This window comes from Arachis ipaensis, chromosome B7 (assembly GCF_059453495.1).
Source record: "Arachis ipaensis isolate K30076 ecotype BB chromosome B7, ASM5945349v1, whole genome shotgun sequence".
In the NCBI taxonomy this organism is placed as follows: Eukaryota; Viridiplantae; Streptophyta; class Magnoliopsida; order Fabales; family Fabaceae; genus Arachis; species Arachis ipaensis.
In genome coordinates, this window is record NC_142442.1 from 141,902,971 (window position 1) to 142,023,202 (window position 120,232).

General features: G+C 33.1%; 9 protein-coding genes across 12 annotated transcripts; 6 read left to right on the forward strand and 3 right to left on the reverse strand.

The window, feature by feature from the left end:
• Positions 1–11,802: 11,802 nt before the first annotated feature.
• On the forward strand, positions 11,803–17,286 carry LOC107606312 (ATP-dependent zinc metalloprotease FTSH 4, mitochondrial). The gene is made up of 7 exons (XM_016308357.3): positions 11,803–11,971; positions 12,553–12,640; positions 12,904–13,167; positions 14,206–14,442; positions 14,542–14,666; positions 15,290–15,766; positions 16,124–17,286. Exons 1-7 carry the CDS (start codon positions 11,945–11,947, stop codon positions 17,015–17,017), a joined length of 2,112 nt encoding a protein of 703 aa, XP_016163843.1. The 5' UTR covers positions 11,803–11,944; the 3' UTR covers positions 17,018–17,286.
• Positions 17,287–18,680: 1,394 nt separating this feature from the next.
• On the forward strand, positions 18,681–20,536 carry LOC107606314 (delta(8)-fatty-acid desaturase 1). The gene has a single exon (XM_016308358.3). The coding sequence runs from the start codon at positions 18,985–18,987 to the stop codon at positions 20,341–20,343; it is 1,359 nt and encodes a 452-aa protein (XP_016163844.1). The 5' UTR covers positions 18,681–18,984; the 3' UTR covers positions 20,344–20,536.
• A 7,343-nt stretch (positions 20,537–27,879) lies between these two features.
• Positions 27,880–29,280, reverse strand: LOC107606315 (NDR1/HIN1-like protein 13). Its single transcript, XM_016308359.3, has one exon. It carries the CDS (start codon positions 29,059–29,061, stop codon positions 28,273–28,275), a length of 789 nt encoding a protein of 262 aa, XP_016163845.1. The 5' UTR covers positions 29,062–29,280; the 3' UTR covers positions 27,880–28,272.
• Positions 29,281–34,619: 5,339 nt separating this feature from the next.
• Positions 34,620–38,110, reverse strand: LOC107606318 (Alkaline phytoceramidase (aPHC)). Its single transcript, XM_016308363.3, has 7 exons — positions 37,816–38,110; positions 37,621–37,720; positions 37,419–37,539; positions 36,899–37,020; positions 36,646–36,767; positions 35,485–35,644; positions 34,620–35,398 (listed from the first exon to the last, which is right to left on the reverse strand). The coding sequence occupies exons 1-7, from the start codon at positions 37,952–37,954 to the stop codon at positions 35,287–35,289; spliced, it is 876 nt and encodes a 291-aa protein (XP_016163849.1). The 5' UTR covers positions 37,955–38,110; the 3' UTR covers positions 34,620–35,286.
• A 12,516-nt stretch (positions 38,111–50,626) lies between these two features.
• On the forward strand, positions 50,627–53,104 carry ZIP4 (zinc transporter). 2 transcript variants are annotated; one of them, XM_088493173.1, is made up of 4 exons: positions 50,627–51,114; positions 51,224–51,275; positions 51,452–52,149; positions 52,422–53,104. In XM_088493173.1, exons 1-4 carry the CDS (start codon positions 51,100–51,102, stop codon positions 52,875–52,877), a joined length of 1,221 nt encoding a protein of 406 aa, XP_088349299.1. In that variant the 5' UTR covers positions 50,627–51,099; the 3' UTR covers positions 52,878–53,104. The 2 variants fall into 2 exon arrangements, with proteins under 2 accessions (XP_088349299.1, XP_088349300.1); XM_088493174.1 differs by having other exon boundaries at positions 50,724–51,114; positions 51,407–52,149.
• A 25,149-nt stretch (positions 53,105–78,253) lies between these two features.
• Positions 78,254–86,642, forward strand: LOC107607945 (putative serine/threonine-protein kinase SIS8). Of its 3 annotated transcripts, none has more exons than XR_015892059.1 (13): positions 78,254–78,848; positions 79,001–79,441; positions 79,801–79,904; positions 80,092–81,185; positions 81,276–81,316; positions 84,687–84,755; positions 84,839–84,939; positions 85,070–85,148; positions 85,242–85,340; positions 85,434–85,502; positions 85,620–85,688; positions 85,786–85,962; positions 86,122–86,642. XR_015892059.1 is itself a non-coding variant. In XM_088492777.1 (13 exons), the coding sequence occupies exons 1-13, from the start codon at positions 78,537–78,539 to the stop codon at positions 86,194–86,196; spliced, it is 2,730 nt and encodes a 909-aa protein (XP_088348903.1). In that variant the 5' UTR covers positions 78,254–78,536; the 3' UTR covers positions 86,197–86,642. The 3 variants fall into 3 exon arrangements, 2 of the variants coding, with proteins under 2 accessions (XP_088348903.1, XP_088348902.1); XM_088492777.1 differs by having other exon boundaries at positions 85,639–85,688; positions 86,103–86,642; XM_088492776.1 differs by having other exon boundaries at positions 85,639–85,688.
• A 689-nt stretch (positions 86,643–87,331) lies between these two features.
• Positions 87,332–88,676, reverse strand: LOC107607946 (transcription factor MYBS3). The gene is made up of 2 exons (XM_016309838.3): positions 88,159–88,676; positions 87,332–87,816 (listed from the first exon to the last, which is right to left on the reverse strand). Exons 1-2 carry the CDS (start codon positions 88,457–88,459, stop codon positions 87,485–87,487), a joined length of 633 nt encoding a protein of 210 aa, XP_016165324.1. The 5' UTR covers positions 88,460–88,676; the 3' UTR covers positions 87,332–87,484.
• Positions 88,677–99,194: 10,518 nt separating this feature from the next.
• Positions 99,195–99,875, forward strand: LOC148554357 (uncharacterized). Its single transcript, XM_088495127.1, has one exon. It carries the CDS (start codon positions 99,195–99,197, stop codon positions 99,873–99,875), a length of 681 nt encoding a protein of 226 aa, XP_088351253.1.
• A 5,856-nt stretch (positions 99,876–105,731) lies between these two features.
• On the forward strand, positions 105,732–106,781 carry LOC107608502 (abscisic acid receptor PYL2-like). Its single transcript, XM_016310272.3, has one exon. It carries the CDS (start codon positions 105,831–105,833, stop codon positions 106,437–106,439), a length of 609 nt encoding a protein of 202 aa, XP_016165758.1. The 5' UTR covers positions 105,732–105,830; the 3' UTR covers positions 106,440–106,781.
• The last annotated feature ends 13,451 nt before the right edge of the window (positions 106,782–120,232 follow it).

Consider the following 120,232-nt stretch of genomic DNA (forward strand, 5'->3'; position numbering starts at 1 on the left):
GAATATCTTTATATTTATCAAAGTAAAATTTTTAAAATATTTGTCAAAATTTGAATTTGAAAGGGTGAAAAATTAATAATATTAAAATAAGAGTAAATGATTAAAAATCAAAATCTACCTATTTATACTCAATCACTTTTTCCCGTTATCTTTACCTATTTCACAAACATGGTCTAAAAAATAAAAAAACGATAATGCTCCATATCCATGCAAAAAATACATCCAAGTTATCCAAGCAGTTTTTCCTAGACGCACCTCCTCCACCCCCTAACTCGTTTGTGATACGCGCTCTAACATATTTACGTAAATCTTCTCTGCTGCAACCTAAACCTTCTGCTCAACGTAAAGCTCTCCTAGTTCTTCTCTGCTCCCGTTCTTCTTCTTCGTTTTCTTTATCGATTTCCATTGCATTCAACGTAATAAGCTTTGTCGTTCTTCTCTGCTCGCGTTCACTTCTTCATTTTCTTCTTTGATATGCTTATGTTGCATTTATCTTCTTCCCATTCTTCTTCATTTTCTTCTTCGATATGCACATAGCATTTATCTTTTGAATCGAAACAATGAATGATTCAACTTCAATTTAGTTGAATGAGAGCAATTTGGATTATTCTTCTGAATCCTATCAAGAGGATGAGGTTTGGATTATTCAATTTTGAATCGAATTGAATGGAATGCTATTTTTAAATTGAATTGAATTGAATTGAATGGATGCAGGTGTTATGAATTGAATTGAATTCAATTGAATTGATAATCTCTAAATTGTAGACATAGGTGTTTTGAATTTGATTTTATATAATGGATAATGTTTCGTTCATTTAGTATTATATAATTGTTTCACCTTAATAACGTGTTTAGTTCATTGTGCAGACAGTTGTTCGAATTTGAATTTATATAATAGATAATGTTCCATTCATTTAGTACTATACAATTGTTTCACCTTAAGAACATGTTCGGTTCATTATGCAGACAACCATTCGAATTTGAATTTATATAATGGATAATGTTCCATTCATTTAGTACTATACAATTATTTCACCTTAAGTACATGTTCGGTTCATTATGCAGACCAGGTGTGTTGTGGATGAACAATTTGTCCCAAAGGTGGAGATAATTTTCAAGACACTAGAAGAAGCTGGAAAGTTCTACAAAAATTATTCCAAACTTGTTAGTTTTTTCTACCAAAATAAGAAACACGACTCGGAAGGAAGACGAGATTAAGAATCAACTAATCGTATGCAGTAGAGAGGGGAGGTGGAAATCCAAGATATCTCCAACTTTGAAGGCAAACCCCTCAGCCGGCATAAACTGTCCAGCCAGGAACTACGTACACATATTGAATGACGTCGATCTTTGGGCAATTTCCAAAGTTATTCTGAATCATTCACACCCCTGCTGTCCAGACCAGGCAGAGATGCTCAAACAACATAGGAAGCTAAGCATGTTCGTGCGTCGAACCATCGAAACCAACGAGGAAGCTGGAATCAGACCGAGCAAAACTTACCAATTACTCGTAGCAGCAGCTGGCAGTCATCCGGAACTAAGTTTTATAGAAAAAGATGTGAGAAATTACATCACAATGAAAGTACGGAATGTGTCCAAACAAGACAATGCCAAAAAATTTGGGAAGTACCTATTACGAATGAAAGAGAAGAACCAAAATTTCTTTTTTCAAGCTCAACCTCGAAGGTGATCACTCGATCAAAAATGCATTCTGGGCCGACGCTAGAAGCAGGGCTGCTTGCGAGTATTTTGGAAACGTGGTTTCATTCGACACCACTTACAACACAAATAGGTATTCGGTTCACCGAAATTAAGTCTTTTTGTTCACTGAATCTACACATTTCAGTTCATAACTGTTTGGGTGTGTCCATTTTTACAGGTACAATCTGGTTTTTGGTTTTTTTGTGGGCGTAAATCACCATGGTCAGTCGGCACTTCTCGGATGTGCCCTGATAAAAAATGAGGACATCCAATCATTCAAATGGCTATTCGAGTGTTGGATCTATTGCATGGGAGGGAAGGCACCAAAAGGCATTCTCACCGACCAATGTGTATCGATGCAAAGGGCCATCGAGATGTGCATGCCAATAACAATTCACCGGTGGTGCATCTGGCACATCATGAAGAAGATCCCAAGCAAACTAAATGGTTACAAGCGACACAAAGAAATCGAACAAGAGATGAGCCACGTCGTTTGGAACTCATTCACAAAAGACGCATTCGACAGAAACTGGAACGATTTCCTCACAAAGTACGGTCTCGGAGGCAACAAGTGGATCTCAGGTAACCGAGGTCTTAATTCGAAATTATTTTCATGCCATTACTTTTTGGGTTAAAACGTGCATAGAGTTTGGTTTATGCTGGCTCATGTTTTCGGTTCATTCTGCAGAGCTATACGAAGATCGCCATATATGGATTCCAGTTTACCTGGATCACCACTTCTAGGCCGGGATGAGAAGTACACAAAGGAGCGAGAGCATGCACGTATTTTTCAAAAGTTCATCACACACAACAGCTCCTTGAGTCAATTTGTGAAGCAATACGACAATTGCCTAGCAAGCAGAGAGCAAAGAGAGAGAGAATTCAATGCTGCAGATTTTTACACCGTGATACCATGCGCAACAAAATCAGCAATAGAGGCTCAATTTCAGCATGTGTATACCCACGAGAAGTTCAGAGAAGTTCAAGGACAATTCAGAGGAAAAGTGAACTGCATCACAAGATCAATGCATTCTACCCTAGGTTTCACAACATACGAAGTCGTAGAGCAGGTTTCTAACTCCACATTCAACAAGTTTTTCGTCACCTACGATGCAATATCACGAGAGGTAAAGTGCCAGTGCCTACTATTTGAGTCAAGGGCCATACCGTGCCGCCATTCTTTGAGCGTCTTAACCTTCGAGCGAGTAGATAACGTGGCACCAAAATACATACTAGAACGCTGGATCAAGAACATAAAGAAGAGGCACACACACATCAAGAGAAGCCAAGACAAGGCTCTACTAGAGCCGAGAAGTAAGAGATTTGACGATTTGGTGTTTTGGTCGCATAATATCTGCGAATTTGCGTTAGAGTCCGAGGAGCTGACCAGAATTCTTCACCGGGCCTTTGACAATGTCATGGCCGATATGCAAGAATATCAAACGAGAATCAAAGGAAAAAGTTCGTTATCCCATGAAGAAGCAACATTGAGCGATGTGAACGACCTTCAAACCCCCCCCCCCACAAGTCAGAACAAGAGGCCGGCCCAAGAACATACTAGGATCAAACCTGAAAATAAAAAGATCTCAAACGCCACGAAGAAAAAGAAAAAGCCAGCTCCAAGCGAGGTAACATCGATTTGCTTTCGATTAGGGAAACATTCATTTGTGCATTTTGCTAATATACGATTTATTTTCTCTTTTACAATTGAACCTTTTAGACGGCGAATCAACGATTCAGTCAAGCTCCAGCCTTTACAATGCACCGGATATGAATTATCCCGGAGAGGATTATAGGAGTTTCAGTTTTTATTAACATAAATTTTCATTCATGTATGAGCAAATTTCGATTCATTGCAGTTATATGAGGGTTAATTTCTGACTGATGTTAGTCTTTATTGAATAGTCACTTTTTTGTTTATTGAATAGTCAATTTATTCTGTTATGTCAAAGAGTTCAGGTATTTCTGAAATTAAATACTGATAACAACATTTTTTTTTAAATTAGTTGTCTGCTATATTGATATATGCAATTTTTCGGTTCACCCAGTGTATTAATTTCAGTTCGTTTGTGTTTTGGGGGGCTCTTAATGTTTGATGAATACCCTGATTCCATTCATTGTGAACCTGGAACAAAACAGCAACTAGACAGTTCCAACAGATACATACATTAACATCTTAGACTGACAGGACAAGGACTAATTCGTCTTGAATCAGATATATACATTAACATTAGATTTCCAATAACATTTACATTAATATTCACATATATACATTTAAAGAAGCAGTGTTTGCTTTTTGAAACAAGTTAAACAAAATAATGTTAGTTACAACCAGTCAAACAAAGTGTATCTTATTTACTATCTATATCTCCAAATGTGAATTTACAAAAAGGGCTGGAGAGGGCAACAGATGGCTTCGGGAGTCTTATGCCTTTAGATGCCCGAATCACTTGGTCTCTGATTTTGTTTAGTTTGTGCAACAGAATGTTTGGACCATATTCGTGCCTGAAGGCATCAATTTCTTCCTACAATTCAATTGAAAAGAATTAGTTACATAAGAAATGAACCCAACTGAAATACGAAATGAAACGAATTTCATTAATTTAGAAATTACTTACTTGTGTCCAGTTTTTATATTGATACCCCTTCCCTTTTTTTTTATCTTTTGAGGATCAATTGTTTCTAGCCATTTTATGACGTACATCCCGCAATCATAGCTAAGCAAGAAATAAGTAAAATATGATTAATAGTATACAAAATAAAACACATTAAAAATAGCACTATAGCAGAGAAAGATTTTTACCTTGTACGTTGACCATTCAGCCTGATATACTCTACTTCTTCTCCCTCTCCGTCCTCCATTAAGGGTTTTGCCCCAGCATAAACCCTCATCTGGGAGATTATTAATCTCTGAAAGGGATACAAAAAGTGAATGAAAATTAGCAACTACAATGAACCAAACTCTGTTCATGTTCTAAATAAAACATGATAAACATTAAATCAGCAAGAGAAACATTTTGTGCATGCAAAAGAACCTAAGTGAACACATAAGGATGAAGTGAATGTAAATCAGCAACAACAATGAACCAAACTCTGTTCATGTTTTGAATAAAACGTAATAAATATTCAATCAGCAAGGGAAACATTTCTGCATGCAAAAGAACTCAACTGAAAACTTAAGGATGAACTGAATGTAAATCACCAACTCTAATGAACCGAATTCTACTCATGTTTGAATAATTTACAACAAAATATGTATGATTTAAATAACTTACAATAAATTTGTTCAGTTTAATTCTCAAGTCAGGTATTTCATCTTTCTTCTTGTTCACAGGGTCAAGCACATAGAATGCCTTTTTTTGGACATCGGCAATCCACAACCATTAGTGTCTTCCATTGCAAATCGACACAAACAGCTGAATTTTAGGAAAAGGATAGAATATTTCAGTCTAAACGATAGCAAACAAGAGAATTATCAAAGAATTTTTAGAAATCACAACTTACAAATGGATACGATACGAGTTTTCTTTTGTCAAGAAAACGGCGGTAGTGGGCATATTGATCGACATCCATCCGGTAAGCCTTGATGGTCTTTGGATCAATGTATTTCTCACCATGGTTTTCCAACATAAACATCTGAAAAATAAACCTCAGTTAAATCACAAATGAACCAAATTATTTATCAAAACCAGTAAATTACTCAAGGAATAAAAATTTTGGCTTACCACAATATCCATCGATACACAGCATATGTCTTCCTGAAACTGGGGACATTTTATGTCGTTGAGAATCATGCAATGTGCATTGACCACCTACAGGAAGAAAATTTATGAGATATACGGTATAAGAGTCTTTAGAAAAATCATTAATGTTAATTCAATAGGCAAAGAATTTACCGTGCTTTCTACATGTTGTTCGAGCATTAGAAACAAGAAATGATGTCTAAGCCCTCGAAATTCGCTTCATAGTTCAAGACGAATATGGCGTCATATTCGTTGGTACTATCTTTGGTTTTTTTCACATGTGTCATCCAATGATAACACTTTTCCTTTAGCTCCTCTGTGATTTCTTTCTCTTTCTCTGGAGTTTTGTACCCTTCAGCAGTTGTGAAGCTCGGCTCGATACTTGTTGCATCAGCAAATTTCAATGCTGCCGCCACCCTAGCATCTATCACCGCCTCTGCCAGGATTTCAAGCTGTCTCACCGTTGGCTAAGAGGTCATGGGAGTTGGTTGAGATGTTGGGAAACTTATGCCAAGATCGAATAAAGGTGTATCATGTTCCCACAAAGAAGGACGAGCAGCACTGCAAGACGACAGAGGAAAGTTTTAAGTAATAATGAAAAAGCAATATTATATAACACGAAAGATAATAAAAAATGATATTAATTAAAACTTACACATTCAACAGAGGTTCTGGCTCCATCTTCCTCGGGGAAGATGCCTCGCCGGCCTGTTTTCGGGTTCTAGAAGGCAGCTGTAACAAACAGAAGAGAGTAACTGATTTCTGGATTCAACTGAACCACAAGTAAACCATGTAATGAACCGAAATTATCCAGATTTGAACAAGCAGAAAGCTTACAAATCAGGTTGTGTTTCGTCTTCTAATTGCCGTGCCACCGGAGCTTCTTGGCACGGTTGCTGTTGTTCTTCAGGAGGGCTGCTGCATTAAACAGAAAAGAGTTCAATAACGACCCGAAATCATTATCCTGTACCATTAAAACTAAGAAAAATAATTCTAATTACAACTTAAAGGAACAATGAAAAAGCAATATCATATAACACGAAAGATTATAAAAAATGATATTAATTAAAATTTACACATTCAACGGAGGTTGTGGCTCCATCCTCATCGGGGAAGATTCCTCGCCGGTTTGCTTTTTGGGTTCCAGAGGGCAGCTGTAACAAAGAAAAGAGATCCAATATAAGAACACATGGAATTGATTTCTGGATTCAAATGATCCACAAGTAAAGCATGTAATGAACCAAAATTACCCAGTTTTAAACAAGCAGTAAAACTTACACATCGACAGGTACTTCTTGTTCTGATTGCCCTGCCGGTGCTTCTTCGTAGGGTTGCTGTTGCGGTTCCAGAGGGCTGTTGCACTAAATAGAAAAGAGTTCAATAATGACCCCAAATTATTATCCTATACCATTAAAACCAATAAAAAGAATTTTATGTACAACTTACTCATTAACAGAAGCTTCTTGTGTTATACTTTTGGAAGGGACATAGGTAAAGGCATCTTTTATTAGCTCTTCCTTAAAAGAACTCGGAAGAGACACCGCATAGGAAATCTAAGGAATGTAAATAAGGAAGAAGTTAATGTTGAATGATTAGAATAGGTACCAAGAAATCGAAATCTACACATTGAAAAACTCACATATCCAAAGGTTGAGAACGAGTTTCTTCTCGAACCTTAATGATTTGGAGTTCAGGATCAAGTGTAATGTTACTGACGTTTAAACACAAGTTCCGTGTGATTAATTAAACAAAAATTATTACCTAAATCTAAAAGACTAATATAAATATTTCAACTTATACATGTGGAGTTTGTAAACTCTGTTTTTGATGGATTTTCTTTCTTCTAAAAACTTTTACCGGGGTATTTTTCCTAATAAAAAAGATACCAAATTAAAATCAACAACCAAGATTAAAAGTAGAGGTCTAGAAACACCTGAAATTCATTTTTGGAATCCAATGAACCGAATTTAAAGCCTGCAATGAATGAATTTACCTGGTATTGGCCGGGACATTTACAGACGGTGTGTAGCTCGTTTGAGTCTGTAAGAGAGGTTTGCTGCCCAGATTTACCGTCAGCAGTCTAAGCAAAATAAATAAATATTACTCAGTAAATCCAGAGGAATTAGAAGAGGTTTTAGGAAAAGTTAGCAAACAAAGAAAAAGAACTCGATATAAGAAACTGAATCTTACATCTCAGATAAATCATTTCGCACCTCTGTCAAGTCAAAGCGATCTGGAGTAACGTTTATTTTCTGAGCTCCATCATTTCTTCTCTTTGCTCTCTTTTCTTTTAACAGCTGCAACGCCTCTCTTCTTGTTTCGGTAGCGCTGACCCTTACTCGTTCACTTCTGAAAATTCATAAAATAAGTATCAATGAACCTAAAATAAAAGTATCAATTAACCCAAAATATGATTTCAGAAACTTACTCCCTTTCAGATTCAGTTTTGCTCTCTGAATCTGTCAGAACAAGCTAGCTTGATTTGGTTTTTTTTTCCACCCTCTCCGGTTGTTTTCTTTTCACTGTCGGAGTTTTTTCGATATTTTTTTCTCTGCAACACATACAAACACATTGAATTTATATCGAAGAACAATATCACAACTGTAATTTACTTAACAAGCACACACAAACAATTTTCTGAAAAGCCAAATTAAACCATATGAACATTATACAATCACAGAAATGAACCAAAAATAATCAATTCCCAAACTTACTATTTTTCAGATTCGCTTGTGCTCTCTGAATCTGTCGGAACAGGCTTTCCTTTTTTGCTTTCTTTTTTAACCACCTTCTGTGGTTGTTTTCTTTTTTTATCTCTGGTTTTCAATTTCTTCTTCTTCTCTGTGATACATAAGAGAAGCGCATAAGAACAATTTTTACCAAATACAAGCAAAAATAAACCAAATGAACATCAAACTTACTAGTTTTTAGATTCACTTGTACTTTTTGAATCCATGGGACTGCTTTCAGATTCACTTGTTGTTTTCGAATTCGTCCGAACAATCTTTTGTTTTTTTACCAGCCTCTATTGTCTTGCTCTTTTGGTCGGCGGTATTTTTTCGGATTTAGATTCGGATTCGGATTCGGAAAAACTGTCTTCTTCCGAAGAAGAATTAAGAATAACAATTTTCTTTTCTTCTTTCTTCTGCTTTCCCTTTTCTTTCTCCTTTAGAAAAACTGGTTTCTTCTCCACCTTCTTTCCTTTTTTTTTCTTTTCCTCCTTTGATTGTGCTATGTATAGAAGTCCCTAAAACATAAGATTATTTAGTTAGCTGAGTATTTTAGAAGCATCTAAACTAAAATTTCAAGGAAAATTTTTGTTAAATTTACCATTGTATCAGTTGCTTCCTGATAAATCCAATCGAGCATCCTCTTCATGTCCAGTGGGCCACCGACGGTGGCCCGGGAGCATCAGGTGCATCTAAGCGAGGGAAGTTGAATCTATGGAAATATATCAGCATCAAAACAAACACACAGCAGTCAACGAACTATTTTTTCTCCCTTTCTCCTATTTTCAGTCCCCTTCCTCAAGAAGATCAGGACATGAGTTGCCCAATCCCACTGTCGGATATTGTCCACACGAAGGGCAGGCGGCTTATGGATTGGGGAGGCCATGCTTACCGTTGTCGGTAGTAGGAAGCACTTCTGGACGAAGACAACAAAAGTCCTCCGGAATTTTTGCCGGTTCTTCTCCCCATTAACACTCATATCGAGGAGAGATTTTGTCAAAGATGCCAATGTAGCACATTTGAAGCCATCAATTATCTGCTTGTCTGCCTCATTCAGTCTGCTGTACTCAACTTTTTCAGGAAAACGATCCCCTGCAATATTTTAACCAGTCAAATAGGCTCAATTTTATTTTATGTACACAAGTGAACCAAAAATAAAGCAAGCAATGAACCGAAATAAGCACAAGGTGGAAAGTGTATTACCGCCGTGATTTATGCCCAGTGCAACTGCTACCTTGTCAAGTGTTATGGATATTTTCCCATAGAGAGTGTTCAGGTATCCATAATAGTCATCATAGCAAGCAATCAACTCTCTCAAGACGCTATGAGAGACGTTCATTTCCAGGGCATGTGCCAGTGTACCGAATCCTATTTTTTCAACAATATCTTTCTTTTCCTGACTCATTGCCTTGAACACCCTCGCTATTGCCTTTGTTTGGCATCTGAGATCGTGAGTTTTCTGCAAAGTTTCGAAACAGTATGTCATGATATATTTATAATACAAAATAGAGTTTATTCGAATGAAAGGGGATAAATATATTTAATGTGTACATATGCTTATGTTATAGTGCGGCTTCTGTTTTTTTGTCACCATCATCTTTTTCATTTTTGCTGTAAGCACAAAAAAATTTGGTCAATACTTCACTCAATACACCGACAATCAAAAGCATGCATATTTTAATCAAGTGAATCAAAATGGCCAAATCTACTGAATCGAACGCCATTGATGTTCTGAATAAAATGTGATGAACATTCAATCATGAAGAAAAGCATTTTTACATGCAATAGAATTCAACTGAACATACTAACAATCAAGTGAATTAAAATGACCAACTCCACTGAACCAAACACCATTCATGTTTTGAATAAAACGTGATAAACATTCAATCAACAAGAAAAGCATTGCTACATGCAAAAGAACTCAATTGATCAAGTGAATCAAAATGGCCAACTGCACTGAACTGAATAGCATTCATGTTCTGAATAAAATGTGATAAACATTCAATCATCAAGAAAATATTTCTACATGCAAAATGACTCAACTGAACACACTAATAATCAAGTGAATCAAAATGACCAACTCCACTGAACTGAATACCATTCACATTTTGAATAAAATATGATAAACATTCAATTATGAAGAAAAATATTTCTGCATGCAAAAGGACTCAACTGAATACACTAACAATCAAGTGAATAAAAATGACCAACTCCACTGAACTGAACACCATTTATGTTTTGAATAAAATGTGATAAATATTCAATCGACAAGAAAAATATTTTTGCATGCAAAAGAACTCAACTGAACACACTAACAATCAAGTGAATCAAAATTACCAACTCCACTGAACTGAACACCATTCATGTTTTGAATAAAACGTGATAAACATTCAATTATCAAGAAGAATATTTCTGCATGCAAAAGAACTCAATTGAACACACTAACAATCAAGTGAATCAAAATGACCAACTGCACTGAACTGAACACTATTCATGTTCTGAATAAAACGTGATAAACATTCAATCATCAAAAAAAATATTTCTGCATGCAAAAGGACTCAATTGAACACACTAACAATTAAGTGAATCAAAATGACTAATTCCACTGAACAGAACACCATTAATGTTTTGAATAAAACGTGATAAATATTCAATCAACAAGAAAAGCATTTATGCATGCAAAAGAACTCAACTGAACACACTAACAATCAAGTGAATCAAAATGACCAACTCCACTAAACTGAATGAAAATGAGAACACATTTCCATTCCTATTCCCTAGTTATGCAAAAAAAAAAAAAATTGAATCAGAATAAGTCGATCTACTAAACGAAACAATTCAATCTAGTAAACCTAAAATGCAACCAGGAGAAACGCGAGATTGCGAGATTTTAAATAAATAGTAGTTTTTATCATGCCTTTCCCAGTCTCTGTTGTTGTTTTCGTTTGTTTTTTCTTCTTCCTTTCGAAATCTTATTGCGATTTCTGAGTAAAAGCAGTTTTTGCAGAGAAAACGATCGAGCTTTGAAAGATTTTGAGAGAGATTCGTACTTCTCCAGTAGCGTTTTAAGGTTGAAGAAGGAACATTGTTTCATAATGAAAGCGCGAATGAATGTTAAACGTTTAAAGGGTTTGGACGCGTGTAATACACGCTCATTTAATAGAATTGTATTTTTTTGGTATTAGACCAGTTTAAATAAACTTAAATAAAAAATTATATGGATGTATAGTCTAATTGATAGAAAACATCATTATCTTTCTCTATTTCACTTGCTCTAATTCCGAAATTTTATAAACAATTTCTTTCTTATTTTCATTGAAAGTGCCTACAAAATTATCATTATAATAGAAAATATTGGTCTTCTAATTCTACATTCATTGCATGCGAAATTGTAGTTAATTAAAGCTATAATGAGTAACTTTGTTGTAACTACATGAGAAATTACTTTGTACCCTAATGTTGTAGTCAGGGCTTGCGAAATTGTACTGCTAGTAAAATTACAAAATAATACACAAGAATATAATTTCTATTATTCCTAACTATTTAAAAAATAAATAATTTTTTATTAAAATAACAAAGCCGTTAGGAAAAATAAAAAATCTAAATATTAAAATATCGGATGCAAGAAAGGGCAAAGATGACATTTTGTAAGAACACCTAAAATTGATTAGCTGATGAGCTCGGAGGTAAAGACCAAAAGAGACACAGTCCAGAGAAGAAGAAGAAAAAAAAACTTGAGAGAAGAAGAACGACCACAAGACTAGTGCGTTCATGGCGTGGAGGCATTTGATAACTCAGGTAATTTGTTTCCTCAATAAAAGAACTTGCACACCGTCAATTTTTACCCAACGTCAACTTGTTTCCCTATTGCTCTTTTTCTGAGTCATTATTCCGAGAACCCTAATTCTGTTAACATTGATTATTGATTCATTATTATGATCTCCTGAATGTATTATTATTAAAAATTTTGAATCTTGAAACGGATTCCGTGATTCGGTATTGGAGGGATAGTATGGAAATGAAATGATTTATTGGGAACCGTTGTCTTGGCATTGAGGGTTTCTGTTATCTCTCGTGAGATGCTTGGTAAAGGGTGGAGGGTGGAAAATCACCCTTTAAGCTGTCTTTTTGCACTTTCAATTCAACCATCCCACAATTTTTTCTACCCTGCTCAGACACGCTTAACCTTACTGTTGGCCAAGTTACAAAATGGGAAGATTGTTAAGAGTTTGTTTTGTTTGCATCTATGGACACGCTTAACCATTATGAGATTTTGATATGCTATGGTTTATATGTAATTGATGCCAATTGAATAATTGATATCTGTTATATGTGTCTTGCATTTTAATCTGTCAGCTAATTTTTAATTTCTTTTACAGATAGCAAAGAATCAATCAGAATTGAGACTGGCAAAAAGTTTGTTGGCTAGGAGTTATTTATCAGTTGTAAAGTTTGAAGGCCGTGCAGGTTTGAATTCGTTGACCCTGTATCAGTCATATATTTCAGTTCATGTTCTTTGCTCTTGTAGAGTAGCTATTTTATGCCTGACCTATATTACTTTTTGGTTAATTGGTTTAACCTTCAAAATTGTTTTTTTCTCTGTAATTCTTTAGTTTTCTTCTGTTTTAGCTGTAAAATTAATTATGCTAGGTTTAAAGTATCCGGAAAATATGTTACTTTTGGTATGGAGCTTTCTGTTTTTTGTTGAACATAGTTTCAAATTTTTGTAGGGAATAGGCTTTTTGGTGTCCAAGAGAGATTCCAGTCCAGCTATGTTGGCAATCTGGCTCGCCGAGTACGTGAGGCAGATGAAGCCAGTGAAGTTGCTCATCTTAAAAAACTTTATCGTCGCAATGATCCCGAAGCTGTGATTAGAGCATTTGAAAGTCAACCATCTCTGCAGACTAATCCAGAGGCACTTTCCGAATACATTAAAGCATTAGTCAAAGTTGATCGGCTTGATGAAAGTGAATTACTGAAGACCTTACGTAGAGGTGCCTAATTGGCTAGAACTGCTTCTTCTTCTTGTCACATATCTCATCAATAGTTTCTTCTTGTCACATATCTCATCAATTCTTCTTCTTCTTCTTGTCACATATCTCATCAATAGTTTCTTCTTGTCACATATCTCATCAATAGTGGTTTGATGACATGTTATACCTTGATAAAGGAGTTTTTCCCCTCCAAGCACTTGTGCCCATGAAGTATTGAAATTTTGATCATAATGGAGTGGTCAAAGTAGATCTACATGTCAACAGTTTCACTCTAGACATGATACATGATAGGACGCAATGACGTCGTTTGATCCATGTAGCCGACCTCATCTAATGGGATAAGGCTTTGTTGTTGTTGTTGTTGTTGTTGTTGTAGTAATGCATGGGTAGTGACTATTCTACAAAAAAGGAGTACGTTTTTTTCCTGGTTGTCTCCTAAGGAAGATTTATCGAAGGCATGGGATGTGTTTTGTTTACAATTCATCTTCCATTGAAATTTAGAACTCATTTGTAGTATTTCAGTGCTTGTTCTAGTTTTTCTATTGGAACAGTTATAACTGTATATATGTAATACTTGAGTCAATAACTAAGCATTTTCTCCCTTAAATGAGGCTGTCTATATAGATTAAGTGATGCCTTTTTGTAATTCTTAAAAATTATGTGACCAGAAATAGGTTGTTGGGGATTATTAAGCTCAATTAATGTCTTCCTCTATTAATCAAACAAATATATGATCTTAGAGTCTGCCTTTTATCTGTGATTTAATGCTACAAACCTGCAGTCACTGCTTCTGTATACAATGTATATAGTGCTAGGAAGGAGAATGATGGGTCAAGACTGTGACTCAAATGAGTTATGAAAATGATAGAAGATCACAAACAAAGGCTACTTTTGATTTTTCCAATATATTAACATTTCAATGGCATACATATCTAAAATGTGTTGTTTCTCTTCTTACTTCATTAGAGTTTCAACATTTGTTTCTTTAGCTGATTTTAAAGATTAGTAGTTGTAACTGAGATGTGTGTGAACATCCAGGTATGTCTAGTTCATTGAGGGAAGAAGAAAGTATAGGAGGTTTTTCTGCTCTTAGAAATGTGGGAAAACCTACAAAAGATGGCATTCTTGGAACTGCAAGTGCCCCAATTCATATGGTGGCAGCAGAAGGTGCAAATTTCAAAGAGCAGCTGTGGCGCACAATTCGGTCCCTTTTAGTGGTCTTTCTCTTGATCTCTGGTGCAGGAGCACTCATTGAGGATAAAGGAATTAGCAAAGGTATTGCCTTATCATTGTTGATTATCAGTTGATCAGACCAATTTAATATTGAATCTGAATTTGCCTAGTGGCTTCTTTGATTTGCTTTCACTTTTATAGGACTTGGCATGAGTGAAGAAGTCCAACCCAGTGTGGAGACAAGTACTAAGTTTACTGATGTAAAAGGTGTTGATGAGGCAAAGGCTGAACTGGAAGAAATTGTGCACTACCTCCGAGATCCTAAGGTTGACTTTCTTTTAACATTTTAAACTTTTATGTGAAGGAAAATATGCTGCTGATACTGACTTGTGTCCAATTTTCTGGTAATTGTGAAAATAGTTTAATCATTAATATTGTTGATGAGAAGATGTACCCATGTTGAACAGAAACTAGGTAAATATTGTAAAGGAATCAGATTTATTGCCTTGGATAATGATATCTAAATATTTTGGATGCAGTAAGCATTAGGTTTCCTATTTGATGCTCCTTTGACTTTTAAGTACTTTGGTACTGTAGTTTTCACTCTGTCAAAGGTGAAATGGTTGTATCTGCTAGTGCTGTTTGATAGTAAACATCTACGTGACACATACTTTGTGATGGAGAAAACAGGAAAGTGGTTTCAGCACATATTGTAATAAGTCTCCCATTTTGTTTTTACTACCTCCATCATTAATGAATAAACAAACAAATAAATACAGTTGGGTAATATGTTGACATGAGTGCTTATAAAGGTGTATTAAGAACCTTAATTCTGTTTGACTCTTATTGTGCGACTTTATTCTCGTGTATTTTATCTACTTCATTCCTGACCACACATTATGGTATTTTTCCTGGATTATATTTAGACAAATTGTTTCAATTGTGACAGCGCTTTACTCGTCTTGGCGGCAAGCTCCCAAAAGGCGTTTTGCTTGTTGGCCCACCTGGCACTGGTAAAACGATGTTGGCACGAGCTATTGCTGGAGAGGCTGGGGTTCCTTTCTTCTCATGCAGTGGAAGTGAATTTGAAGAGATGTTTGTTGGTGTTGGTGCAAGAAGGGTGAGGGATCTTTTTGCTGCTGCAAAAAAGCGATCACCTTGTATAATCTTCATAGATGAGATTGATGCTATAGGAGGAAGCCGAAACCCAAAGGATCAAATGTACATGAAGATGACTTTGAATCAGTTACTTGTTGAGTTAGATGGATTCAAGCAAAATGAAGGCATAATTGTGATTGCAGCTACGAATTTTCCACAGTCATTAGATAAGGCATTGGTGAGGCCTGGGAGGTTTGATCGTCATGTTGTTGTCCCCAATCCAGATGTAGAAGGAAGGCGACAGATTTTGGAATCTCACATGTCAAAGGTAAATATATTTCTCCCAACTTATTTTGTGAGATGTGATACTGATTGTTTTATGAATGTCAAAATATAAATTGCAAGATTTTTAAGATCATCACATGATCTAATGCTCTTGCATGGTACCTTAAATTCCAGTTGTTCACTGATGATCAGGTTTGTCTGATCATGTGAGTTTGCCAACATGAATTGCAAACCTGTGAAAATTGCAAGCTTGGATCCATGAATAATCCAAAGCATTTCTGCTTGGCTTCAACATTTGCATGCTCCTTTTGACCTCCTGCACTCTGTTTTATGGTTTATATTCACTGCTGATGTGATCAAACATTGTATATGCTGATTTTTTCTCTCCAATTAAAAACAGGTTCTGAAGGCTGATGATGTCGATCTAATGATCATTGCTCGTGGAACACCTGGGTTTTCCGGTGCTGACCTTGCAAACTTGGTTAATGTTGCTGCTCTCAAGGCTGCCATGGATGGTGCTAAAGCTGTAACCATGAATGATTTAGAGTTTGCAAAGGACAAGATTATGATGGGAAGTGAACGCAAGTCAGCTGTTATATCCAAGGAGTCAAGAAAGATGACTGCTTTCCATGAGGGAGGTCACGCCCTAGTGGCAATTCATACAGATGGAGCACTTCCTGTTCACAAGGCAACTATAGTTCCTCGTGGGATGGCTCTTGGTATGGTTCATCAATTACCTGACAAGGATCAGACCAGTATCTCACGAAAACAGATGCTTGCCCGACTTGATGTTTCCATGGGAGGTCGGGTGGCTGAAGAGCTTATTTTTGGAGAAAGCGAAGTTACTTCTGGTGCATCCTCAGATCTTTCTCAGGCAACTAAGTTGGCTAGGGCAATGGTTACCAAATATGGTATGAGTAGTGAAGTCGGACTCGTTACCCACAACTACAATGATGACGGGAGAAGCATGAGCTCGGAAACTAGGTTGCTTATTGAGAAAGAGGTGAAGAACTTGCTGGAGACTGCTTACAACAATGCAAAAACTATTCTAACCACCCACAATAAGGAGCTTCATGCGCTTGCAAATGCTCTTCTGGAGCATGAGACACTCACGGGGAATCAGATAAAGGCTTTGCTTGAAAATGTCAACTCCCATCAGCAACAGCAAGCGCAAACAGTTGAAAACCAAGGCAGTTCACGGTCTAATCCAGCAGCTGCTGCTGCTGCAGCCGCTGCAGCCGCTGCGGCAGCGACTGCAGCCAAGGCTCAAAGTGTTGCCCCAGTGGGATCTTAGCAGGAAGAGGCCGGAGTAAGACATGCACCAAAATAATTATTACCAGATTTACATGTGCATATTGTAGTTTATTCTGTTACCCAGGGTTGATTGATTTTCGTCCGCTTCAGCCTCTGGATTGAACTCGTAATCTGGGTCAAGTTGATTCCATATTGTAGTGAGTCAAAGCTAGCGTAGAATGCTGTCATTGATATAGTGCCCGTTTGTTTTCCATTTCTTACCAACCTAATCACCTTTTTCAGTGGGAAAAATAAAAAACACGTTTTGTATCGGTGACTGTGTTTGGGTAAGATTTTTCTAATAATGAGAATCCAAGGAGAAAAAGAAGCTAATTTCACCGCTTCTCTTGAAGTTGTGATTAGTTGCTTCTTAAAACAATGGGACTAAAGGTCTCTTGACAAAACTGAAAACACGAAAAATCTTTCCTACAAAAATGTCTCTTAATAACTTACTAAATGACAAAGTATGGCCCTCACTCTTCACTGTCCCCTTCCTTTTAGCGTTTTCTCCTCCTCAGGAGTGCTCCCAAATTCCAGCCGTTCGATCGACCGTACGTTGCATGGAAAATATGTAATCATATGGTTCGTAATGGAACTTGTATCGGGTGATTGGAAGGATTTAAAAGGGAAGAAATTTAAGACGACCAATAGTTAATACACATCACATTGTTATCTTGATGTCTTTTGAAACTAAAACGGTAGTTTATTTTTTAAAGCATATAGCCATAACAGTTTGTGGAGAATTTACATACATCTGAATAAGATCCAACCATTATTAGTTAGTTTTCAATTTGTTCAACTATGAATCTATGATTTCTTGCACCTGCTCTAATCTGTCAGTTACATTTATTTGTGCTTCAGTAGCAAGGAATGAATCAGAATATAGACAGCTCAGATGGTCAGAATATTATTAGGTAGGAGTTATTTATCAGTGAATAAGTTTGATATCATGATCCTGACTCGTGTAACACCTGGGTTCTCTGGTGCTGACCTTGCAAACTTGGTTGATGTTGCTGCTGTCAAGCCTGCCATGGATGAGTAGTGAAGTTCGACTTGCGACTCACTACTACAATGATACTATGAGCTCCGAAGCTACGATGCTTATTGACAAAAAATTTGCTCTGGTAGGATCTCAGCCGGAAAAGTGATTCATGCAGCAAAATTACCATTACCGGATTGAAACATGCAGATTGTAGCTTATTCAATTTTTCAGGGCTGATGCTGTTCCTTCAACTTCAGCCACTGGAACTAATTTACTTCAAGTTGACTCCGTATTGCAGTGAGTCAAATTAAAGGTCGTGTAGGATTATACCATTGTTTTTGTTTCTAATAATTTGTGCAGTTTATGTCACATTTAAATTATTCGTGAAATTCATTTTTGTTTTACTGTCATAGACGAGTAATACATGGTTATAGTGTGATAAATTTTATAGTATAGTGTTAAATACACATTACAAAAGTTCAATTTGTATATGTGTATTAAATCAAATTTATCAAACCAAGGAAGAGTGGAAAGAATATTAGGCTGAGGTTCAGACAAATGATGGGCCTATATATAACAATGTTATTTGTGGGCGCAAGATATTTCCAGTGTAATGTGTGGCTGAAGCATCTCTATGTGGCATCTTCTGAAAGCTTGAATTAGATAAATGTAATACGGTTCATTTTTTATTGGCTGAGGTTCATTTTTTACCTCCATTCCATTGTGGCGAAACTTCCTTGCTTTTCAGGTGACACCGTATTACATTTATTGGCTATGCTACACAACATACAAAATAACATTTCTCTTTTAATGAAATTCTTAAGTACTATTGGTTGGAATCATTTTGAGGAGTGGTAGCTGGCACTTTTCATTGCATTCCCACCTCTCTTGTATTCTCTATTCTATCCAATCCAAACTCCAATCCTCGTTGGCTACATAGCATTCATAATCACACACACACACACACACACACACACACATTACGAATGGCTGGTGAGGTAAAATCCACCAGAAAGTGCAGCATTTCACTTGAAGAACTCAGCAAACACAACAAGATAGAGGATCTTTGGATCTCAATCCATGGAAAGATCTACAATGTAACCAACTGGGCCAAACACCACCCTGGAGGTGACCTTCCATTGCTTAACCTCGCCGGCCAAGACGCCACAGACGCGTTCCTCGCCTACCATCCCCTTGCAGCCTCCCAACACCTTCACAACTTCTTCACAGGGTACTATCTCCAAGATTACGCCATCTCCCAGGTCTCTGGAGACTATAGGAAGCTCTTGTCCCACTTCACAGCAATGGGGATGTTTGATACCAAGGGACACACCGTCTTCTTCACAATGCTGCTCATGGCAGTGCTATTCTGTTCCAGTGTTTATGGCGTGTTCTGTTCTAGCAGCCCTTTGGTGCATGTCTGTTGTGGTGGCCTAATGGGATTCTTTTGGATTCAGAGTGGTTGGATTGGACATGATTCCGGCCACTACCAGGTCATGACGACGCAGCGTTTCAACCGTTTCGCGCAAATTCTCTCCGGGAATTGCCTTGCTGGGATTAGTATTGGGTGGTGGAAGTGGAACCACAATGCTCACCACATTGCTTGCAATAGCCTTGATCATGATCCGGATCTTCAGCACATTCCTTTCTTTGTGGTATCTTCCAAGTTCTTCAATTCCATTACTTCTTGCTTCTATGATAGGAAATTGAACTTTGATTGTGTTGCTAGGTTCTTGGTGAGCTATCAGCACTTCACATTTTACCCTGTAATGTGCTTTGCTAGGCTCAATTTGTTTGCACAATCTTTCTTCTTCTTGTTTTCCAATAGGAAGGTACCAAACAGGGTTCAAGAGATTTTAGGGATGCTTGTTTTCTGGATTTGGTACCCTCTTTTGGTTTCATTCTTACCAAATTGGGGAGAAAGAATAGTGTTTGTGATTGCAAGTTTTGCTGTGACTGGGATACAGCATGTTCAGTTCTGTTTGAACCATTTTTCTTCAAGTGTGTATGTTGGGCCACCAAGAAGCAGTGATTGGTTTGAGAAGCAGACAATTGGGACACTCAATGTGGATTGCTCTCCTTGGATGGACTGGTTCCATGGTGGACTGCAGTTCCAGGTGGAGCACCACCTGTTTCCGCGGCTGCCGCGGTGCCATCTGAGGAGCATTTCACCTCTTGTGAAGGAGCTTTGCAAGAAGCATGGATTGCCTTACAACCATGTCTCATTTTGGAAAGCTAATGTGCTAACACTTAACACACTCAAGGATGCAGCATTGCAGGCTAGAAACCTTTCCAATCCCATTCCCAAGAACTTGGTTTGGGAAGCCGTTAACACTCATGGATGAATGGAAAAATTCTTCTACACATTGTTTTGTTAAGTTTCAGTTGTTAATCATTGGTATTTTGTCTTTCCAATTATGTTTCCTTTAATCCGTTTAGACAATGGAATGCTGAATACTACTCATCATTCATTGTCTAGTTTAGTTTGTTGGATCCCATTTACTATGTGATCCATTAATAATTACATTTTCCTCTAAATCGATTCTGGGTCCCTTTTTGTCTTATAGCAAATCATGTGAGGGTGAGTTAAGTATTAAGTAGTTTCCTACGTAGTTTCGGGGATTAAGTGTTTTTTTGGAGGGTGCCAATTCATTTATAGATACGAATACAGCCATTACTTATATTGTTTTACACCCAACACTTGATGGATGGTGTAATTTAATTCACACTGAATACAACGGTTACATTTCAATATGAACAGAGCTAACGGAAACCAACTACTAATTCTAATAAGCAGCAATTAAGACCAATATGGATTATGCAATCCATTATTTCAATCTCTTGGTACTTGGAAGTTGGAACATATCTTGCTTTTCAATAAAAGCTTTTAACAATCCACCCGTCATAGTTCGGACTAGCACTCGAGAAATGACCTATTAAACGGATTGAATTCGATTAATTCGAAAAAAAATGACGGGTTAAACGGGCTAAACAACGGTCCGTTTATTTTTTTTAACCATTTTTTCAAAAAAAAATAACACTTTTAGTCAATATTTCTTACGACTCGAAAATTCGACCCATCAACTAAGAAAATACAGTTTATTTAAGGTTTTTGACCTAAAAATAATAATTTTTTGTCAAAATATTTTTCAAACAATAAAATAAAAAGGTAAACGGGTCAATCCATTTAATTCATTGAGCTGACCATAAACAGTCTGAACTAAAAAATTATAACCTGTGAATAAAGCGGACTTAAATGGGCTAATCTATTTAACCCACAAACTTAAATAAGCCGGACCTAAATGGGCTGAGCTGACCCATTTGACAATCCTAAACTGAATTATGACATAATAGTTACATAGTAGAAATAGACACATTTTGTAAGATACATTAGAAAAGTAACATAGATTAAATCATTTTACAAAATTCTTGAGTATTATTCGAAAAGACTCTTACTTGATCGTCGTAGTATCTTTGGCAAATATCTAATACTGTCGTGTTGAAGGAGATCCGAGGAGTTACACTTACATAGCATTAGCACCTATGCAAAGTGACGAGCTATACCTTGATTGAAGCTCAAGTGTACCAAAACAGATTACATTGTGGTATTAGTTACTATGAGTCTACCATGATTCAACTATGGCTCCGGCAATTTTGGAGTTTTTTTTTTTTTGGACCTGGTGAAGGCCAGACGCCCAACTCACACACTGAAAAAGAACTGAGACCCAGATCCGCCCGCCTAACTAACCTAATTTAAACTACAGATTACCTGCCAATAAGCCATAGCTCATACGGCATTCCGTCCCCTCCCCATCTCAAAGGTCTCGGGTTCGAGTCCTACTAGCTGCAACCGAGAAGAAAAAATTGGTAAGTATGTGAGGAGTATAGATAAAAAATAATTCCTTAGAACTTAGCAGTATCAGAAGACTTTCAATTTAGGGACGTTTAAATTTAAGATGGTTAAGATGTCTTCATGAAAATAGTCACCTAAATTTAAAAGCTACAATCTTATGCGAGCTTGTAATTAATGTTTTGCTAATAAAGTTACTTATGTTAAGAAAATTTAATCATTTTATACAATCAATGTTTTGAAATTTTTAGTCTTATAATACAAATTTTATACATTTAACACCTAAACAAATACATTAGATAGATCCTTTAGTTAAAAACTATTTTAATTTGATCATCTCAAACAACCACCTCTTTTTTTTTTTTGTCAAAGATAAGAGATTCGAATCCGCAACCTCTTAATTGAGTATGGAGAGACTATGTCATTTGAACTATAACTCATTGGCCTCAAACAACCACCTCTTATCTAGAAGTACTTAATATTTTGCATTGAATCCTACTAATGTAAAAAAAAAAAAAAAAAAAAAAAAAAAAAAACGACTTTAATTGAGTGGTAAGTTGTTGTAGATCACCGTAGATTAAGTCAGATTCTGAAACAAATAAAGCTCCATAGATCTAGGACCACAACAAAAATCCCATTTACACCTAATGCACTGTTTTAACCCCCATTAAATATATTGAATTTATGATCCTAACTGAGTGCTTGAACGCTTGATTAAGGAATAAACTAATTAAGCCAAAGAAAAGTACTTATAAACAAAGGTCCTAGAGCTGGCAATGAAAACAACGCTAACAATATAGTAAGTTGATTGAGACAGTCCAGCCAATAATTGAAGGGCGTCATGTTCATGTTTCTTTGATCACAATACAAACGATATTACTTTGCTTCTTCAATAATAATAATGCATCCGAAACAAAATTCTTTCAATCATTTAATTGACTGTGTAGTAGCAGCGGCAAATGATTTGCATGGACCATCACATTACAAGAGCCACAACCAACTTGGTTCGTTCTCCCCTTGCTTTTAGGGTCACAATCATCCACACCCATTTAATTTCTCCCTCTCCCACGTAATTAACAATTAAAAATAATTGTAGGTTTATACAAAAAATAAATATTTTATATCTTCGGTAACAAAAAGAGATACACAAAGCCTTGTCTTTTTGTTTCTAATGATGGAAATTATACAATACGTATAGGCTGGTATAGGCTGGTTTGTTGGTACTGAGAACAAGATATAAAGAACAGAGATTGTGGGTTTTGAGATGGGTTAGAGTGGATTTGGAATTTTCAGTGGTGGAGAAATTTATTTCAATGGAAGTTGGAACTGGTTCATCAACTTTATGAGAGGTTAATGCCAATGAAGCTATCAACTAGTAGAGAGGATAATCTTGTTTGGAAATTTGATAATAAAGATATTTTTTCTACTAACTCTTTGGTGCAGGTGCTGCAATCGGAGACTCTTTCACAAGTGATTACGAGTTATAGTTTCACAAGTGTTATTTGAAAAGGGTTGGTACTTTCAAGAATCGAGCTTTTTGGATGGTTTGTCCTAGTTGATCGGGTGAATACTAAAGAGAGGTTGAGTAGATTAGGCGTCATCCAGCAGAGTGACAATATTTGTGTCCTGTGTAAAAAAGATATGGAATATGTTCATCATCTATTTCTTTTTTGTGAGTTTACTTGGCAGGTGTGGTGTGCGTGGTTGAGGTGTTTTCATAAAGATTGGACAGTCCCAAGAACCATTAAAGGTCTGTTTGAGAGTTTGACTGGCATGCTTAATAGAAAAGAGAAGCAGAAGAGGTGGCTGACTAAATTCTTTGCAATGATTTGGAACATCTGGATAGAACGCAATGACAGAATTTTCAACAATAGAAAAGCAGGTGTTGAGGTCATTTAAAGCAGAACTTTTCTGAGCTACAAAGAATGAGTTAGTATTGATCCTTTTAGTTGTTGATAACTATGCCGAAGATGACAGGGGATTGATTACCTTTGTGTTTGGTTTTATTTTTATGGTTTTTTAGTGTATCTGTTTATCTGTTGTTCTATTTTAGTGTGTTGAACTTTTTTTATTTTAAAAAAAAAGACAGAAATACAAAATTTAGTATTCTTATATTTTGTTTGGTGATAAAATAGAATAGGAATTTGGAAGTGGAGACAACAAAATCAGGTATTCATCACTACTAAGATTCTAGATAGGTAATAGTGGGTGGGAAGAAAAAACGAGAAGAAAATAAATGGAATTGAGAGAAAGACCATACTTGATAGAGGCAAGTGGGATCGGTGTAGCCATCGTAAGCACGTGCACCAAATTAAGACACCCCATCACTGTCATGCGCTTCATTTGATGCTGATAAATGATCAAATCACTTGCATACACTTATTATAGGTGTGTTCTTAAACAAGATGTTGTGTGCTAACTTTGGTTAGGTGAAAACTCAATTGCAGTCGACTTCACATGAAGTTGATACTTGAGAGCTGTTAGATGATTTGACTGATTTGACTAAATTTTCATCTAACGACTCTTAAATATCAACTTTACGTAAAGTTGACTTCACCTGAATTTTCACCTTTGTTTAATTTCTGATTTCCAATGTTGAAATGGAATTAATATCTGTTGATTTCGACCCAAGACTGTTCAATTTCTGTGTAGCTCGTTTTTATTGCTATTGTGTTTGGTTAAATTAAATGTGATCAGGATCAAGTGTTAACAGATGATGTGTGGAGCAGGGTAGGGACAGGGGATTTTTTATTTATTTATTTATTTATTTTGGCAATTGGAATTCTACAAATCATCTAACAATTCTAATGCAAGGTTCTTCTGTGTAGATTTGCACGAACTCTGGAAATTATTTGTGAAAAATTATAAGATCTTGTGAAATAATTTACAGATTTTAGTGGTTATGGATTTACATGTACTTGTAAGGTTGGAATTTTACTTTTAATTATTTAAATAATATTTAACACTGGATAAAAGTTTATAAATTATTTCGTACAATTCTATGGAAGTTTATATTATAAAAATACATATTATGTATTTTATACTTTTAATTTATAGTAAAAATTATAACCCTAAACACATATAATTATAAACTTTATATTTGTTAAATATGTGATAGTATATTAATTTTTATTTTTGTCATATCAAAATTGTAATATCTTTATTTATTTTATTGTGAATTGGATGGATTGAACTAGAATATAATAAAATTTAGGTTTAATTATTCTGTTGTTGGTTCTTATAGTTTTATTAAATTTTTAATTAGGTTTTTATATGTTTTTTTTTAATTGGGTCTCTATACCGTGTTTAATTTTATAATTAAATTATTTTCATGTCAAAAATATTAAAATTAATAGAATATTTTTTCTAAAATACATGCGATTAAAGATCTAATTAAGTTTTTAATTATAAATATTTTTAATTTGCGAAGAAATATTCAGTTAATTCTAATATTTTTTACACTAAGAAGGACCTAATTATAAAACTAAAAGTAATGTCGGGATCCAATTAAAAAAAATAAAAATTTAATTATAAATTTAATAAAACTATAAAAATTAATAAAATATTTTGATATATAATTTTATAATAATTTTTTTACATATGATTTTGTTGGAAGATATAAACTACATAATAAATAGTTTATTTTATATATATATATATATATATATATATTATGTTGATGTTATTTGAAATAATTCCTGAGTTTAAATCAATTTGTGTATTTTGATGAGTCATACTTCAGTTTTATAGATAGGCTTAATTGTTAATAAGCTAAACTGAATTCAATCTTTTGAAAACCTAATTTAAATTTAGTGTGACTCAACTCTTCTCACTTCTCACTTCTAAGAATTGAATCTATCTATTTATCTATCAATTTATAATATATTAAAATAGAATTTAACTTTTTAATATGATGTCATGTGAACTTAAATAAATAATTGTCACAATTACTTATTAATTATCTTATTGAATTATTTTTTAATTCTTTTATTTCCAATTGAATTACTTTTTAATCATTTTGCTTATACTTCTCATATGTTTCGTTATTATGACTTAAGATTTTTTTTTTATTCTCATGATATATATATATATATATATATATATATATATATATATATATATATATATTTATTTTAGGTTACTCTCTAAGTTTTATATTCTGTTGTTCTTTATTTTTATATAAGACATTATATGCTTTTAATGTTAATATTTTTTTTAATAGGTATAAACATAATTTATTATTTTCTTTTATACTCATTCTTTTTTATATTTACTATATAAAATTATAACTTAGGATTCATCTTCATTTTACTTTTCACTCTTATGACATTTATTTTTCATTAAGTTACTCTATATTTTCCATATTCTCTCACTCTTTACTTTTATATAAGATACTATATGATTTCAATATCAATAATGTTATTTTTTAATAAATATAAATTGAGTAATAAAATATATAATTCATCAACTTTTTTCATACTCACTCCTTTTTATGTTTTGTATATAAATTAACATTTACTTTACAGTTTTTCTTTATCTCCTCTTTTTTATCTATAATGTTTCTAAAAATGTTTACAATTGTATTCATTTTCCTAACTAATTATAATCACTAACTCTCACTCGTTGCTATGGTTTACACACAATATATTCTCTCTCATTCACTCATTTTCAAATCATAATCATAAAATTTATTCTTTTATTTTTATACTCATTTTTACTCATATTTACTATTTAAATTAACATCTACTTTCACACCTTTTTTCTTGAATCTTTTTTATATAATCATGTGTCTTATTCTATAAAATATTATTACATAATTTTTTTTATAATTAAAGTTTTTTTGTTTTGTTAAATAATTGGCTCATTATATATTAAAAGATGATTTTTTTAGACTAGTAAAATGTATATTTTTATAATTTTTTTATCATTTCAACCTTTTATGTTTTTGAATATTATTTAATTATAATAACAATGTTGAAAATACACAATGTCGTAATTTATGAAAAATAAAATAAAAAAACTGAATGTTATTTTCAGTTATTGAAATATTATATACTTAACCATGCCACTAGACAAAAGAAAAAGACACTATTGTTTCTTACTTTCTTACTACTTTTTAATTTTCTTCTCTCATTTGTTTCCGTGGAAACAGTTTCAATCCTCTGTTACAATGTGAAATTGAGAAATTGCAATGGCACTGTAGTGTTTTTGTTGTTATAGAACAGCAATGTAACAGAGCAGAAAAAGAGAGAATCAAATCCAACTTGGGACAACGAGATTGCACGTGGCACTTAGTGTGGGACAGGTTGCTGAATTTCACAAGAAGGATGGAACAGCACCTGATCTCATCATCTAAACCCCAGTTTACAACAATTTCAGTACACTCTGTATTCTGCTTTGCTTGGAAGATCAAAAAATTCTCACAGCAAAATCTAATACAATACAGTCACTGACATCACCTCCATAAAAGTCCTCTCTTCTATATTTCCATCTTTGTTGAGGTCAAAATGTGAGATAGACTCATCAGTGTTTCACTGTATTACTATTAAGAACTGTATTCTTTTAAATTCTTCTTTAATATTAAATGATAAAACTGTTAATGGATTTCCATTACAAAATAGAGACATGGAAATAACTGCTCACTTAACAAGCAAAGCAAGATCCATTGCTTGTGGCTTTCATTTTTTCTCAATTCATCCATTTTCTTCTTTCTTTCTTTCTTTTTTTTTTTGTACTATTCCAACTCATTCAAGACTATAATAAGTAATTGAGAATTTTCATATTTCTACAAACTAAAGTGATAAAAATGGAAAAGTTTAGGGACTAGCAACTTTGTTAAATTCTTGCCAGCATGTAATCAACAAAAAAAAGTGAGTCATTGGATGAAAATTTCACACCAATCTTATACTATTAAAACCATTATTAATGGCTATTTGATGGTTATTTGATGACTACAGATCACAAAGTTGCTAGCCTCCTATCATTCTTCGATAAAAATTGAATAGTTTAAGGAAATATAAGAGAGGCATTTAGATTTCAAAACCCAGATACAATTTCCAGTTGTATTACTCTCAGGCAAATTACAGCAACAAACTACAATGGTTTTTAGGACTTGCTTTGCCCTAAATCTCATATAACAAGCTCAAATTTCAACTTTTTCTTGGTTTCATTACAGATTAAGCTTTTTCAAGTCTCAAGGCATGATATATTCCCCCATCATAATCAACCCATTAACCCCTCTCTATTAAAAAATAAAAAAAAAAAGCAATTATGACAACAAAAAGAATAATTTTAAAATTATAAAAAAAAAAAGAGGGACATTGATGATTGGATTGATTACTCATAACAACGAATCACCAATAATAATGAAACTAATCAAATTAAACACTTGGTTTTTTTTCGTTTATAAAAATTTGAAGGAAAACTAAAAAGAGAACTTCCAGATCTTGATTCTGAGATCAACCTTACACTGGGAGTCGATGACGGAAGCAACAGCCGGCGACTTGCCGGCGGGGACGGTGCCCCTGATCCCATCGCAGGTGACTCTGATGCCAACCTTCTTGCTCTTGAGCCACTCCATTCTCATCTTCACCTTGGTGTCCATCTGAATCACCACCGGGAACCCTTTCTTCTTCTTCAGCGCCGATCTCATCGTGCTCAGCGACTCCGTGTCCAGATCCTGCGACCCCGACACCACCGCCCTCAAGCTCGTCTGGTTGTTCTTGTCGGACTCAAACGCTGTTAGCGACCCGTTCCCAATGAAAACGGAATCTGACAGCGCCGTCACGGTGAACGGATCGTAGAAGAACACAAGGTGGTTGTTAGGGTTCTTTGCGATGAGAGTGAGGTTGAAGAGTGTGGTCAGGTGTGACGGCGAGTCAGTGGAGGTTGTTAGGTTCATCCTCGCAATGCGGAGGTTGGTGATGGAGAATTGCGGCTGGTGTGGCCGGTAAAGAACGTAGAGTGCGGCGCCTACGATTGCGGCGAGGAGTGCGGCGGCGAGGATGATGAGGATTGTCCAGAAGCAGCAGCAGCAGCAGATGCTGCGACCGGAGCGGTGCCGGCGGTGGTAGTGCGACTGTGGGCGATAGACTTGGCGGTTGGGGTTGTAGAGCTGGGATTTGACTGGGCCTTGGTTGCCGTTAACCGCGGGGGCTGCGGCGGTTCCGTTAATTGCGCCGTTTCCGTTGGGTTTGGAAGCTGGTTCCGTCATTCTTTGACCGAGGGAGAATGTGAGTGAGAGAGATGAAGGAGTTGTGAGTTGTAATGGGGTTTGAGAAGAGAAGCAAGCTTTGTAGAGAGAAGGAATGGAATGGAAGGGAAGGAGAAGAAGAGTGAAGAGGTGGAGATAGGTACCCAGAACCAAAAGAGGATGCTTCCACCTCACCAATTATGGAATCTTTTTCCCTTTTTTTATTCTCTCTTGTTTATACTTAACGAAATTACGAGAAGCGAATGGTTTAGAGAATATTAGAGATATAATTATTAGTGTTATTTTTTTTATTAGTTGAAATTTATTATTAATTAATAATTATTAATAATAATAAAACTTGGATCGGAAGTCAAGATTTGTGTTGTGTTAAAATTGAGAGCCGCACACACACACGTCGGTTGCTGGCTTGCTGCCTTTTTAACATAACATGTGATTGAGTGAATTCTCAGGAACCTTGGGTCCACCTCCATTAAGGATTCTCACTCCCTAATAATTCATGTTTATTAGCTCTCAATTAATGAGTTAATAACATAATATATGGTCGAACTTGAAAGTGAACAACTTGGGATATGCAAAATAATTACAAGCCCTACTCCAATATCTTATGGCCACACGTTTTTCCACCATATATATATGTCAATTTTTTCTTCCTAGGCTTTGGCTTTTGAGCAAACGTACAACCATTTCTCGTAACGCAGTACTTTTACATGTATTGACACATCGTATCATTGTCCACTTACTATTGTAAGATATTACTAATTTTAACTTTAGCTAAAGTATAATTTTTCCTCCTTAACGATTACGATTTTTTAAATATTTTTAATGTTTTTAATTTTATTTTTAATATTTTTTATTTGTATCAAAATTATATCTAAATTTTTTTAATTTATTTCCTAGTATTTTATATGAAATTAATGTTTAGAGATAATGTTGATACAAATAAAAAAAATTAAAAACAAAATTACAAATATTAAAAACAAAAATGTTACTTTAGTCTTTCACTTTTAATACTACCATTGTTAGTGTATTTTTTACTGTTGTTCAATTATTTATTTCTATTAATAGGATTTTTAAATTAAATGGTGCTACTAATATTGTGTCATGTGTGTATTGTCCAATTAACTATATATCATATACTAGTTGTATATCATCAAGAAAAATATTAAATTTAAAAAGATTTTAATTAACATATAAATTACTATTAATAAAAATTTATAATATTTTATTTTAATATATATAAAACAAATACATTAAAACTTAAAATTTTATATTTTTTTAATTAGTAATTTTATTGTATATATCTTGACACCGGTCCTAGCACCCACACATATTAGCTAATAAACCCAAATATAAACATGCACATTTTTATTATAGCTTTAATTATAACAGTGCATGTTCAGCAGGTATAACCTTCAAAATTCAATCCGAAGTCATAAGAAAAAAAAATGAGCAACAAAAATTAAGTTAAAATATGAAAATAATTTTAGTATTAAATAGGAAAGTTTTGAGTAAATGTATGATGCATCATCCGTGGCAAAATCGAAAGTTCCTTAAACAATGAACTGTACACTATCTTTTGTTATCAAGTCATTATTTTCGAATTCGAAAAGTTTAAGCAGTCAATTTTATATGTAGTTGTTAATTTTATAAAAAATTTTGATATAGTTTTATGTTTAAAAAATACGTATTTTATTATTTTTTTACTTCTTTTTTTCTTTATTTTTGCGCTTTTTTTGTCTCTCCGCGTCTCTCTCTATATATGCTACTTCTCTCTTTATATTTCTCTTCTTTGAATTATTTTTAAAAGTTTTTGTACAATAATTTTAATATTTCTTTTTATTATGTTTCAAATGTTTGTTTTTGTTAAATTTTAAATATTTTTTTACAATAATTTTTAATAATTTTTATTTAATTTTAGATATTTATTTTATTATATTTAAAATTTTTTAAATAAAAAATATTCAAAAAATCAAAATATAACAATCATTAACATCTAAAAGTTCTGAAAAAATATCATCCCAAATCATAAATAAAACAACATCCAAAACTTCTAAAAATTTTGAACCTCTTTCTTTTTAGATGTTCAAATAAAAAATCTAAAAAGAGAGATTCACGGTAGATCATAGACCTTAAAACTTCACAGTGACAATAAAGTAATGGCAAGGTATTTTTTCGTAGCGTGCTCAAGGTTCTGTCGCCAATAGTTATGTGTAAAGAAAGATGAGCACGATGGAAAAGTTGACCACGTCGGAGAGAGGCACACGGAAGAGGGACAACAGCACGGCGGAGCGAAACAAGGGACCGGCAAAGGGAAGCGAACGCACGGCAGAGAGAAACAAAGGCACAGTAGAAAAAAAACACACACGGCGAAAGAAAGTACATGCATAATGAAAAGAGAAGCACTGGAAAAAGAGATTTTATTTTGGGGGGAGAAAAAGATGTAAAACAAGAAAGTGAAGTAATAATTAAAATTTCATATAGTGTTTATTGTTTATTGTGGTAATAAAATTAACTTTTTAGAATGAATTATATATGTTATTTTTGGTAATTTTTAAAAATTTTTTACATCCCAATTAATAATTAATTATAGTTGATTAGTATCATAATTAGTTATCTAATAAGATTGTTTGAAATTATGAACAGACAAAGCAATTATTATTATTATTATTATTATTATTATTATTATTATTATTATAACATCGTGTTTGGTTGTTTCGAGAAATGTTGTGTTATTTTTACGTACACTCTCTTTTAACTTTTTTATTTCATATTAAAAATGATTAATGAAAAGATAATATAAATATAATTTCTGTTATGTATTTATGTAATATACAGTATAACATTTTATGCTTAGCCCACTTACAAAAAAAATCCACTTTTCATTTGTCAAAATCAAATGGTGGTTTATATTTTCTGAAACATTAATATTCCAATTGTTTTAAAAGTTGATTAGATACACTAAAAATTCTTCCTATATTTTATAGAAATTTCCAAAAAGAATGCAGTAGCAGCTTGCCAACTTGCTATCAGCGTAAGGTTCCATATATCATGCTGTTTCTTTTTTTTTTTTCACAATAACTATTTATTTGAGATATTTTTTTCTTTTTTGTCTTTAATCTTTGAAAGAAAAAGAAAACTTATTATTTATCTAATTTAGAAAAATAAATTTAAGGAGCACACCTACTAATATCAATGTTCCAATATGTCCAATTCCAAACATTAAAATCTTGTCAGACTTTTTATAGAACTCGTGAATTGAATTGGAAACTCATAATCACTTCAAAAATACTATAATGGTTTTTATCTCAACTACTGCATTCAAAAGAACTATTTTTTATCTCGGCTTATGCATGCAGTAATTTATTGGCCAGCGACAATCTCTTAAATGAAGTTCAGATCTGCGACGAATTAGTCCTTAACTTGTTGGATTAAAAGATATGGAGGATAAAAAAAACTATATTATATTTACATCTATCTATTATTATTTAACCAATAATATTGCATGTTGTTGGTTTTATATATAAGTTCATCTCGAAACTGTAAAATCTGAGTCAGTGCTGATTATATTAGAGATTGACAATTGACCCTGTAACCCTAAGTATAGTTTAGTAATCGCATTCATTCATTGTTGCATATGCGTAACTCCAAAGCCAATTATTACCTTTGCTTCCCAACCCACTTGGTGGTCCACTTCTCACTTGGATATTTACCTTTTTAATTCATTTATCGTCTCCTCCTCGAGTACTTTCTTTGTTGCTAAATTGAATTGATCATTATATAGTGTATATATTATTTAAAGAGCATGATGACAAGTATTTTGTTACTATTTTGTATAGATAGAGTGAGGGATATCCAAACTCTACTCTTTTATTTTAGACTGCCGACACTTGGATTTACATTATTTCAAATTTTAAGTGGGGTCCTTTTTTTCTTTTTGTACAAAATGGCGTGCATACTTTTTACTATGACCAACTATACCAACCCCCACAATAAACATATGTGTGTGCTCTTGGTTTAGTTACATATATACTGTGCTTCAGTAGTTTAGTTTACATCAAAGTCGGTGCATATAGGTTGGAAGCTTGGTTCAAGTAGAGCATATTATAAGTCTCCTAAATAATCACATCTGGGTTCAAATTCTATTAGTGAAAAAAAAAAAAAAACCATTAGTGTGTGTGAGTGTATTGTGTGGATATGTTGTGTTGTAATGACCAAAAAAAAAAAAAAAATCGGTGTATATATCAAAATCAGTTGTTGATAGTTAATTTTTTGTGTGTGCATATCATCTTGTACTACATTACACATAATTTCTTTTTTTATTTTTTGGTTATGCATGTATCTCCTAATCCGATAAATCAATTGCTAACTATGCATAAGATGAGAACCTCGAACACTTCTTTAAATGGACGAATGAGTTGATATCAACAAATTGAGTACAGCTACGTATATAGTATTATACTGTGCGCCTGATTTGCACATGACGAACATATACCTAATTAATTTTAATTAAAAGTTAGAAATAAAATTATTTATATTTTAAAATTAATTTTAACAAAATAAATAGTATACCGATAACGCTGACTAAATCCTTTTACAATATATAATTATGAAAACGGCAGAAAAAAACTGTGTTGTACTTTCTTTCTTTTACTTAATTTTGGATAGGGTAGGGTGCAATGAAGTCTGCCAATTTTTTTTTTGGGTCAGGAAGTCTGCCAATTTAAACACATCTATAAACCAATTTTGTGAAACGTGATAATTTTTTGTAAATGCAGGGAGTATAAATTTATCGTTGCAAAAATTGGCATGTTTAAGAGCCTGAAAATTTTGGAAATAAGATTTCAGGGATGCAGTAAAGATTCAACAAAAAACTTTTATGTCGTGACAAATTGGCAAACTTCCATTTTTATTGTTTATCCAAGGAGTCATCTTTTACTTCTAATTTGCTGATATCAGTCACTCTTGTAATCAGAAGCAACCTTTTCTTTGGAGACTTCAAAATAGAGACAGTATATTTTGAAAAAATTGATCTCCTTGGCAAGATGGAGAAGGAAAGAGACCCCAAGGGTGTATTTGCGAATTGTGAGGAAAAGGAAAGCAAATGTTATGGAAGGGAAAGAAAGAAAATAGAAGAGAGTATTTAAGATTTTTAAATTTTTTCTTATCCATGAGTTCAAAATAGATAAAGAGGAGGAATTTTGAAAGCTGATATTCTCAAACTTGTGAACCCACCTAAAGAAACCAAAGATCACCGAATGTAATACAAATAAATTATTGTGTATAATGTATATGCTGGTACAGCCACATGATTGTGAATAATATTAGGAGCCATCAAATAAGAACACACAAAAGGCTATTCAAAAGGACAAAGCAACGGCATGTGAAGCACGCATATCTTTCCAAAGCACCTCAAGTTCCTACACGTGCTACAACCTTTGTTAGTGTTAAGCCTTTGATGCCACCCTCTTGGATTTATCGATCATCAAATGGTCACAAGAAAACATACAAGATCACAGGCTTATGTCAATCACAACGCATCAGAAACATTTACAGCCATCTTTCCTAATGAATTGTACCCAAATACGCATTAAATATACTCTAAGAACATACAAGTAAATAATCTTCGTTCTTCTCCCTATGTTAGTTACTCTCTCACTTCCAACAAGAAAACGAATGAGTAAAAATAAGACCAATAATAATAAGGAGTAATTGTCTTTTTCGATCCCTAACCATTTGTTCCAAAGACAAAGCACCTCTCCACAATTCGAAAATCCCTAACCGGTCCCGAATCATCCAAGTAATTGGTCTACGCACCCGTTATTGGATTAAGCGGTCCCTAACATGTCTGCAGGTCACCATTCACACGGCCACTTAGACTAATTACTTCGGGATAATGGTTAAGGATTGGAAAAGACATTTACTCTAATAATAAGACTAGAATACAAAGTCTCCAATGCCTCACAATCAACTGTTCCAAGACTGACAAGGGCAATGATCTCAACGACAAAGAGAAAAACAATGCGTGTCAGACACACACTTGTTTGTCACCTAAGGACCTCTATCATGTCGTAGAATGCACGAGCTCTCCCATCCATCATCCATATGGCCGACAATTAATGCAGGTAAGTGTCAACTATGATTCCTTTACAATAGAAAACAAAGGAATTTGACACTACTAGACAGTTAAAATTGTTAGTTTTTCAAAGTTATGGAAGAGAGTTTCATCTAGTTTGTTTTGACTTGCTCAGTGTGCTGCAAAGTCTCAGCCATATATAGCTCAGTTGAAAAATCATCATTCACTCCTCCTCTTTGATGTCGATCTTTAAGATCAACTAACCTGTCATCAAGCCAACAGATTATTATAGAACAAGAGTTTTTCTCTATGCGAAATCAGAAGAGTTACAAGGCATTTTGATCAAAAACCTTTGAAACTTAGATTCCCTGTAGATGAGCATTATGCTGAGCACAATTGGGATCAACGACAAGCATAAGTGTTCCAAAGAATGCCCGCTGATAATGTAGTTATTTGCATGGTAAAGTTTCTTGTCAGTAGCGCCTTCAAATTTGGCTAGCAGATAAATACCTGTGCCAAAACATTTCAAGCTTCAAAGCTTACCACAAAAATGAATGGTATGTATGGGTATTAGTAATAGCCTATTACTCAAGGTCATGACCAAGATTTAAGTTCCTGAACTTGTATGTTAACAGCTGTCTTGTTTTCCTTAAAATTTACATCATTCATGGACAGTGCAACAGAAAGGAACATATCGCTTATAGGGGGCAGCAGGTCACAACACAACTGAAGAATGTTTCATGGGACAAATAAGGGGAAAAGAAAGTATAATACAAAATGCAACAAGGAGTTAAAAAAACAATCAAGCTAGCTCTCATTCAGACATTAAGACACAAGTATGCCCTCAAAATCAGAGAAAAAAAATATATATAGAGTGATCCATCCTGAGGGCTAGTATAAACTCAAAACACAGAAACTTGTCCTAAAAGCTACAGAACCAGGCATAGTGGTAGTATAGCTAAGGCAAACCCTGAAACCAAACTCATTTTAGGGGACTATAGTCTTACACGCACTAGAATTCATCACAACTATGATAACCCCAATATTATTGACTTCCTCTTGATTAGTGCATCTTTGATAAGAGTTATATTTTTCTTTTCATAATCAAACAGAATATCTTAATACTTGACCCTTTATCTTATCCCTATCCCTATCAAACTGGCTACATCATTACATGAAATCCACCCTGTTGTAAGAAAATACCACTAGTTTCCATTCAAATGAAGAAGTCCTTAAGCGTCCACTATATAGGGCATTAGCAGTGTGACCAACAAGTGGAGTGACATCTTCCTTTCCCATATATACAATTATACAGTTTATGTAAGGTACCCACCAAAGTTCATTTGGTAGAAAATATAAAGCTGTGAATGGCATAAGAGTTTACTTCTTTTCTTAGAGTTTCCTATTCCTGTTCCTACTGCTATTTCATCAAGGCAATGATGGCAGTCGACAGAGCAAACACTAAATAAAGCAAATTAAAACCAAAGCATTACAAACGTCTATGAGATTACCTGTAGCCAGAAACCAATATCTTGAGTGAGTGTACTTGGAGCTATACATAAATGCTATTACTGGAATAGCTAGAGGAAGAGTCAACTGGAATATCATGCAGAACCGAATGTCATTATAATTTCTGCAACCAACTAGAAGACAGAATTCAGACGAAAACTGGGATACTCATACTGTTTCAGCACCTTGACTTGAAGAATGAATTCAAAGACAGAAACAGCAATTTTAAAGTATGTAAGGAAAAGAAGAACTAACCGTTCATAAACTACACAAAGAACGGCAGCAAAAATGAGTGCAAACAGGCAGAACAACCCGATCCTCTGGCCGAATCTCTCAACAACCAATGCAGAAAAAAGCGAAGAAAATGCCACCATCATCTGGCATTGACAAAACCAGTGAACGTTTGAGTGAAAAGAGATGCAAGAATAGCAGTTCCCAGACATTATTGCAACTTTGTAAAGGAAAAAAAATGCATTTAGACAGAGTTACTGGAAAACTAGTACAAGAACAAGTATGAAATTTGTTAATTTCCATAGCTAAATTACGAGTATTCCATTCGGTGAGTGGCATATGGAACTGAAAATTCGTTACACCATCAAAAGTATCTACTGTTAATGTGTTAGTTTAATCAGAAAGCCTCTCATCAAAACGAATCCATCATGCAGTTGGAAAATGTCTTCTATTTACTACTTAAACTCAAACACCACAGAGTATAAAAAAAAAAAGGGATAAGAATCAGAGAATAAACGTCGAACACTTGGTCTGCAATACCAACCGGTAAAGTGTCCCACAACACACGGTGGTTGTCAGGCTTCAAATGGTAATAAGCAGAACCAAAAGCCACGCCTACCATTCCAGCATAGAATACTACCCAAGCATAGACTTCTCCTTGAGAACTGAAAAAAAAGGACTGCTATCATCTGAAGACAGCGATCGTAGCAATTTTAGTTAAAATGGCGAGAAGAATAGTGGAAAACCTTATGTAGAAGACAGCTCCATCGAGGGCTAGAACAAAGCCCAGAACACCCACAACTAAGAAAGGGAAATTTGTGATGACATTGATGGTGTTGGGAACTCCTGCAAAAGAGCGAGAAGCTGAAACGATGAGAAGAAGGAAAACAAAAACAAGAGAAGTGATTAATATGGTTGAAGATTGAAGCGAGCGTGGTTACCGAGAAGATTGCGCATGTCAACGAAATGGTGGTGGTTGTGGGAGCGAGGGATAGTGGGAGTGAAGAAAAGGATGAAAAGAGAGAAGAGAAATGCAGGTAGCCATATACGACTTGCGTTGAATCTTGGTACCCAACCCATCGGTGAAAATGAAATTTGGTGTGAGGTTTTGGGTTTTGGGGTTTGATTTGACTATGGGGGTTCCTTCGAATGAGAGGAAAAGGAAAAGAAAGAAAAATAGTTAGGTCAGGTGGTGGTTCGAATGTTGGAATGAGAAGGACCCCAGGGTCCAAAGGTGGACCAAAGACCCCACGTGGGACCCCTTTTAACGTTATGTAGTAAGGCAACGGTGCCTAGTGCCTACTGCATGCTCATTTTCAGTTTCATTCATCATCCTTCCTATGCATAACAACAATATTAAATAATTAATTATGACCTGAATTTTGGATTTTCATGAATTTTTTTACCCATTTACTAGTTGTCATACCAATATATAAAAAATTTATATAAAAAAAATAGAGGATGAAGTTTTTTTTTTAATTTAGTTTGACTAAATTAAATTTATATATTTTTATTTATGTTTTATTATTTTTTTCTTCATTTTTATTGTCCTTATCATCGTGTCTTTTTTTTATATAACCTTGATTTTTTTTCTCCTTTATTATTATCTTTATCATTTTTTTTTCTTAGTTCAATATCAAATGATTAATTTAAGGATAATAAAAGTGATATAAAAATTTTAGGTTAATAATACAAGAAATTTGTTAAAAATAACACCAAAATTTTTTATAAATGACACAAGAAATTTTTAAAAAAATAGAAATTTAAAATCTTAACTCACTCAACCAACAAAATACACTCAAATATATTTTTGAACAAAAAATACAACAACTTGTTATAAATGACACAGAAATGGTTAGACATGTTATATATGAGTTTAATACCATAGTTTAATAATAAAAAAATTTGGTTAAAAAGTTTTGTGTCACAATTAAGAAATTTCAATGTTAAAATTAAGAAATTTTATGTGTCACAATTAAAAAATTTCGGTACTATTTTTTTAATAAATTCTACACAATTTAAAACTCTCATTCCTTTGTCTCTTTTTGTTCATCGTTTTTTTTTTCCTTCTTGTTTCACCCTCTATAATAAGAACTTGTGTCACGATTAAAAAAATTCATTACTATTTCTAATAAATTATGCACAATTTAAAACTCTTCTTCATTCTCCTCCTTTTACTTTTCTTTTTCTTCTTCTTCTTTTTCATCATCATCATCAACATCACCATCATCTTATTTCACATTCTTATAATTTTTTTATTTCGCCTTTTTAACAAGAATTTGCGTTACGGTTAAGAAATTTCGGTGTCAAAATTAAGAAACTTCTTATGTCACAATTAAAATATTTTAGTGCTATTTTTTTATATAAATTCTACACAATTCAAAACTCCCCAACCTCTTCTTGTTCTTCTTCTTTTACCTACTCATAATTCTTCTTATTTCACCTTCTTAACAAAAATAAAAACAAGAAGAAGACGAAGAAACAACCAGAAAAAGGAGGAGGCATTGCAAGAAATTCTCTGAGTACCATCGAATTTAGCGTCAGACTCAATCCAATGATAAACTCCTCGTCGGTAACTAATTACCATCGGATTCTAAAATTCGACGGTAATTTTTGATAGAATTAGCGACGAGTTCCATTAAATAGTTGGCAAAAATATGGAGGTGATTACCATCAGACAAATTCCAACGATAAGTTTAGCGCCATGTGCTATGGTTTCGCGCCACATTACCTTCAGATTAACCAATAGTAAACTCGATGATAACAATAATTTTTTTGTACCTATTAGAATCCCATAATCAACAATTAATAGTCAAATCTCAATTAGTAAAAATCAAGAAATATTTTTAATGAAAATAGTCAACTATATATAAGGTAAATATTAGGTGTACAGAATAAAAATTAAAGAAATAAAATATTTTCAAACAAAGCATAACAAACCCTAATCACTACGAGTCTTGATAGGTATCATCATTGACATCTCCTTGGTTCCACAGAGGCGGTAGTCTACCTAAAGGAAAAATGAAAATAGTTATGTGGCTAGCGTACAATGTAATTATGTAACAATCTAATTAAAGTTTAAAAATATAACAAGCTAGTTAAACTATACTTAGGTTACTCTTATTCGGATTCATCATCTTCTTTCTCTGGTTCATTCTCCTTTTTTGAGGTAACTTCTTAATTATCAAACTCGTCTTCTTCTTCTTTATCTCCATCTACCCCCCCTTTTTTTTTTAATCATCGTCATCCTCTACTAGTAGCATGTTGTCGTCTACTCTAAGATTAATGATGTCATCATCCATAACAGTCGACCTAAGAGTGACCTAATCCACCTACAAATATTTTGTCTTTGACCCTTCGTTCGAACGAATATAACCTTTGGTTTAGACTATTGACCGTTGTCAAGTCTCTTTAAGTTCAGATCTGGCCGCCTACAAGTGTCCATCAAGTCTAACCTAACCGTATCGTTATCCTTGGTTCACTCGTCGCCTATTACCGTGTGTATGATATTATCAAAGACATTTTTTTCAATATGGGTCACATCAAGATAATGACTAACCAAGTTATCTTTCCAATAAGGTAACTTTCAAAATATACTTTATTTTGTCAAAAATTATGCTTCCTGCCATTTCCCAAAGGTCTCAACCCTACTCCATTCTCGACGATCTTAAGAATACTACTGACTCGATGTCACACTTCTAAACTACTCAACCTGACGGGTTCCTCTTCTAGTTCAGTTTTATTCTTCCTAAATGAGTTTTTGTTACACCAAAAAGGATGATCAAACTCGAAGAATCTTCAACGACCATCGAACCATGAATTCTTACCTTCATTCTTCAATCAAAATGACTTTGTATCCTCTATACAAATGGGACACAATATTCTGTCTTGAGTGGACCAACCAGACAACATCTCGTACGCAGAAAAATCGTTAATGGTCTACATCAATGCAGCATACATTTGAAAGTTTGTTTTAGTTAAAATATCATATATCTCTACACCATCAATTCACAACTCATTCAACTTATCCACCGAGGGTTGCAAGAACATATCAATTTTGGCCTTTGAATTGCTTGGACCAAGTATGATACAAGTTAAGAACATGTATCGCTCTTTCATGCTCATTTCGAGAGGTAGGTTATAAAGAGTCACCACAATAAGCTAACAAGAGTACGTGTTACCAAAATTAGAGTTTGGTGCAAATCTATCAGAGTACAAAACTAATCTAACATTTCTATATTCGCTCACAAATGTAGAATGGACCTGATCAAAGTACTTTCAAGACTCTTCGTATGACAGGTGCATCATAAAACCATCGTCTCTCTTGTTGTTACTATGCCATGTCATGTGAGAGGCCGAACTCATCAAAGCATATAATTTTTTTTAGCTTAGAGATTAGGGATAAGTAGTGCATCCTTTTGTTTGAAACTCTATTTAACCTTCATTTACCAATCTATTTTCTGTCTACTTAATTAATACCTCAGTGCATTACAAAATTTACAAGCAGTAAGGTCTATATCCCCTTGTAATACAGCAAACAACCCCTTCGAAGCTAGTTTCTTTGCTTCATAATGGCTCTGAGAGATGCCAGTAGTCCCGGCTGGTACTAATTCGTTATCAAGGGTGGCTCACTTAGTAAAAGACTCTTAGGTATGATTTGACTCAAACTTACTACTCATCATTGTAATGCAGACAAATAATTTTGAGTGAATATACTCCTCAAACAACGGTTCTGTGGCATATTTTAACAGATCATAAAATCTCTCTATCTTTGGGTTAGGCTCTTATTCAACATCTTCTATATCATTAACACCGATTGCATTAAATACTATCTCATTGTATCTCTCTTAGTTACCTTCCAATTCACCTCTCCCAAATTCACTTCTCTAACGACTCGAACCCTCCTTGATCGACCAGACCTATTGAAATTTGGTGTAGACTGATTGATTCTCTGCTCATCAACTTCTCTGTGTTCAATCCATTCCCAATATCCACTCTTAATCCTATTACAGTAAAGGTGAAGGTTATATCCGAAGGTCCTAATAACTTAGTCAGTCAACACTTATAACACGGACACCTAGTTACCCCTTGAGACCTAAAAGATTTTATATTGAAGACATACACAACAAATTAATCAACCCCCTCAAAGAACCTAGGTTTTAAACTCCCCATTTGACCGTTATTCCTATTATACATCCACAAACGATAACTTAAAATCATTTTGAAACAAATAACCTAGAATTCAACCAAGAACACAACTTATTAATTTTTTTAGAATTTTGACAGTGTTTATTTTATAATTAGAGTCCTCCACTAAATATATTTTTTATTTTTTTCATAAATCAAATATATTTTTAAACAATTTTAACGAAAATTCGGTAGAGTTTTTCACCAAAAAATTTATCAATTTTTAAGAGAAATTGTAAGCATAAACTAAAATAAACACGCATTCAATAAAATATCAAATCTTTGTTGTTCTAGTGCGTAATCCCTTATTACTTCGCAATTTTTCAACAAGAAGGCGCCACTAGATAATCTTTTTATACTTTTGTCCTAAAACTGTATCTTAGAAAAAGTAAGTATAACATAAAACTTAAACAATTTAACACGTTTAGAGATAGCACGAACAATCCACGTATATATTAGCACGAATAACCCACGATTAATGCCATACGACGTTCAACAAAAAAAAAATCCTAAAATAGAAATAAAGTTAGTGAAATATAAAAATTAATAATAAAAAATTAATAACATTTGTAAAAATAATTAATCTAAATTTAAATCCTAATTAATAATAAAATTAACTTAATTAACCTAAATTCAAGTCTAAATTAGTCTAACTTCAATCCTAAAGTAAATTCTAAATTAATTTATCTAACTAATTATCCTAATTAGTTATAAACTAACTTATTAACCAACTTAGAGCAACTAGAGCAAATAATTCATCAAAATCTATTTATTTTTCTTGATTATATCATTGTGCAACAAGCCTTGCTTAATTTCTCACAATCTTACTATCTTCTTCAAGTTTATTTCTAAATATTCATTTTGTTCCTTTGACTTTTTGTCATTCGAATCTGGAACCAAAGTCCAGACCTTATTCTTTTCAAATTTTTTAGTTCATCTTTCATAACTTTAAACCAAGACGAATCTTCAAGAACCTCTTCAATGTTTTGAGGTTCTATTGTTGAGATAAAGACAAAATTGTTTGATTCTAGTCTTCTTGTAGATGATCTTATTGTAATTCCATGTGAAAAATCACCTATGATGAATTGATTAGGATAATTCTGCATGAATTCTATTCTCTCAATTTGAAAATATTTGGAGCAGGTTTAGGTATTAATTCTGCAGTTTCTGAATTTTCTGCAATCGTATTGTCTCCTAAAGAATCAAAAGATAATTTTATTTTGTCTCCAGAATTTTTATTAGCAGTAACATCTGCAGAATTTAATACCATTTCAGGGACAACACCTTGTCCAGAGCCATTTTTAACCTCTTTATCATCTGTAATCATCTATATGAATACTAGAAATATCATTAATCTCACAAAACGTGATATGTATAATTTTCTCAACAGTTTTAGAGTTTTTAAGATAAATTCTATAGGTTTTACTAATTGTGTAATAACTAATGAACGTTCCTCCATAGTTCTTTGGATAAAACTTACCAAGATTTTCTTTTGTGTTCAAAATAAAGCATTTCTATTCAAAGATACGAAAGTATTTTATAATTGGAGGAGATTCTTTCCATAGCTTATAGGAGATTTTCTTTAAAAACTTGCGAATGATGGTTTGGTTTAAAATATAACTTTCAGTGTTCACTGCATCAGCCTAAAAAAAATTTGGAATGTCACTTTCACATAACATTGCTCTAGCCATCTCTTGAAGGCTTCTATTCTTTCTTTTCACTACACTATTTTGTTGAGGTGTTCTTGGACAAAATGAGTTATATGTAATGACATTCTCATCACAAAAAAGATTCAAAAAATAATTTTCAAATTTTTTTGTATGATCACTTCTTATACAAACAATTTTCAAATATTTTTTATTTTGAACATTCCTATTGAATTTTTGAAAAGATTGAAAGCATCATTCTTATGAGTAAAGAAAATTATCCTATCATATCTAGAATAGTCATCCACTATAACCATATAATAACTTTTATATTCAAGATTTTGAGTTCTAGTAGGACCAAAGAGATCAATATTTAAAAGCTCTAAAAGATATTTAATAGAGACGCCGTCCTTATATTTAAAAAAGATTTTATTTTGCTTGCCCATTTGACAAGTATCATAAGTGATATCTTTGTCAAACTTTATGTTATGAAGATCTCTCACTAAATTCTTTTTAACTAATTTAGAGATTTGGAACATGCTTACATGTCCTAACCTCTTATGCCAAATTTATTTTTCAAAATCAATTGAAAAAAGGTATTTTGCATTTTGATTTTTTAATTCATCTAGTGTTAAACCATAAACATTGTCACACTTTTTGGCCATGAATAAAATAGAATTAGAAATTTCATCTATCACTTTGCATTTGATTTTTCTAAAGATGACCATATAATTATTATCACATAATTGATTTATGCTAATGAGGTTATCTGTTAATCCTTCAATAAGTAATATATTGTCAATGCAAGATGAAAAGTTTTTACCTACTTTTTTTTAATGGCTGTGATTTTTTCTTTAACATCATCTCTAAAAGTCACAAATCTACTATCATATTCATTTAGCTTAATGAAAAATTCTTCAGTCATATTATCAAGATTCCACATGTCTTTGCTTTTCTTAAATACAAGACAAATCTACAAAGTTTTCATGAAATTTTAGGTATCCAACCTAACTTAAATTCTTTAATAATTCTTTTTGATTGTCCAAAAATATTATAATCACAAACAATATTATAAACATAATTACTAATTTTCTTTTTGTGAATGAAACATTGAGGAGAAGAATGTTCATCTCTATTTCAATTAGAATAAATGTTGCTTCTTGTTGAAAAAATTTTAAATGATAAAGAATATTCTTATTTTGAAAGAAGTGGCCATGTGATTTTTATTAAAAACATATTCAGCCCTTTTGGTTTTGGAGGAAGAGGCTTCAAAATTATTTTTTAAAATTAGTTTTCTCTCTTTCACAAAACCAATATTAGATTTTATAAAAAATGACCTTTGATTAGCTAGCTAGAACTTTGTCCAAATTTTCAGAATATTGAACAAACTTTGTTAAATTAATGTTTAAGTTCTTGATCCTCTCTTATAATTTCTTATTTTCAGCAAGAACATCATTTGATGCAACAGCCGAATTCTTCAATTTTAGATTCTTAATTTTTCAATTTTCAAAAGCTCATTTTCTTGTTTTAAAACAAAGGAGGATTCTGTCATGCTTAATCGTTCTTTGAGCTTGGCATTTTTCAATTTCAAAGCATCATTTTTCTTTTAAAAATTGCTATATTTATCAAAAAGTTTAGCAGAATTTTTAGTTAAATCATCAATAATAACATACAATGATACAATTATCTAGTAGGAAGCTTAGTAAAGTCTACCTCATCATAACCAGTTTGATTAGTCATGAGATAAATCTGGGATTCATGATCAAAATCTTTATCATTAGTGTCATTTTCAAGATCCTCTCCTGATACCATAAGAACCTTCTTCTTCTATCTTTTGTAAAGTAAATAACCATTTCAGACCATGAAAGATTTGGATATTGACAAAATTGAACATGGAAGAACTAAATGAATTTTATACTCATGAAAGATAAATTATCTTTGACAAAAATATCTAATTGTTAAATTTTTATTAACTCCATTTAAAAAACACATTAAATTTTAAAATTATCCTGTCACTAATCATCTTCAATTTTCAACCTCTTCTCATGCCTCCTTCTTCATTTCTTCTTCTTTCTCTTCTTCCATTACAGAAACAAAATGAAAAACTAAAAAACTCTAAGTCCTATTCTTGCTCGCCATGTAGCTACACATTTAATGACACCAAATTCGAAAACCAACATAACCCACTTCCATTCCATTTCAGCAAGTTCTCTCCCTTTAAGCCTTCAAAATGCTCCTTTTCATTAGTTTTAGAAGTAGCCCATTTTGAATTGAGCATTCAAAACTAGAAGTCGTCCTTTCCTATAAATGTTTCTAGAACCATCATGGAGTTTGCTATTCTGGTAACCCTCTCTGCTTTGAACAAAGAGGTTCATGAGGGTTCTTCTTTTTCTTTGGCCATTGGCATTAAGTTCACCGTTAACTCTCATGAGGGCACTCTTTTCTTTTTCTTGAATCCCACTTTTTCCTTCTCTCCTCAAACCCCTTCTTTCCTCCACGTTCATGTACTATTGCTAATGCTAAAGCTTCTCTGCTTATTTATCATGATTTTAAATTATGTTTTTTATAATCAATTAAATTGTAATTACTATGAATGATTTTAAAAAATAAAAAGACAAAAAAATGAGTAAGGTAGACAGATTCGAAAAAGAGACAGATTTAAGTTTAGGATTTTTTTATTTTTCATTTTGTTTCTAGAATGGAAGAAGAAATGAAGGAGACATAACAGGAGGTTGAAGGTTGAAAATGATTGGTGGTAGGGTTAATTTTGGAATTTAATGTGTTAATGAAGTTAATAAAAATTTAACGATTAGATATTTTTGTTGAACATAATTTATCTTTCACGAGTACAAAGTTCATTTAGTTATTTCGTGGTCAATTTTATCAGCGTTCGAATCTTTCATGGTCAGAAATAGTTATTTACTCTTTTTTATTATTGTTCTTCTTTTTCTTTTGTGGACAGTCTTATCTATAATGGCCAAGTTCTCTATAGTGATGACAGATAACCTTGCTTTGATCCCTTTTGAAGTCCTTTGAAAAAGATTATTTTCCTTTCCACCTTATCTCATCATTCTCCTAAGCCTTCCAGCGAAGAAGACGAGCTCATTATCAGAGAGATCATCTTCTAATTCTTCATCTTTGGAGGAGATATTGGATTTTAACACAATCTTTATTCTTTGGTTCATGATGAGTTATTTTATAAGCTAGCAGATTTCCTCTCATCTCGTCGTAGGAGATTTTTTTAAAATTGTTTCCTTCAGCAATTGCTATGCTCTTGGTTTTTCATTTTTTGGTGAGACTTCTTAGAATTTTTTCACGAGCTCTTCTTCAGTGTGTTTCTTTACGAGAGCATCAAGATTATTAATGATCATGAAGAATCTTTTAAACATCTCGTCCATGCCTTTATATTCTTTCATAAAAAATATTTCGTACTCCTTCATAAGCATGCCAATACAAGTTTTTCAAACTTGTTTGGTACCTTTATGAGTGAACAACAGCTTATCTCATATCTTCTTTGTGGTTTTATACTTTGAAACTTTTCTAAATTTCTCGAAACTAATTGCACAATGTATCATGTTAATAGCTTTGGCCTTTAGCTCCACTTCTTTCTTGTCTTCGTCGTTCCATTCATTATCCTTTTTTGGAACAATATTTTCTTCCGTATTGACATTGGTAGGAATGTCTGATCTATTGAGAATGATCTTTCAGACGTTGCAATCGATGGATTGCATGATGATCCTCATCCTTTCTTTTTAATAGGCATATTTAGTGTCATTGAAGTATGGTGGCCTACTATTGGATTATTCTTTCATTAGAGTGTATGCAATAATATTGATTGCCATAGATCGTTAATTCCAAATTGTTAAGTTAGTTCCTTGAGTCTAAAATCTTATGTCAATTGAAAGTTTTCAAGTAAGTTGAGAAGGGAGGATTAAATCAAGAAAATATTTTTTAAAATTAATAAAATTGATTGTGCAGAAATCATGAAATGAGAGATTATTTTGCCTTTTGCTTGTCTCGAAGTAAAAGAATAGAAAATGATAGTGCAGAGATGAGAGTTAGAGAATAAGTGACACCGCGATATATCTTGGTTCGGTCATGAAGTGTAATGTGATCTATATTCAGTCTCCACTATAAATAATGGTGGAATTTTCACTATAATCAAAAAATATTACAAATACCAATTCAAGATATTCATATTTTTGTAACTCATCTGAACTAACCCAAATTTAATAATTTCTAAGTGCTAACTCAACTTAGATAATGGAAACCAAGTGTATTCTAATCCTAGTGCACTTTTAAATCAATCACTCCAATAAAAGTGTAAATGACTTTTGTATGAATTAACTCTCTTTATTTTTTATATCTCTCAATACAAATGTAATTTTAAACAATAGAGATATTGGAACACACTTAAAAACAAGAAAGCAAAAACTGTGTGTATATTATCTGAATTAGCTCAAATTAGTTACCTTATTCCGTGGACAAATCATGATATATAAAGCTTGTTGATCTCTTCTTCAATGTAAGAAAAATTTTCTTTTTGATCCAACTAGCCCTTTGCACAAATCAATGTTATAACCGTTAGTATTGGAGAGGGAATCCTTCCTTCTTTATTCTTTGATCACAAGTGCAGCAGCTTCTTATTCTAGAATGACATGATCTTTGGAGTATATAGCTCAATCATGTGTTGTTTTGCTTAAATCATAAATTGTTAATTGTGATTCTTTGATTTCTTTTTATTAATATCTACGATGTTCATAAAAACAATAAATTAAAAAATAATAAATATCAATTATGTTTATCATATAAGAGTTAAGATCTAAGAGCTTGTTTGGGTGAGTTTCTAAGAAAAGATTTTTTTTTGAGTTATCTTTTTTTAAAAGATCTTATGGAAAAGTATAAGTAATTTTATGTTTGGGTATCTCATGCAAAAAAAATCTTTTTATCTATCAATTATGTTTGGGTATAACGATATCAAAGTACTTTTTTGTTTATTTATTAAATGAAAAACATCTTTTTTTGAAGAGAAATTTTTTTTTTAAAAAAAAATGTAAATTACAGCTTCTCAAAAAAGATATTTTTTTTATTTTTCTAATACTTTTACTTTTACTACTAGAAATTTGCCAAACACACTAAAAAATAAAAAAAAATCTTTTTTCATTGAAAAAAGATCTTTTTTTTTATCAAAATAACAAACAAGCACTAAATCTTGATTCAACAAATTACATAACACTGACTAAAATAATATTTACTAAAAAAACACTTTTTTTTTCCTTGATGCAAGAACCACGCTTATTCTTCAAATCAAATCAAAATTAAATTTCATAATTAAAAATTGAAATTCCAACTAAATCGCCTATGAGAATATAATGAATCTAAAAATCAAACCCTAATATACTTACAAATCAACCTCCCAAAACCTATCATCAAATCTATAATTTGTACTAATATCCAACAAAATTTTCAATCAAACATTAACAAATAAGAGTCTAAATAATTTTCTACAAAACTTTCTTGTTAACCCCAACCAAACTTCGTATCAAAATCTAATAAACTCAAAAATCAAATGCTAACATAACAAGTCCACAAATCAAATTCCAAAAGATCTACCATCAAATTCACAAATTACATTATTGATTAAAGCAAACAAAAAAAAAAAAAACTTTTAATTACACACTGAGAAATCCACGGATCAAACCTAAACATCTTTTTAACAAAATCCAAAATAACCACATTCCAACTAAATCCTCAATTGAAATCTAATAAGCTCAAAAAATAAACTCCAATATACCTAGAAAAGCATACATTTAAAAAACCTACAAACAAATTCATGATTTATTATTAATCAAACTGAACTAAACCTTTATCAAAATTCATGATTTGAATTCTTGACCAAATCCAACTAAACTATAAAACAAACTCTAATAAACTTAGATATCAGATGCTAACAAATTTATAAATCAAACACTAAAAAATTTCAATCAAATTCATGATTTGTATAATAATGCTTGATGACAATTTTATACGATGTCTCCATTGACAATAAATTAAACTGATGATAATTGATAAGAATTTTTTAGAGTAAAATTGAAATGAGAAAAATGATTAAAAATTACATAAAAAATATTAAGTAATGCTGTATTAAAATAAAATGAATAATGTCATATTATATTTTTATATTTTAATTAATTTTTTTATTTTATACAATATTATTTTTATTTTAAAATAATTTATCTTAATATAAATGTAGTATAATATTTATTAAATTTAATTTTTAAAAATAATATTTTATTATTTAATATATAAAATTTATAAATATATATATACTAATTTTATTTCTAATCGATAAAATTTAATCTAATTTATTTTAAATCACTTTCGAAGTAAGTTAAAATAAATCCAACATTTTTTTAAATTTGGCCTAATTAAACTCGGCCCAGCCCAGCCATGGACATTCGTAGTAGCAATAAAAAATGCAAGAAAACACAAAAGCGTCATGTTCAATTGGAAAAACTAAAATCGAAAATAAATAGAAATGTTAGAAAGTAAAACATGTTAGACATTTCCTATTATTTAACACAACACTTCATAACTGAATTCTACTTTATATTTCTTTTTTATATTTTTATACATATGTTTATAATATTTAATGTATAAATAATATTTTTATTTTTATTATATATAGTAGAGATTAAAAAAATAAGAATTAATACGATAAATAACTTCATAATGATTTTTAATACTAGAACAATAACTTTTTTTTATTAAAAATATTTGACAACAAAAAATGCTACGTGTTTTTTTAAAATTTAATTTTTAATTAATTTTAAAAAATTATTATTATTATTTAATTAATTTAAATATTTATTTTTATATATTAGTTATTTATTTTTTATTTTTTTTAATTAATTGTGCTATCTACAATTTGACGTTAATAAATTGCGAGGCTGGTTGTGCGGTGGATGTTTAAAATATGACCTAATGTCTAGATCCATGCATTCTTGTAATGAAAAGAAAAGAATTTAGTAATTCGTAAATTGAATATTTAAATAGGTGCAGCGTGTTGGTGTTTCCAGATATAAAAGTAAGAGAGAGAGAGAGAGAGAGAGAGAGGAGATGTGATGAAAGAATGTCGACACTATCGCGCTCATTTCCTTGCAAACAGTCAGCAGGCGAAGGAACCCCCTCCTACTCTCTCCCCTCTCAACACCCTCACTATGACGACACCCTCTCTCTTACCCAATTCTCTTCCCTTCTTCATGTTCCTCCTTCTCCCTTTCATCTTCATCTCATTATTAATATTTCAGATTCCTCCGCATCCAACTATTCTACTATAACCCCCACCCATACGCACTCTCCCAAATATCCCTCTAGTGCTATCATCATCCCATGTTTCTGATTGAGGTTTCTTCCCTTCTCCCTTTCGTTCCTTTTTCCCTTTTTTTTTTTCTCTTTATTCTCCACTTTCCCTAGATGAATAATGATCATTCTTTTTCAATTGTTTTATTCACAGGATATCTGGCCACCACTCCAGCAATTCCTATCGAATACTCGTCTTCATTCAGGTACGTGACTAACGCGCTACACCAATCTACAATTTGATATGAACGCTCCAATTACAATTAGGGTGCTTCGTAGATCCGAAGGAATCTTTTCTAATATTGCAAAAAATTCACACTAGTTAAATTTTGTAAAGGGAGTTTCTAAATTCTTCCACACCGGTGCTTTTGTTTCCCCAAAGCATCGATTTTCCAGCAACTGCCGGAATTCATGGCGGCGTGCGGGGACCGGGATGCCGAGCTCTGCCGTGATGACTCGGCCGCCTTCGTTCTCAAGTTCGTGGCCATCGCCTCCATCCTGCTCGCCGGAATGGCTGGGATCGCCATTCCGCTCATCGGAAAACACCGCAGATTCCTCCGAACAGACGGAAACCTATTCGTCGCCGCGAAGGCCTTTGCGGCGGGTGTCATACTCGCCACCGGGTTCGTCCATATGCTATCAGACGCTACTGATGCGCTGAACAACCCGTGCTTACCAACGTCACCGTGGCACAAGTTTCCGTTCACGGGGTTCTTCGCTATGACGGCGGCTCTCTTGACGCTGCTGCTTGATTTCGTGGGGACTCAGTACTACGAGCGGAAGCAAGGGGTGAACCGTGCGGTGGAGGAGCAGGCGCGAGTCGGAACTTCGGAATCCGGCGTAGAAGACGGGATCGTGGAGGCGAAGGATTGGAGTGGGAAGGTTTTTGGAGAAGAAGAGAAGGGTGGAATGCACATCGTGGGAATGCACGCGCACGCTGCTCACCATAGACATAACCACCCCCATGGCCAGGATGCTTGCCATGGCATTGGTGGCGGCGTCAGGCCCCACGACCACGGCCATGTCCACGGCACGCATGAGGAGGAGGATAGTGACGTCCGCCACGTGGTTGTTTCTCAGGTAGCTTTTTTATCACTGCGGTAACAAATGGAAAAGTCTAAGTACAGCAACTTTTGTGTTTTCTGTCCAGCACTTAACTATCAAAACAAAAGTGGGTGATTTTCCACCGTTAGATGTAATTTCACACCATTAAAAACACTATTAATAGCCAATTAATGGTTACAAAACACTAAAATTGCTGGCCTCCTAGCATTCCTCTTAACAAAATAGAACAAAATGAAATGCTTTTTAACACTTCATGATCATGATTGTGACTTGTGATTATATTGCAGGTGCTGGAGCTTGGAATAGTGTCGCACTCAGTGATAATTGGGTTGTCTCTGGGGGTTTCACAGAGCCCATGCACCATAAGACCCTTAATTGCAGCATTGTCTTTTCACCAATTCTTTGAAGGGTTTGCACTGGGAGGGTGCATCTCCCAGGCACAATTCAAGACCTCATCCGCAACAATAATGGCTTGTTTCTTTGCACTGACCACACCCACCGGTGTTGGGATCGGAACCGCAATCGCGTCGGTGTATAACCCTCACAGTGCGGGTGCACTGGTCACGGAGGGCATACTGGACTCTTTGTCAGCAGGGATATTGGTGTACATGGCGTTAGTGGACTTGATAGCGGCAGATTTTCTTAGCAAAAGAATGAGTTGTAATTTTAGGCTGCAGATAGTATCTTACTGTATGCTTTTTCTTGGGGCTGGATTGATGTCTTCGCTCGCAATCTGGGCTTGACAATGATTCAATCTGATCCTTCTTCCGTTATACCTGTAAACTAGTAGTACGTCGATCAATAACTCATATCATACCACCACTTTTTTGTTTTCCTTTCTGTGTTACTTTGGTTTCTCTTTACCTTCCTTCTCTGCCTTTACGTACAAACTGAAAAATGTGTAACCACTGTAACACGGAAACTCAAGAAAAATACTGTAGTCTGGTTATTGGACTGAAGAATTCACAAATCTGTGCATTAGTGTTTTGAGTTCTATCTATTCTATATAAAACGGAATTTTTTCTTACTCGTTTAGCCAAGTACGCAGGCAGGCAGCAATGTGTTATTAAAAGTTTTAGATGTTAGTTTAGTGTTTTCCTAAGTTAGTGATATATTATAAATTTATAATTGATTTTATTTTAGTATATATTCTTGAATGTCTGTTAATTACGTGAGACTTTAAACGTGTAGCTAGCTCTCGTGTTGTTAGCGGTGAAAATGGGTCGGAGGGTCTGTTAGGAGCTTGCAGTGTGGGCCTGTGTTTGATCTTTGTCATAAAATACTTTCAGATTGATTTTAAAATCTAATTTTATTAATAGGTCACAAATTAGTCTAAAAAGATTTCATGTCTAAATCTATTAAAATATAAATAATAATTTCGTTAGATAATTAATAGAGTTTAGCTAACAAAACAATAAATTAATAAGTGTTTTTGAACCATATTTTATTTTTTAAATTGTCATTAATTAATAATTATTTAAATTTTATTTTTTAAAAATATAAAATTAATAATTATTAATTACAATTATTTAAAATTGATAGATTAAAAATTATTTATTTATAATTTTTCTATAAATAAATATATAAATATTTTTATAATTAAAAAATTAAATTTTTTAATTTTATTATAAATATTTTATATGTTTTAAATATTTTAACAATTTAAATATTGTTATAAATATTAAATTTAGTATATTACATAAAAATAATTTTTAAAAAGTAGATTTTTAAATATTTTTTTATCAAGTCTTTTATTAGTTAAATTCAATAATAAGTCAGACTTAATATTTAAAAAAAATTATAATAAATGATAAGTCAGACTTAAGTGATGGGTTTTTTTTTAACTATAAATATGGATGAAAAGATTATGTTATTTGAGATATAATTTATTATTTTTTTTTTTAAGTTAAGAATGAGACTTAAATATAAAATTTTTAAATAAAAAAAAATTATACTATTTGAATTATAAAAATACAAATGGTTGCATAAATAGAAGTCTAACTATTCATTGAAATTTTTTTTCAAATATTGCGCTACTGTGGTAACTCCCAAAAATTATCGTTGAGTCACATATTACGCCGTTGTGGTTGGCAGCAGCAGGATATTGCAACTCGACCAGACAACCACACTGTTAAGATTAAAATAGGAGTGAATCTTTTTCAATGAAAAAAAAAATTAGATGTGTAAGATTTTTTTTTTATTGTTCTCTCCTATTTAATTTTAGTTCTACTTATAAAATTAAAAGTAAAAAATTATATTTTATTCTTTCAAATGTTAAAAAAATGAGAGGATCCATTTCTAAATAAAAACAGATGACATTTTGTGTTGACCAACAATTTTACCTTCCGCTCGTTAGTGTATTTATTTACTATGTTTAGACGAGTCAAATCATGGGCCCTCCAACTTTTACTGTGCCAAATGTCATCAGTGGATTGGCTGCCCTGACTTGACCACCTTAGTCTAAGACCACACCTTTGTATATAAATATATTTTTTTAATTCATTTTAACTATATATTTTATATTTTAATATTTATTTTATACATTTAATTAATTTATTAGCTAATTTGTATGGACACATTATATGCTTGGAAATATAAATTATTAAGTATTTCGAGATAAATTTTAAAACACATTTAATCTGTTACAAATAAATCTTATTAACTCTTTCAAGATAGATTTACTTATCCTAAGATTTTAACAAACTTTTCATTAAACATTTTGTTTCCTTTATAGTAAGCACCTTTTTTTTAGTTTTGGCTCCTCATTTATTTTTTTTATGTTTGGATGGTTTCTTTTTTTTTTCCTCAATATTGTATATTTGGATTGAAATTTGTTAAATGTGAGTTTATATAAAATTAATTTTAATTAAAAGTGAGTTAGTATTAACGTTATTTATATTTAGTAACTTTTATATTAAAATAGATTATAATAAAATAAATATTATTTGAATTATATTATTTAAAATTATTTTTAAATAAAAATTACAAAAAAATATGAATTTAAATAATTATTTTATATTATTTTAGATATTTAAAATAAATTTTATTAATCAATTTTATAATAAAAATTAATATTTACTTGTTAAATTAAAAATAACATATACAAATTGATAAAATATACTTTATATAAAAAATAAAAATAATATATCAAAATATACTTTATTAAATTATATTATCCATAATTTTTTTAGTACTCTCAATAATCTTTTATTTAATATTATTTTAGATTATAAATTTTTATTATTTATAACTCTATTATTAATTATAGTTAGTTTTTTATTTACTTTATCTCTTTTAGTAGGATCAATAATTTATATTATAATAAAATTATAATAATAAACATAATATACAAGAATTACAATTATAAATTTTACCAAAGCAAAAAATAGAAAAATTTCATATAAAACAAAAATAAAACACAATAAAGATAGAAGAAGAGAACTCATATAAAAAAACAATAAAAATTTTATTAAAAAATATAATTACATACATGAAGGAAGACTAAAAAAAAAAATAAGAGATAGAATTAATCATGGAGAGACTATGCCATTTGAACTATTACTCATTGTCATTACAATCATTCTGTTGTTTCTTTATAAAACATCTAAATGTATGCACTAAGTTTGAAATTGAGTCCTTTCAGTGTTTACAGAAAAAACACATTTATATGCATATGACAGATAGGCGCATATTTAATTATCGATGAGTCATAAATTATTTTATTATTGAAAAAAATAAAAACACCAACTTTGAGACCCTGTTGCTATTAAATATCAATTAATAGAAGCAGAAAAGCAAAACTGAGGAGTTCTTGCCTCTTACTTCTTCTTGAGTGAGTAGAGAGAGAAAAGTACCATATCTTGTTTGATGGAAGAACAGAGTCCAAACTCTACATCAGAGTTTATGATGGCAAAGCTGCAGGAACTTAGAGCAGATTTAGAGAACGACATGATGCAAGTTCCGTTGGAAGAAGAAATGGTACAAAAGTTCATGCAAGACCTCTATAAGGAGATCAATACAAAAACTACAATTGCATGCTCCGCTAACCCCACGCCACCATTGCTGCCACAGAATGACATTTTCATCCCCCTTCTTCAGAACGAGGATCAAGAAATGAACATAGAGCACTTTGGAGCTGATTTTGATGACGAGTGGCTGGCAAAAGTTCTTGTTTGGTACCAGATTGTGGAGAATAGTGAGTGGTTTTGAGTTCAACTCCATCATGATATAATTATGATAGATGTATCAGATGCTTTCTAAGACAGTGTTCGTTTTTATTTATATGTATACTTGCATGTATGCCGGTGGTAATTAATATTAATAATTAAGTAGCTTGTCAAGTGTGAACTATTAGCAGTAAATTAAAAGTATACTTGATATGTAAATTATTTGGATATTTGCCATATATATGTTGTATAATTAAGTAGTGCTCGTTTGTTGTTTCACCTTTGATTTGATTTTGTTTAATTTGCATTATGTTCCTTTTCTTTCTTTTAGCTTTGCCTCTTCTGTCCTACTATTTTCTCCTTTACTTTTAATCAACCATCAAAACTTAGAAGCAAATACAACAGAGTGTATTACAAGATATTTGCCATAAATAGTTCATATATTGTGAGATGGAAAATTATATTTGTCAAATTGTTGTGGCAGTTACTTTGTATTACAAGATATTTAGTCTTAAAAAGTTAGGATGTCCCTCATATATTGTATGAGACATGCATGGCTTTGTATAAAAAAAAAATTAAAATATTTTAAGAGTGCAACTCTTGTTATTTGAAAGTTGATTATATATTCAATTGTATAAAGAGATGTTCTAATATAACTATTTTTAGGGGTATAATTAAAATTTATTAAACTTGTTATAATATTATTAGTAGGTATTTTTATTTTTAATAAATAAATAATATATTTTGAATTTAAATATTATATCTTTTTAAAAAAACTCTTTCATCAATTAATAAAGTTTTAAATTTTTATAGAATGGATAATTTTGATATTTTCAATAATTAATTACACTAATTAGGATAGTAAAAATCTTTAATAATTGATTTGCACTTATTAAGTCAGATCAAATTACACTTACCAAATAGTGTATCTCTGTACTAGAGATTGTAGGTGAGATAAATTAACAGAAGCACGAAAATATTCACAAATCTGTAAGTTTCATAGATAAAACAAATTCTTGTCTGGTCAACTCATAGAAACAATTTTTTGCTTGCTCTTGTACTTTGTATATAGTTGACTAGTTGTTCCTTGGTGTGCAACAGCCTAGATAGTATCCAATTTTTTTTTTTTTAAGAAAGGAGCTCAATTCAACATTATAGAACATATATAATCACAAAGATGATAATAGATAAAAATACCACAAAAAATTAAAGATTTTTATCTATTATCATCTTTGATATTATCATCCATGGCCTATAGAACCATTGATGCTCTTAACTGTGCACTAAGAGTATATACAAACACCGAGTACACAGAGTACAATACATCTATTTCCACTTTCAAAAATATTGAGTCTATTATCAAAGTAGTCATAAGAAAATCTTGTAAAAAAAATTACATTTTTGTTTCTTATATACTAACTTATATGTATATATCAAGGCAATTAAAAATGATAAATCTTCTCCTAAATCAACTTTCTAAATGTTATAAACTTTTATTAAGAATTTACTTGGAGATATTTGCAGCAACTATTTGCACATGTTAATACTAATGGTAAAAAGTAATAACATTGTATAATTCATTTGGAGATGGTTGAAGTCAATATCTTAACTTAGCTTTTATTTTTTAAAACACAAGTTGTTCTTCACACTTTATTGCCACAAGTATCTGTTTGTAGTTTATTTTAAAAATAGAGTTGTAAGCATTTTCTTTAGTTTGAGTTCAGCTCAAAGTTTAAAAGCATCTTGTCTTTTAAAATTTAGGTTTTCACAACATACTAGAATACTTTATCAACATAGTTATAAAAAAAAATATTAAATAAAAATAGAAAATCAATTAGTATTGATTTAAATGTAGATTAATATGAAAAAATGTTTATTGTCTAATATTTGTAATAATAAATAAAATATCTATTACTTTATATATTATATGCTATATGTTATATAATATAAAAAGTGAAATGTACAATATTTAAAAATTAATTTAAATAAATAAATTTTATTATTCAATTATCTCAATTAAATTTAATAATATAATTATATTTTCTTTATATAATACTCTCAATAATATATATTTTAGAAATATAAAATATTTTAAAAAATATATTTTTATTATTATGTTTCTTTTATTTACATATAAAAATAATATTTTATAAAAATATTTTTAGATGTCATTTCATTCATAATATTTTTATAATTTTTTATATATTCATTTTTATATTTGATATTTTATATATATATATATATATATATATATATATATATATAAATTATATATTTATGCTTTTTCATTTTGGCTCTCTCATTTATATGACATTTGTATGTAGTGCGTGTTGATCATCATGTACTAACATAAATGATAAAATATATATATTTATATGTTCAGCACTGTGTTCTTTTGTATTGTATTCTAGAATAGTATACTTTTGTATCAGATGCGTTTACGGAAAGTTACAAAAGTTATAAGATATTAAATGTCAGCGTAGCATGTTGCATGCATTATTGTCTGCAGTACAAGTGTAACCGTGCATGTCATGTAATAATCTAATATTAATTTTATAGTTTTTCATATAATTATTATCAACAATTTATTGTAAACTATGCTAATGTATTATGTTTTTGAATTTTATTATGATAAATTTCTACCATAAAACATAAACTTTAAATATTGATTTTTATTTTTTTTATCATCTTATTAATTAATATAATAAAAAAAAGTCTACTTTACAAAAAATAAGTTACTAATAAAAAATAATATATATATATATATATATAAGTACAAATATTTACCTTTATGTATTATTTATATGAAAAAATTCTCTAAAGTAAATAAAATTATAAATTAATAAAATAAATAAATAATTATTATTGATTTGTAACTTATATTATGAGTAAATCTGCCGTCTTAATTTAAAAATAATTAAATTTTTATTTTTTTATTTATTTAACTACTTTAATTTAGAAGTTTAATCTTATATGTCATGTGCTCAATAACAATGATACTAACATATAATATGATAATTATAAAAATAAGTGACTATTTAAATAATAATGAGTATTAATAAATATTATTGATGAAAGAAATAATACAAATAAAGACTACACTATTATAATGTAAAAAAAAATTAATTGAACGAACTTTGATTCATTAAGAATTTTTTTCTCTTTCACCTAGAAATAAAAGAAATTATATTTTGTTAATCCATCTCCTTTGTTACAGTCAATCATCAATATCTTTTTCAAATTCAATTGATATAATCAATTATATGCATCTTCGTTGATTGTATCTTTTCTAATTCTAGTGCTAACAAATAACTTGCTAATCATCTTAATATATCATATTTTTTTCTATTTATTACTTCTTTTTTGTGCAAAAAAATTCTCTCTCTCAGAGAAGAGAATAAACTATATATACTCACACTAATACTTGTTTTATCCAAATCTATCATAAATTTGCATTCTACTTAATTTTACTACAAATTGAGAAATAGAGCACTGCAATTTAACATAAAGCTTTTAAATATCATTTTGTTACTTAAAGGATAAAGGGGGAGTACAACACATTAAAATTCCTCTCTTAAATTGAAATTCAAGAAAAAAATCTAAAAAAAATATCAATCTGTAAAAACATAGATCTCCTTATTAGTAAAATTGTTGAAACCTCCTTTCAATAGCATTTGAATAAGACTACAACCCTTTTACATTGTAGTCTGTGTCCCATAATTTTATATTAGCCACGTCTATATGGTGGCCAAATTAACGGTGGCTAAATAGCTACAAATTGATTGACAAATATAGCGGTCACATTTGATTTGATAATAGAAAAAGACCGATTAAAAATTCCAGTTATGTACAAATTCTACTTATGACTAATTGAGGGAATGCATTCTACGGTTTCTACCTAAACATATAGATAAGACAAATTCCAGAATAGAGCAAACGGAAAATGGGAAGAGCTAACAGAGTGATGGTGTGGTACAAGATGGAGGTGATAGCGAAAAAAAAAAAAAAGAGAAAATTGGGTATTGAGTAAATGAAAGCAATCTCATCGAAGATGAGGCGGAGACACAGATAGGTCATAGGTGGCTGTGGCCATGAATACCGAGTGCTGGAACCGTAGCAAGAAGCCCCGTGGAATCAAAGACCGCATTCAGTTCCTGTAGCTCCAGGTAGAAGAAGACATTTCTTACCGACTTGAGGCTAGTGCTTGTAGCGGCAAACCAAATATGTCAGGCTGAATCCAAGAAGAGGAATTGTATGATTAGATGATGTTTCCCCTTATTTCCCATCTCTTCTCTGTTAGTATATTATTGGTGAAAATTTATGTTCAATCAATTTATGTTCGACTTTACCTGAAGTTGATATTTGATGAAAATTTAATCAAATCAGTTAAATCATCTAATAATTTTTAGGTATCAACTTCACTTAAAATTGATTACATCTGAGTTTTTATTAAAATTGATACTAATTAAATTAATTTTTTGCCAATGAATAATAGCTCAAATGACATAATCTTCTTATATTCAATTAAGAAATTGCGAGTTCAAATCTCATATCTTTGGTAAAAAAAAAATTAAATTAATTTTTTATTTAATAATTTTCAACTATTAATTTTAAGTAAAATTAATTACACCTCAATTTTCAACTATATTGTTTGTTAATGTTAAGATTAGAAACCAAGACAAAAAAAGGTATTTATTGTATCAGTCAAAAACATGGTCAGCAAGCATTTTATCTTCCACATGTTTTTTATTGTGACTTGTCAGTCACTTGTAGTCACCTTTTATATTTTTTTCCATCTACTCAATTGTTATTATTTAGGATAAAACAGTTATATAAACTAAACTAATAACAATATATATAAATCACTCAAATTAAATAATGTTACATAAATATTTCAAATTATATAATATAATAGTAAATCGAAACACATTGATTCGAATGACATAGGAACATTGTTTAAAGTATAAATTGAATTGGTTAAATTCAAATTAGTATGGAACTAATTCGATTTACTACTTATAACAGATTATTGACATTTACTATTTTTAAGTTAATTATTTAGTTATTCTACATTAACTTTAAAACATAAATGTCAATAAAAAAGTACTTTTTATTTGGATTCAAATAAAATATCAAAAAATCAAAATGAATAAGAATAGAAATTCAACTTTAGTGTTTTAGTTCAAATTTCAAAAAATATGCATTTTTATAAATTTATGAATTTAAAACAGAATATTCAACGATTTCTAAAAATTCATTAAAAATTATCCTTTGACTTATTAGCATCTAAAAAATCATTAACAAACACTTTTAATACTAAAAAAGTTAATATAAAGTATAACCCTCAAATGGCGGATAATACTCGAATGCAAACTATGCAAGCGGCCATCAACAAGCTCACTGAACAAGCCGATCTCCACAATGAATAGCTCACCATGATTACCCAGTCGCTGGCAACAATACAAGCACAGCTCATATCCCCGACGGTAAACTCGCCTACACAACCCCATTCTTCGTCTGGTTTCGCATCGTTACGACAATTGAAGATGGATTTTTCTAAATTTAATGGGGAAAACCGGGCAGAGAGATTTTTCAAGATTTATGATGTAGCGGAGGATCAAATGCTCGACGTCGTCGCAGTCAACCTCGAAGTGCGGGCTTTAGCGTGGTTTCAGCTTTGGGAAAAATTGAATAAGAAGAATTGGATGAATTTGTCGATTACCATTCAGATACAATTTGGCCCTTCTCAATTTGATAACCCTAGAGAAGAGTTACTAAAATTGAAACAAACTTCCTTTGTTGGCAAGTATTTTGAATCCTTCAATGATTTAGTTTCAAGAACCTATGGCATGGACGACACCCTGTTATTGGATTGCTTTGTAGGGGGTTTACACCTAAAACTGAAACGTGAGGTAAAGGCACGATCGCCGGCATCTCTTCTTCAGGGGGTTTCTTTAGCCAAGCTGTTTGAGGAGTGTTTCTTCCCGTCCTCCTCGCGATGGAAATCAGCTTACCCTCTACCCCAACACACTGTACCCAAACCCTCACCTGGGTCCAACCCAATAACCCTGAGTCCCATCCCCACAACCCCACTATTGCCCACTCTAACCAGCTCTACTAAGTTGCATAAACTCAGTCCCACCGAGATCCAGTTTAGACGCGAGAAGGGTCCTGCTTCACATGTGATGAGCATTTCTCTCCATCCCATAAATGTGCAACCAAACATTACTTACTCATCCAAACCACAGAAGCAATACCAGAGGATCCACCAATTGAAGAGGAAAACACTGAGATCAAACAGCCTGATAATTTTGGATAACACATCCCAGAAGATTCCCATCATCTCTCTTACAATGCCTTGACTGGTATCCCTGCAAAAAGGTCAATCCATTTTAAAGGGACAGTAAAGGCTCGAGAACTGCACGTTTTAATGGACGGAGGTAGCTCTGACAATTTTTTCACCCCGCCTTGATTAAGAGACTTATTGTCACTGTGCATCACGCACCCCGCATTCAAGGTGGAGGTAGGAGATGGCACTTTGTTGCAATGTGAAGGCGAAGTGCAGCAATTGCCTGTAAACATCCAGGGCCACACTTTGTTTGTAAATGCTTTTGTACTGCTAATAGCTAATGAGGAACTAGTGTTGGGAGATATATGGCTAGAAACTCTTGATACACATTTGGTAAATTACAAAATGAAATTTATTACATTCTTTGATGATGGAAAATTGGTAACACTGCAGGGTGAGTTACAACAGCTACCAGCCAAGGCACAATTCAATCACTTAAAATGACTCCAGGCCACGGATGAGATTGCTGAACTATATACTATGCAGGTGCAGTCGAAAGATAGCATGGAACCTCCTATGTTGATATTACCATGCAATTTGGACCCTGAACTTATTTCGCTCCTTCGTAACTTTGAGGATATATTTAGCATTCCTTATGGCCTTCCACCACCATGCAGCCATGATCATTCAATTGTGCTACTTCCAAATGTTCCTCCTGTGAAGGTGCGACCATATCGATACCCCCACAGCCAGAAGACCAAGATTGAAAGAATGGTAAGAGATATGTTAGCTGAAGGCATTATTCAACCAAGCACCAGTCCATTTCTTCTCCAGTGTTATTGGTTAAGAAAAAAAGATGGCTCATGGCGGTTTTGTACTGACTACCGTGCCCTTAATGCGGTCACTGTTAAAGACTCTTTTCCAATGCCAACAATAGATGAATTGATTGATGAACTGTTTGGTGCGCAATTTTTTTCGAAACTCGATCTGCGTTCTGGGTATCATCAAATCAGAATAAGAGCGGAAGATTGTTACAAGACTACTTTTCGCACTCACCAAGGGTTATATGAATGGCTCGTTATGCCGTTTGGTCTCACCAATGCTCCTGCCACATTCCAGAGCTTAATGAATTCTATTTTTGCAAATGTGTTGCGACAGTTTGTACTCGTATTCTTTGACGACATCCTTGTGTATAGCTCGGATTGGTCCTCCCACGTACAGCATTTAATGCATGTCTTCGAAGTGCTGCGCACCCACGCCTTATATGCCAAGCTATCCAAATACTCCTTTGGAAGGTAACAAATTGATTACTTGGGACATGTGGTTTCCCGAGAGGGTGTTTGCGTTGATGACTCCAAGATTTTGGCAATCAAACAATGGCCTTCTCCCACCTCCATCAAACAACTTCGAGCATTCCTCGGCCTTGCCAGTTATTACCGCAAGTTTATCAAAAATTTTGCTTTACTTGTTGCCCCACTGACTGATTTATTAAAGGGATAATTTCCACTGGTCCCCTCACACGGAAGCCACCTTTCAACAGTTGAAGACAGTCCTTACTAACGCCCCAGTGTTAGCACTACTTGATTTTTCCAAGCAATTTGTGTTCGAAATGGATGCATCTGGGGCTGGTATTGGGGCCATTCTTAGTCAGGAAGGTCACCCCATCGCTTACTTTTCTAAGAAGCTTTCTAGTTTGAATCAAAAGCAATCCACATATGTTCGGGAAATGCAAGCGATCCTGACAGCGGTGGTTAAGTTTCGCCACTACTTGTTGGGCCACAAATTTGTGATTTGTAACATCCCAGACAAATTTGTGATTTGTAGTTAAGTCTGATATTGTCTGCTTTGGCACACAAGGCCTCACGGTTTTGTCTTTGACGATAGGGATGCTAGCCGAAGCCCCCGACACTCACTTGTCAAAATGCGTCATGCTAAAGAGAGGTATCCACACCCTTATAAGGCATGCTTCGTTCCCCTCCCCAACCGATGTTGGACCTTACATGATTCGCACCGATCATAAGAGCTTCAAGGAGATGCAAGCTCAAACCATACAAACACCGGAACAACAACTATGGCTTTCAAAGTTGTTGGGCTACGATTTTACTATAGAATATAAGAAAGGGAGCGAGAACAAGGGGGCAGATGCTTTGTCAAGATCCTTCCTCATCCTCACCATGATAAGTGGTGCCTTGCTGCCCCAATTACAACAAGAACTCGAGGCCTACACACCATCCGAGGAGTTCACTGAAGCTGAAATTCAATTAGGAAAACTCCAGCTCCGACAGGGCCTGTGGTACTGGGGTGATAGGTTGGTGATTCCGGCTACATCTCCACTGACCAAAATCATTTTGCGAGAGTATCATTACTCTTTACTAGGTGGACATGCTGGGTTCCATAGAACTTTAACAAGGATCTCTGCACAATTTTATTGGAAACATATGGCCAAAACAATTAAGGAATATGTAGCCACTTGTTCAACTTGTCATCGAGTCAAATATAGTACTCAACCACCGGCCGGGTTATTGGATCCACTTCCCATCCCATCTCATATTTGACAAGACATCTCCATGGACTTCATTACTGGGCTACCACTATCCAATGGATGCTCAGTTATATTGGTGGTGGTAGATCGCTTGTCAAAGTTTGCTCATTTTATCCCATTGTCGGCAGATTTTACTGCCCCTAAGGTTGCGGATGCTTTTCTTCAAAATGTGGTAAGCGTTCATGGCATTCCTCATTCTATTGCCTCGGATCGAGATAAAGTATTTACCAGTAAATTTTGGAAACGATGTTGTGGCAAGCAAGGCATTCTTTTGGCTCGGAGTTCTGCGTATCATCCGGAAACTGATGGACAAACCGAGGTCCTCAATCGTTGTTTGAAAATGTACTTGCGCTGCTATACTCAGGAGAATCCTCGCGATTGGTACCATCTCCTTCCTTGGGCAGCTTATAGTTACAATACGTCCCACCACTCGGCAATAGGAATGACCCCATTCAAGGCTGTCTTCGGTAGGGACCCTCTCCCTCTCATTCGTTATGAGCATACTGTGTCTGATATACCAGCCGTGCAAGAACAATTACAACAACTTGATGAGGTTCTAGCCACCCTCAAGTTGAACCGCCAGCGAGCCCAGCTGCGTATGAAGCACAACGCTGATAGTAAGCGAAGAAAAGTTGAATTCAATGTTGGTGACTATGTTTTTGTTAAACTGCAACTTTATCGCCAACATTCGGTGGCATTCCGGAAAAATCATAAGTTGAGCATGAGACCTATTGTGGCTCGGATTGGCAAAGTTTCTTATCGACTACAATTACCACCTGAAGCGAGGATACACCCTATTTTTCATGTCTTCGCATTGAAAAAATGTAGAGGAGATCCAGGGACTACTAATATTCCTACACCATTGCTGCTGTATGAACAAGGCTTGGGGGTCCAACCACAGTGGGTTTTGGGACATCGAATGGTAAAGAAAAATGACTGTTGGCAAGAACAAGTTTTTATCTAATGGCATGGGGTACCAGCAGAGGCAGCAACATGGGAACCATATGAAGAAATACAGCAGCAGTTTTCTACTTTCAACCTTGAGGTCAAGGTTTTTTTTAAAGGAGGGGGTAATGATATAAAGAAGGGCAAAACGGTTGCTCCTGAGGGCCCATCTCATATGCCAATTGAGAGGATGAAAAGAGTGTCGCACCATAACTGAATTGGTTAGAGGAAAGGATCAAAAGGCATGACAGGGTGGGGAGACAAGGGCAGAGTACATTGTGAGTACCTCTCTGTTAATTCTTCTCCTCTCTGGCTTATCCTTATCTTTCTTATGAAGCTCTTCCCTTATTTTCTATGTTCTTGGCTTGCAGGTGATCTCTCAAGGCTATTTGATTGACACTCTTCTTTTTCTTCGGTCCTTATTGATGTTGGACTATACTATATACTTTTCTTCTCACCTATAAGCATGCTTGAGTAGATAATTTTTCATTCTTCTTACCTCTGTTCGTAACAGGTAGCATAGGAGTTAAAACTTGAATTTTTTTCAGAATCAGAAGTAACAGATAGTTATAAATTATAAAATGACTAACTATATTTATACAATATGTAATTTGACCAACTATATTTATACTGTACTTTAATTATTTCTCAAATTACATATTATATAAATATAGTTGGTCATTTTATAATTTATAACTATCTGTTGTTACTTCTGACTCTGAAAAAATTTAACTTTTAACTCCTATGCCACTTTGGAGGGCTATACTTTATATTAACTTTTTTAATATCAGAAGTTCCGATAATAATTTTTTAGATGCTAATAAGTCAAAGAATAATTTTTAATGAATTTTAGAAATCGTTTAATGTTCTGTTTTAAATTCATAAATTTAAAAAATGTAAAATTTTTGAAATTTAAAATAAAATACAAAAGTTGAATTTCTATTTTTATTCGTTTTGATTTTTTGATATTTTATTTTAATCCAAATGGTTCTTCCTTATTGACATTTCAATTTAATTCAAGAAATTTATACTACAAAATTTATAAAAAAAACACCAACCTAGTTGAATTACAAATTAAAATAACAAAAATAACGGTAAAAAAAAAAAACTTAAAATATGATTACAATTTCATTAGTATTTTGAGTAACATTACACAAAATATTGTGTCAAAGAGACACAAAAGATAAGTAATATCTAATTAAAATAACAAAATCCTATTTAATTAAAAAAGAACATAAAATTAAGAGCCTAGTTAAAATAACGTAATAGTTATTGGTTATTATTGCATTAAAGAAAATTTAATTTATTTTGGTAACAGAAATATTCAATTATTTTATTGTTGAATACCATTATTGCTAAAACTTAAAAGTAGGAGTTGCAACATGGGTTGGCCTGACGCGCTCCACTGATGTCTGCTATTAAGCGAGTCAAACTCATCCCATTCCATTTTGTATTATCGATTCAAAATAGCAGCCCATAATATCTTTTGACGAGTTGACCCATTTCTTGTTGAATTTTTAATAAATAAAATTCTAAAATCCAAAATCTTATAGAAATACGAAGTGATCGAGTAGTTTTTTAAAAAAAAAACTAAATTATCGTTTTTGTCCTTAACGTTTGTGTAGATCTTAAAGTTGTCCTAACATTTAAATCGTCTTATTTAACTCTCTAATATTTTAAAACCATTATACTTTAGAGTCATGCTAGCTGATGCACCTGCATGGGAGTGATTTGGGCTTTGTTAATAATAATCTGTTACAAGTAGTAAATCGAATAAAATTGATTTGATTTACATTGTTCCATACTAATTCGAATCACAATGATTCAATTTATACTTCAAACAAAGCTCCCATGTGATTCGAATCAATGTGTTTCGATTTACTATTATATTGTATAATTCAAATTAATTTAATTCAATTTATATAGAAATAAGATTTGAAATATTCATGTAACGTTATTTGATTTGGGTGATTTATGTAATATTGGCATTGGTTTGATTTATGTAAGGGTTTTACCATATTATCTATGGTGCTTCTATTTATACATAAATTTTAGAAGGAGAAAAAAAATTAAAAGAAAAAAATTTAAATAATACGAAAAGATAGAGGATACTTTTAATTCAAGAAATTTATACTAAAAAATTTATATAAAACACCAAACTAGTTGAATTACAAATTAAAATAATAAAAATAAAGTAAAAAATAGAAAAAATCTTAAAATATGATTACAATTTTATTAGTATTTTGAGCAACATTACACAACATATTGTGTCAAAGAGACAGAAAGATAAGCAATATCTAATTAAAATAACAAAATCCTAATTAATTAAAAAATAACATAAAATCAAAAGCTTCGTGAAAATAAAGAGTTATTGAAAATTATTGCATTAAAAAAAATTCATTCTTTTTGGTAATGGAAAAATTCAATTATTTTGTTGTAACATACTATTGCTAAAACTTAAAAGTAGGAGTTACAACACGAGTTAGCCTGTCCCACTCCACTAATGTCTGCTATTAAGCTAGCCAAACTCATTCCATTCTATTTTGTATTGTGTGTTCAAAATAGCAGTCCATAATATCTTTTGACGAGTTGGCTCATTTCTTGTTGAATTTTCAATAAATAAAATTCTAAAATCTAAAATCTTATAGAAATATGAAGTGGTCGGGTAGTTTTAGAAAAAAAAACTAAATTATCGTTTTTGTCATTAACGTTTTTGTAGATCTTAAAGTTGTTCTAACATTTAAATCGTCTTATTTAACTCCTTAATATTTTAAAATCGTCCTACTTTTGAGTCATGCCAGCTGATGCACCTGCGTGGGAGTCATTTGGGCTTTGTCAATAATTTGTTACAAGTAGTGAATCGAATCAAGCCGATTCGATTTACATTGTTCTATACTAATTCGAATCACACTGATTCGATTTAGTACTATAGTGTATAATTCGAATTTGAACAATTCGATTTGTAAATATTGTAAAATAAACAAATAATTAGTCAATAAATTAATTTTTAATAAAATAAATTAGAAATGTGAATTTTATAGTTTAATAAGATAGAGCTAATTAAAATAAGATTTTTGACATTAATTTTAAAGAATTTGGCCCAAAATTGGGCCACGTAAAATTAACGAATAATTAGTTAATAAATTAATTTTTAATAAGATAAATTAGAAATGTGAATTTTATAGTTTAATAAGATAGGCTAATTAAAATAAGAATTTTAAAAAATTTAGTCCAAAATTGGGCCAATGGATTAAATCGATTGAATCGGATCCATATTGGACCTAAGGCCCAACCCAATACCCATTAAATGAAAAGAGCTTCAGCTATTGTCATTTCCCTCAAAGGGAAACACACTGGAACTTGGCAAAAAGGGGAAGGGTTATGGTGAGAAGAGGAGAAGAAAAAACCTAATCACCTCCAATCTTTAAGGTAGCGTTTGGTGGAGAGACAGAGACGGAAAGACTGAGACTGAGAGACAGAGACTAAGAGACAGGGATTGAAATAAATCTCAGTATTCTGTTTGGTGCAAAATGGGAGACATGAATTGAAACAAGAATGAAACTCTAATTTAATTTGCACAAAGGGTAAAATTGGAATTAATTAATTGAAATGAAAGTATTTTAGGTATAAAATGTTATTAAAGTTTCAGTCTCCATCTCTAAAAATTTCAGTCCCCTGTGTCCCTACTTTTTGGAGGTACTGAAATACTGAAATGTTAGAGACAGAGACAGAAATTTTAGTACCAATCTCTGAACTAACAAACACGATACTGAGTCTCAGTCTCTCAGTCTCTGTCTCAGTACCTCAAAACAAACGCTACCTAATTGCTTATATCTTTCAATCTGGAACTCCAATTGACGAGCCGTCAGTGGTCATGCATTCGTCTCAGAATTCATTACGAAACCCATATAACAAAGTTACTGGTAAGCCTCACTTTTATTCCCAGTTGTTCTCTCTTCAATTTCGAAATTTTTGAGCTTTGGTGTTGAGATTTTATGTAATTTCGGTGTTTATGATCAAATTAACTTGGTGGACTTGTCGAATTTTGTCCCAATTTTCCGTTGGTAAGGTGAAAAATCTCTAACCCTTGTAAAATTGTGTATATAGCAAACCCTATTTTTATTTAGTGATGTTTATGTGATACTAGATTGATTTATGTATTTTGAGAGCAAATTTGTGGTATTGGAAACTTGAAGTTGGCTTTGGGGGTTGAAAAATCTATTTGGTGAGGTCTGGGAGCTTGTGTATCGAGGGCTTGCGGTGCCTTGTGGCTTAGGGAGAAATCGGTCAAGGTATGATTTTGGTTTCTTGTATTTAATATATATTGTCTTGTGAAAATTTAGGCTACATGACCTAGGATAAGTTGGATTGAGACTGTTGATGGTAGATATGTTAAGGTTAATGATTTTAATGTTATTATTAGAAATGTTAGAAGAATTTGTACGCAAGATTGAGGTATGATTGATTTTGGTAGAATGTGAGATTGTGATGCTGAATTGGTATGTTGTGGTGTTGTTTATGTGTATAGAAAGTTGATATTGAGTTTGATCTTTTGGTGAAAATAGAGGTTTATGAACTTTTGTGAAAATATGATTTTTGGCCGAACTTCGACAAGTCATAACTTGGCTTCTGGACTCTAAAATTATTTCAAACTTTTTTCATATAAAAATTGGGTCCGTGATGTTTACGCCATTCGAAGAACGGATGAAAAATATTTTAAAATAAGAAAGTTATGTGCGTTGGAATATCGGTATGTAAAATTAAAATTCTGCAGACTTAACCATTTTTTGACTAATCTGCAATGCATGCGTACGCAAACCCCTCCATACGCGGACGTTTAATTCTGTCCAGTGTACCTGCGTACGCGGACGAGGTAATGCATATGCGTGATGGGCAAATTGCACTCCCACACGTGTCCGTCCCTGTTTCAGCAAACATGAATTTTGTGTTTTAAATCTTAATTTCGAACCTCTAAACCTCTATTTTTACTCTTTTAACCCCTAGATCTTAGTGGTATGCCTAGTAATGAGATGAAGCTAGGAAAATGTGGTAACTTGGAGATGAAAAAAGCTTGAGAAATGACGAGTTAGGTATGAGGAGGTCGGGTATATATATATATACTACTTAAATTATGAAATTGGCTAAAGAAAGGAATAAATGTTGCATCTGAGCACTCTTTCTTGAAAGTGCGACCCTAGGAGATGGTGGAAAGTGAGGATCCTCTTCTTTGTTCTTCCTGGTATTATAAAATCGCTGCCAGTGAAATGGTAGAGGTTAGGATCCCCTCCTTTGTTCTTCCTGTGCATATGTGAACGTACCTCCTGGGTAGACGTAAGGGTTGTGGTTTCGTCTCACTTGCTCCAGGTTGGTTAGTATAGAGGCTCCCTGGTACTTGGGTAGACACAAGGGTTGTGGTTTCGCCCACTTGCTCCGGGTTATGATGAGTTATGTATAAAACTATAAATATATTATGTATAAGTAATGCTATGGCCATATTGAATGATTATGAAATGTTTATGAATGAATATGAAATAATTTTCTGATATACGAGTTTCCTTGGGTAAAGTACCGTGTCTTACTATCATGTATTCCAGGTTAAGACTCGATACTCTGTTGACCCTACAACGTAAGAGTGACCAGACACTTATAAATTTCCTGGAAAGATATCCCCCAATGAGCAAAATTTGTATATATGAATGAGAAAAAACTATGCATAGACTCTTGGGGATGCGCGTCGGGGGACAGTCCAGGGTTTAGCAGCCGGACTTATTGGGTTGGTTTGATAACTGACAGATGAGATTCATCAGCCATAGGGCAGGCATGCATCATATGCATATTGTTTGAATTGCTTGTTTGTGCATTATTTGGGAATGCCTAAGTGAATTTACCATGTTAATTGTTATATTTGCTACCTACAGTACTTGTATTCTATCTGTATTTGTTATTGTATGCTTGGTTGTCTGTGCGGTTCTCTGGTGTTGGAGGATTGGAGGAAAGGAGGAGGATTGATGGTTAGGTTTGAGTTTTAGATGAGATAGAAACCTTTAGAGAGCCACCCTGACTTATGGTTTCTGCTTTAGTTCTTTAATCTTTATAATATGAGTGTCGGTGTTTTAGGATTGCCTCTGACTTTCCCAAGACCTTATATCTTATGTATGCGGCACCTTTACCATGTTGAGAACCTCCGTTTCTCATTCTATACAAATATTTGTGTTTTTTAGATGCAGGTCGATAGGCACCTCGCTAGGCATCTGGAGTTTTCTGCAGTGAAGTGGGGTTTTGGGATTTGATATTTGGTTCCATTTTGTTATATCTTTATGTATAGACTCTCCCTATATATATATATATATATATATATATATATATATATATATATATATATATATATATATATATATATATATATATATATATATATATATATGCTTTACTGTTGCACCTCATAGAGGTTTATGGAGAACTATGGTTACTTTTATGTATTTTAGGGTTATGGTTCCTCATATGTATTTATATGACTATTCTCTGGCCAGTCTTACTTTCGCAAGCTGAGTTTGGAGCTTGATATTTTGTACTATTGACCCTCTACTCTTGATTATATATATATATGTTTATGAATCTTAGTTTTTTTCATACGTAAGTAACCTTATATCCTGAGCGTTGCGCTTTTAATTTTGCGATTTTGCTTTAGTTATTCCTTCAAGGCTCCTCGTATACTACACTTTTTTAATTATTATTATTATTATTATTATTATATATATATATATTATTTTAGATGTCGTAATACCACACGACCTCTATTTTACGACTTAAGCGTAAAGCTCTGTGTAGTAGGGTGTTACACGATTTATACTTCAAACAATGCTCCCATATGATTCGAATCAATGTGTTTCAATTTAATACTATATTGTATAATTCGAATTAATTTAATTCGATTTATGTAGAAGTATGATTTGAGATATTCATGTAACGTTATTTGATTTGGGTTATTTATGTAATATTGATATTGGTTTGGTTTATATAAGTGTTTTACCCAATGTTCTGAAAATCGGTTCGAACTGGCCAGTCGAACCGGTTGAACTGTGAACAATTGATAAATACGGTTCGGACAGACAGCAAAACTGACAATTTCAGAAACCGGGATTGAACCGTCAAATTGGCCGGAAATCGGTCGGTCGAACCGAACCGTGACCCGGCCGGTTTTTGAAATTGACTAACATTAGCAAAACGCTGCGTTTTGCATGCTGAAGAAGGGGCCAAAGGGGAATGAAGTCAACCCTAGTCTCACACTCTCACCCACAAACCCACTCACACCTCTCCTCTCGAGCCTCCACAGTCCACTCTCACCTCTCGCTCTCAGTTCTCACATCTCCGGTCTCTACCTCGAGCTTCCGGCGCAACTTCCGTCCAGCCCCGCTGTTGCAGCGTCCGTGGAGCCACCACCACTATTCGCGCAGCCACGCTCCATCGCCAAGTCAGCCCTCGAAAATCGCAGCCACCGCCCACACCACTTTCCGTCACGCAGTTAGGGACCACCGGCGCCAGCTCTGTTCAACCCTGCCACCCCTTCAGCCACCTCTTGCCAGCCACTGTCCCTGTCCCCACCAACTCTGCATTTTTCCAGACTTCCAGCTTCTAACCCTAGGTATGAATTTTGATTTTAGTAATAATAATTGTTGAAGCATTGATTAATTGTTGAAGGATGATTAATTGAATAATTTTTTATAATTATTGTTAGTTCAGTTCTGTTCAAGCCTGTTCGAAGGTTACTTTGAAGTTTTGTGAAGTGTGAAGTGTGAAGTGTGAACTGTGAACTGCGATTCTTTTATTTTTCTCCCTTAAATTCGGTTTTTTATGCTCTATTCAGAAATCATTGAATGATTATTGAATGTTTTATGTTTTTGTTGAATGATTATTTGGTTCTTGATTAGCACTGGATGCTCTGCTTTGTTTGTGTACTATTTCTATACTGTGTTTGTGATTTTTTTTGGGTAATTCAACAGGTTAAAAATAAACTTGCTGTTTAATAATTATTTTCTTCCATTGTTAATCTCGGTAATTCAATATGAAGCAGATATAAAAACAGAACTTTCAAGTCTGTGCGGGTTGCTGTCCATGTCCTCGTAAATGAATTGCAAGTTAATGTTATTTCCTTTAGTTTTAATGTTGGATTTTGAAACTAACCTAATTTTTTGCTTCTCAGGAATCAAAAATAAAAAATCAAAGAAATAGAAAAGAAGTAAGTATTATCAGTTAAATTCAATTCTAAGTATTATTGGTTGGACAATTATGAGAACATTATTACTGCTTGTGAGCTGAAAACTTTAGATTTAATTGATTTTTGTTTGGTAATTATTGGTTGGACAATTATGGTGTTTAGGATTTTTAATTTGTTCCGTTTGGAATATGAAGGATGAGCTTAAGAGAAGCTTGCTAGAATCTATAATGTTAAGGACCCCAACACTGCGTTCGTGTTCAAGTTCCGCACCCATTTTGGAGGGGACAAATTCACTGGTTTTGGTTTGATTTATGATACTGTTGAGAATGCTAAGAAGTATGAGCCTAAGTACAGACTTATTAGGGTAAGACAACTCCATTTTTTGTTCTTCTGATGTGGTTTTTGTTCATGAATGTAATTGCTATAGAATGAGAAACACTTTCATAGTTTCATCCAATTAGAATGTATGAGAAACATTTTTTGTTTTGATGTATGTTTATTTATAATTTATTTATTATTTTATTATAAAACGATTTTTTTGGTTGGACCACAGTTGAACCGGTTAGACTAATAAACCAGTAAACCAGTAATGAGAGCGGTTCGATGACCGATTCGATTTTCAGAACCTTAGTTTTACCCTCTTATCTATGGTGCTTCTATTTATACATAAATTTTAGAAGGATGAGAACAATTAAAAGAAAAAAGTTTAAATAATACGAAAATATAGAGAGTACTTTCAATTCAAGAAATTTATACTACAAAATTTATATAAAACACCAAAGTAGTTGAATTACAAATTAAAATAATAAAAATAAAGGTAAAAAAATAGGACTCTTGGTATACATATATATAGTATGAGAGTACTTTTAATTCTCGTCTTTCTCTACTCTTGGCATACATATATATAGTATGAGATTTGTTATTGATTTTAAATTTAAATCTCAATTCAAATTTAAATCATATCTTGAAATTTCAAATCTAACTCCTTCAAATTTTATGAATCATATCATCACAATTTAAAATAGAATCAATTAGGATCTTCATCCAAATTTATAATTCAAATTTAGAAATAGAATAACTAATTATTCTCAAATTTCATTTAATATTCTCAATTACCATACTATTATTATATTCTTGGTGCTAGCAAAAAATATAATAATATTCCATTTGAATTAATATAATTATTTATTTGATCAAATCAAATTAATAATTAAATAATTCTACAGCAAAGATTAGAACACTCGTTAGTGTGTGACCCCATAGATTCAATACTAAGCGGGTAGTAAATTAGTCATACTAAATTTACTAATCAAGATTGGCGTCTAGCAACACTCCTCAATGACCCGATAGTATGAAGTAATATATTTTTACTAAGAACCTTAGAAGAACAAAGTATAATTCCTTCCATCTTTCCAGCTCTTGGTTAACTCTTAGAGTATGGTTTAATTGTCAAACTCTAACTTATTACTATTATTATAATGAACTGTGAATGACTTAAGAAACTCATTTCTTCATTCATTCAATCCTCTTGACCAAAGTTTTATTCATCTCAGTAATTATAATCGTAGAGCCCAAACTCTTTACCGAGAGTTGACGAATTCCTTATTGACTAATCATTAATTCTACAAGTATTTAAATTATACCCAATATCCATTCAACTAGCACCTAGGGTATTAGGTGTCCGGAATCAAAGTATAATAAATACATTGTTAATTACTATGACAGTCGTAGGTCAAAGGAAACTCTATTACTATGTTCATCTTGAAAATATCCTATTGACAAATATACGGTAATTATAACCATTAGGAATTCTCAAAGTGAGACAATTCAATGGTCATATCTCTATATGCACTATCTATATATATAATTTAATAAATAAGATCTATTAATCTTTATTCAATGAAGACCATTATATATATATATATATATATATATATATATATATATATATATATATATATATATATATATTTGATCTTTCCGGATTATTAATGTCCTTTTTAATAATTCTATGACCAATAACAATTTAAATTAAATTATAAAAGATTTATCTCTCAATATTATGATCACTATCACAATGATAAATCTCTAAATTTAATCAATGACCTTATTATATTAACATTTTAATATAATAACAATAACAAATTATTTGACACATAATTAATTGAATTGTGGTATATTTCTTATTTCCAAGAAGGACATGTTAAAAGTGTTTCATACGTAAATTGTCTTAAGATGTGTGGTATTTAATATACTATCTAAAACTCATTATCCTGAAATGATTCATATAATATAAGATTCAAGAGAATAACATTTTGAAATTTCATTTAAAGAAATATGATAGATTTGATCTCTTTTATTTTATTTAAATAAAAAAATCTAAAAGATATGCGTATTTTTTATTTTCTTTTCTTTTTTTTATTCAAAAAATTTTAAAAAAATTAAAATAAATGTCAACAGTTTCATGTATTATATATATATATATATATATATATATATATATATATATATATATATAATATTTAAATAAATTATACTTTTATAAATATTTTAATAAAAACTTGTATTATATAATAATATTTTTAACAAGTAATTAATTAATAAAATTTTAATATAACAAAATTAATTATATAATTATTTTATATTTTTATATTACAATTTAAAATATTATTTTAATATAATTTTTTAATATTATAAATATTTTATTACATAATAATTGATTTAAAAAAAATATTTATATTTTTATTTATATATTTTATATTTATTATTTAAAAATAAAAAATTATACTTATTATTTAAAATATTATATATTAAAAAATATATATATTTATTTATATATTATTAATGTCTAATATATTTTATATTTATTAAAATTTAATAATTTATAAAAATACAACTTATTTAATATGCACAAAATTACCGTGCTTATTTAGACATACCCTAACTTTAGTACTTTACCATAGTAGCCAAGCAAATACCAATAAAGTAATATTTACCTCTTTTCTCATACAAGACACGTTAACACGTGTAAGGTTGAATATGATTAGCGTTATTAACCAGCATAATTTAAGCTAGTTTAGGAATCCCATAGCCGAAACCATCAATTTAAAAAAAAAAAAAGTTAACTACTAAAAACGTTCTCAAATTATTTAAATGTTGATAAAAATATACATAAATTTTTCGATCGATAAAAATAATTTAAAAATACGACAAAAATATTCAACAATAAATATATATTTAAAAAAATATCCTAAAAATTAAATTTTGATATAATTTTTTACGAACATAATTAAAAAAATAAGATAATATTTTTCTTAAAATTTGATAATTTTTTTTAATTATATATTTTTTTGTCATCTTTTCAAAATATTATTAGTTGTTAACATAAAAAATTATATATATATATATATATATATATATATATATATATATATTTAACAAAAAGTCACCAAAATTTAAAGATATTAATATCTTATTTTTTAATTATATTTAAAAAATATCACATTAAAATTTAATTTTTAATGTATTTTTTGAGAAATACATATTTAATATTAGATAATTTTATCAAAAAACTAACATTAAATATGTATTTTTTTAAAAATATATTAAAGATTGAATTTTGATGCGATTTTTTATAAGCATGATAAAAAAAATGAAATATTATTATTCTTAAAATTTGGTGATATTTTTATTAAGTATATATTATTTTGTAATTTTAAAAAAAAATTATAAAAAATATATACTTAACAAAAAATTACTAAATTTTAAATATAATAATATTTTATTTTTATAATTATACTTATAAAAAATGACATTAAAATCCAATTTTTAAAATATTTTTTAAAAATATATATTTATTATTAAATATTTTTATTGTGTTTTTAAATTATTTAAAAATATTTTTGTCTCACTAAAATTCAAATGTATTTCTATGGTTAACCCATAGAAAAAATAAAAACTTGAAAAAAAAAAAAAAAGAATCTGGCCGTGAATGTTTTTACCCAGAAAGACCTGAAACTGTGAAAGCAGAAGAGTCCAAAAGGGAATAAGGTTGTTGAAGATATTTTAAGATGATAGTTATGGAATTGGGATGAGGAAGAAGTGCGTAATTTGGAGGGAATAGAAGGTAGGCAGTTGCAGTTAATGCGATCCAATGTTATAGAATCTTCCAAGTCCCATTTCAGTTCATTCATGTTCATCATATTCTGGTTTTGGTAGTAAAATCGAAATCAATAACAGTGAAATATGGGGAGAAATAGGATGAAGAATCTGTTTAGGAAGTTGCACATCGGTGGTGGAGACGGTGGCGATGACGGTGACGGTGACGGTGGCGCTTCTCCTACTATGAACGAGATACCGAGTCGCAATCTGAGTGTTGCAGAGCATGAGCATGAGCATGAGCATGAGTTTCAATTTCAGATGAGAATGGCGTTGGCCATCAGTGCTTCCCATCCAATTCCAAACATTGACGCTGACTCCGATCAGATCGATGCCGCCAAGCAGATGAGCTTAGGTTCTGAGTCTTCCCTCACACAGTTCCAATCCCTTCGCTATTGGGTACTTCTTTCACTTTAATTTCATTCTCGTAATCAATTAAACTTATCTCACTTTTTCATTTTGTTATTAATGTTTAATCAATTATAGAAGCTTGACATTGTTAAAGGGGAGTGTTTTCTCTGAGTAATTTGTTTGGTTTTTACCTCTGGCAGAATTATAGTGTGATAGGTTATGAGGAGAAAGTGATGGATGAGTTTTATGATGTTTATGGAATCTCTTCAAATTTCATTCGTCGAGGAAAGATGCCCTTATTGGTGGATCTGCAGGCTAAAACCACCTCACAAAATGGTGATCGTGAAGTCATCTTGGTGAATCGCTTGGTTGATCTTGAGCTGCAGCGGCTTGAGGAAAAGGCCTGTGCCTTATTCGATGACTGTCCTATTTCTGAAAAAGGACTGATTTTAAGTGGCTTGCTGCAGAGACTTGCTGATATTGTTGTTACCAGAATGGGTGGCACAGTTGGTAGTGCAGATAAAATGATAGAAAGGTGGGCTAGGAGGAGTCATGAGTTAAGAGATTCTTCAAGAACCATTGTTCTTCCTCTTGGCTCTCTTGATGTTGGACTGTCGCGTCACCGAGCCCTGCTTTTTAAGGTTGCAACATTCTCTATATTTTCTAGTTATGCATATGCACATAAAATTATCTCAAATATCTTATAACAGTTTTTAACACTTTGTATGCGAAGAACATTGTTCTCTCCGTCAATTGACATGCATGTTCTGTTTCGACCCATCATTCATCAAAGAACATAAAAACCCCACAGTGCAAAGTTGCATTTCCAAGTTTATGGTGCACAGGTGATATGCATCAAGCTAAATCGAGCTTTCTTCATTTCTCTTTAACCAAAAACATTCACTTTTATGCCACCTCCAACTTTGATGTAATTCATGCAATTTACTTGATAACCATTCAGAAGTTTCGATTAAAACATGTTTCTTGCCCCGGTGCTTAGGTACTTGCTGACAAGATTAATATTCCTTGCATGCTGGTCAAAGGGAGCTATTACACTGGAAGTGCTGATGGAGCATTGAATTTGATAAAAGCTGATGATGGAAGGTAAATCTTATGATAGAATGTTAATGGCTTAACTGTCTTTTTAAATATTGTTGTCCAAGGATTGTTTACCATAGATACTTTATCATCATGCCTTTATCACCTTAGGTCTCTAATAATAAATGGTGCATGCCGTGCACCATGGTGGAACAAGTTCAAGAGCTGTTATTGACTTGTTGTAATGACACAGTGAATACATCATTGATATGATGGGTGCACCTGGGGTTCTTATTCCTGCTGAGGTGCCAAGCAGTCAGCTCCAAAACTATAGCTTTTCTGTAAGGAATTGTGAAGAAGTTGTCCGAGTGGGACTGTTTAACAGAACGCATTTGATGCTCGATAATAGAACTCAAGTCTTGGGTAGCTCACCTGATCAGTGCAGCAAAAAACCAAAAGCAGTCAAGTCCCAGTCAGAAAAACCATTAAATGTGGGTGGTCAAACAAAACTAGTTGATAATATCCATGTTGGAATGAATGAAAGAGAGAGGTTTGGACATAATTTGGGAAATCTTTTAGAGTCACTGCATAAATCATGTGAATTCTCATCACATAGAGAAACATCACCTGCAGAAAAGATTCGTGTAAACAATGTATCCAAGTATGTCCTCAGTGCAGCAAAGAACCCGGAATTCGCACAAAAACTACACACAGTTTTGCTAGAGAGTGGAGCCCTCCCCCCACATGATCTCTTTTCAGGTGTAAATCCACAAGATATGGGTGAAGATAAAACATGTGAAGAATTTGTCAGGGATATCATTCAAGATGATCCAACTAGGTTGTCATTAAGCTACAACAAATCTCTCATACCCTATCAAATGAAGCACACTGCCCATGATACTAGGTCAGAACAGCAGAAAGAATTTTACATAGATAGATATGATAATTCCACACAGTGTGATTGTGAATGTGATAATGCGGGGAAGGGGTCTGTGATGGTTTGTGACAATAGAGTTGATGGGTTAGAGAAATCTCATTACTTATGTAAAGAGCAATGTGTCCAATCTGACTTGCCCAAGACAGCTGTTTCTTGTGAAACACGTGATAGATTTGATGTTTCCCATGATGGGGATGACAAAAATGGTTATAATGAGGTTGGTGTAGCTTCAAATGACGTTGGATTTTGTAAAGACTCAGCCATTCAGATAAATAAGGCACCCTGTATAGACTCAGCAGAGTGTATCACATATGATCATAAGAATGACAGAGTTGACCCAGTCTTGAGGGAGAGGAAAGAATGGGAAATTCAATGGGAGGATCTTCGTATTGGTCAACGTATTGGTATCGGTAAGATCTATAACTTACTAGCTGTGCCTTTCATTCCCCTTTATTGTACTCTTGTGACTCTAACCTCATAAAACTGTGGCACTCCTTCAGGTTCGTGTGGTGAGGTTTTCCATGCTGATTGCAACGGTTCGGTAAGTGCTCTATATCCTCACCTAATATTTTTCAGGACATTGTTGATTTCTTGTGATAGAATCAGGGAATAGCAGAAGGTTAGGATTTTATTGCTGCACAGGGACTGCAATTCGCACTCCCTAGAATGTTCTACACAGTTGGAACTAACAACTCAGGGAGAGAGAGTTCTCTCCAATTCTAACTGAATTAACAAAACAGAAAAGCATAGAAACAAAGCTAACTAGAACCCAGCTATTTATAGGTAGTTAAGAGTAGAGTTTAACAAACCAATCAGCCAGCTACACCAAGCTAAAACTGCTACTTACCTCTTCTCTTGTAAAATAGCCCAAACCTGTTACTATTAGGCGTCATTCTATCAATACTCCTCCCCTGGACAACCACCTTGTCCTCAAGGTGGAACTCCAATGTGGCTGCCCTCTCCCAACTGTCCTCACAAGAACAAAGACCCTCCCGGCACACCAAATAATCTAAAGCACCGTCTTCAGTGGTCCACGGTGCCAAAATCTGTGAAGGATTCACCACCAGCTCATCATCCTCTGCCAACCCCGGAGGTACGATCTGAACCTGCTGCTTCTGTGGAATGCCCCCCTTCAACTTGCTAACATGGAAAACCAGGTGAAGCCTGCACCCCGGAGGCAACACTAGTCTATACGCCACCCCCTATCTTCTCAATCACTTCAAATGGACCATAATAGCGAGGGCTTAGCTTTTCATTAACCCGTCAAGCTAGCATCCTCATCCAATAAGGTTGCATTTTCAAATAAACCCAATCACCAAGCCCGTACCCCACATCCCTTCGATGCTTATAAGCTGCCTGCTTCATACGCTGCTGAGCCTGGGTCAAGTGCGCCTTAAGCTCTGCCAACACAGCATCCCTTGCCGCGGTTAATGCTGCCACCTCTTCGAAATGCGATGGGAACGTCTCTCCTTGGAAGAGCACTGGTGCTGGCACGCCATAGAGTGCTTGAAATGGTGTTGTTTGGGCTGAGGTATTAAACTTACTCAGCTCATGATTTTCTGAATTTTGCTATGACGTCCCCCAGCTTATCTAGCCAAGCCAACCCCAAGACGAACTCCGCTTCATCAGTTGGGAAGATGAAGAAATTTTCCTTGATCCACAACTCCTTGAAATTGAGGGTTACATCTAAACACCTTCCTTGTCCTCCCAAATTTCTGCTGTCCGCTACCCTGACCTGGAACTTAGGGGTGCTATCAACCTTTAAACCCTGTGACAATCTCCGATGTCATCCGAGGCTCCATAATCTAACAAGACGCGGACACGACGGCCATTCATTTCCGCCCAAGCCTTAATGAACCTGTGAAGGCCACTCAAGCTCATGAATTTAAGTTCCAATTGCTCCTGCTCCCCCGTTTCTGGAACTGCCTCATGTTGTAACCAATCAGCCTCATAGTCTGGTTTCATAATCAACAGCTTGAACTCCTTGTGTTTGCAAACATGATATGTGGTGTAAGGTTCATCGCAGAGGAAGCATTCCCCCTTTGCACGCTTCGCCCTATACTCTATACTCCTCATTGCTGAGATGCCTCAACCCACGCCTCCTCAGTGGATCTGGCACTGTGTCTGTCCCCTTGTTTGCTGCAGAATAGGATGCAGTAGCAGGGTGCACAGCTTTGTTTGCAGTGAAGTTCGAAGCGGTGAAATGGGAAGCAGGTAGCCCTGGTACTCCACGCAAGGCAATGTTTCAATTTTCTACTTTCGGTGCCAATTCCATTAGTTCATCCACTGTCTGATACGGAAACAATTTGCATTCTTCACTCATCTCAGGCTTCAGTCCGTTCATGAACAGGTCAGTCAACAATTCCGAATTTCCGATGCGATGCCGTGAAGAGGCCGAGCGGGAAGCACAAATTGGTCGACATAATCCCTGACCGAGTTTGTCTGCTTCAGCAACGTTTGGTATGGACTCTGCAGTCGCTCAGGCTGAAAGTGCCTAGTAGCGCCGCGCTAAGGAATCGCCATTGAAGCACCGGTGCGGTTGCCTCCCACCACCGGAACCATGTGAACGCCCTCCCTTCCATCACCAACGTGGCGACAGTGAGCCATTCCTCCTCTGGCACTGCGTGAAGCAAGAAAAATTGCCCCATACGTTCAACCCAAACCACCGCGTCATCGCTGCGAAAGATCGGAAGCTCCAGCTTCCGCCGGCGCACTTCGATTTCCCGACAACAAACCTGAGGCATGGTGCGATCCCAGTGAACCACGATCGTTCCGATTAGGAGCGCGGTTTTCGAACAAATCCATCCTAGAATCAAATTGCTACAACGTCTTTTGCATCAATTGGAACATCTCCATCCGCAACTCAATTTTATCAAATCGTGCCTCCATTTTCCTCGATCTCGATTGAACCATTCAACGCCAAGATCCTTGAGCTTCTGATACCAGTTGATAGAATTAGGGACTAGCAGAAGGTTAGGATTTCATTGCTGCACAGGGACTGCAATTCGCACTCCCTAGAATGTTCTACACGGTTGGAACTACCAACTCGGAGAGAATTCTCTCCAATTCTAACTGAATTAACAAAACAGAAAAGCATAGAAACAAAGCTAACTACAACCCAGCTATTTATAGGTACTTAGGAGTAAAGTTTAACTAACCAATCAGCCAGCTAGACCAGGCTAAAACTGCTATTTACCTCTTCTCTTGTAAAATTGCCCAAACCTGATACTAGTTGACGCCATTCTATCATCTTGTATTGTCTAAAGCTACTGCCTATTGGGACCAGGTAATGTGCGAGAAGTTTAGCATAACTCCTAGTCCTAGATGACTGCAAAATCTAAATTAATATACTATGCCAGAAGTTTGATTTTGATGTTTGTTTTCCCAGTTGCCATCATGCAGACTTAATTCTGAAAGATATGAGTTATAGTTTGTGGAATAACACATTGGAAGTAAAATTCCTTGTCTCTGAAATTAAATAACCAAATTCCTTTTCATTAGCCCCTTTTCAAGGTTTATCTTCGAATCGCTAAAATTGGAATTTAAATATGTATGAAGGGGAATTAAAGAATAAAAAATTTGAATTGTGAGGGTAGTGATGGAGGGTAAAGCATTCAACTTATTTGTGATCATTTTGCTTGGTACAGGGCTGATTTCTGTATGGCTGTAGATATTTTATTAATTGCTCATTTTTGTTGATAGAAAATAAAATATGGATGAATAATTATGCCGAGAGATCTATTTTGCTTCCATAAATGGATATTCCTTGGCCACTTTCATTCTTTCTTAAATTTTGTCTGTCATCATGCACTGGTGTAGTGTTATTTTTATATATGGGTTCGTGTGAAGCAGTAGTCATGTCGTAAATGCACTGATTTTGATAGTTTTGAATAAATGGTTTGCCATGGTAGGAAGTTGCTGTGAAGAAGTTTCTAACACAAGATTTTTCTAGTGATGCGGTGGCTCAGTTCAAATCTGAAGTAAGAATCTGATGTTATACACAAATCAATGTTGCATTCATGTGCTTACATATACATTTTTACCCATGCAATGCATTTACTAGGTTGAGATCATGTTAAGACTGCGGCATCCCAATATTGTGCTCTTCATGGGAGCTATTACTCGTCCGCCACATCTATCCATCTTGACAGAGTTTCTTCCAAGGTCAGTGTTCTTTCTTCCTTTTCTTGTTGTCGTTTAGGTTTGGATTGTTGTTTGTGTGTGCGTGCATGTGTGGTTGATTTCCTACATGTTTATTTTGTTCTTTAAAGTATATTTGCCACTTGGTATGCAGAGGGAGTTTATATGGTCTATTGCGTAATCCTAAGTTTCAACTTAATGACAAGAGGCGGTTGCGTATGGCTGTTGATGTGGTAATGAGATGAAATTATCCTTGTATTTAACTTGGTATCCTCCGTTCTCTTTGCCTTTAATTGATGTGAAGATATTAACTGTCTAAAAACCAGGCTAAGGGAATGAACTACTTGCACACAAGTCATCCTCCCATTGTCCATAGAGATTTGAAGTCTCCGAATCTTCTTGTCTCCAAGCATTGGGTTCTTAAGGTAATCAAACTTTAAATTTTTTATGTTTTCCCCCTTAGAGACTTTGGTTATGCATCTGAAAATAAGGCACCATACTTTGTTGTCTATTGATAGGTCTGTGATTTTGGTCTATCGCGGATGAAGCACCATACATTTTTGTCATCAAAGTCCTATGCTGGAACGGTAATTCTTACAAATTAATGGACTTTGAAAATTCTTGGGTTACACTCTTAATTCATTCATTTCTTTCATAAATTACAATTATGATGTATAGCTTTAAGCTAAGTAACACAGTCCTAGATAAATCTTTTGCCTGCAGGCCGAGTGGATGGCACCAGAAGTCTTAAGAAACGAGCTTGCCAATGAAAAGTAAGTTAATTATGAATGACACTGTGACCTCTAATAAGAAAACCTGTTTATAAAAATTTAGGATATGATTAATAGTTAAATCTTGTGTTGCTTTCAGGTGTGATATATATAGTTTTGGAGTAATCTTGTGGGAGTTGGCTACGACAATGATCCCGTGGCAAGGTTTGAACCAAATGCAGGTTGTTGGAGCTGTTGGATTCCAAAACAGGCGCCTTGAAATTCCAGATGATGTTGATCCAGAAGTAGAACAGATAATACGTGATTGTTGGCAAATGTAAGTTAAAATTAAATTACATTCATATTATATATGATTACGATGGCAACTTAACGGTGTTATTAATGTGATTCATGGAACTCAGTGATTTCAATCACGTATTGGTATTAATAGTAGTTTTCCCGCTTGTTTGATTTTAGATGGGTGTTTGAAATGCAGGGATCCACAGTTACGGCCATCATTCTCCGAGTTATTATCTCGTCTCTGCCAACTTCAACATCTTGTTGTCGTTAAAGGTGTAAAACGAGCTCCACACATCAAATGAAGGGAAATTCATTTTTGTGTATCACTTTATATTATTCTTTGAGAACGAGAGAAAGCAGAGCCGGCATATGGTGCAAGAAAAATGTTTCGCAAATTATTACGAGTCTCACGTTGATTAGTGTGTGAAACATTCCTTATTCTCTCTCTCTCTCTCTCTTTCTTTTTAGATTTTAGAGTCCAGTTAAGTCCACTCTAATGCAGATGAGTGTCGTATAGCCTTGACCAGTAACAAACGAAACCCCATCAGAAAACAAAAGAACTGTAAAAGAAAAAAATGTGAGGGGAGGTGGATGTTACATAATTAGATTTGTATATAGATCTTACTAGGGGTTGTAAACTTTTGATCACCGAGTCGTATATTGATAATAATCTTTTTTTCAACACCAGAATAAAGTATGTTATAGAGTTCTCGACCTTGTACAGTTTTGCAATTAGATGCCATTGATTTAAATTTTAAATTTCAGTGGTCGTTCTTTAATTTAATACAGAATATTAATCAATTTTTTTATTATAAAATTATTTTTTTTAACCTTCATTTTGAAAATTTCATAGTTTAGGTTTAGAATTTAAGATATAGAATTTGATATTTAAGATTTAGAAAAGTTGTTCATTTTGATCGAAAAAAATTGAACTCTTTAGTTGAATTTTATACATAAATAAAACCCAACAAACAAGTAGAAAAAAGAATTTAATGAATCAATCATAATCTAATTACTAGTTCTTTATTTTGGTAATATACAAATGTTAAAGTATATTTTGGAATATTATATATTAATATAATATTTAGATATATTTTGTTATAATTTCATATTAATTTAGTTTTATGTTAAATTTATCAAAAATGTTTAGTAACAAAAAAAAATTTAAAAAATAGTTATAATTTATCTTATTTAATATTTATTAATTGTTACAACAATTAATTAATAAATGTTAAATAAAGTTCCTTTTTACGATTAAATTATATTTTTGTCTTATAAATAAATCCATGACAATAAATAGGATGTAGAATCACTTAAGAAGTAGTAGTACTATTTACAGTAAGGATAATTCAATGATGCTTACCATTTTTTTTTTTTGTCTAAATTACCTAAATGTGAGTATTGAGAGACGAGTTCCACTCTTTTTAAAAAATTATATATTATGACACCATAGAATATATATCTAAAGTTGCAGCTTCATATATATATGGAACACTGTAAGTGGCACACACAGAATATATGTAGGCACATACAGTAAGTTACACTAGCTAACCACTTTATTAGAGGGAGGGAGAGGGAGTTGCAAGTTTCAATTCTAAATCAGGAGCTGCTGCGCTTTGGATTGAGGTGCAATTTGTTGAAGTTGCAGAGGCAAGCCAGTGAGATAGAACAACGGCATCGCTATTCCTAGTGCCCTCATTTGCTAGGGTGAGGCGGTGTTTTCTTGATCTGAAAGTGTTCCGCCGGAGAAAATACTTTTGTGCATGGCTGGCCACTTGAGTGGGCGTTCTTGTTCTCACAAAACATCTGGATATGCCTCTCCAGTTACCCTTCCCCAGCTTCTCCAACCCCTCTAGGAATATACGGTGCTCCTCCTCACTCCATGCCAATCCTGATGATCATCGCCAATAAATACTTATATATGTTTTGGATCCATATATATATGTTACGTTAGATACCGATAAGGTGAAAACTCAGGAGAAGTCGACTTTACGTGAAGTTGATATCTAAGAGTCTGTTAGATGATTTGACTGATTTGATTAAATTTTTATTTAACGACTCTCAGATATCAACTTCACGTGAAGTCGACTACACCTGAATTTTCACCTACTGATAAATATTAAATAGTGAAGAAGTGGACAGTTTTGTGAATGTAAGTAGTTAGTATATATATATGAATCGTCAAAGTCTAATATAACAGATTAGAATATAGTTGGAACATATATATACGTACCTTTGTTATTGTCTTTGATCGTTGACATAAGACCACTACTGCTGGCACCGGCGGTTAAGTAAGAATAAGATATTTCATGTGAATTTTTATTTGCACCTACAAGCGACGATGATGATAAAGAAGCAGCAGCAGATAAGGATAGCAGGTAGTCCATGCATGAAGAAGAAGAATATTGATTATCATCAAGTTGTACCCCAAAGAGCTTTATTCCACTACTCCCCCCTGTGGTACTACTGAAACTGTGGTTGCAAGTCCTTGAATTGTGACCAGAATTCCCACAATACGTGCATTTCCTTGCCATTATTATTATTATTATTATTATTATTCTCCTTTCTTACATTTCACAATCACTCTTCGCCCACTTACACATATATATAAAGACAGGGTTTCACGTACGTACTGCCCACCCACACATATATAGACTCAGAGAGAGAGAGAGAGTAATAACGCACAGAAAGTAAATCAACTAATATTTTAGGGTAGTGCTAGGGATCTGGAATTCTAATACCATGTCATGAAACCACTCATCCAAAAAACGTAATCTGATAGGACGATGTAAGACTAATAGTTATATCTCTAATACTTTCTAAACCTTCATTATACACATTGTACGCTTAGGCTATTGATTCCTATACTTTCTCAATATTTTAAACTCTATTAATAATTGTGCGTTCTTTGGTGGCATTATATTGATTATGTTCATAGTGGGTTTGAAAAGGGGTATATGTGTGTTTGTGTGAGAGAGAGAGTGGAAAGGCAATTAGATTAGAAAGGAAGAACACAGTTTTTCTCTTGGACCCTTTCTCACCCAAGGTTTTGAAGCTGCAACACAAAACTTGAAGAAACTAAAGTACTCTCTTCCAATCATAATTGTCCAATAAACTCGTTAAAAAATTCTGTCCTTCATGTAAATTAAAGGAGCCCATGTGTGTCTTTGCAAGTGGCACCTTTGATATCTCGTGTTATGAGATACATGTATGTTAGAGATATTATTGCTAGATAGAAAAAAAAATAATGGGTCTAAATAATCTAAATTTATTTTATTTAGTATTTATTTATTATATAATATATTAAATAAAAACAAAAATAATAAATTTGGATAGTTTTTAATTAATATTTTCTTATAGAAAAAAATATTAATTTTCTAATATTTCACTACAATAATTGAATAGGCTTAATTTAATTACAAAAGTTTAAGCAAAAAAAATTCATCCTAAAGTTATTGAGACAAATTTGATAAAGAGAAAATGCAGGAAAATAATCATTTTTCAATTAATTTTAACTAACATTTTATTTTTATTGTTAAAAGCAATTTTTTAATCCACGTTCATTATTTTATTCAAAAAATGCTAGGAGGATAATGACTTTGTTGAACAATATGAACAACTACCAATTAAATAAAAACACACTATACCTCCAAATTAATCCTTTAAATTTTAATATTAAAATAACTATCCGTACACTAATAAATAAACATCCAATATATCTATTATTTACATTGTTTAATATTTTCATTGTTTACCTATACTTTTCTTATTCTTAATTACTATTCCCAGTCTCTTACTGCTCTTTCTTTTCTCTTCCCGATTCCTTCTTCATTCAACCCCCCATTTCTCTCTCATTTGTCTCCTTTCTTTCTCTCCTTTGTCGTCTAGAGCCATTGTTGACACATACATTTTTCTAAAAAAATCTTCTAAAGGGAGAAGAATAGAAAATCAATAAAGTGATAAATTAAAAAATTAATCCTCATACAATTTATAATTTTTATTATATATAAATCATCTTATTTTAATTTAAGAATAATTAATACATTATTTTACCCATTTAATCACTTCAGAGCAACTGAAGTTGTTGCCATCCAAATCTGAAGCCGTCGTTGCTGTTAGAGATATAACCATTAATGTTACCTTCTCCCATCAGCTTAAACTTTTGGGATGAGTGGTTCCTAACATAGTATCAGAGCTCTATGACCGAAAAGTCAAGAGTTCGATCCTTGGTAAACCCCAAAAAATAAAGAAAATAGCATAAGGCAAATAAAAGAAAGCCTATGCAATGAGAGTGTTAGAGATATAACCATTAATGTTACATTCTCCCATCAGCTTAAGCTTTTGGGATGAGTGGTTTCATTACAATTGCCACCTCCTCCTCTCGTTGTTTTCTCTCATCATTGTTGTTGTTTCCTTCACTTCTCTTACTCAGTGTCATAGTCAACAACTTTAATTTGCTCCGACATAAAATACATAGGTGTTTCATGCTTTCTTTTATAAATTTTTTATGAGTATATTGTTTGGACTTGTAGATGTTCTACAATAAATACTTTCGTATGTTCTTTTTAATAGGTTTCTTAATGTTCTTCTTCTATTAAATTTTGGATGTTTGTTTAGATGGATGGGTGATTTTTCGTATGGGTTAGATTTAGGTTTCCTAATTTTGGATGTTTAATTTGACATAAATGAATCTAATGAATTTCTTGTTTTGGATATATATCCCACTTTTGGGTATTCTTTTTATTAGAGTTTTTGATGTTCGCCTAGTATTAGAATTTAGATGTTCATTTATATGGCTTGCAGAATTTTCATGCGTTTGTAATTTTGGATGAGTAACTTAATATAAATAAATATGATAGATATTTAGTTTTGGAGGTTCTAACATAGATATCTCACTCTTTGACGATGTTTTCTTTAGTAGGATTTTGGATGCTAAATTAAATATAGTTTTAGAAGTTCAATTGTATAAAATTTTGAATGCGTGACTTTTCTTTTTATTTTGGATGTACTCATACTTTCAAATATTTTTAATGGGGTTTTGGATATTCTTCGAGTATTAATTGAGTTTCGATGTTCATTTGAATTGTTTGAGAACATTAAATGTGTGTCAGATGTAGAGTTTAAAAATTTAAATGTTTAGTCGAATTTTAATCCTTTAATTCTATAACTTTTATCTTTTGACAAGTGACCACCACTGGAGAGAAGGTGGCTGCAGGAAGGTTGTCATTGGAGAGTGGCCGTTGGCGGGTGGTTGCCAAAGGTGGTCATAGACTCATAGTAGTGATAAGACTATAAGAGTAATGTTAGAAGAAAGAAAGAATGTAAAAAGAAAAAAAAAATGAATGTAAAAGTGAAACGAAATTTCAAAAAAAAAAAAAAAATAGAAAAAAGTTGTTTCCCTACAAATAGATAATTGTCTTTATGCATAATTATTTATAAATCAAACATGTTATGTATATATATAAAAAATTAGCCATAAAATTAATGATTTATATAAAATATATATTTAAATACAAAATACATATTAAAATGTATTAAATAATATATTTTTTTATAGGAGTCACTCAGATAAAGATGTCAAAAATATTTTTTAAAAAAAATATTTTTTAATAATTAAAATTTAACATATATAATCGATTAAACTGTGTTATTTTTATTAAAATTAGACCGGACAAATCAGTTTAGCCGAAAAACCAATAAATTAAATTTTGAATCAGTCTAAATTAATATTTTTTATAAAAATTACTACAATATCCCTATTATAAAAAATAACTAAAATATTCTTATTATATATATATATATATATATATATATTTGTTTTAGGAGAATGCTACTTGTACAACAAAATTTAGCCTTTTCGTTAGCCTTTAATATTATTTAATTATTTTTTAATTAAAACATATTCCTATCTTTTAGATACACATTTATAATTAAGATTAATTTAAATTTTAAAAACTAAAAATTTTCTAACTTCCTATTTACTTTATAGTTTGTTATTATTTCCTTCTTTTACTTTCTTTTCTCTATCTGTAACACGATTTTCTTCTTTCTTCTATTCTTCTATCTCATTCTCGGCTTCTTTTTTATAGTGGTCATAATTTCTTTTTTATTGTAACACATATAAAATTATTAACTTATACAAAAAATGTTTTTGAAGTACATCCAAAATCATAAATCTAAAATTTAATTTTAAACCTTAAAAAATAATTGTCACACATCTTAAATTATGAAGTGATACACAATATTTCTAAAACACATTCAAAATCAATTTAAACTCTTGCAGTGGCCGTAATTGCAGATATAACAGTGTTGATAATTTGAGAATTGTGATTCTTTAAGTTGTTCTTCCACCTAAACCATTATCCAATGCAAATTAGAATGTTGTACATGGCATGCAAAATCAATGTGATTGAATAACTAAACAGATACATACGATTAACTATGAATCACTTTCTCTTAAACACATCCAAAATACCTGATGTCCAATTCCGACGAAGAAGGATTAGCAACGCTGATGAAGACTAATGCGACGAGGAGTAGGACGAAGCGAGCCTGCAGACTAAGTGGCAAGGAGGAAGGCGATGCCAAGGACGAGCGAGTCGGACGACGGCGTTGCAGAGTAACGGCGAAGCAGAAGAACAGCGCTGGGATGACGCGGCGGCGCCGAGGAGGATGGCGGCGCGGACAAATAATCACACGGACAAATTAAAATCTTCAATTTTACTGAATTTATATTTTTCGAAGTGTATTTAAATGATAATCTGTTAATAATTAAAAATAATAAAACTGAAATAGAAATTAGAAATTTTAAATTTTAATTTTATTTAATTTGTATTTTAAATATGTATTCAATTCTAAAAAGACACTACATCTATTTAAATGTGTTTGTTTTATTTTTTTTTAAATTATTGTAATAAAAAACTGAACATTGTACAATTTTTAAAGGATACCTAGTTAAATTGTTAATTTTAAAAATTCTAAATCCTAACCTTATGATAGCAGAACAAAAGGGCTAGAATTTAAAATTTTTAAAATTAATATATATAATATGAGTATTTTAGTCATTTTTTATAATTGGAGTATTGTAGTAATTTTCTATAAAAAAAATAATATTAATTTAGATCAATTCAAAATTTAATTTACTATTTTTTTAATCAAATTAATTTGTCTAATCTAATTTTAACAAAAATAATATCGTTTAATCAATTATATGTATTAAATTTTAATAATTAAAAAATATCTTAAAAAAAAATACGTTTTAAACATTTTTATTTATCCTTTCTGTATACACAAATATACCGTACATAACTTAATAGTTAATTTTTAACATGCACAAGTCGTTTGCTGAGTTGTCTTGTGTGTATGTGGGACAAGACACTCATTCCATACCTGTCTAATACGTGTATTTTCTATATCTAAGTGTGTTTTAATTAAAAAAATTGAAATTAGTATTATTGGAGTTTGGTGTCGCATGATGTTGTGTCCAGGATAGTGTCCCGGCTAAAAAATGAAAATTACGGAAATGTAACTAGATCCAAAAACTTTAACACTTTGAGAGGCGAATTATTTGCCCCATAAGACAAAAGTTACGTGACGTCAGAGCAACTTTAGACTGCATGGCCTTTATCTGGCACCATACATAGTGTAGCTCAAAGTTTTGGTGCATGTATCTTTTTTTTTCGTGGACTGCAAATTAGGTGTATGATAAGATGAATACAGCACAGCCCAATACTTGTGATAGACAAAAGTTTCGACATAGCGAGAAATTGTCCGCAGCCCTTTCCTCCATTTTTAGAGAGCATAAAGCTAAGGAAAATGCTTCGAGGAGAGCTGTTCTGTTTGTTTTAAAATTAGGAAGATGAATATATCAGTTGAGATTGATGAAGGATCGAGTTTTTTTTTTTTTTTTTTTATAGATTGGACAACCTTCAATCCTAAATATCAAAACACACTCGCGCACACTACACACACTCATACAGTCAAAGTTTGAATCCGAATACAACATATTAAGAGACATATAGTCTTACCAATTGAGTTAGGTTTCAGCTGCAGGACCGAGTCTGATTAGGACTATTGATGTTAGTAGCTGGGTTAGGGTCGGGTTCTGTTGTTGGGTGTGGGTCGGGTTTATCCGGGCCACACCATGTGAAAAACAAAAAACTAGGGATTAATTTGAACTTTAAGCCCAGATTTAGTTTATTAACATATGCGCCACTACACAGGCTGTACGAGTGAATAAGATTGAGAGTATTCATATATTGCTATCTTTTACCAAACGGGTGTAAACTATAGGCCCTGATGGGAATTGTAATTTGGTGCGTAGTGGTAAGTGGTAACTGGAATATAATGAGGCGACTCAGATATCAATGTGAAAGCATCAATGACAAAAACTTGTCCAACTTTGATTGGAAGAAGCAAAGGTTGTCTCATTTGTAAACTTCAAAACAAGGCTCATGTCTCTGTCTCCTCCTCATCGCAGGATTTCCTCCAATCCTAAATTTGGAACGTTTTGATTTGGCTTTTTTGTTGGATGAGCTTTGTTTAGTTTATGGTTTAGAGTTTTGATTAAGATATAAATGGTTTAAGTAGAAAGAAACGAAGATAAAGACAAACACAAAACAATGCAACTCAGCCCTCCAATGAGCTTGTTGCTTTTTTCCTATCTATCGCCTTGCCTTTGCCTATAAAGAGCTATTACTATTATGTCAGTGACAGTGTCGGTTTTGAATTTTGAATAACTTTGGAACCAAATATGTCACGCAAATATATCTTAATTAAGAAGAAATAAAGGTGCACATTATATACGTGTTGCAAGAGGATCGTATTATTATCTTGGTTCTAAGTTCTAGGTTCTAACACACATATTAATATTTAGTTAAGACTTGAAAACAGTCAAAAGCAAGAGAATCTATCAAAGTATGATGGATTTGACCATTATCATCAAAATGACATTATCACAAGATTATTCATATAATAGTCAATATATCACAGGCAAAGAAAAAGAAAAAAATAATTACAGAGGCAACAAGCTAAGAAATAATGGTGGGTCAAGGGTCAAGGGAGATAGAGTCATGAGAAGAAGAGTTTCGAGTTTATATGAGCAAGCATAGACAAGTTTGTTAAAGAAATCACATGATCCACGAATCTCCAGTTTACGTTTTCCCTTTTCAACAATTGCGGCCACTGCTTCTCTCAAAATTGCGTTCCCATGTCCAATTTAAATTCGGAAAGGAAAAGAATATGAACCAACTCTTAATTAGCTAAGAATAGAACGAACAACTTAATTATAATTATATTAATAATTAATTTTAAATTTGTTAAATTTAAAATTTAAAAAATTTAAAATTAATTAAATAAACCTAATTAAAATTTATAAATTTTTTTTTTAATATTAACTTATTCACCTCCAACAATCACACACAGATTTCTCTCTTTCACCGTTAGGCTCTCGCTGGAAGTGAGCATTTTTAATGAAATTGGTTTTTCGTATTGGATAGTTTCCATCATTGGTGGTGGAAAAAGGGAAATTGATCTATATACCTATATCTTTGGAGCTGATTTGGTTGTTTTCTTCTTAGTTGCTATTTTTTATCAGTTAATTACGAAAGCTAACAGTGAGTTTCTTGAAGTCTATCAGCTTGAAAATCAGTTCCCAGAAGATTTTGTTTTAGTTTTGATGGTATTTTTTCATTGAAACTCACCTTTTTCAATCTCTCATGTTTATATAAATTCACATCTATCTATTCACTCGAGGAACGAACTTAACCTGCAAGTTGTCTTTTTCTTAATTGTACTTGATCGCATCATATACCTATGTTCATTTGCAACAGTGAAGATTATTTTGTATTTATTCAACCTTGTTCTCTTCACATATTTGCAGGAATTGTTTACTTGAAACTAGCTAGAAGATACACATTGCAGATAGGTTGAAATATGAAAGACTTCATAATAAAGGCGTTAACTCCTCCATAGCGAGTGAAAGTTTCAAGTAGCCGAAATAATCTACCATAGTTTCAAGTGAATAAAGATTTGAGATCATGAACAATTATAAAAATATAAAAAAATATTCATTTAATATAAAAAAAACATCCTAATACTTAACAAAAGAAATATCCAGTTATATTTTGGCAAAAATAATTAGATATCTATAAAATTAAAAAAAAATATGAAATTTTTTAAGAAATAGAGACGTTCACATTTGCAATACAAAAAAATTCAAAAAATATATAAAAGAACATCTATTTAGTATGAAAAAGAAACATTCTAATGCCAATGAGTAATAGCTCAAATGGCATAGTCTCTTCATACTCAATTAAGAGGTTGCGGATTCGAGTCTCATATCTTTGGTAAAAAAAAAAAGAAACATTCTAATACTTAATAGAAGAAATAGGCTCATTTTTTTTATATGGAGGCTTTGTGTGTGTTTTGTGGATATGGAGTCATGAGGGCGCAATACAAATATGTGGGGCAGCTTTTTTGTTTGTGTCAGGTCTTACAACTCGGATGGTGCGAGTTGTTTGAGTGTCATATTTTGCATAGGAAATCGGAAGGTCCGATTTGAGGAGGAAGAGATGTTGGAATTCTGGAAGATGGTAATCGTACCCTCCGAGTTGTTAGCAGTGTTGGTTTTTTTTTTTTTTGTGTTACGAAATCGGAGGGTCTGAGTTGAGTTTTTTATTATTTTTTTGAATTCACTAAAGGTAATCGCATGGTCCGATTTGGTTGGGACTTTAAATAAAAGTTGGTGAAAACTGGATCAGAACAACCACTCTCGCATCTTCTTCTTCTCCTTCTTCAACGGTTCTTTCTTCTGGTTTTTAGTTCCTCTGTTTCGTTACTTGTTTGGCATAATAGCTAAAAATCTAAAACCTAAGTTTATGAGGTTGTAATGTAATTGAGAGAAATGAGTGACAGAGTGTTATTGAAGGTGTATTATTTTGGTCAGATTTTGTTACAAACATCTGAAGGAGTAACATTTGTTTGTGAAAATCCGTTAGATTTGGTGATTCCTTTCACAATCTCATTTGAAGAGCTCAAAAGTTTGATCTGTGAAAAGATTCATTCTGAGAGGGCAAGAAGGATATCATGTATTCTATATAGAAATCCTATACAAGTGTTTGGTGGATTCGTCCAGTTTCAAACCAAATATGTAACGGACGAAGCGAGCATGCAAGATATGTTTTCCATGTATATTGAAAATCGGAGTCAACTCTCGTTCATCGAGTTGTATGTTGAGTTTGAGAAATATGAGGCCGACCGGAATATTCTACGGAAAGATTACAATAGTGACAGTGAAGAAGAGTTCGAAAGCAACTACGAAGTTGTTGGTCCAGATGGAGATGAGGTTCAAGGTGACGGAGCTATGGCTCCGAATGTGTCTGATGTGGCAACTGCACTGGCAAACGATGTGCCATTTGAGGAGCCATCATTCATGCGAGTTTTGGATTTGGAAGCCATGCATGTTCCGGAGTTTTCGGATTATATTAGTGCAGGTACGTAATTCTCCGTATTTATAAGAAAGATTGAAATTTTTTTATTAATTTATCTTGATAGTTGGACCAAGTAGCTAAGTGAGGTGTGAAAATATACTCGATCACTATTTATTTTTGTTTACCTATTTTTGTATTTAACTTTAAGATAGTAAATTTATAAGAGAGTTATTGATTTAGTTGATTATAAATTAAAATTTATTGGTTAAGTAATAAATTAGTTAAATATCCGTTAGTATTTATGAGTTAATTTAGTAAATTAAGTAAATATAAATTGGTATTTATTAGTATTTATTAGTAAATTAGTAAATTATATTAATATAAATTAGTATTTATCAGTATAGAATGGTACACTAGTAAATTAGATAAATTAAAATTAGTATCTGTTAGTAGATTAGTTGAATATAAATAAGTATTTGTTAGTAAATTAGTTAAATATAAATAGTTTGGAGGTTTTTATTATAGTTGATGCAGTAAAAATTGTTTTACCTTTATTTTCGAATGTTTAAATATTTGTGTTTTTAAAATTGGTTGTATGGTTGTCCTGGTGGCAGAAATTTCTTTTGTTGTAGATGGTGAATTTGCCGTTGGGATGGAATTCAGTTCCAGGGAAGCTGTTATTAAAGCGATAAAAGAGTATACTATACAAAGAAGCGTAGATTACCAGTGTATGAGTCTGAGCCGTTGACATTTTATGCGAAATGTACACAGTATGGGTCAGGGTGTAATTGACTTATCCGGGTTATCATGATCAGTCGGAAGTACTGTTGGGTTATAAGGAGGTATAATGGCAGTCACACATGTACCAGAGCCACAATTTCTCAGGATCATTTGAAGCTGGATTCGACCACAATTGCAGAAGCAATTAAGCCGTTGGTTGAGACTGATCCCGCCTTAAAGGTAAAATCGGTTATAGCAGAGGTGCAATCGAAGTTCAACTACACTGTTAGTTATCGGAAAGCATGGTTGGCTAAGCAAAAGGCAGTGAAAAAAATATTTGGAGGCTGGGAAGCATCGTACGAAGCGTTGCCTATATGGTTTGAGGCCATGTGTCCCAAGGAGCCGTCAGCTGTTGTTCATTTTGAGACTATGCCTGCATATCAAGGCAATGACTTGGTGATTGATATTCGGGTGTTGCATCGTGTCTTTTAAAGTTATTACCCCTGCATTAGAGCATTCAGACATTGTAAGCCAGTTGTCCAGGTGGATGGGACTCACTTGTACGAAAAGTACAAGGGTTGTCTACTAGTGGCAGTGTCACAGGATGACAACAACAATATCGTCCCAATTGCATTTGCAATTGTGGAGGGAGAGACTTCAGATGCGTGGCACTTTTTTTGAGTAACCTTCGTTAGCATGTTGTCACTCGGGATGATGTGGGACTGATATCCGACCGTCATGAATCCATAAATGCAGTTGTAGAAAGGAGTAACGGGACTTGGTAATCTCCTAGAGCTTTTCATATGTTTTGTATCAGGCATATAGAGTCGAATTTTCTGAGAAAATTCAAGGCGCCGTACTTGCAGAAACTGGTCGTCAACATAGGTAACGCTCAGAGTAGCTAATTAATTTAGTACCAGAGTTCCATTCAATAAGTGTGTTGACCTCTTTTGTTTCAAATATTTCTTTTTATCCTGCAGGATATTCGAGGACGGTGCGAGAGTACGAGGTGCGTTACCAACGTTTACGAGAACGGGGCGAGGCCTACACTGACTGGTTAAACTGAATCCCCCGAGAACAGTACGCGTTGGCTTTTGATGGTGGATATCGATGGGGTCATATGACGACAAATCTAGTGGAATGCATCAATTCAGTATTGAAGGGTGCACGCAATCTCCCCGTGACTGCCCTTGTGAAGGCAACATTCTACAGGCTGAACGAGTTGTTTACCCGAAAAAAAGCGGAGGCGGAAGCCCGGATTAATGCTGGCCATGTGTTTTCTGATGTCGTGACCTCGAAGTTGCATGCAAACCAACTTGCATTAGGAAACATTCACGTTAGTTGCTTTGACCGGCAGAATGAAGTCTTTGAGGTGCGTGAGATGCCAAGTGGACTGGAGTTTGCAGTGGACCTACGGGGCCTTCGATGTGACTGTGGTGAGTTCCAGGTGGACTGGATCCCCTGTCGACATGTGTTTGCATGTTGTGCCAACCAGCGACTGGATTGGCAAGTGTATGTTCATGATGTGTATAAGATGGACCAAGTTCGGCGTGTGTACCGAGCAAGGTTTAGGCCACTAGGTAACCCCACTACATGGCCTGCTTACAACGGACCTCGGTTCATCCCAAATCCGTTCCTGAGACGCGTCACGAAAGGTCGCCCTAAAATGACGCGCTTCTTGAATGAGATGGACACGCGAATGTTACGTCGGCCTAGGCGATATAGGCTATGTGGAGCTGAGGGACACAGTCGTAGTAGATGCCGTCAGCAAGGTGGTGCAAATGCCAACAGAGATCATTAGTAGATTCTTATTCTGAAATGACATTATATATGTGGCAATATATGCTTTGTCATGAGTTGTCCATTTGAGTTAACAATGCATGATATATGTAACATCGTATAATATGACATCAATTCTCATATTAAGGAACCTTAACCTGGTCTATGTAGCATTATAAACTACGACAATCCAGCCTTAGCATTTTATAATATGACATCAATTAATACATAGTCCACAGAGTTAATCCCTTCAATAAGTTCATAAATACATAAATACTCTAAACAAACCATCTACTAAAACATAGTCCATAGTCCAAATTATTAATACATAAATACTCTAAACATACCATAGTCCACATCATTATTAATACATAATTACTCTAAACATACAATAGTCCAAGTCATGGATACATAATGTCCAACACATGCAAAGAACTCTAAACATTGTCCACATTTTTAAAGCATAAATAAGAGTTACACCACAACTACTTTCTCATTGCCCACTTTACATCATTCACGAAGTTCTTGCATTTTTTTGCGGCCTTTTTGAACACAGACGGCGTGTAGCGATTAGCGCTACGATGTGGTGGATCAATCCTCAAATTGTAATCTTTGCCTTTGTCATCCGGAGTTTGTGCCTGACCTGTATACAAAATAATAAAAATAATTAAATATTATGACATTAGGTACTCAAACCAACATGGATACCATTTATGAACACAAAATGAATAGCTAATCGAACATGTAAAGCAAAATACGAAGCATAATACCATCATTGCGGGATTCCTCATCCTCATCGAACTCCTCTATTTCATCCTCCTCATCATCATCGTCCTCGTCATTCGAATCATCTACTAGATACGCATTAGTCTCTTATTTGAGTGTGTTAGCATCTTCTTGAAGTGGTCCCATGGAAACACGGTTAGGATTTTGACTATTAAGAACTCCGCGTCCACCTACACTTCTACTAGAGTCAACAGATACGAACCCTCCAGAAGCGACCGATGAGGTATGACACGGGAGCCTCGCATCCAATGAATACCTACCTGCCAGGAACTCAGGCTGATTGCCATATTGTGATTGTCCTGCATCTGCAGCCATGAACTCAAGCAATTGGCTAAAAGAACATCCTTCTCCTGGTTCAAACTGTGACATACCCCAATATTGTTGAGGCATTGGAAATGACGGGGTGATCTATGTCTGAGGTACATACTGACTTGAGAACTGAGGTTGTTCTTGTGGAAGTAGATTCGGAGTAGAAGGTGGCGGCGACTGTGGCTCCAGTTCCTTATTGTCTTCATCCGCATCCTGACTATCCTCATCCATACTCTCATTACCATCATCCATATCCTGATTACCCTCATCACTGTCTTGACCCACAAGATTCGACAAGTTCAAGCGGTCCCCATATTTTGACCGGTACCAATACATGTAAGTTTCCAATGGATGTTGTGAAGGCATGGGAAGCTCAGAAAGAACATAGTTATACCTGTTTGTCCAATGCATCACCCAACCTGAATGACTCGGTGTTGTGGCCCAGTTAAGATTCTTAGGACCAGTCAGGACTTCTCCATGTGCCTTATCCAGATTCCGCTCCTGATGAGGTACTCCCTGAACGAAACCGAACTGTCGCCTATACCTATCGGTAGCATGCCACTCGATACATTCAAATGATACCAACGGAACAGTAGCGGTCCACACAACCGATTGCATATAGATTTCAGCAGGAACTATGTTCGGATCCACGCGATCCACAGCATATGCAACCCACACAAACTGGGAAAAATAAAGGAAACTCATGATTACAACCCAGAATACCAATAACAATAAAAATGCTTCCTAATTTTGTCCCGGAACCCAAACCCGAAACTAAGAATTCTTTAATTAAAACACACCTGGTCTTCCTGGAGTTCATCAAAGGCCTTCCTAAAGTGAGCTAGATTCAGATATCTATATCGTCGGTCACCACGCTCCCAGTTACGCCACCTAATATCATATATTCAATTAGCTAAACTGAATTTTAAATATAAAGCTACAGGTAGATTGTAACATAATATTACCTGTTGGCTAATGGAAAACTGTGGGGTTCTCTGGAAAGCGGCGATAGGTATGGCAGTCGGATCCAAGCCCAACCGAGCAGAAGTGTTATTGGACCATCTATTTCCTTACAGTTATAACGAGATGCCCTGCATAACGCCCTGTAGAGGTGTGCTAGACATGTCGAACCCCAACTATACTGTCCAATACTGGCAAAATCACGAAGCAAGGGTAGAAATTTCCAGTGCACACCCGCCCCAGATTTATCCCCAAACAAGATCGTCCCGATCAGCAACATAATGTGGCACTTCACATACCTCTGTATACTTATTTCATCAGTCAACTAGATGTTTTCTTTTAGATTCCGCAGCCAAGTCAGTTTTATGCAGCATCCTCTACACTCCGACTTACGCGGTGCAACTCCAAATTGATGCAAACATTCCGCCTCCAACGTTGAGAAACTACTCATTGTCATCCCAGTAACTGGAAGACCATCCGTCGGAAGACTAAGAATTAGAGCCACATCTTCAAGAGTTACGGCACATTCACCAATTGGAAGGTGAAACGTATGTGTATTAGGATGCCACCGTTCTATTAGAGCATTCACGAGTGCTTTCTGATTTTGTACGTCACCAATCTGAGATGCATGATAAAATCCAGTAACTCGTAAATGCTCCTCCACCCGATCGTTGTACCGATCCGGCGAAACTGGATGGTCACAGGTCACCATTCTTAATTTCTACAAAAAACATAACAAATTATTAGTCAACTCATTAACTATTACTAACTTACTACTACAAAGCAAGAATTTTTTAACTACAGACACTCATTAACAAAATTTGCACAACTAACTCAACAACAAATATTACTTGAAATCAGATATCTGTCATAAATTATTTGACTTAATTTGACTAAAACAAATAATTAGTACTTCCAAAATGAATTATTAATAACATTATCTAATACATATAAATACATAGATTCATAATACATACATATACGTACATTCCTAATCAAATCTCAATAAAATTAGTAAATTAGAGATGCTGTTTGTTTATTTATTTACGATATAGAAATAATTTTTCTAATATATAACATTATTATTATTTGTAATATTAATTATCTATTAGCTATTACTTAAGTAAAATTAAACACATATTTCTAAATTTTAAAAAATATTAATAATTATTGTCATTATCTTCTTAAATTCATTTTCTAATAATAATAATAATAATTAACTTTCTAACAATGATAATTATAATTAACAAAAATAAAGTAACACACTTTTATAAATTAATACTAACCATTCAGTTTTTATTTATTCTTATGTCCAACTATTCATAGCCACAATAATATTTAATATCATAACAATTATAAATAAATAAAAATTTATAAAATATTTCAAAAAAAAATTGTATCCAAAAATTAATAACAATTCGGTTTACAATTTATAATTTATTTTTTAAATATTTTAATATTTCACTCCTTCCAAAATTCTAATAATTATAATAAGAAATATTAAACAAATTAAAAAAAATATTGCGTTTCTTTTAAACTGCAACAACTATGTATATAACATCATTAACACACTAACAATAATAATAATTAACACACTAGCAATAATAATTTTTATACAAAAATAGTGAAAAAATTGAAAAAAAATAAAATTAGTCCTAACCATTCTATGTATATTTCTAAGTTCAGATCCTAACAATAATAATAACAACTAAATTTTTAACAATAACAATTATAATTATAAAAATTAAAAAAATTTTAAACAAACTTACATAATCTGGCAACCTAAGATAGTGCATAATATGAAGTTCAGGGCGATCAGTATCTTTAATTTTATTTTTTTTGGCATTTTCTTATTTTCTCCACCATACAAACCCATCAGCAGCAGAAAAATGAAGAACAACAATAGAGTTTTGAGGTTGAAAGTAAAGGCTCAAAGTAATAACTCGATGGTGAGAGTTTTTGTTGCATCCAGCGAGTTGGTCTGTGGAACACCGTTTGGGGAGCTATGTCTGCGTGCCGCGTGTCCATCATGCAACAAAACGGACCATCCGTTTTTGTTGATACAAGTCAGACCTTCCGTGTTGCTCCTTGTGTGTCGTACGGTCCGATTTGCAACACACCTGACACCACATCTATGTTCAGCACCCCTTCCCATAACCCGGTGCAACACAATTCAGAGGTCCATATAGAAATTAAAAAGTGGAAGAAATATCCACGTATATTAACTTATTTTTATTAAGATGAATTTCGAGGTCCAACCCATTAAAAAGTTGATAGGAGTTGGCTGAACCCTTTTTTGGTTCCCTAGCAGAATTGATTTGAAAATATTTGGTAATAAAAGAAAATCAGTAAAAAACAGTCATAATTTGCCTTATTTAGTATTTATTAATTATTACGATAATTAATTAATGCTAAATAAAACAAATTTTCGCTGTTTTTTTTTTTTTGTCTATTTAACATTACCCTTTAAATTAACCTTATTATTTCGCCTTAATTTATTATGTTAATGTACTCTGTTTACTTATTTAGGTAAACTAATTAAATTTACGGCACTTGCAATTAAAAGCAAAATAAAACACACAAAAATTGAGTGACATATCCCCGCCCCCAACCCATGTCTATCTTGCTGCACGCGATAAAAAGAAAGAAAAAGTTAAAATAAGCGGGCAACACTCAAATTCATTTATCTTGATATAAAGTTAATAATAAAAAAGTTATTAAATAATAATTTAATTAAATATATTAAATTATTTAATAATTTTTAATTAATAATTTCACATAAAAATAATTATAGGTTAATTAGATAATTTGTTATAAGAATGACGGCACGTGTTACCATAACCCAGACAAAAGTAAAGAAAGTAGCATCAACGGCATAGACTAAGCCATAGGACTGCGGAGAAATTATTATTTTTACACTACAAATTGACAGCACTCTGTATTTGTAAACTTAATCAGTTATTATTTAAGAAAAATATTGGTAACTAACAATATTTTTAAATAATGTGTGAATAATATGAATTAATAAAGTTAAAAAAATAAATTAATTTTAAATTTAATTAATAATATTAATTTAGGATGTAGTATATTTTTATTTAATTAGTAGTTATTCATATTATTCAAGATAGTCATTGTTAACCTAACACTCCTCGTTTATTTAGTAAGGTTGTATATAGTTACGTACTTATCATGGAAGAGCCAAGAATTTCTCCACCGATCGATAGAGTTTCCCTTATTGGATTAGAGGAATGTTAAGGATAGCAACTTTTTTGATTTGTAGTCATCAAATAGCCATCAATGATAATTTTAATGGTGTGAAATTAGTGTGAGATTTCATTCAATGGCTTATTTTTTTTGTTCGTTACATACTGATTAGAATTTAACAAAATTGCTGGCTCTTAGATTTTTCCATTGGATTATTTGTGTTACACATGCACTGAACTAAGAAATTAACTAACGATCTGGATTATGTTCAATAATGCATGGTGATGTTGAGTAACATCTACATTATTTTAAGAAGAAAACTTTAAAATACACACATATACATGGCTAGATAGTAGTTGTGGATCGTGTTGATGTGAATAAATAAATTGAATTAAAATTAAATTTTATATAGAGTACATATCTATCCAAAAAAAAGCTGGTAGCTAGGTTTAGTTTGTATTTTTATTTTTACTGTTTTTATAAAATTCAAAAAACAAAAATATTAAAAATAAAAACTCTAATCAAACGCACTTGTAGTAAGGTAGGGTACACTCCAAGCGTGTATATATATGTTCATGTGATTCTTCTTCACATTATTCATCATCTCTTTTCATATCCATATACATATATAAATAAATATGAACACAACAAATTGAAGTTGGTTCTTACATCCTTCATTACCCTCGAAACCAAAACAAGAAACAAGGAAAGAATTAAAATGGCATCATCTTCTTCTTCATCATCATCAGCAGCAGCACAACATGCTCCTCTTCTGCAGGGTCTAACACCAGAAGAACACGCAGAACTTGCACAAATCATCAACACATACCACAAGTTCGACCCTTCCCCAAACACCTGCAGCTCCATTATAACGCAGCGCATCGACGCACCAGCGCAGAGGGTGTGGCCACTCGTTCGAAGCTTCGAGAACCCTCAGAAGTACAAGCACTTCATCAAGAGCTGCAACATGATGAGGGGAGACGGCGGCGTCGGCAGCGTCCGCGAGGTCACCGTTGTTTCAGGCCTTCCGGCATCCACCAGCACCGAGAGGCTCGAGATTCTAGACGACGAGAAGCACCTTCTGAGCTTCCGCGTGGTCGGCGGCGAGCACCGTCTTCAAAACTATCGGTCAGTGACTTCGGTGAATGAGTTCAAGGAGAAGAATGATGAGAAGGTTTACACGATAGTGTTGGAGTCTTATGTGGTGGACATACCCGAAGGGAACACTGGTGAGGATACTAAGATGTTTGTGGACACTGTCGTGAAGCTCAATCTTCAGAAGCTTGGGGTGGTAGCCACTTCTACTACACTGCATGCGCATCAATGATTCTTAATTATCATTAGAACGGTGGAAACTCAAATACACTCGATTTCACGTGAAGTTGATAATTAAAAGCTGTTAGATGATTTAACTGATTTGACTAAATTTTCATATAACAGCTCTCAGTTATCAATTTCACGTGAAATCAATGGCACCTGAATTTTCACCAATTAGAATCGGAGAGTATTGGACTCTCATATATATCATCTTTCTCTTGTCTTATAGAGACTTATATTAATTAATTATTTTTTAGTTCACTGCTAATTATTAATCATTGCTTTATTTTGCATTTAGCAATGCAAGCTTAATTAATAATATATATTCTTGTTCCAACCTTCTATTGTTTTGTCTTCTCTCATCTTCTTCCTAGTAACAATATATCGAAAACATGATCATGATGATGATCATAACTTGTATAACTTGCTGGAATAACGTTGGAATTATTTCATTTGTACACCTAGCTAGTATGGTTGTAATTTTTTTAGGTTTAATTATTTTATTAATCTTTGTAATTTCACAAAATTTATAATTTAGTTTTTATATTTTTTTTAATTGAGTCTCTACATTATTTTTAATTTTATAATTAGTTTTTTTTATGTTAAAAATATTAAAATTAATAGAATATTTTTTCTAAAAAATATATAGTTAAAGATCTAAAAAATGTGATAAAATATCTAATTATATTTTTAATTATCGGCGTCTTTAATTTACAAAAAATATTTCGTTAATTCTAACATTTTTTACATTAATATAAAACTAATTACAAAATTAAAAATAATGTAAAAATTTAATTATAAAAAAATATAAAAATTTAATTATAAATTTAGTAAAACTATAGGGTCAACAAAATAATTAATTTTTTTTACTAGATTATTGTGTGGTGCGTGAGATTTCCATATCAACTAGCCAGTTATCATGCGCAAATTTTTACCATTAATAAACTCATCATTAGACACATAATAGAGTTTAACTTATTAACTAATAATTTTCATTTTCAATTTCTGGTGCTATGTGATGGGAATGTTTATTTTTATACATACATACCCTAAGCTACTGGTACTAAAATTATTTTTTATATAAATTTGATTAGTTACGTGTTTAATTAATTAGTAAATTATTAAAGGTGACTCCTATAGTCATCACTCGTCACCTTATAAAATTGAATGTACTTATACACTCTACTATATTAATATTTAATAGTTTACAAACAGTAACATTTATCATGAATTGAATATGATGGACACGACATATTTTATTCAGAAGAAATAGCAACAAAGTACGTCGAATTCGAATATAGAACGAATCATGTTAGGCGAAGAAGTTGAATAAATGTTACAAATATTAATGAGCTCTGATATATATAGGTACTCCACTATAATTCATATATGAAAGATTTGAAGTAATAATTAGTGCTCCAATGCAATTAATATATACATTCGTAATTAGTCTATTATTCTTTATTATCGATGCTTAATTCAACCAATTAGACGTGATTGCCTTGAAGTAGCTAGTCCTTGTTTTATTAGTGGTGAATATTCAGATTCCATTATTTTTAAGTGAAGTTAATTATTAGAAATTATCAAATAATAATTTAATTAAATATAATAACTTTAAATTATCAATTTTATATAAAAATAATTACATGCTAGTATTCACCTTTATTTGAATGAATTAATAAATAGTGGAAATTCAGGAGCATTCGACTTCACGTGAAGTTAATACCTGAAAGTCGTTATGATTTAACTGATTTGACCAAATTTTTATCTAACGGCTCTCAAATATCAACTTCACATGAAGTCGACTTCACCTGAATTTTCAACTTAATAAAAAAGCTGTTTCGAAGTTGTCACTGAGATGACCATGATGAATAGTGATACGCTCCCGCTATGTTACCAACAGCATATCTGCCAATTTCTGCTAACTTTTATTTATAATTGTGTTTCATGGAAATATCTTCGTAGATGTGTCTAATAAAAATGTCTTTTTTATAGCTGTGTTTAATAGAAGTGCCTTTATAAATATATTTTCTGGATGTGTTTCTTTATATATGTATTTAAAATATAATAATTAATTATTATTGACAATAAGTTGACAGATAATATGTTAGTACCTATATTTTTTCATAGCGATATGCATGGTTGAGATGCTTGACAATTTGACATCATGCATGCGAATTTTGGGGCTTTGGCTTTCGTGTACTCAAATATGGAAAAAGAGGGAGCCATACATGGAAAAACAGCAAATAAACGAGAAATAGATGGTGAGATTTCAGCTTGGTAGCATTAGGAAGTATGAATAATATTAAATAAACAATTTAATGAGAGATTGATTGGTGGAAAAAGGTGGCTGGTAGTTGAGTTTAACACCTTTTCGTGCGGCTTACATGTTAACCCTGAATTCAACGGCAAGGACATAAAAAGTGAGAAACTCTTGTGATCATCACTTGTGACCAACCTTCATCAACATGTGACTATCAACTATCATCCGTATATCATATCTCTGTCACTCACATCAAAGTTCTAATACAACCGCGATTATATATACTATATAGTTGATTGATAATAGGATCTTTTACATAAAAAGTTAAGAAAAAGACAAAACCATATTTAAAAAAAAAAAAAAAAACTAATTTTGGTTACGTTTGTGTCTTATTTGGTCATATGTAAGTCATGATTATGCACAATGATTTCTAGGGGAAGCAAACAAACAGTAAATCATTCCACGATTTACAATAAAGATAGGATGGTAAATTACGATTGTATCAATGATTTAAATGTAAATGGAAAGAAGATAAATTAAATCATGGTTCTTATACTCACGATCTGTGTGGAATATTTTCTTATTCATGATTTACAACCAATTTTTTTCACCAAATTCGTGGTTTTCTTCATGACTCAATTTTCGCAACGAACTAAACGTAAACGGTTATTCTAAACCACAATTTACGTCTAACATTATAGTTGTCAAAATCGAACCGATAATCGAATCGATCAGACTACTAGTTTATCAGTTTAATTAATGAGTTATTGGTTGAATCGGTAGAACCAGTCTCATATAAATAAAAAATAAAAAATAGTCAAAAATTTAAAACTAAAATTTAATATTAGTGAAATATATATATATATATTCACTAATATTTTTAAAACAATCAAGTTTCAACAAATTATAATCAACACATTATAATCTAGTTATTATTAAATAAGTATATAAAATTCTACTATTTTTTATAATAAATATTTTTTAATTTTATTTTTATATTAAAATAAATATTTTTTTATTTTAATAACTAACTAATTAATTTATATTTATTATATTGTTATATACTATATGTATTTATTAAAAAATAATATTAATAAATATCATATAATCATAAAAAATAATTATATTGTAATTAATAAAAATATTTGATCTTTTTTATTTATACATATTTAATTATATTTATATTAAGAATTATGAATAATAAAAAATATAATTAATTTAAATATAAGTGAGTATAAAATAAAAATAATATCTAAAAAAAATTAGTGTACGTTTTTACGGTATAATTAATAATTAGCATTTAAAATAATAAGGAACAATATAGATTAGAGGCAAGGAGAGCATGTAGGCACAAAGAAAACCTAAGTTTAAACCATAACTTCATCAATTTTAAAATTTTTTTGGAAAGGTTTGGTTGAACCGATTTTCACCAATTTTAGACAATTTTTACCAGTTTTGACCGATTCTTACCGACTTTGACCAGTTTTTAACCTTAAACAGTTCAAAAATTGGACTGGACCGATTAGGAGTCCATTTCACTGATTTTTTTGTCGAACCGGACGGTCTAATCCGGTTCTTACAACTATGTATAACATTTAAATAGTAGTTTATACACAAATAAAAAGAGCATGGAGGTAACCAAATCATATAATTATATATTCATTTAAATAAAAAATCTATTAATAATTGTTCCGACGAGAAATAATACTCCGAGCGAGGTATAACTTGTTGTTATCGAGATATGTTCTTCGTTCTTTTGCTTCCCAAATAGGCGTGCTGTGGACTCTTCGAAATTTCGACCTATAGGTGAAATCTACAAAAAATACTCTGACGCTCAAGTCAATACTTATCTTCAGAATATTCTAAGTAAATTAGAAGTGTCAAGATAGTTCTCCTATTGGTGATCTTGATATCCTAAGCCCTGCCTATCTCCCTATTTATTGTTATTAATGATAATCGACTTATGGTTATCTCACCCGAGATTTGGGCAGGCGCTACAGAAGTGTGAGATGGTTATTTGATAAAATCAGGTTTTAGATATTTCAAATGAGATTTTGAGGTATAACGTTATGCTAGCTGCTCAAATTTTTAGGGATAAAAATCACAGGCCCAAACTTGATTTGCTCTCCTTTTTATGTAAGCAAGTTGAGTTTTTGTCTGAAATAATATTCTAACGTTATACTTCAGAATGGAGTTGTCCTGTTAGTCCCCAAGCTCAACAAAGTCGTTTTGTTAGCAGGGGCAAGCTTGGGTTTTTCATCTAGAATACAAAAACTGGTTGTTTGAAATGTTGTAATGTAATAACTATTGCGGCGCGGTTACTTCGAGGAAATCACTGCTATTTATTGGAATAGTAAGTGAACAGTCTATAATTGAACGGTTATTAAGTGAGTGTAGGGAAGATCGTGTGATAGTGCTTGTGTTAGTCTCTTTATTATTACTCTTTCTGTTCGCACTTCGAAAAAAGACACAATTATCTACATCATCTAGTCAAGCAAGAAAAAAAATGAGTTCAAAAGGTTAGTAGTTTTCTTTTTATTTGTTTGCTTGTTGCGTCTTGTTGATAGCTAGAAAAAAAGTTATAGAAGTGAAAGATGATTTATATGAATGGCTGCATGTGGATGTAAGGTGTTGTGCTTTCTTTTCAAGAATATAGAAATTTTGTCCGAACTCAGTGCTGTGAAATGGGTAAGAGATGGTGCGTCTGTTAGTGTGAAATGTCTCCCTTGTAATGGTGAAGAGAGGGTTTGCACAAAAAAAAGAGGGGGAATTGGACTTATTTTTATTTGTATACTTGGTATTAACAAAGTTGAATGTTAGGTTTTCTTTTTTTAGAATTTGAGTGCAATATTTTGACACAACTAAATTATGCGCCTTCGCAATTACATCCAAATTCACGGGCTTTCCTTTGAGCCTATGAATGTTTGATGGAGTTTCTCAAACTTCCTCCTTCATTGAACATATTTTTTCTTTGTTCCAATCTAAAGGCATGCGAAAAGTTCTCTGGGTGAACCTTATTATTAGTCATACAGGCCAGTCACTATTCGTTTTGTACAAGTCTTCTTTTAAAGACTCTAAAGAAATATTTGTGAAAATTTGCTCATCATAGACTGAGTATCCCTTCTTCCTAGATGAGGAATTAGGTGAGAAATTTTTTTTGTACTGGTGTCCGGAACCCATGAAAATATTAGATGCTAATATGAGAAGTGGTGAAGAGAATTGGAATCTAGAATTTCTCATAAATTGTTTTTCGGCAGGAAAGTTATTGTCAATTTCTGAAATGTTAAAAATGGAGACAAATAAGGAGGCATTAGGGGACTATATAAGTAAGGTATTAGTGTTGAGATTCTTGCCGTATAGTAACTATATATATATATATATATATATTGTTTTTTTTCTATAGGCGGAAGAGTTTTGACCCTTACTACTGCTCGACTGAAATCTTTTCTCAATCAGAAAAAGAAAAATGAAAAAGAAGTCTCTGCCACGGGTGCAGAGAGGGATGTCGGCGCGGATGCTACTTAATCTAGTGCTTGTCCTCACAACGTAAAGAGGAAGAAATTTGAATAAAAAAAGTTTATTGAAGTTCTTTCAACGGAGGAATTATAGATCCGTCCAGATGGTGGGGATGTGGTGGCTCGGTATGAAAAGCAAAGGCAACTTCATGGTTACGTTGATGGAACCAATGCAAAATTTGTATGGGGTGAACGATACCCCTATATGAAATTAGCTGATAAGGTCACTCAACATGCTAATGACGTGAAGCTATTAAAGGATGTTGGAAAAGAGGGTATGGGACAGTATATGCAGGTATGAAGAAAAGTATTTTATGTATAGCTATAATGTTTTTATATTGATTTAATGTGAACCATCGTCTATGCGGGTCATTGGTACGAGATTGTTATGTATGGGTTGGGCAACAGAATTTCTGGGAGCCAAGGAGAAAAAGGAAATAGAAAGAGTGCTAAAGCTGGAGAAACCTTTGAAAGAAAGGGATGAGGTTATTGTCGATGTGACAGCAAAAATGAAGAGCAAAGAGGAAGAAGTGGTGAAGTTACAAGATCAAATCACATTTTGTAGGGTCAAATTAGAGAGGCTGATAATGAAAAAGGAAAAATGACCTCCATGATTCATGGGCTGAAAAATGAGGTTTTAGAGATGTTTTTTGCTGGCTTTGATTATGCTGTGAGTCAAGTGGTGGTCTTCTTGCCCGAGTTTGATGTCAACAATCTTGATGTTCCTAAGATTGTAGTAAATGGGAAACTTATTGATGATGAAGCTGGGGGAGAAGTTGAGGATGAAAACATGGTAGCTGATGAAAAATATAGTTGATATTTCATTTGTATGAATTTATATGCTGTTGTATTGTCATAGTATGAAATTTTTTTTATGAATGTGTTGATGTGTTGTTGGATGATTGCTGATCTTGAGTATTGGTGTTGTATGAACTTTAGACTTTCATTTGGAATGGTGAAATTTTATTGCATTTAGCTATCATGATATTGCTAGCTTCCAACTTTTGTATGTTGGTTAGATAAAGGTAGAAAAGAATGTTAAATATTGTTTGCATTAATGAGACTTTCGTTTGTAGAAGGTGCGAAGTTCTCAGCCTCGTTAAAACCTCTCCAAGTAAAATACGGTGGAAAAAAGCTCGTGAGTAAGAAAAAGAGTACCTTTCAGCTCCGACTTTTACAAAGAACTAACTATACTATAGGCGTAATTATGATATATTCCAAGTGCTAGGAAGCTCGGTTCCTACCAAAGTTTACAGAGAGTATGCTCCCTTTCCGTGAACTTTTGATATTCTTAAAGGACCCTCCCAAGTCGCAGCGAGATTTCCCTACCCTGGTGGCTTTCGCACATCTTCTAGTTTGCGAAGAACTAAGTCCCCTTGCTGTAATACTCTTGGACGCACTTTTTTGTTGTACCCTTCCTATAATACTCTTGGACGCACTTTTTTGTTGTACTTTCTGTGTATGGTAATTTGCATAGACTGATGCCTGAGTCTAGTTGAATCCCATTCTTCATCCAATGCATCCAGCTCGACAAACCGTGCTTGTGAATTAGTTTCTTTGTCCAAGAAGTCAGTTTGGAGCGATCCTTGAGAAATTTCTACTAGTATCATGGAATTTTCGCCATAAAATAGTCGGAATGGTGTCTCTTTTGTTGTTGAGTGTGATGTCGTGTTATAGCTCCATAGAATTTCAGGGATTAGCTTGGCCAACGTCCTTTAGCCTCTGCTAGTTTTTTGTGTAAAGCCTGCAAGATAATTTGTTAGCAGCCTCTGCAAGCCCATTGGTTTGTGGGTGCTCTATAGAATAAAAATGGTGCTTTACATGAAGATTTTCTAAGAAGGATGCAATTTTCTTATCAGTAAATTGCTTACCGTCATCGGTAATAATTTCTTTGGGTAATCCGTATTTACATATAATAAATTTCTAAATGAAAGATCGTACCTTATCTGAAGTTATTTTGGCAAGTGATTGTGCTTCTATCTATTTTGTAAAGTAGTCTACTGCTACAAGTAAGAATTTTACCTACCTTTGTGACGTGGGGAATGGTCCGAGAATATCGAGCCCCCATTTATGAAAAGGACACCCGATTTTCGAAGTGTGCAACAACTCGGCTGGGCTATGGATGGTTGGTGCGCATTTCTGACAACTGTCATAGCGTTGAACTTTTTCCATGCAATCCTTTCAGATAATCTATGTATGGTATTCTCCAATCTATTTGCTGTGACAAATTCAAAACATGTTTGCTATATATACTTGGTTCTCCAAGGGTTATTTGTGATAAAGCTGGTGCTATATCTTGTGATCTAGAGGTGGCTAACTTCGATGTCTGTTCTACTATTTTGTTCCCTAGGGGCATGCATGATTTCAAAATGTTATATGAAATGCTTTACTGCATTCAGATATTGTTCTAGAAAGGGGTCTCGTACCTGAAAATTGCCATTTACCTGTTAGACGACCAGTAAAGAATCACAATGAACTTTGAGATAATGAATATTTGCCTCTCTTGCAAGTCGTAATACGGCGAGCAGCGCTTCGTACTCGGATTGGTTGTTGCCTTCCTGAAATGAGAATTTGATTGATCGCTCGGCGAAGACACCAATGTTGTCTTTAAGAATTATTCTGGCTCTACAACCTTCATCATCGGAAGCTCCATTGGCATATAGGTCCCAAGGGGTAACCATTTCATGAGTGGTGGTGAACTTGGCGATGAAATTAGCAAGTTTGAGCCTTCAATGATCCTTTTGATTGGTATGAGATGTCAATTTCTGAAAAGTTCCACTTACCATCTGATAAGCCGGCCAACAAGATCTGGTCATGTTAGAATTTGGCACAATAGTTGATTTGGCCAAACTACAATCTCGTGACTTTGAAAATAATGGCAGAGATGCCGAGCTGTGATTATTAAAGAAAATGTTAACTTTTCGATAGTTGGGTATCATATCTCTACATTCTATAGAACCTTACTAACAAAATAGATTGGGTATTGTCCTTACCTGTTTCGGTAACAAGCACAGAGCTAATTTCATAAGGTGAAACAGAAAGATATAAATAAAGAGGTTTACCATGTGTTGGCTTATGCATTATTGGCGGAGAGCTGTGAATATTTTTAAAATTGGTGAATGATTGTTCACAGTCATATGTCCATATAAAGTTTTTGGCTTTTCGCAAGCTATAGAAAAAGTGGTAAGACTTTGCAGCTGCTGCGGGTAAGAACCTCGATAGAGCTGCAAGGCGCCCGGTGAGTTGTCGGACTTCTTTGATGGTATTAGGTGATTTCATTTGGATTACAACTCGGCACTTATCAAAATTTGTCTCTATTCCTCTTTGTGTTAACATAAAACCGAAAAATTTGCCTCCTTAAACCCCAAATGCACACTTCTCAGGGTTCAATCGCATATTATATTTCGTTAGTTGTTGGAAGACTTCTAAAAGGTCAGCTTGGTGAGCTTCTTCGGATTTTGATTTTACCACCATATTGTCGACTTATGCTTCCATATTTCGGCCAATCTGATTTTGAAAAACCTTGTCCATTAACCTTTGGTATGTTGCACTGCATTCTTAAGGCTAAAAGGCATCACTTTGTAACAAAAATTGTCATGGTCAGTTATAAACGTAGTCTGTTCTTGATATGCTAGATGCATTAGTATCTTATTATAGCTGGAATAAACATCCATAAAACTTAAAATTTTAAAATCTGAAGTGTTGTCAGCCAATTTATCAATGCATGGCAAAGGATATAAATCTTTCGGGACAAGCCTTATTCAAATCTGTAAAGTCTACATACATGCGCCATTTACCCGATCTCTTTTTCACCATAACTACATTTGCTAACCATGATGTAAACCGAATTTCACGTATGAATCCTACGCTAAGTAGTTTCTGAATTTTCATGACGACTGCTTCCTTTCTTTCATTTCTGAGGTTTGCTTCTTCTGTCGCACTGGTTGGACTTTTGGGTCTATGGTGAGTCTATGGAACATGACACTTGGGTCAATTTCGGGCATATCTACAGGAGTCCATGCGAATAGATCGGTATTTGCTTGAAGCAGTGTGATGAGTTTTTCTGTTTTATCTGCAGACCAAGCATATTCAATGTTAGTTTATTGAAATTCATTTTCGGTGGGGTTTACCTTCCGCAGTTCATCCATTGGTGTTGGTCGGCTGGCAATATTGTCTCGAGGGTCAAGCTATCGCCGGTGTTATAAACAAAGTTGACATGTTGGATTGGCTCTGATGTTGGTGGCTTCACTTTCAACCCTACATTGTAACATTGCCTTGCTTCTTTATGGTCAGCATGCACAATTGCAATGACATTGTCCTGTACATGAAATTTGACACAAGTAAATTGTAGAAATAGTAGCTCCAAAAGAATTTAGGGATGGTCGCCCTAATATTATATTATAGGGGCTAACATAATCAACTACCAAATATTGAATATCTAAAGTTTTTGAATGTGGATACTCTCCTAAGGTTGTTCTCAACCAAACATAACCTATCATGGGAACCTTTTCTCCAGAGAACCCTACCAACTCTCCGGATAATGGTTGCAATGCTTTTTCGCTTAACTGTATTTTTTGGAAAGTTGAAAAGAACAAAACATCAGCGCTACTTCCTGAATCAAGTAAAACTTTCTTAACCATCAAATCCCCCATGGTCATGGAGATCACCATAGGGTCATCAAGGTTTGGACATTGGGATTACAGATTCGATGTGTTGAAAGTAATGTTGGGGGTGGAAGAGGATGACTACTATAATAGCAAACCTCCCTCCATGGTTAACATAGTTAGAGGTGAGCATGGATTGGATTGGATATGGCCAAAATCTCGATCTGTTCTGCACTAAAATCATCGGATCGGATTCGCAGTTTTTAAGCTTGGATCCGATCCGCACATTTGCGGATCGGATCGGATATCGGATACATCCGCAAAATACAAAAATATTTTTTAAAGCTTATTTTTATTAAAAATATTAATAAAATTCTTTTTTTTCTACTCTTTTAAATATGTTTACTCTTAAAATAATGTTAAACATACTTTTCTTAAATAATAAAATTAAAATAATACAACATATATGATAATTATTAGTTGAAATAAAACATAAGAAGAATATTTATTTATTTATTTTTGCGGATCCGCGGATATGCGGATACCTACATAAAATTCACAATCCGATCCTATAAGTGTGCGGATCGAATCAATATCTGCAATTTTTGGATCGAATTTGGATAAATATCGCAGATATGCAGATCGGATTCGATCCATGAACTCCCCTAAACATAGTTAAGTAACTTCTTTTTTTTGGTCGAGTTGGTAATACCCCCACCTGCTAAGCCTCCTGAAATATAATTAATGAATTTCCTTGGTGTAGGAGGTTGATTCGGAATGGGCCATTTCTCTTTGTCTTTAGAGGTCGAAGTGAGGTTTGGCTGTTCTAGTGCTGTTAGGGGATTCGTAGTCTCTCTTTGAATTCGTTCATTGATATGCTTATCCAGCAATCCCTGTCGTGCTAGTCACTCCAATAGATCTTTTGCCACCACGCATTCATCGGTCGTGTGCTCGAACTTTTGATGAAAGGCACAATGTTTGCTTTTGTCCACATACTTCTGGTCTTGATAAGTCCCTGCCTTACTGGGCAGTTTTATGAACTTAGCATGAAGAATTTCTTTGATTATGTCTTCTCTCTTAGTATTGAATTAAGTATATGAGTCGAACTTGGGTGTTAGTTTGAACGGCTTGCAGTTGTCTCTTCCGCCTTGAGCCCTGCTCGGTCTTTCCTCGTCTCGCCGGGTTGGTTGTTTGTCAGCTTTTTGAGCTTCGCAGAACTCCTCAATTTCGATTTGCGCCACTTCTTTCTCTCTGAACTCAGTGAGCATCTTTGGCTTGGCTACTTCTATTGTTTCCTGAAACTTTCCCAGGCAGAGTTTGCTTTTGAGCGCATGCAGATGAAAATCGGGATTGAGATTTGGTATCTCCCTGGCGACCTTTGCAAACCTCGTCATGTAATTCTTCAAACTCTCATGCTGACCCTGCTTGATCGTGCTAAGGTAATCGGAATCATATACGTAGATCTTTAATGTGGAATAATTATTGATGAATAGGTCGGTCAGTTCATGAAAAGTGAAAACAAATCATGCAAGCAAATTAGAAAATCAAATTAAGGTTGCGCCATCCAAAAAACTAGGAAAAGACCGACACAAAATGGGATCAGAAGCTCCGTTCAAAAGCATCATAGAGCGAAATTTTGTGACGTGTAAGTTTGGGTAGCCGAGGCCTTCATAAGGTTCAGTGTTGTAGGAAGAGTAAAATTCGCAGACATCTGGAAACTCATGATATCATCCAAGAACAGGTTGGATGGTTTTATGGTTTCTTGGGCTAGGGTCACGCCTTCAGTTGGAGAATTCAAGACATGATTGACATCTGCTTGGACTTCAGTATTGGTCTTAGCACCATTATTCTGCTAAGCTAATTGCTCTGCCATGTTTTTATTTTCTGATTGTAGGGTAGCGATCATGGCCATCAATTTCTCATTTGACATCAGTGGAGGTGGTAATGTACCAGTCATTCTATTCATGTAAAATAAAGTAGAGATCTAGCAGAAAAAAAAATATGTGGTGTTATAAATGTTTGACCCCACGATGGGCGTCAAATATTCTGACAAGGAATAACACTCCGAGGTATAGCTCGTCGTTATCGGGATATGTCGTTCGTTCTTCTATTTCCCGAATAGGCGTGTTGTGAACTCCTCAAAATTCCAACCCGTACGTAGAGCCTGCGAAAAGGACTCCAACACTCAAAATTCCAACCCGTACGTAGAGCCTGCTAAGAGTGTCCGGATTGTTCTCCTATTGTTGATCATGATCTCCTAAGCCTGGCCTATTCCTTATTTATTGCTATTAATGATAACCGACTTATAGTTATCTCATCCAAGATTTAGGTGGACATTACAGAAATGTGAGACGGTTATTTGATGAAATAAATTACCATTTGTATCCATAAAAGATACAGATGCCGACAAATATACCCATATAAGAATAAAACGACAATTATAACTACGGAAGATGGCTCCATGTGCCAAGAGTACCCGGACGTTGGTTACACAGTTGGTCCGTTAGGGTATTCTTGGCACACGGAAGCTATCTTCCGTGGATACAATTGTCATTTTATTCTTATATAGATACATTTGTCAGCATTTGTATCTTTCATGGATACAAATGGTAATTTATTCAGATTTAAATATTTTAAATGAGATTTCGAGATATAACGTTATGCTGTCCAAATTTTTAGGGGTAAGGATCAATAATAATATAATCACTCAATAAGAATTATATTATGTAAAATTACATGTAATCTACTACTTCATTTATTTTTATGTTGACAGCGAGTGCAAGTTGTAGTAAAATTCCCAAAACCATATTTTTTTTTTTTTGCTACATAGAAGTTTAGGTTGCTTTTAGTAAAATCACACACAAGGAAAAACATATAAGAATATCCATTTATTTATTTTTTTTTTGGAAACTCACGTGCATTTATCTTTATGTGAAATTAACAATTGAGAATCGTTAGATGACAATTTAGTCAAATCAGTCAAATTATCTAATGTTTTTTAAGTACCATTTGTTTTGAGGTACTGAGATAGAGACTGAGAGACTGAGACTCAGTATTATGTTTGTTGGTTCAGAGACTGGTACTAAAATTTCTATCTCTGTCTCCAAAATTTCAATATTTCAGTACTTTTAAGAAGTAGGAACACAGGAGACTAAAATTTTTAGAGATGGAGACTGAAACTTTAATAACATTTTATACCTAAAATACTGTTATTTCAATTAATTAATTCTAATTTTACCCGTTGTGCAAATTAAATTAGAGTTTTATTCTATTTTAATTTCTGTCTCCCATTTTACACCAAACAGAATACTAAAATTTATTTCAATCTCTGTTTCTTAGTCTGTCTCTCAGTCTCAGTCTTTCCGTCTCTGTCTCTCCACTAAACACTACCTTATCAACTTTACCTTAATTATCAACTTTA

Bases quoted from the DNA above. Each gene is read 5' to 3' on its own strand.
- LOC107607946 (XM_016309838.3), bottom strand. From the start codon at position 88,459: ATGGCAAGGAAATGCACGTATTGTGGGAATTCTGGTCACAATTCAAGG. The intron at 87,817-88,158 runs GTACGTATATAT...GATGATCATCAG, and splicing joins GATCAAAGACAATAACAAAG to GATTGGCATGGAGTGAGGAG.
- LOC107606312 (XM_016308357.3), top strand. From the start codon at position 11,945: ATGGCGTGGAGGCATTTGATAACTCAG. The intron at 12,641-12,903 runs GTTTGAATTCGT...AAATTTTTGTAG, and splicing joins AAAGTTTGAAGGCCGTGCAG to GGAATAGGCTTTTTGGTGTC. The intron at 15,767-16,123 runs GTAAATATATTT...AATTAAAAACAG, and splicing joins TGGAATCTCACATGTCAAAG to GTTCTGAAGGCTGATGATGT.
- LOC107608502 (XM_016310272.3), top strand. From the start codon at position 105,831: ATGGCATCATCTTCTTCTTCATCATCATCAGCAGCAGCACAACATGCT.
- LOC107607945 (XM_088492776.1), top strand. From the start codon at position 78,537: ATGGGGAGAAATAGGATGAAGAATCTGTTTAGGAAGTTGCACATCGGT. The intron at 79,442-79,800 runs GTTGCAACATTC...CCCGGTGCTTAG, and splicing joins ACCGAGCCCTGCTTTTTAAG to GTACTTGCTGACAAGATTAA. The intron at 85,341-85,433 runs GTAATCAAACTT...GTCTATTGATAG, and splicing joins CCAAGCATTGGGTTCTTAAG to GTCTGTGATTTTGGTCTATC.
- LOC107606315 (XM_016308359.3), bottom strand. From the start codon at position 29,061: ATGACGGAACCAGCTTCCAAACCCAACGGAAACGGCGCAATTAACGGA.
- LOC107606318 (XM_016308363.3), bottom strand. From the start codon at position 37,954: ATGGGTTGGGTACCAAGATTCAACGCAAGTCGTATATGGCTACCTGCA. The intron at 37,721-37,815 runs GTAACCACGCTC...GCTCTTTTGCAG, and splicing joins TGACATGCGCAATCTTCTCG to GAGTTCCCAACACCATCAAT. The intron at 35,399-35,484 runs GTTTTTGATCAA...GCTTGATGACAG, and splicing joins AGGGAATCTAAGTTTCAAAG to GTTAGTTGATCTTAAAGATC.
- ZIP4 (XM_088493173.1), top strand. The intron at 51,276-51,451 runs GTACGTGACTAA...GTTTCCCCAAAG, and splicing joins GAATACTCGTCTTCATTCAG to CATCGATTTTCCAGCAACTG. The intron at 52,150-52,421 runs GTAGCTTTTTTA...ATTATATTGCAG, and splicing joins GCCACGTGGTTGTTTCTCAG to GTGCTGGAGCTTGGAATAGT.
- LOC148554357 (XM_088495127.1), top strand. From the start codon at position 99,195: ATGACGACAAATCTAGTGGAATGCATCAATTCAGTATTGAAGGGTGCA.
- LOC107606314 (XM_016308358.3), top strand. From the start codon at position 18,985: ATGGCTGGTGAGGTAAAATCCACCAGAAAGTGCAGCATTTCACTTGAA.